The sequence below is a fragment of the Cuculus canorus genome, chromosome 1 (assembly GCF_017976375.1).
Source record: "Cuculus canorus isolate bCucCan1 chromosome 1, bCucCan1.pri, whole genome shotgun sequence".
Classification (NCBI taxonomy): domain Eukaryota; kingdom Metazoa; phylum Chordata; class Aves; order Cuculiformes; family Cuculidae; genus Cuculus; species Cuculus canorus.
In genome coordinates this window covers 93,989,996-94,134,174 of record NC_071401.1, presented here as the reverse complement: position 1 = coordinate 94,134,174, position 144,179 = coordinate 93,989,996, and the positions used below count along the sequence as shown (strand labels likewise).

Here is a 144,179-nt window from a genome sequence, read left to right as displayed (position 1 = left end):
TCCATGAGGCTCCGCCTTTGGTCATCTTCAAGAGAGAAATAACATGGCTCAGACACTGAAGGTAAAGCTCTTAACAAAAAGCTGAGGGAGCTCTGTCTGTAGCCAGCAAGTGAATCAGCTTGTCATTCCTCAAAAATAAGAGACATTTAAGCATGTTTTTTCCCTCAAAACCACTGCCTTTCTCACCGCTTACATTTTAAAGTAGTGTGGTTTCACGTTCCCTTTTCTAAAGTGTCAGACTTTGCACAGCCTGCTGTCCCTTATGCAGAAGTCCAGCTCTTCTCCTCACTGCTCCCTCTGCACTGTCCTCTTCACATCTGAACTAATATCACTGTAATAAAGCCATGTCAAAGACAAAGGAATCACTGCCGCAGCACTGCTGTCGACAGAAGTATATGCTTTTTCAAACCAGATGACTAGGGATGGGGGAAAGGGTTTCAGCAGAAGCATTTTGGATATTCCCTTCTTAGGAAAGCTCTCCACTGACTTTTCACATTAAAAATGAGGTGATTCAGGTCATGCTACCTGTCAATGCCTCATTTTAAATGTGTACAGACTCTCTTACAGGCGTATACTACCCAAATGCCAAGGTAACCACTTTCAAAACAGTTGCTACATTTGCACTCAGCAGAGTAGCTCATTGTCTCAGGGTAGTAAAGGGTTCTGCAAACACCCAGAAGCTCTTGTAAACATTGACCGTGCACACTGCTACCATTTTGCCTTCAAATTAGCAGGCTGAGTGTAAACCTGGCTCTGAATTCAGCAATTCTTTTGCTTCGCTTCTGATGCTGTGCCTTCAGCATTCAACCTTTCACCTTGCACGCCCCTCTGCACAGTGATAGCACCTCTGCACATGGAGCTCTTGCTCATAGAATCGTAGAATCACTAGGTTGGAAAGGACCCACTGGATCATCGAGTCCAACCATTCCCAACGCTCCCTTAAACCATGTCCCTAAGCACTTCATCAACCCGTTCCTTAAACACCTCCAGGGAAGGTGACTCCACCACCTCTCTGGGCAGCCTCTGCCAGTGCCCAATGACTCTTTTTGTGAAGAATTTTTTTCTGATATCCAGCCTGAACCTCCCCTGGCGGAGCTTCAGGCCATTCCCCCTTGTCCTGTTCCCTGTCACTTGGGAGAAAAGGCCAGCTCCCTCCTCTCCACAACCTCCTTTCAAGTAGTTGTAGAGAGCAATGAGGTCTCCCCTCAGCCTCCTCTTCTCCAGGCTAAACAACCCCAGCTCTCTCAGCCACTCCTCATAAAACGTGTTCTCCAGCCCCTTCACCAGCTTTGTTGCTCTTCTCTGGACACGCTCCAGAGCCTCAACATCCTTCTTGTGGTGAGGGGCCCAGAACCGAACACAGTACTCAAGGTGTGGTCTCACCAGTGCCGAGTACAGAGGGAGAATCACCTCCCTAGACCTGCTGGTCATGCCGTTTCTGATACAAGCCAAGATGCCATTGGCCTTCTTGGCCACCTGGGCACACTGCTGGCTCATGTTCAGACGGCTGTCAACCAACACCCCCAGGTCCTTCTCCTCCGTGCAGCTCTCCAGCCACTCTTCCTCCAGTCTGTAGCACTGCATAGGGTTGTTTTTCCCCAAGTGCAGGACCTGGCATTTGGCCTTGTTGAACCTCATGCCTTTTGCCTCAGCCCAGCGGTCCAGCCTGTTCAGATCCCTTTGCAGAGCCTCCCTACCCTCCAGCAGATCCACAGATCCACACTTCCACCCAGCTTAATGTCATCCGCAAACTTGCTGAGGGTGCACTCAATGCCTTCATCCAGGTCATTAATAAACACACTGAACAGGGCTGGACCCAGTACCGAGCCCTGGGGAACCCCATCTGTAACTGGCCTCCAGCTGGAGTTAACTCCATTGACCACCACTCTCTGGGCCCGGCCATCCAACCAGTTTTCAACCCAGGAGAGTGTGCGCCCGTCCAGGCCAGAGGCTGACAGTTTCTGAAGCAGGATGCTGTGAGAAACTGTGTCAAAGGCTTTACCGAAGTCCAAGAAGACTACATCCACAGCCTTTCCCCCATCCAGTAGTCAAGTCACTTTGTCATAGAAGGCAATCAGGTTAGTTTGGCAAGATCTGCCTTTTGTAAACCCATGCTGACTGGGCCTGATCACCCGGTTCTCTTGCATGTGCTTCATGATAGCACTCAAGATTACCTGTTCCATGACTTTCCTCGGCACTGAGGTCAGACTGACAGGCCTGTAGTTCCCTGGATCCTCCTGCAACCCTTCTTGTATATGGGCACAACATCAGCCAGCCTCCAGTCCAGTGGAACTTCCCCAGTCAGCCAGGACTGCGGGAAGATGATGGAAAGGGGTTTGGAAAGGACATCTGCCAGCTCCTTCAATACTCTTGGGTGGATCCCATCCGGCCCCATTGACTTGTGGGTGTCTAGCTGGGCAAGCAAGTCTCTAACCTCCTCCTCTTGGATCATGGGAGCCTCATTCTGCTCCTCTAACTCCTGGGTTAGGAGTTAGACCATGACCATGGAAGTTACATCCCCGTCCCTACCACCCTGCAGTGACGCTATCGCCATTTTCAGAGCAGTGACAGAAAAGAGAACAAAATGTAAACCAAATTGGCTTCAGCGTGCTTACTGCTGCAGTGCAGCCTATTCACCAGTTTGCATCCAAAACAGGCACCTCTCAAAAAAGCAGATAAGAGGCTAACTGAATCAGTCATCCTTCACTCCCCTGCTCCAAGAAAAGCTCTACACTCACCTGTCTCACTTTCCTGCCAAAAACTTGTCCTGATTCCTAGCCACTTTTGCAAACACCTTGATTTCCTTCTATTTCCTAATGGTTAGGACAGTCACGCAGACAAAGGGAGACCTACTCCCAGGTCTCAGCAGTGCTTCTGTTTAACATGCAACAGCCTCTAGGTAAAATACAGAGGAAATGTAGGGTCAGACCACGTGCCAGAAGCTGCAGTGGCTCCCACGCAGGGCACTGCCCCACTTCTCAGGCCCCATGAAGGGTGCACACTAGGTGCCTCCTGGCTGAGGCAGAAGCTGAGCAGACATTTCCAAGACCACATCTCCAAACTCAGTCCTTAAATGGATTTGGGGTTGTCCTTATACTTGTCTCTTAGCTTTATGGGTTGCTGCTGAAGAAATGCTCCTGTGGTTGAGAGGTCAGATTGTAAACAAGGCAGATTTTTCAAGGGAGCTTCCCAGAGGTCCAAAAACTGGTGAGATATCCAACCCTCGGTGGCTTTCAGCTTTGCCCGTTACTCAAACGTGGTGCATTTCAAAGCATATTTCAAAAAAGGCTATCATCCTGGAAAGGTACTAACTTGATAATTATTTGATGTTGGTTGCAGGGTGCAGGAGGACTTTGCAGTCCATTAATAACTGCAGAATCACTCAGCAGCAACACATGCGAGGGAGCTTGGGAGCTATATGAGCTGTTTATGAAAACTCTTTTATTCTGAAAAGTGTTAAAGATATCCTTTAAACTGCTCCTCCTCAGCAGGTTTTATTAGCAATTCACTTCTATCTTGAGTCAAGATACTGTAGATCTTGCAGCGATTTTTTAACATGTTTTTATTTAACTGGTGTCTTGAAGATTGTTTTGAATCCTGTGTATGCCCTGTGAGCAGCTGTCTGGATTTTCTTCCAAGACAGCCTCCACAGTGAAGCTGGTTTTACTTTGCGTGACTGCCATTACTAAAGGACCACTGCCACACACTGGCAAACTTTGAAATGCGTATTTTCCTAAAGTCATGATGATGGGGTTTTTTTTCCATCCATCATATCTGTTTCCCAAAGGATTTGTGTGGAAACAAAAGTTCTCTCTTTTCTTAACTAGGTTTACCCCCCTACCTGATTATATCACACATGCTGCACAATCTGCTTTGCAGGTTACATCAAGATTATTCATCATAAAGCTGCTGGTAGGAGAGGGCTGTCCATAGCACAACAAAGTAGCATTTACATGCAAATACTCTTCCAACAAATCAACAATAACCAGAGAAGTCATAAGGGGAACACTGAAACTGTGGTGGGGCTCAGCTCTGACCTTCTGAAGGTCTCTGGGTGAGCAGGTGAGGGTCTTCTGCATCCCATTAGCTTTCAAGAAAGTGCTGGTGCCTTATGACAAGGATTGTCCCTGTTCAAGGGTAGCTTGCTCCAGAAATCTCCTGCGGGCTTTCAGGGCTGTCTCTACACATGATTAAACCCGTCTTAAAGAAGGAGACAGTAACACAGGTTAGCAAGAAAAACATCACTCAGGCTTCAGGTTCAGCTTGTGCTGACGCGTTTCAGGCATTAGAGAAGGTTAAATCCCGCACTGATTACTAGGTCAGATGCATGGGGCTGTAGCTTCTCTTTGGCATCTCAGCTACATCATTTTGTTCTTCCTCCATCAGAGCATTATCAGTAACTTTGTGGTCTGAAACACAGAACTGATAAGATAATTACGTTCTCTCTTTTACTACCTCTGGCAAACAGCTTACCGTCATGCTTTTGAGACCCTAGGGTGTCCTGTTTATATGTGACTATTTTGCTTTATGAGTTTTCTAGCTGGATTTTTTTTCTTCCCTGAAACAAATGTTCATGACCTTTTATCTTGCTTGTAAGAGTTCCCTAGAGTGCTGGGAGCTGTCATCTGCAGCAAAATCTTGGCCAGAACCTAGTGGAAGTTAACAGGACTGCAACAGATTTTAGATCCATTTTGAAATACTGTTACTTCAACATCTGCTTTAAATCATATTCAGGTGTATTCTGTACTAGCCCTAGAGTTATTTTACTTCTCTTTGGGTGATCTCTTTGAGGCTGGAGCCACTTCTTCGCCCTGCTTGGGAGACACTTCACCTGATTCTTAAAATAATTTACAAGCTACAGTGCTTGTCCATTTCTCTGCAAACACTGGTTAAACAGATCTGATTAAAGCAGTGCCCGACATCTGATTTAACTGCCTCTCTGGTAGAAAACATTTCTTCCTCTGTAGTAATACATCAACAACTGTTCAAGGCTGCTCTGGATGAAGAGGAGAGCTGATAGGAAGTGCAGTTTCAGAAGCTGTTATTATGCCCCAACAATTTCAGTCCAGGTCTGGATTCAGAGGCAGAGAGAGACTCACGCCTGTGTCTTTCTAATTCAGTACAAGATATATCAAATAACAAATGCAATGAGCTCCTAAAAAAAAATCCTAGGAGGTAAGGTTTCTCTTAATCACTCCTAAAGCCTTGTAATGGTGAAAGTACATTTCTTTTGACTAAAAAGCATCATTCCGGCCATTCTTCTTTTCTGAGTCCCTCATGCCAAACCTCTGACCTCTATTGACTTACAACTCACCTGCCAAAACTTCTTGGTAAACACATCCCAAAATGCTAAGGCTGAGAGACATGGGGTTTTTTAAGATAAATGGTCACATAATACTCTTGCCTAATAACAATGGTCAGTTGTAGCTGGTGTGATTTTGCGCTGTTGTGGTGACATTATTTTTATGACAGCAAAAGCCTTAATATAGAATCAATGCTTCAAGTACACAGAAGATTGGGGTTTGCATATCTTGTATTGCTTACCATGCCCGCAATACATATTGGCAAAGTATTTTTTCCTGTGTGAGCTGCCTGCAGTCAGAAGGCTGGCCAAGGTAGTTACTCTGGCATTATTTTCCATCTAAACAATGCCCAAAGCCCTTGGCTCCCATAATCACTTGGTAGAGTCAACAGAGCTTACATGCCTAAACTCTGTGGGTGGGTGCTTCGGCAAAGAGGAGCAGATTGGAGGCTTCTTTTCCCCACTAAATGTAGTAATTTCAAGTGGATACAAAATATTTTTCTGCAGTATATATAAAAGACAAAAAGCACTCCTCTGCTGACGACTGTAATTTCTTCCTGATTGATTTTTCTTTTTATTTTTTGCTAAGTTGGAGGTGGAGAGCAGCCATTTCATCTTTTCTGAAGTGTCCAGCTTCCAGGGTTTGTCAAACCAAGTGTCAGACACTCACTATAGCCCTTTCAAAGCAGAGGCTCCTGCATGCTTTTTTGCTCCATCTTATTTGTGTCATGATTTCTAGCTCACAGTCCTTTCGTACTGAGGGATGGTATTTCCTTATTTCTTTTCAGAAGAATTTTAGTTGAAAGATCCTCTTTCATTTTTCACCAGTTTGTGACAATAGGTGTTTGTTCTGCCTGAGAGAGATGGTATTTCCATAAAACTCTTCTTTGGAAGAGGCTTGTTTCTGTAGTACTTTTTAAATTTTGATGCTTTGCAACAAGATGGAGTTTCCTGGAAGACAGCGTGACTGTGGATCCACCTTTCATCCTGACACGCCGTTGTACAATGTTCGGAGGAGACTCCTGCTCTTATTATTCTGCTCTTCATAACTCACCTGCAAAAGAGAGCTCTGCACAGCCAAACTCAATAGAAAATATTTTCCTGGGGAAATAGAAGTAGTCTCTGGGCTTTGTGTATATTTACAGCAGGCAGATGAAATGCATAAATTAAAGGGATGGGTAGAGGCTCTGAAGAGTTTAAGCCAGCCAGGGTATTCACACACTGTGTATGTTTATCAAGGATAGGGTTTTTTTTTCACAGGGAGCACTACTGTTTCATGTCTGACTTTCACAGTTGTGGTAAAATACACAGTAGTGTTTGAATGTGGTAGGACCGCTGTGAAACCCCTCACTTTGAGCGGTTCCCTAGTAGGAGACCTTGGCACTGGGAGATGGCAGAGGAAACCCTGGAACAGACTGAGAGTTGAAAGAAAGCACAGCTAAAGTCACAAGATTTAAGTGCTGTGAATAGGGATTTTGTCTCCACGAGAGTCATATGGCCTTTATCTGAAGGAAATAGAGTTGGAGGTGATGGGGGTGTTTGGGGTTTCCATCCTTTTTTGCCAGCAGAAAGCTACTTTGTGCCTATAGGAGAAGCTGAGGAGCACCCTGAGCTGCAGGCTGGAGGCCAATCAATAAGGAAATAAAGCCTGTCATACCGGCACTTGTCCCTCATTGTGACAGACTGGTGAGAACATGCTGAGCAGCTAAGGTTCCAGAGCCAGGAGCCAGCTGTGCTTCTACATGCAGCCCGCGTGTGAAATGGAAACCAGACAGCAACCTCTCCAGCCCCACCGGGCTCACCTTCCACCCGGTCTGCAATTAATTAAGACTGAAGGGGAGGTTTTGAATAACCTCTTTGTGGAACAAAATTCATGCAGTCAAAACCCAGCTGACAAACACAACAAAACTGACCTCATAGTTTCTTATGAGAAAACCATTAAAGGCCAGTGAAATGAAGAAACACTTTGTTCAAGTCACTGGTGTGAATGCAGCATATTCAGATTACAAAGCAGTGCTGCCCTGCTATAATAAATATCATATAGCTTTATCCACGGCTAACCAGGTATATAAAAGCCAGGAATAACACATTAGGTTTTAAGTTAGCATACAGTACCTACTACTACATTTTCATGGAGTTCTCTCACAAAGAGAGTCAGCTCTTCAACATCAGCCAATGCCTTTGACGCAGCAAGTACAGATGGGGTGGTCACCTGATATTCACTGCCGTGGCTCTCCCTTGCTTTTAGCTCTTTGTTTATGCCCTCCTCCTGTGTCAGTGAGCAAAGAAGAGGGTGATGGTGTGTTAAAAGGTATAATAAAGAAAGTTCTCTTCTACCTCGGTGGCGTGATGCCTTCTTTTCCACAAAGGCATGTGTTAGAGCCTGCTGATGAACAGTGGCAGGTTGCTCAAATAGTCAGGCAGGAAGAAGTAGAGGAAAAAAGATCGTATTCAGGGAAAACTTTTATAGTCGTCAGACCACAGCTGGGGTGAAGTTTAATGGTGTGTGTTATGTCACTGGTCACAGCAAAGGCTGTAACAGTCTCCTCTGCGTTACAGGCTGTGAATGCGATACTCAGCTTCTGTTTTACTACCAGCGCCAAAAAGCATCTCAGAGGTGTCCATGCCTGTCTGCTTCCTGACATGGATGTCTCTTGCAAAGGCTTTGTATGAAGGCTGGTTAGCCACTCTCCAGGACACTTGTGAAAGGGCCAGCCATGGGATGGGGAGTGTCAGTGCAGACCCAGCAGGTCGTGGTGTGGTCTCACGTCATTCACGTTCCGCTTTGGGCATTAGCATCTGAAACACCAGAGCCTGGCAAGAAACTTCTGTGTGCACCAAACCCTCAGTTCTGTCTTGAGGGTCTTATCTCAACCTGCAGATGAGAGACCTGGAGACTATACTGCAAAACTCATTGACCTTTAAGGCCTAATCCAACCTGGAAACTGAAGCCCCTTGCTGGAAAATGTGGCTACCATGCCAAAACAGGATTTCAGGCACAAACTGGATAATTTTTGTAATACCATCATCAACCTCCAGAAACACAGCAATTTTTAAGCTTATATCATAGTCCTAAAATGAAATAAATTCAGGTTAATACACTATATTTTCATTAGGCACTCAGAAAAACAGCACAGCACCTTATTGCCTCCATAGGCTGACAGCAATTATAATTGACTGGCCACATTATCTCCATCATTCTGAAGACTTTCACTCATCAAGCATGCCAGGTAGCATAACAAATAATTGTTTTACTTGCAGAACATGAAAAGAACTATTGCAAGAAAAATGAGAAAATCCTGTTTCTACAGGATTTGCCAGCCCTCAGAAACCTGGAAGGCTGAATTTGCTGAGGTGGTAAGTGTGCAAATTCAGCAACAGTTTCTAAGGGCAGTATTTCAAGCACTTCGCTACTCCACAAGCCCTCTTTACAGACTTATGATCTGGAGTGATGGACAACCTTTTCCAGCTGTTCCCAATAATTTCAAACATGAAGCTAGTCCTACCTCTTCCCTTTGTCCTGTCATGTTACATGACTAATTGTTATCTTCAGGGCCATGAACAGTGAGAGAAATGAGACAACCCATCCTCTGGGTTGGCTAGGTGTACTGAAAGTAATAATAAACATATGCTGTAAGCCTTCCAGTCAAATGGAACGGGCTCAACATTTCAAACTTGACCCACTGAGATTATGAGACCATGTCAGAACTGCCACTGGCCCTGCAGTTTGGTACTCATCTGCCCACAGGGCTTTGCTGTCTTTACTAATGCATGCACAGAGCGCTTCCCTTCACATCTGGTAGGAGGTATCTTCTCCCTCCCTCTCCCACACTTCAAATGTGTAATCCTAAAGGCTGTAGCTTATAAACAGGCTCAGGTCAGGTCCTCCACTAAGTGTTGCAGGGACAAGGATCTTTATGTGGATTCCTTGGTCTCAAAACAAGCTGGGACTACTATCCAGCCTTGCTTGATCAATCAGCTTTGGCTTTTCAACACTAATGTCTCCTGTCCTCTTCGATTTTTCTGTAGAGAGACCATGTCAGTTTGATTGGGATCACTGTGGAGAACCAAAAGATTTTACTTTTCCTTCCCCAAAACCACCACAAATTTATCTGGTACTCAGGTGGCCATAGAAAGATTTCTCACTACAAGCCTTTTATGACTTTAGATATACAGAAATGTTGGAGATGAGGTCTTAACTTGAAAGGGATCACTGAAGAGCTGGATGAGGTAACTACCCAGAAAGAAAAGCTTATTTCCTAAGGAACACAACACCCATGGTTTCCACTATTGTCCTCTTTCTAATGCAGGCTTGCTTGGTATTTAGGTCATCTAATATGAATGGTTGCAGTGGCCACCCATGGGCTAGACAGGACTAGGGCAGGGCCATTACTCCTCTAAATGTATAAGACACTTTATTTCAGTTACTTGCCTCTTCAAGCACTTGTTCAAATTGCAGTTAACTTAATGCACAAATTTCCTTCTACTAAGGTTTGTCTCATTTCTTCGTAACTCACCACACCTCCAGTCAGAGCTCTTCTTCTTCCTCCTGGTAACTTTGAGATTGAGTTTCCCACTGTGACTTTCTGCTTTCATCCATAGGATAATAAACCCCTTCTTCCAGCCCAGCAACTTCTTTAGGCCCTTCAGGAAATACTAAAGAATAGATTGCTTCTTTGCACCACATTTTGACCAAACCACTATCTTTTTCTTAAATATCTGCTCTGGCAACAACATCACCACAGGATCGGTCTCCTCCCTGGCTCTGACCCCAGCTCTATCTTGGGCAGACCATTGCATCATCCTCTATTACACCAGACAAAATGCAAGGGTCTACTGAGCATTTTACCTCATGTTGTAATATCTTGCGTGTAGTGTGAGTCAACAGGACACATGCAGCCCTGAGACAGACCAAAGAACGTGCCGTGTTTACACAGTCAAAACTAGAGGGACCACGTTTTATGATCTTCACAAAACAAGCCAAGAGTAATATTTCTGCCTAAGGTTTCTAAGCGATACCTGCACATAAAATTACTCATCAAGCTCTCTTCAGCACAACAGAAGGGATAAGCTGTGTTTGCTCTGCCTAAACTTTGCAAAGCAGAATTTTCCTTTTGTCAACAGAGATACACTGGGCATTTTACTCAAAAAAAATAGATGGGCAGAGCAAGGAACAGATGCAGAGAGGAGGTTACAACTGGAAAGTAAACGTCAGGCCTACTTATAACCTCCAATAACTACATTCGCAGTCATTTAGACTTTTGTCTATCACAGATTTGTTAAAACATAAACTACTTCATTAGGAAGAAAATAAAAAATATCTGTTTAAAAGTAAGCTTCTGGTTTTCTACTGAAGGAAGCATTTCCTACTACAGCTCACTGACCAGGAGAATTAAACCAGGAAGGAAAAGGAAGAATCTAATAAAAATGTGACTAGCAGAAAAGGAAGGGAGAAAAAAGAAAGAGCTCTTTAAGTCATAAATCTACCATAAGTCATAGTAACCTTTGTAAAATAATGAATAGTTTTACCTTGATCGATCATTATAGGTAGGCAGCTGTTGGAGACTGAAACAAGACCAAAACAGACTGTAACTTAATCACTTCATGGAGTGTCGACTGGCACTATTTTTTAAAGTTACTGGTTTTGGGGTGATCAGCACAAGGCCTTAACAAAATCAGTGTCAGAAAATGAAAAGGTTATTAGAAGTTGCCAAAAATCGGTATCTTTTCTAGAGTGTCAAACATAAGATCATTTAAAATTAATATTAGTATATGGGTTCATTTAGGTTACTGTGATAGGCAAAGTTTCAGTCAACAGCTTGTTTCTCTGTGTCATGTTCTTCCTCCACTGTTATTTTTTTTAAAACCTAAGTCCACACATCAATTTTGTCCAAAGTACTACCAATAGCACATAAACATAGCTTACATTTTTATAAATAGAACAATTTATTACAGCAATTTCTTGTTGCTCTGCACAAGAATGTCAAAGCAAGAAGGCTGCTGAAATCCTCCTTGAAACCATTTTTTATTGTCCACAGAGGATAAAAAGTAAAAGCCCATGTTTCTTAGCATTTTAACAATTTGATAGACTACTAAAGCTTAGGTTGAATGCACAGCAAAATACAGTAACTTTGCCCATTTGAAGTCATGTGAAAGTACAGAGTTATCAAAGAGCTTCTGAAAACCTCACTTTAAAAGAGATTAACAAGGTCGCGAAAAGGGTCCAGCTGCCTGTAGCAAGCCATTCCTCAGGCCTGGAGGCACTGCATCATACCAAGCACCCATCCAGGGAAAGCGTTCACTCACCTGGTATTTCATCTTAGGTTAATTTTGGATGGCTGTAACAAACTCCCCTGCAACCTCCAGCAGACTGAAAACGGCAGTGTCAAAACTCAAACTGACAAGTGTTCAAGTCATCTGGCTTTGCAGTTACACATATTAGGACATAGAGACTGAGCTAAGGCCCTCCAGAGGTGCCTTCCAAGCCAAATCTTACCACAATTTCAAGAAAAATACTGCCTTTTTTTCTACTGAATCCATTAATAGTTTACCACGAGCAAGGTTCTATTATTCTGAAATTCCTTTTCTTTTTTTCAAATCAACCCTAGAAAATCATCTCTCAGCCCTACCTGTAAAAAAGAAGAATACAACGGTTGAAAACTATTTAGTTTACCTGGACACCTGCCGCCTTATTACAATGGAGAGAGAGGTACTGTGGACTACACGCAACTCTAAAAATAGGATGGGACTGAAGAAAACTCATAAGAAATCACTTGTGTACAATTTCTGAGAAATACACTCATTATCTGGCTAGAAAAGTTAGCTGTCAACAAAATGTGACTTGGGTGCACACAGGAAAAAACAACTCAGAACATATTCCTCCAACAATCTAAAGATGAAATTCCCACACATTTGCAAGCTCAATCGTATTGTGCTTCCATTTACAAAGCTCCTATTCACTTCAGTAGTCAAGTATGCTCAAAAAATGCATATTTAAAAAGAAAGGAGCTTATGCCAGACAGGCAAACAGCAGGATAGAACACTATAATTTTGCAGTTTGCCAGCAGAGCCAGAGAGAGATGGAATGGAAACCATAATAAACATAGAACCAAGTGAAAAACCAACAGGGAACTTGAATGTTCTGCCGTTGCCTTGGGCATTTTGGTTTTGTTTTTTTTTTAAGAGCCTTTGCAACAGAAGTACATTCACAGTACCTAAAGGGGGCCTATAGGAAAGCTGAGGAGGGTCTTTTTATCAGGGAGTGCGGGAATAGGATGAGGGTTAATGGTTTTAAGCTGAAAGTGGGGAGACTTAGATTAGTTAGTAGGAAGCAGTTTTTTACTATGAGGGTGGTGAGGCACTGGAACAAGTTTCCCAGAGAAGTCACGGATGTCCCATCCCCACAGATGTTCAAGGCCAGGTTGGATAAGGTTTTGAGCAACCTGATCCAGTGGAAGGTGTCCCTGACCATGTCAGGGTTGTTGGAACTGGATGATCTTTAAAGTCTTTTGTAACCCAAACCATTCTGTGATCCTATGTTACTTTGGCCATCCTTGATGGCCAAGCACACCAAACTCTTATTTCCACTTGTAGGTTACAGTGAACTGTGTGCTGTTTTCCTCCTGTTTTTAATGAGGTCAATATTCAATCAAATTCCTCTCATAGATAAAAAAGTAAAGAATTAAATCTCTCCCTCAAGGTGTTAAATGTGGGTAAGTAGTTTTTTGTTTTAACACAACTGATCTCACAGCATCCTCGCTACTAGCATTCAAATTCCCTCTGAAGAGCTGATAAAAGCATCTTTTTCCAGTAGAAACTGCCTCCCGTTTTGCCCTGGCCTGGGTGGGTGGCAGAACAGGACTCCTGTTTCTGTAGATTGTTTCATAACTAGAGATATTGTAGCAACAGGCTGCAAAAGGCTTCAGGCATAAATGCAACTGGACAGGTTAGGTCCATGGTAGAATATAAGTAAGGAGAAAGGATCTTGTGCTTCAAAAGCCTCTAGGCTTTCCTCGTATTGTCTCTCTTCCTAATAAAAGGTATTACTTCTCTTTACCAGTGTCCCTGTGCCAAGCCTATGGATGCCAAGATTATTTGTCACGATGCTACCAAAGCAGGAGGTGCTGGTGCTGAGTGACTTGCAGTGGGGCTCAGCGCTGCGGTGGCTCCAAGGCTGTGGTCATAGGATGCCCATCTGTACCTCTGTGCTGCTGCTTCCTCTCTGGAAAAAGGGAGCAGAGCGTGGGTTCCCTCTGCAAAGTGCTTGCAGGTCTCTGGATGGAGGATGCTTTCAGTTGTCCTGAGCAGCAGCTGCTTAGCAGCCAGGTTTTAAATACAGTATTTTCAAGATTCAAACAAATTTGCTTTTATAACATGCTCAGGAAGCAGGAATGATACACACTGTGTCACCCACTGCAGACACCTTCCTCAGCAGATTGAACCAACAGACCAGATAAATGTCTACACTACTCAATGCAGTTATTCATCTACAACACCAGATGAGAAAATTTATTAATTTACTAAACAAAAGCTTATAGCCCTTACAGTTTTTAAAAGACCAGGGGGGTGGTAATCTGCCTCTACTTATGAGATTCTCTTTTTACTGTGTTACTGCCATCTACCCTTAAAAGACAAAAAAAAAATTCCTTTTTTACTGAATGGCAGTACAGTGAAGAGGTATCCCACAGCTCACTATGGGTTCAAACATAGTCAGCAAACTCTGCCAGCTCACAGCTAGGAACCGGGTCGGTTGATGTCTCACATTTGCCTCCATACAATCACCCACACCAGAAGCAGCTCGCGAGATAAGCAGCAGAGCAGGACAGGGTGCCATGCTGCCGCAGGACACCTGACCTGGTGCGACTGCCCTCTGCTGCTGCCATCACCCTGTGAGCAACAGGACATAGGTTCCCAAAGCTGCACCCCTGTCCAGATCAAAAAAGGATGGTCAAGGCTCCTGGTCCATCACCCCTTAAATACTCATCAACTTTTGCTTACCCCACCATTAAGCAGCCAACTCTGTGCCAGGATCTGCACTACATTTCTGAAAGCATCTGCAAAGACACCGGGTTTCTGCCATCTATCACAAAGAAATACTGCCTGGGTGCTGCATGTTGAAATTACACACGCTCCTTGCAAACCGAAGCACTGAACTAAAGCAAGCTGTTTAAATCAGCTGGACCATAAGTAGAAAAGAGGAAAATTAGAGGGCACTGCAAGATTACCTGGCTTATACAGTCCAGCCCTTCCATCTTTCTCTGAAAGAATGCTGTGATCTGCGATATCTCAGGTATTGAAAGTCTCAAACAACACTTATCAAGTGCTCGGATCAATTTTCTTCCATGTTATAAAGGGAGGAAAAGTGGAAATGTTGCCTTTTTTCCCTCTCAAATCACAAGGTAATCTTTTAAAAACAGGTAGAATTACTTCCTTATTTCTCTTAATTTTTCAGCATTTTTATCTCCTTAAGAAAAATATCTACATGAATTCTGCTAATTGGCACTAAAACAGGCCTTCCTAGGTTCCTGTAACGGAATCATTACCCATTTTAAATCCAAATGTGCCCTTCTGGAGGTACCTGCTGTCTATTTTTCAGGAATAATGAACAAAGACAATTATTAAGATTTTGTTACTTATTCCACAAACATGGGACCAAATTCCCTTGAGGAGGCAATAATCTTTCCATTGTACATCCCACTGAGCAAATTACAACCTTGATATAAAACAGGAAGACATAAAACTATCTCGTAGAAGGAATAAGATCTTTCTGGTCCCACGTTTGTGGGATAAGGCAATCAATCTATCTCTTCTCATCTCATGTAATCTGTAGACCTTGACAGCAGGTTGTCAATAGAGGAAGATAAACACATTGTAGCAGATGAACCATCCCATCCTGAAGTCAGTATCTAAAATAGCTGGGACTAATCACTCTCTGGGAGTTCCTGGCTCTCTCCATTTACTAAAGAAAGGGTTTCATTCGAGGCATCAGAGTAAACAGCTGTTGCTACAGCACAGGACCATTCAAGACACTACCAAAACCCTCATTTACTGCAGCAGCTAGAGGGTTTCCACCCAGCGTTGCCACGGAAACCATGAGGATTTGTCACAGCCAGTCTTGAAGGAGGGTTGGACGGCTGCACTTCTGCAGGAACTCCAGCTGAGTCAAAGAGTTGCTCATCAAGCAGTTCCTCCACAACCTGATGGCCGGAAAGGTACTTCCCTCATCCTTTTAAGGGTATAATCTGCACTTCCCATCCTTCCCTCCCCAGGCCTTCCTTTCTAGGCAGGCTGTATGGTGCTTGCATGAGCTCAGCTGGTAATGCTGTCTTTCAGCACGCAGGGAAGAGAGACAAATGCCAAACAGAAAAGTTCCTCCACCTTTGGATTGGAGATAGTGATGGAAAAAAAGCAAGAGGACTACAAGAAACACCTGCACCTGTTGCCTTTTTCAGTCGTACAGGGATAGGGTTGTAGCTAATCAGAAGATACACACGGGAATCTTTTTCTTCTGGAGAGCAGATGCCTCCCTCCAGTAAGGCAGTGGGAAAATTCCAGCAAGACTAGGGTCACAGGTGGGATGTTCCAGGTGGCTCTGTCAGCTGCTTTGCAGAAGCTTGTGCTTAGTATTCAGAAAAAAAAAAAAAAAAAAAAAAAAAAAAAGAAGAGGCATATTCAAATACAAACACCTGTTTCCCACAGGACCACAAAATCTCCAGGGCTGTTCTCTTTGCAGAAGCTGTAAGTCATTATCAGAGACAAACAGCCTTACAAAGAGCATCTGAAAACACGTTAGCAGAAGTAATAGCAGGCTGGTAAGGTGTTTAAAAGACACATCCAGAAAGGTGGTAGTTATTCAAGGTTGTTCATAAAGAAAAATATATCTTTGCTCCCAAATCCTGTGCACTGCATTGAACCTGCCAAATTCTGCCTTCTCCAGGTGCACCATGTCGCGCTTTGCAGGGAAAGCAAAACCTGCAGCATGCTACAGGGAAGCCCAGACCTGTGGTTTTGGTAGCAGAATATGTGTGCGGAGGGAGGTGAAAAGAAGAGAGGAGAGACAGAAAAAACATCTGATGTTCTGCTCCCAGTCCAACCAGGCAGCAAGCACCTGTCCTGAACCTTCTTTTTTTAATTCTTCCATTTTGTTTGTTTGTTTGCTTTGCTTTAAAGAGTGTATGTCAGCAGAGCTCAGGCTGCACCACAACTGCAGCAGTAGCACCTTGGAATGGTTTCCCCAGGGCAATTGTCAAACCCAGTGGGGAAGAGCCCCTCCCTGGTGCCAGTGCTGGGGGACCCAACTCCCCAGCTTGCCTCTGTCTGGCAGTTTAGTTGCACATGCAATGCGATCCACATGGGGCTTCTGTGAAGCAGGTGGGGAAGGTGACCCACTCCTCCAGAAATTATGCTCATACTGACGTTTCCCCATCCCACAGCACATATCCCCAGAATAGGTTTCCTGAGGACAGCCTTTATCCCTCCCCAAAGCTCTTCAACCCACATTATGGTGGGATTTTCCACTGCCTTGCACCCAAGATAACAAGTTTCACCCAGCACATCTCTGGTGGTCTCTGCTGATGTCTGTCCACCATCCAGGTCTCCTCCCCAGTGACTCCACCTGGCCTGTCCAGCCTCTTTGCCCTTCCCACACCCCTTGGAGGTCCTGGAAAGCCTGATTAAGGAAGTCACAAAGTAGCACAGACCCTTTCCTGAGGTGCCCCAGCATCAATCCCCCCTCACTGGGATGCAGCGCTTTCCCTGGATGCTGAAAACTCCCATGGTTCAATGGCCCACAGAGGCCTTCAGCTGCAAACAAGCAGAGCTAGTCACCGCTCACCTTGCAGAGGAAAACCTCGAAAGTGCCATCCCTTAGACAGTCTTCATAGGCAGATAATGAAATATTCAAGGATTATTTTTTTTAAAATACTTAGAGGAATGACACTGCTCTGTAATCCTGTGCCCATTTCCCTGCCAAGTTTATTTTTGTCTTGAAATCATATTATCCTTTGGGGGACTGCTCATTCCCTGGAAGACCATTCTTAAAGGAGAAAAATGTGCAGTGGGAGAGGCCATACTAAGACTTACCTGTAAAGGAACAGCTTACTAAGCACTTTATCAGCTTTTAAAAGCACCACGTGTTGGAGAGAATTTAAAAAGTAAGATACTTTTTTTCTTTAGAGATAGAAGAAAAGAGCAACAATTAAGACAGCCCAGTTAATGGTGTTCTCCAGAAAGCATCAGAAAATATATAAAACCAGAACACAGACAGACTCCTTTACTGCTAAACCTGCAAACAATTGGACACCGGTAACTTGATTCATTTGGGAAGTTTCCAGTAAATGCAAAAGATAATGTGTGTAAATGATTCTGTGTAAAACAAGTCTACTATTAGATATCACACACTGAATTACAGCACTTGTAATGTGAAGCACTACACCACAGAGCATCCCAACATGACACCCACTGGCAGATGAGCTTTCTTAATGGCTGTATTCTCTGTATTCTCTGAGAGACCCAGGAATCGTTCTCTGCTGCTTGTTATTATGACAAATACCTTCTCTGTAGGGGAAAGCTTATTAAAGTAAGTTGCCAAGACACAGACAGGATATGGCAAACCAAATGGAGAAGAAAAAAAAAACAAGAATGGATGAAATTTTCAGCTACACAATGAGCAATGGATGCCACAAGCACCACTGGCCTCAGAAGGTCCATGCAAGCCCCAGTCCTATCACACCAGCAAGTAATCAGTAGTGCCCAGGACAGCCCCTCAAAGTGCTAGGTCAGCAGAGAAGTCACACATGGGGAGGTCAGCAGCCGGCACAGGACACGCTTACACTCCCTTCTGCATGTGTACAGTAGGGAGCGTGGGAAGCAACTCAGTCACAGGCCATACAGTGAGCCTAGACCCACGGAGAGCACAGGATTTCACTAGTAAGAAGCTGAAAGAGGAAAAAGAAGATAAAAAAGAGGTACAGAAAAATCACCAGACAACTTGCATGCAAGATAATGGTAGGCTTTAAATAAGAAAGAGACATATAATTGAATAATAATTCTGAAGTCAGATTATGAGAATGACATGAAATCTTGCTATTTGTGTAAATAAAAAGGAAGCACTAGAATAAATAGCTTCTCAAGAAAGGGAAGCATGGACTGATTTTGCAGAAGAAGATAAGAGTTTATCTTCTACCTGTAGCCTGCTGATAGGGAAAGCAGATGTAGAGGAGAGAATATCACGCTGATCTGGGTCTCTCTCTTTGTACCTGTTCACTGGCAAATATGCAAAATATTAGAATTTAGCTCAACACAGGCACTGCAGTTTAGACATGCAGTAATAATCGATGAAAAAAAGGGCAAGTGACGTGTGCTTGCGAACTGCAGAAGGAGCCATTCAGTGAGACGCAGGAGAAGCAGCTGTGTTACACGCCAGCACTGGATGCCAATCCAGTCAGTGGGCTGGTGAGCATGGAATAAATCACACCTGAGCCCTTACATTTGCCCCAAGAGCCAGAGGCTGCGCTTCTCCAGTTAGTGTTATGTCCTGCACAAAGTTCCATGCAAAAAAAAACCCATGTTTTTTCCTAAAGTTTGTGCAGCTGTGTACAGCATAAAACTTTCCAGGAAGACATTTGGTAGAGAGGAATACTGTAACCTCATTCAATTTGTGTAAGGCCTCTGTTGCTTTCCTATCCAAAGAGTACATGTGCAACTTTTAAATTGGTTAAAAGGAGTAAATGGAAAAAAACTCACCCCCAAAGCCACAGGTGAAACTTCAGCAACCCAGCTAAGATGGAGACGTGCATGTCTGTGTTTCAAGCTATTTAAACCTGGGTCTGTTGGGTTCTATGAATTACTGTAGCACCCAAATTTTTCCAGAAATATCAGACAAGTTTACCGCAGCAATTAAGCTGTCTACCATCTGTAAAAGATTTGCCCAAGAGTTTTCCCAATGTTTTTTTCCCCCCTGAAAGACATTTAACTTAATTCTTTCAACATTTTGCCTATCATTTAAGTCCATATACATCAAGTATTGCAGAGCTGGCTAAATTTTTGAGGGCAACTTTTCCTTCTAAGGATTAGTTGTGCACTGGTACACTGAAATTTTATATACAGTGTAACACTCTGAATATGAATTATTTCTTGAGGAACACTGTGCCTATTCTTGGGAATGGAGAAGTAAAAACTTTACTAGGAATTTCAGCCAAGGAGCTAAGATTAACACCCTTTATTCTTCTCCCAAATGGTGAGTTATTTTCAGAATACTAGACCAGGCTCGAGCTTAATGTCTCCATCACACTGTATAAAAGTGCCCTACAAGTAAATATGTGCACCCAGACAGTGACAATGAAAAACGTGGATCTGAATTCCTGAGCATGTCAAAAAAAGTTTCTCAAGTTTTCTCAGCAAGATTTAGTGTTCCTTGTGGTCCAAGTAAAACAACGGTTAGGAAAGCTGAAGCGTATTCTTTATGTTTCTCCTCCTTCTAGCTTGCATATAAACCAGTTGTTCCCAACTGCCCAACACTGGTGGGTGTTCTCACTTTTCGCTATGGAAACTTAATTTTTTATGTAACTCTCTAAATACAGATTGCTTATGTGACAGATATTCAGTTTACTGCACATTATTTTCTCTCCATGAACAGTTATGCATTCATGGAGACTTTTGTTCCCTCATCCTATATCCAAATATTGAGTCTCCTAACTCTGAAAAAAGTAATCCATTAATGATTAAAAGGAAGGAGGGTTGGGGGCACAACCTTGTTCGTGTCACATAGACATGGTGTCCCCTTTAGATCCCGATTTTGACAGAACTGGGAATAATTTTATGCTGCTTCTTATGCAGAAGCATAAGATAAGGTCAAGCCTTAGAAGAATTGAGAATAAGTTTCAGAGTTTTAACAATACTCAATAAATGAAAACATAACTGAGAAGAGTGGCAATTATGAAAAGAAATAGCTAAGTCCCTCACCCGGGTCCAGCATAAGGCCCTTGAAATCCTTGAGTGACAAGATCTATCTGTTAAAAATAAAAAGCTCCTTTTCTGTCAAAAGCAGATACTGAATTCTGGGATGGTGATTCCGTGCAATTAAAAATCATCCTACAGCCTCAGTGATTTTATAGCTAATGCTTCACATTCATGAAACAACTTTATAATGCTCCTGGTCTCTTCTTTCAGTTTCCCATCACAGTTTCTGTTTCTGAATTTCTTCTGATCAAAGAAGCCTTTTGGACATGTCGTCCATTTCAAAGGAAAGTACCCAAAAGCACAGAAACTGCTGATCGTAGATGACTAGTTGTCCATATGACCAGTCCCACCATGTTCACAGGGAACACCGAGGCAGCAAAAAACCATGCACAGTCCTCGAGCTGGGGCTAAACCCCAAAGCACCATGCAGCAGCAATTGCAAACCCTCCCAGCTGCAAGGCTCCTCACACCTCCTTCCCTGTTTTCCCCTGTCCGGCTGCATGGCATCAGCCCACAGCTCACTGCAAAGCACATCTCGTCTTCCTCCTGTTCCAGGGCTTCCTGCACTATCTGCACTATCCTCTGCAACTGCAAGGTAGAGCTCTCGCCCACCCCCATCTTCCTGTGCCATCCTGAAAGACTTGGCTCCAGGGTGGTTGTCCTTGGCTGCCGTGGGCTGGCAGAGCCATGGCCCTGCTAGCCAACCCTACTGGCAGCCAGATTGCTTTCCCTTCGGAGCCATCACTCACCATGTCTCTGGCAGATCTACTGTCACTGATCCCTGTACCATGAGGCAGTGTCTCTGACCCGCAGGTCGTGTGCCGCAGCTGTACAGGATGGTAAACACCAAGTGGTTTGTGTTTTTTTTCACAGGCTTCTTCTCAATGCAGCAAAGAGAGAACCTACACTGATTTGGGGGTTTGATTAGGATGTTGAAAGCCACCCAAACAATACATTGAGCACTATACAGCTAAGCCTTACTACCTGCTGTGTCGAACATACATGCTTCATGCTACACCTGTCCTCTGTCACTGTATTTACTCCTAGAGTCGCAATACAAATTCTGGTGGTGTAAGAGTTAACGCAGATGCTAAAAAGTTGCATTGTTTTAAAGGGGTCTGCTGTTTTTCTTCTCTCTATACAGAAAGGCAAATTTACAGCACTAAAATAAGAAGTATCTCCACCCCAGTTTACACATGGGCCCAACGTAGCTAAAACCAAACAGGGCACACACAAAAGTGAAGTAAAACCATCAGAGAGGCTCTAAGTCCCTAGCAGCTTGCAAGGGAGCCAAGGGTCTGGAGATGAGATGGAGTAAGAACCTCCATCCCCCCATCTTAGCAGCAGGGCTGATTAAAATAAGGCAAAAATGACAGCTGTAAGGGTTGGGAATGACACAGCACACCAGTGAAGAGGATGATGGAAAAGCTGATCAGGAGTGACACCAAGAGGAGGGCAGGGAGGACCACACACCCTGTCGCCCCCAGAGCCACCTCATTCCCACAGCCAGGCATCTCTCCATCCTAAAAAGGTGAAAGAGGTGCAAGTTTATGCTTGCACTGCTGGCTTCCACCTTTCTGGGGTGAGAATGGAGGGCATAAACTTTTCTGGGGCTGGGAGTCCACACCCCTGCTTGGATGCCTACCCATCGTCCTGGCAGCATCCTCAAAGCTGCTCACAAAGCTGTGGGGACAAAAGCGTCCTTCTGCTGTGTGCGTCCTCTTGGCTCTGCCCTCTTCTCTCTAAACCACATTGGTGTGGACTACAAAAGCCCACGCAATTCCTTAGCAAGTCTTTCTGACTGCCAGAAACTTCAGGGACAGTATTTCTGAGATAGTTAGGCCATAGCTTTCCACTAGGTTGCTGCTAAAGTATTCAGTCCAGGCAGCATGGACTAGATCAATTTTCAGAGATCAAGCACAGACCCTGGTGGCTACAGCCCCTCACATACTCTTCTTTCATTCACTCATTTATTTGTTCACTTGTTCATTCATTCATTCAAAGAGCTTCCTTTTCTTAGTCACTTTTCACAAGTTACTTCTTAAAATTATCCGTAGCTCCCCAGGGGCCGGTCAACTACAAGTGGCGAGCACCAGCACACCACTGGCAGCCTCCCCAGCAAGCCCAACTGCACACCACTGGAGGCAGCCGACTCTACTGCTCACCAGAGCTGCACCCACCAGCCTCTGGGCCACCTGCTTTGGCGCCCCATGGACACTCAACTGCTCCCAGTGTCCACCCTACCACAGCCCTGTGGGAGCTTGGGAAAGTCACTAGTCATCCCCAGCTTGATTTTGGTGGCACCAAGGATGACCAGAGTGTTGCTTACTTGGCAGTGGCATAAATGGCCACATGGGAGACAGTACATACCAATATTTGGTGTGATATGAGTCTACTAGGATCCCTTGGTGCTGGTTGTACTTCTGTCCTAAAAGCTGAAAAACCTTCAGGAGGAAAAAAAAAAAAAAATCCTTAACAGCACTTCTATTAAAGCAGCTCTGGCTCACACGTTATTTCAGCTTTTGTGAGGAAGTGCTGTGACCAGAAGCCACAGAAACACAACTAAAAACAAAACAGAAATTTTAAAAAATAAGTTTGGAACTGTTTTCTCCTTATGATTTCTCCTGTCCTTGTCTCACAAAGACAAGGACAAGGAAGGTGCTGAACACTGAGCCCCTGCAATTGAGTTCAGCTCTTCTTCTCCGTCAGGTAAGGCTACCAAACACATCATGTCTGCTGAAGCATCCACAGCCACCTTTCTCCTGGTTTCTGAAAACAGTTTGTGTTCTTAAGGATCCCCTTCAAAAGCTTCCACTAAGGAATTACCATTAGTACACTTCTAGGATCAGGTTTACCTTCTCCCAGGGGTGCCAATTCCCTTTAAAAGTTTTTGCAGATGCTCAAAAGACAAGAGTGAGCCCTCCTTGGTTTTCCAAAACTTTTCACTCACTTGCAAATGTTATAATAGAAGGAACAATTCAACAATTGTGCAACTGACTCCTCCGTTTCTTACAGTACGGGTTCACTAACAGTAGTGCAACTGCTACATCCTTATATTCAAGGACAGACAACCTCAGAGTCATTTTCCTTCCCTCGCCCTTGTTCATGCTTCCATTGTTCGCTGTTGACTGAGCCCTCACAGGAAGGAGACCCACAACTTGTGCTTTACTCCACTGTGCAGGATAAGGAAGGGCTGCAGAAATGCAGAGTACCACCTGTCACGCCTCAGACCAGACTCTTTCTTGCAAGAGTTGCTCCTTCAGCTCTGTGGAGGCACCCTTCGTCTCCATCATGGCAAGGTCCCAGCTTAGCAAAGTATTTGGACTGTGCTTATACCAAATAGCAGCCAGGGGAGATGGAGGGACCCTAGGGGAGCAAAGAATCGTGGGGTTCACATGAAGAATGTGCTCTTAGAAACAGAGGGACACAATCAGGGTAGAAGTTAAGATAAATCATCTTGTCTGAAGTTCTGTAGGGAAAGGCAGTACATACAGTACAAGTGCTCGGTCAACAAAGGTTGAAGCTCAGCTGCTGATCCTGCCCTTCCCATTAGACCTTCTTCCAGTTTTAAATGTCCTGGCCAGAAAACCCAACTGCTATGGCTGGCTCTCCATCTCTCTCCTCCGCGCTGTCTGCACCCTGCCATTTTAATAGACTTCTAGTCTCTCTATATATATCCTGCATATAATTTCCTAATTCCCCAGACTGCGACATGCTGCCACAGCCTCCAGTGGTCTCTGCTAAAAACTCCTGGGCTGCCAGGCTAGTCACTCCAAAGTTCTCACCACACTTGGAAAAGCAACAACCAGGAGTCCTGAACTCAGGAAACCTCTAGAGGTGCCAACACCCCCACCAAACCCAGGAGGACAGCACCTGCAGGGGAAAAAGCTGGTACTGAAAATTACCTTTTGCCACTTCAACTCAGAGTTCATTCTTCGTGCTAACCACAAAATTTGCTCACCAGGTGCAGGACTGGTTTGCCTGTGTGGTGTGAGGGCAGCAGTTACATCCTCAAGCACCAAGACGCATCCTGTCACAGGGCTGGGCTCCAAGAATAGTGGCTTGTTAGTTTTCTATTTCTAATTAGCGTGCATCTTACACACTTGGAGGCACTAAATAGGCTGTAAGCATTTCCCAGGTTCTACTGTTATCCCATTTGCAAGTGTATTTTTCTCTGCGTCTAAACTTGTGCAATATTAGGATTAAATATCAAATATATCACAGACTCATTTGCAGAAGGAAAACATAGCTAGAGTCCATGTGACCTCGGGTGCTCAACCCTAGATCATTCAGTCAAATACAAAGTTCTAACAATTTCATCACTACTCAAGAGAATTTGAGCAGGAATATAGCAACAGTAATTTAAAATATCAGCTTTCTATTTCTCTGGGATGTGAGTCATTGTAAAATTCATACGAGCAAGTGAAAAATAAGAAAATAATTCTATACATCAGCCTACTATACCTTATCATAATAGGCATGCACAAGTGTGCTTAGATATATGTTTGCGGACAGGCGGGAGGCCAGCTTTTTTAATCCATACATTCTTTTTAGCGTGAGTTAAAATGCTGTCACTGAGCAGCAGGTTATTTTTTTCCCCAGGTGATACCTCTGGCAAAAGTATATGAATGAAGTAGGTCCTATTTCTTTCTCTTTGGGTTTTGTGTTGGTTTTTTTTTTTTTTCCTTCATTTTAAATGTATTTTATGCAGGAACTTATCAAATTTATTTTTGGTAGAAATGGAAATAGTGCACTTATGCTAACAGCTGTGCTGCTCAAAAGCATAATCTGTAAAACCAAAAATCAAATGTGAATAAGATTGTTGGTACAAACATCGTTCTGTTCCATAGACGAAACCAAAACATGACTCCATTTTCAAATGCTGCCAGAAATAAAAACTTTGACTCCTGGAAGGGCGTCGTAAACCACGATTTCGCTTCACACAGAAAATGTCTCAGCAGGTACCCAAAGCTGAACTTAGAGCAGGGAAGCAGGGACCAGATGCCGGGGCTTTACTTAGCAGGGCAGTTTCCCCAATGTGGGCCTCCAATGCATTAAATATCACCACTTAGAGAGAAGTAGGGTTTAAAGTAAAGCAGCAAATACTAGAGCACTTAAAATAAACTCAAATGATGTGGCAACACTGCCCTCATGCTTCTTAGTGATTCCTGCCCTTTTCTCATATTCAACATACTTTGGGCCAAGAGATATCCCGGGCAGCTTCTCCCAATACAGAAGTGTTGAGGGACTTACTCTGTGTTTCTTTCAGTCTGTCTATTTAAATCTCCTTGGGCAGGCAGCAAACACACATCTCACTAGGGAAAATACGATAATAAAAGCCCAAAACTTTAATTTCATGGTTTTCTCGGAGGGAATACACGCAGCTATAAAAATCATCTCAATATCCACTGTTTGATTTCTAGGTTCACCTTCAGGCTTTATAACTCAGCTTAATGCTTTATAACTGAATTAACAACAAATAAGAAAAATATAATTAATTAATCTTAGAATTTAAAATGGTTTATATCTGTTTTTTTCATTAGGTTTAAAAAATGAGGGGACTAGATTGTTGGATCGGATTAGATTAATCCTGTTCTTTCTGCGTTCAGTGGTTTGGGGATGGCAGGGAGGGAAAGACACAATCCTCTAAACCTGGCCAGATTCAAATTTTAAAAATTCATTAAATTTAAATGCAAATTAAAAAATTAATACTTATGACGTGTTCCTATCTGCTCCTGTTGAAACAGCCATCTTCTATAGGCCAAAAAAGCAAAGAACCTACCGAGGAAAGCGAGAAAAAGAAGAGAGGACATGTCCCAAGCACCAGCCCTTGGGGCAGGTACAACCGCTAACGCTGCTCCAGGAAACGAGTGAAGCCTGAGCACACCAACTGGATGACTCAGAGAGTTAATTTAAGCACCTGATAAAGCAGCTAACTACTGTAAAGGAAAACAATGATGGAAACCATACCTTTTATTTTGTATAGTACTTCACATAAGGCTCCGCTTTTTTTCCTGTCAGAAACAAAAACAAGCTGGGATGTGCAAATAAACCAAGAAAACTGGAGGGAAGGAAGGAAGGAACAGCTTGCAAGGCAGTTGTGAAAAACAAATAACAGCAGTAATGAGGAAGGAAGAGAAAATGCTTCACAAAGAGAGGACATGGGTCGGGATTTAGATAAGATTGGAAAGACTCAAAAGATGCAGGGAAAAAAAGCTTGAAGAGGCTTATTGAGCCCAAGAGGTGAACAAGTCTGAGTAACAAAATGAGAAAAAGCAGATTTATGAACTGAAAAAAAAAAAACCAAACCAACCCTCTGTTTTATTTCTGAGTTCTTGTAGAACTGGATACTGCTGCTGACAAACATGTGCCACTGGTGTTCATGTGTCCCTAAAGCCACACGACTTCTCTCCTTTCTGGAGAGTGCAAAGCTGGCACCCCCTCAGCTGTCACATAAATGTTCACACTTAAAAGTTAAATGTTTACCCAGTAAAAATTGTCTGTGTGATGTATGCCTTAGGAAGCATCTTTGTGCTTCCAAAGGAAAAAATATGAATTAGAAAAAGGAGGTGTAGGCACTAGTCTTGTGCACTTTGTGGCCCCAAAGCCTTTATGGTTTTCTTATTTGAAGCCAAAACATTACCAGTCTGCGCATACTCAAATTATTTGCTCGAGCGCTTTCTACCAGTTCTCCATTACTGTCCCTTGTCATTGACTTGACCAAAGTGTTTTTCAGTTGTTAACACACTCAGGAATCAACAGAGCCGCACTCTCCACCAGTGCAGTCCCTGGCACCCACCAAGCACATGTCCTCCAGGAGCACTGTAGAGGCATCACTTACACCTCTCACCCCTGCATCGGTCTCCCCTCTCCCCGCAGGACAGCTGCATGCACAGCACTGTGTTTTCCCTCTAGAGCATCTGGAGAAGAGGAGCAGGGTCTGGGAGTTTTGCTTGTGTGTTGCTTCCCTGACACTCGACGATATTTTGCATCATCAAACAACACAGCTGAATGGTTCAACAGCTATTTTCACTCAAACATTACTACTCATTTAATTAGCATTGATCTGCACATTTACCTCATGCTGGCTATCACCTTCTAGGCTTTCCATATGTGTCAGGTTTTCCTGACATGTGGCATTACTTTAATGCCTGGGAGTTTGACTTTTTTTTGCATTCAAAGGTCATGCAGAGTACTTTTTCAAAGCATCCTTCAAGCCAGCTCCCCAACAATGACAGATCTTGGTTTATTGCCTTTCCTAAGGCCTCACGGTGTTTCCTAACAGACATACTATTGCTATTCTCAAATCCACCACTCTTGAAGCCAGATGTAAAGTAACCACGGAAAGCTGTACACAGCCATCAAACCATATGAACAGTTTTATAACTACTGGCAACCCACTGAACATTAAATATTGGATTAACATTCAACAGCTCTGCTGGTGCTTCCTGCACTTTGGCAGTGAGATCTCCCCACTGTGTTGTACGCTTGCAGAATGGGAAAAATCTCTTTCAGGAAAAATCTCAAAATGGAGGGCTGTGCTTGTGCTACGCCAGACTTGCAATACTCTCAGCCAGAGGAAAAAGGGAGCAACACAACAGACCACAGGCAGGGAGATGAGGCCACTTCTGCTTTTCAGCCTCCATTAAATCAGTCTGCAACTCTTTACTTATATGGCTGTTCCAGGGAAAACCTGTGCTTGAGTTGCTACCAACCCAAACATACCCTCTCGCTCTCCTCTTTGCATGATCCTAAGAAAGAACTGTGACCCCACTGGGATCAGGACTAGTTTTCCTATGTGCAAGGAGAGTCTTCTCCTCATGTTTACTTGACTTTCTGTCCCTACACACCACAACATGAGTGCTTCTCTGAGCACAAACAATTTGTTCTGAGAGCTGGTTAATGCTGTCTGTGCTCCAGAGATACAAGGACAAGTCCAAACACCTCCCTGTACCTCTGCCTACTTTTGAGCAAGATCCTCCCTCAGCTCTGCATCCCTCCCCTCTGCCTGGTCCTGCATCTGGTGCCTCATATAGGACCAAACCCACCTCTGATGTGAAGTGCTGCAAGACTGCAGGCACTAACCTGACCCCGACATCCAGCTCCTACCTCCACAAAGCACGGGCAGGTGAGGTGCCGCAAACGCTGGCAATCCTGCCAACATAGGTCAGGCAGTGCAGTCATCACTTGCCAACTATTTCAGTACACATCAGGGCAAAACAAACAGACACAGCTGAAACTCCTAGAGACAAGCCCGATCCTGGAGGGATGCCAGGCAACTACTGTTGCCTGTGCACATACATTCCTCCCAACATGCTATTTTACATCCAGACACAGGCTGAACCGTTTTTAGAGGCAGAAGGAGACTGACCGATGGACTCCATCACACAGCGCAACAGAACATGCCAACAGACCTCTGACAGGGGTAATCGCCCTGTTTAAAACACCATTTAAAAAAGGTAACCTGTCAAGTTTGCTTATGTTGTAAGACTCAGCCCCAGAGGACTCCAGCATATTTCCAACACATCAAACCAATTGTAGTTTACATTCATTTCACTCTCTATTAGAGGTGCTCCACTTTCCAGGAAAACTAATTTGATCTGGAGGACTTGGCCAGCCACAGCTTTCTGCACGAAACCCGAGCGCCTTTCTTCAGTGAATGGAGCTTTGGGTAACAGTCAGCGGAAAACGTGCAGTGCAATCTGTGGCATGTCACCTTAAGCATTGCTACATGCCGAAAATAGTTTCATCTTCCTCCGCCTCGTGCAGTCTGGAAATAAAACATATGGAGTTAGCACGGCCACTGATTGGATTTTGATTGTTCTGAAATGCTGCCAAGTTTAAAGTGGGGAGTGCAGCCTGAAAGGAAATACAGTAGACACTAGACAATTTATTTGTTTCTGAGTGGGGACCTGGCTGACGGGCCACTTCGAAGGTGGCTAACGAGAGCAGCATGTTCCCATATGGAAACCATATGGAGAAATCGGCCAGGATCTAAAAACATGGCACAATATAAGTTATCATGGCAACAGAAAAAGCAAAGCGCTGTAAAATCAGTGCCAATCACAACAGCAAATTGCTGATGGATGGTGCTGATAAATAGCTAACATACTTGCAGGCTTTAGATAAACTGCTGTAGAATCACAGAAACATAGAATGGTTTGGGTTGGAAGGGACCTTAAAGCCCATCCAGTCCCAACCCCCTGCCATGGGCAGGGACACCTCCCACGGGACCAGGCTGCCCAAGGCCCCATCCAACCTGGCCTTGAACACCTCCAGGGATGGGGCAGCCACAGCTTCCCTGGGCAACCTGTGCCAGTGCCTCACCACCCTCACAGTAAAAATATTCTTCCAAATATCTAATGTCTTCCTAATATCTAATACCTTTCTTCTTAATATCTAATCTAAATCTCCCCTCTTCCAGCTGTAGGACCTGGAAAGGGAAAATGCAAAGACGAGATGAACTTGGAAAGGTGGCAAGGTGCTGGACACATGTTTGCCGAGCTCTCCTGGTTCAGCGGTGGGTCCTGCAAAATCAAGGGCCCCTAAAACCTTGAAAAAGAGAGAAAAAAAAAATCCTAAACGGCGTTAACCTTGCTAAAGAAACCAGCCGAAAGTGCAAATGTTTACATTTTGGGGAATGCACTGTCGAGCTTCGCAGCTCAGCCGCTGCAAGCGGAGCCTCGCCGCCACCTCCCGCCGTGCTGTAGGAGAGCAGGACCGCGGCTGAGCGCATCCCCCCCGAGCCGTGAGAATCCCCTCCAGAACAGAGCGCATCCCCCCCAAGAGCCGAGCGCGTTCCCTTAGAGTCAAGGCCATCTTCCCCCAGATCCTAGCGCATCCCCCCAGATGCGAGCGCATCCTCTCAGAACCAAGCGCATCCCTCCAGAGCCGAGAGTATGCCCCTAGAGTCAAGAGCCTCTCCTCCCAGATCCGAGAGCATCCCCCCGAGCCGAGCGCACCCCAGGCCCTGGGACACAGCGCCCCCCAGCGCCCTGTCCCCACGGCGCTTCACACTGGTCGGGGGTTGGTGGGGGAGGGCATCTTTGGAAGTAGCTGGAGTCCTGCGTCCAGTTCTGGAATTCCCAACAGAAAAAGGGTATAGAATTGTTGGAACGGATCCAGAGGAGGGCTGTGAAGATGATCCGAGGGCTGGAGCACCTCCCGTACAAGGACAGGCTGAGAGAGTTGGGCTTGTTCAGCCTGGAGAAGAGAAGGCTCCAGGGAGGTCTTATAGAGACCTTCCAGTACCTGAAGAGGCTGCAGGAAAGCTGGAGAGGGACTGTTTACAAGGATATGGAGTGATAGGATGGTGGGGAACGGCTTAACTTGGAAGATGGAAGATTTACACTAGACATTAGGAAGAAATCCTTCACAATGAGGGTGGTGAGGCACTGGCACAGGTTGCCCAGAGAAGCTGTGGCTGTCCCATCCCTGGAGGTGTTCAAGGCCAGGTTGGATGGGACCTTGGGCAGCCTGGTCTGGTGGGAAATGTTCCTTCCCATGGCAGGGCAGCTGGAACTACAAGAGCTTTAAGACCCCTTCCAACCCAAATCATTCTATGATTCTATGAGATAATACAAGGATGAAATCAAAAGGATTCCCTGAATTTAGGAGGCATTTGTTCATGATGTTGCCCAAAGAACAAGGAGAAATTAACCCTCTCATTCCCACATTTCAGATGTTTCAACCTGGACTGCTTTCATGCCTTTCGGTTTTTTCTTTCTTTAAAACAAGATCAAATTTGACTGGAGTTAAAAAAGAAATTTAAAAAGACACTGAAAATTAATAATGAATCTCAAAACAATAGAATCATAGAATGGTTTGGGTCTGAAGGGACCTTAAAGATTGTCCAGTTCCAACTGTCCTGCCATGGGCAAGGACATCAGGTCAGGTTGCTCAAAGCCTCATCCAACCTGTCCTTGAACACCTTCAGGGATGGGGACACCTCCAGGGACGGGGAAACTTTTCAGTCAATGTTCCAGTTTGAGCTAAAGTAGAATCAGTTTTCTAACATTGAGCTAAGCTTCATCTGAGTAACTTCATTTTCTGAAAGTTAACTGCATGTTTTTCAGATCGTGTTTCTCTCTAGAAATAGTAACATAGGGCAGTAGTATCCAGAAAGGCCAATGCTTGTACTTATAGTAACCAAGACCATCCATGAGCTGATGGAATACCATCAGTCAAAGGGGTGAAAAAGAGTAGCACCTGCTGACTGCATCTCATCCGTCTTCTTGCCCCGATCTCAGAACTGTGTGCTCCTGAATCTAGTCTGGAGTTCATCTCCCTCCTAGCCCCAAACCCTTTTTCTGCTCTGGCTCTGCAGCATCTATGCTTATGTAGTCATGAAGGGGTGAGGGAGTGCAATTTCATATATCTGTATGTATTTATATTTTTATTAATAGTATTTCCTTCATTATTACTATTATTATTTCATTAAAGCTGTTTCAGTTTTAGTTTCTAATCCACAAGTCTTTCTCCTCTCATTTCCCTTTTCCTGGGGGTGGGAAAGGAAAGCTGGACCACAACTGCTCACATTTTAGCTGCCAGATTGGGCAGGGTCAGCGCTAAACCATGACAGTCAATTAAAAAAAACTTAAAAACCCTTTTTTCCTTGTCATTTAGTGGACGAAACAGCATTTGTTTGTGTTTTCATAGACTCAAAACAGTCATTTTTTCAAGGTTATTTTGCTTCAGTCAGTGAAGGGGAAAGAAGAAATATCCAAACCATTTCAACTCTTGAGGGGAAAAGAGGAGGAAATAATTGAACACACCAAAGCACAGGCCATCCAGCAACCTGACAGTCACCAAGGCCACACTTTGTACTGCTAATTAGTGGCTGAAATGTTTCCAGGACAGAAGTATTTTGTGCAAAAGCAGCATCCAGAGAGCTAAAGCACAGGATTATAAATAAGTTATGCTACCACGGTCTTTTTAGAGTAAGATCCACTGTTTTCCCATCTCAAGAGCTACCAAACAATTTTTCATTTCTTAATTTTATGATTTTAAAGCTATAGGGAACAGATTTTTAAAAAAACCTTTGTCCGTGGAAAAGGCATTAGCTTTTCCACATTGTCTCTTCAAGATTTATAGCTTTCCTTTTTACAGGTGACAGTTCAGGAACTCTTTAACCAGTTCTGTGCACTGCTACATATTCAGATCATGTCTTCAGTAATATTAAGACCAAAGCAGTGATTTTGTGTTTATTAAATTAATACATGATTTATGCACAAGGAAGACTGGTCCAAAGCCCAGCAAAATCAATGGCATTTATGCTGACTCTAAGAAAAAACAACTTGGGGAAAATGTGAATATATTTCATTACAGCTTTGACTAGCCCCAAACACCCTGTTCACTCATTCTGGAAGACCTTTGTAGGAAGACACCTGCATGCTCCTACTCTTCCTACCACTAATACCTTAGGGCTGGTCATATTTGAAATGCAAAGTTCCTGACAACACCATCCTAACGAGCATGTGTACTCTTGGTGAACTTTGAGCCCTGACCTCCTGGGTTCACAATTATCTGCACAGAGGTGCCTGTGCATGCCCTGCTCAAAGAGTTTGAGCATGAGTGCCAAATCCAAAATGGTTGAGAAGTATCAAAGGTAGAGGGAATAAGAGAGGTGTCCAGAGAAACCTGAACATGCCACACACCCACTAGAGATGGAGTAACTCCTGAATCCTGACTGAAACAGGCAGAAGCCAGGCAGTTCCCGGTCAGGACAGGAATTGATGCTTAAATCACCCAGATTCCCTTTTTTGTCCTTTCGTTTTAAATGGCCCTGTCTGTGTCCCATTTCATGGAATCATAGAATGGTTTGGGTTGGAAGGGACCTTAAAGATCATCCAGTTCCAACCCCCTTGCCATGGGCAGGGACACCTCCCACTGGATCAGGTTGCTCAAAGCCTCATCCAACCTGACTTCGAGCACCTCCAGGGATGGGGCATCCATGATTTCTCTGGGCAACCTGTTCCAGTGCATCACCACCCCCACAAGAAAAAAAAAAATTCTTCCTAATAGCTAATCTAAATCTACCCTCTTTCAGCTTAAAGTCATTACACCTTGTCCTATCACTGCACTCCCTGACAAAGAGCCCATCCACAGCTTTGCTTTTTTTTTCTTTATAGTTGCTGTTCAGGTTGATTTGCTGGCACTAACTGGAAGGGTTGGGGGAGGGTTATGCACACTAATGACTTGAAGTTCATCAGTTGCTCTTACAGCTCTCATTTATCAAGTCCTATCAGGCATCTTTAATGCTAAACTGTATATAGCTAAGAAATGAAAACAGAGATCTTGGTCACTCCTTGTGATGATCTACTTGTTTAAATAAACTTGCCTTCAAAATAAAAATAACACTTATCTCATGAAAAAGATCAAAAGCTATAAGTGTCCAAAGGCTTCTCAATACAATCTTAGCAATTGTAAATTAACATTCACCTGTCAAAATCTGTAAGCAATTATGTAAGCCCATATATACACAATATGCTTACATTCACCATAATTTGGAAAAAAGAGAAGAAAAGCTTTTGGGATGAGCTTTAGCTTATTTCAGGATAAAGCAGAGGCCATGACATATTTCATCACCACTTCATCCATCACAAAGCTATAGCATGATGCCTTTTTATTCTGATCATGAAAAAATTTTACACTGATTTATGATAAAAGAGGAAAAGCTTGCCCTATCCCTGTCTCCAGCTGCAAATATTTTTTTTTTTTTTGCCTGTGTAACATCCATGATACGTTTTCTTCCAGAAATAGAAAGGTCCAGGTTGGCACTACTTTTGCTGCAGGGAAAGCCAACCAAACCTGTCTTCATGCGCTCCAGCAGCAGTGGCACTCACACTTTCCACTGCCTAAGACAGATTTTTAATGGCAACCCCTAAATACACCAGTAAGCACAGTTCACTGACTGATGCTCTTATTTTCATTGTGAACTCAGAAAATGTAGCAAAACTCCTAGCCATAATTAGGCAACAGCTTCTAGTGCATTCCATTCTGCTCTTTCAGCAGAACACATCAACTGTCCCAAGATTGAGCCCCTGCTTTTTCATTCCGGCTGGACTATTTCCTTGAGGTTGAATGCAGGTGAGACAACCCAGGCAGACCTGTGCACTCTCTGCTCTTGGTTATGGCCAAATTGTCTTAATACAAATACATGCAAAACTGAAGCTGTTACAACAAATGGTGTCTCTGTAAAGTCTAACTCTTTTTTCTAACCCTGTTGGATCTCATGCTGACAGTCACAACATCATTTCTGTGACTGTACTGTCTTTTCCTATTGTGGGAAACAGTAGTAACGGGCTGTAATAGGGCAGGGATGGCACTTCTCAGCTCCCACCTCAGAGGTGGTGACCATCACTTGCTCCTCTGACTCTTCATCATTGGGAAGATCAAAGGAGCTGAAGCTGGTAAAAGCGAGGTTCAAGTAAGCGCCCCACCTCGCAGCAGCTGGTGGCAGATGGTGAAGGAAAGAAAGATCAGACGCTTAGAAAAAGCCTGCAGCATCAGCCCCGGGTCTGCCCTACCAGTTGCTGACAATCTGGCATTTAATCTTTGCATTTACCAGCCTTCCACCAACTTTTTCTTTCCACTATTTGCCCTCACTGCCGTTGCTGTCAGCACAAGTAAACTCAGCAGCACCAGGGGAAAGGTTGGGAGTTTTCCCACAAAACAACATAGTCTAGAGCTTGCCCCTACACTTGAGGCTAGAAAAAGTCCAAAATGCAAGGATGGGAGGAGAGGATGCCAGCAAAGAGTGGGCAGGCTGGGAAGTATACAAGAGAGACAACTGGAGAAGGGAAAGTGGAAAAGAGGGGCAAGTGTATAAAGTGATTCCTATTCCAAAATGAAGAAGCCGGAGGCGGTCTTTTCTACAGAGAAAGAGGCAGTAGTTGAGGGAGTGGGCAGAGACTTGCCACCCCTTTATTACTGGGTTAGACATACTTACTAATTTCTGAAAGTCCCAGCTCCTGGAAATATGTGACTTTGTGATGAAAGTTAAAGTTCTGGCAAAGAAAGAAAGGAAAGGAAAAAGTCATAATGTAAACTCAAAGCCTCAGGAGGCAAATAAAAACAACGCAAAACGTACTCAGATTTTAGAAGTTCCTGAAGCCAATTAGGAGTTTGTACACTTAGAGCTAGCTACACTAACCGAGACTCTATATATGCGTTTGCTTGTCAGCAGTCTTTCTCTTTAAAAGCTGCACTTCACTTTGCTATTAAAGAGACTTGTTACCCACTCACATCAGATTGTAACATTTGTCTCTTGCCAGCAATTTTTTTCTTTTCTGCCTTCAAGTTCTGACCAAAGAGTAATTTTTCAATCATCAGAGAATGGGTTTGACACTTAGGATTTAGTGCCCCATAATTATGTCTTTAAGGTTAGAGAGCTGACGTGTACTAAAAAAAAAACTAATAAAAAAAGAAAGCTGGGCTAGAAAAATAACAGCTGAGAAATTTGCTGAAATAAAATATATATAAAAAAGACTTTTTATCTTTAACACTCCAACAATTTCATCCAACTACACTTAATGACTGAAACTTTCTTTTCATCTCATTTTGAGCACACCTTTAAAATGAACAACAACAGACAGAGATTCCTGCATCCACTTCCTGGTATCAACCAATCTAATTCTTCCAAATAAATATGTTTTGGGTTATTTTTGTAAAGGTAATGTTTAATATCTATCCCCATCGTGTAAACGTGTAGAATACACCAAAGTTTCAACATCTGCTATGAATAATTTTACAGAGGATCTCAAGTTCTCTATTTTAAGATTATTAGGATATTGTACAGGTGGCCAAATTATTAAAATATGGTTTAAATTCAACACTCATGCATTTTCATAATGTGCATTAGATTTTAAGGTCTGGAAGCCACATGTCAGCACCAGAAAACACAAGGCTGGCTTGCTGGGAGTTGAAACATTAAAGGCCACTTTCAAAACATTACAGACCTGCTCCACAGTATCACAGCTGTGGCTGCAGGCTGCTCTGCAGAAACACTTAGCAGCACCCCCCAAGGTAGAGGTGATGTAAAAAGCTAAGGCAAGCTACTTTCTTTTCAGACAAGTGACCCTGTCTATGAGCATGCAGCATTAGTTTCTCTGCCCCATATTGATTAAGTCAAGACCTTTACCAACTGATCTTAATTTTAACATCTAACTTGACGTGCAAGCTGCAAGTGTAATGTGGAACTAAAACAGAGGCATAGAAAGTCAAATAATTGCTTTTGATCCTGATTCTTTGTTCATAAAGTACTGTGAAAGCTAAATGAGGGAAAACTAAATAAATGTGATTTTAAAGAGCCCTACTTACTGCGCAAGACTCAGTATTTATTTCTATTTTGAGTTGCTTCTTAATGAATGAACAGAAACCTCCTGCCTGATGCCCTAACAAGGTGCAGAGCTCTGGGGATGCAGCTGGGGAGTTTGGGTCCCATCTGGAAGGAAGAACGTGATTGACACCAGCAGGCAAAACGTACTGAAGTCCCTCTCCAGGGGCCTACAAAAAAGCTGGAGAGGGACTATTCATAAAGGCTTTCTTCACCAAGAGGGTGGTGAGGCACTGGCATGGGTTGCCCAGTGAAGTTGTGGCTGCCCCATCCCTGGAGGTGTTCAAGGACAGGTTGGATGGGGCTTTGAGCAGCCTGACCTGGTGGAACGTATCCCTGCCCATGGCAGGGGGGTTGGAACTGGGTGGGCTTTAAGGTCCCTTACAACCCAAAACATTGTATGATTCTATGATTTAAAGGGGGGAGGGGAAATGGAGATCTGATTGCATTGAAAAAAAACTCATTAATCTCACCTACTTTCATTTCATTTCATTTCTTAGCTTATTTTTACTTTTCAATGTTCTAGACACAAAACAGAACATTTAAAATAATCAAAAGTAACATCCCAGGTCAAACAAAATCCTTGCCCTTTTAAAAAATCTTTTTCATTACTTGCAACGTTTCAAACATTTTCAAGTTTCACCATAATAACCATATTTCTACTTTCAACATCCTGATCCAGCTTTGTTCTTACCACTCAGATTGGTGAGCACTCAACATGTCAGCAAGTCAGGTTCCAGGTACCTCAGCTTGTTCACCCACAAAATAGAAACATACCAGCTGCATGTCAAATTATTATTTACAAGCCTTTCCCAGCATTACTAAAGAAACTCTTGCCTGAAGTTGAGGCAGAAACAAATTCCTCCTTTATGGGCCATTTAAGTACTCAATTATAACACTTTCCAACACAGAGGAGAAATGAAATCAGCAATACCATCCTGAGCTTCCTCCCCTCCACGTTGTCTCACTGAGCATCATCCTTTAGCACGGCAGCTTTATTTGGAAAAAAAGCACCTAATATTGTAATTAAAGATGCAAATGTCTTCAGGTACTGGATGAGGACTGAACTAAAATTTGCAAGACAAACTTCCAGGATTTTCCTAAATTTTGCCTACTTGACTTCCCAAATGTTTTAATACAATTTTCAGCACAGAAATTTTAAAATTAAGTGTCACGAGTAGAGGTTCTTCCTCTGAGGCTTTGGCAACAAAGCACAGTTTGCAGGGTGGAGTCAAGATATTTGCTGCCAGTATCAGAAGTCAGGAGTCTGGGAAAACTTAAATTATTTGCTAGAGCCGTACAGTAACAGGAGGAGACCTTCACATAGGAAGGGGGAAGAGAAATGTCCTATGCATTGGCATCACCAATGGATTGGCAAAGGATAAAGCTTTTTTCTACCTCAACTCTGTTGTGCTGTGGAAACACAGAGGTAGATGAACAAGGTTCATGGCTCACGTTACTGGATAGGAGGCAGGAAGTCACCAAAAGTAGCCTTTGGGACGTAAGCTCCAACATCCCTTGCTTTAGTGCCACAAAAACCTTTGGCTCCATCAGGAACATTCAGGCTGTTGCTTTTCTGTACAGTACCAGTGTTTCTGCTGATGCCATACAGGTAATTGTATGTACAGTTATCTGTACATACAATTGTACGGGTATATCACATCAAATCCAGAAGGAACACAATAGGACAGAAGAGTGCTTGGGGAGCAGAGCAGGGCATGACGGTTTTATGCTGCATTTTCAAAGGACTGCAAGAATTTTATTACTGGAGAGTCACTGCACTGTATGTGCCTACAACCACTGGGAAAATGAAAGCATAATAGCAACTATACTCCTGGTTTGGGCATTTGAACATGGTTTTGTAACAAATTCAAATAGAACGCAGATTTCCTGGCTTGGACCATACCTTCTAACAATATCTGTACAGTGCTGTACTCACATATCTGTGACCTGAACTTCACAAACACCGGTATGTTACAAGCCAAAAGCCAAGGAGCCTCATTAAAGAGCATTGTGATTTCAGGACTTATTTCAGGACAATTAGGCCAGGCTTATCACATTTCAGTCAGAGCCTTTGAGGAACAAGAAAACACGTCTGCCTACCAAATATATTCTGCAGCATGATAAAGCAGATGAGACTTTAGAGGAGGCTGCGTCCTCGGTTTAGAAGACAACATTCCTCAGTACAAGACAGCTTAGTGTTATCTGAAAAAAAGTAGGGGTGGCAAGTGAATTAGATGATTCGACAAACAGAAAACTTCCAGTCCAATAGTGTATTCTTTCTGGTTTGATTATTTGCATTTAGGCCAATAGCTTATGGAAACAAGTCTTAAACAATCACCTTTTAGACGTGTAGGCAAGAATGTACTTCTACCCCCAAAATTTTTGAAGCCATCTTCCACATTGACAAGTTTCAAGTTTATATGCTCCTATAAACATTACAAAAAACAAGACCAGCTGCCAGAAACAGAGGAAACCTTTTTGCAGGCTCTTGCTGGATAGCGGAGCGCATAGGAAAAAAAAAAAACCAACTAATTAGCAAAGTTCAAATATGGAACAGTCTCTAGCCAACGCCCACATTTTATGAGATACTCAGGCATCATTAGTTCTGATGCTTCCAGAACTACTTAGGGGGAGAATATGAGCTACTTCACACATCAAATTATGTTAAAAACAGAAGGAATTTTAAATTACCTTCTTTCACTGCCCTGTAGTTCTTACTGTGTATTGGAAAAGGTTGACATTTCAAATTTGCACAGTACAATCCAGCTGACACTGATGAGGGAGAGCCTTACTATCCGGTGTGCACACACCCTGACCTATATTTTCATGCGAGAGAGCACTACTGAATAAAGTTGTGTGGATGACAGAAATAAACTTGGATACAGAGTGAAACTACTAGCTTGATAGCCTGCAATAAAAAAGCGTCACATCCTACATAAACATTTCCAGCTACAAAGAGCTGCCATTGACTTTGAAGGATGAATAATTAACCTTCAGAGCATTCAGCCAATACTCCAGTTTTCAGTCTTTCTAATTTAATCTTCCAAGTTTCTTTGTTTTGTTTTCCACTTTTATTCAAGGTGTTTAACTGTATTTCTCACACCTCAGAAAACTGAATTATACTGTTTTGAAACACTGCAAACTGTATGGATGATAAAATCAATACTAGAAGTATATTTACAGTTCCTATAAGAGCCTGCATATTTATTATTGAAAATATTTCTTATTATGTACTTAATTATTAATTGAATACAGTTAGCATATAAGTAAGGAAATGGTGCAGCCAACGAGCAACTCTTCCAGAGCAACAAGATTCTCAGCTCAGCTCATGCATACAAACAGGTTTTCATTACAATGCTGTGAAGAAATGGGAAAAAAAGAACACAGAAGGAACCATGTCCTGCACTTCAGGCTTCAGTGTTTGTTCCAAAATACAGCAGCACTTAAAGTAACAGTTGTTTGCTTATCTGTAATGATATTAACAGAAATTTAAAACGTCTAAACTGATACACAACTTGATATCCACATCAAGAATATTCTATTACAGTTGAAAATGTGACACTGCAGGCAGTCCAAAATTTCCAGAAGCAGAAGGTGTAGTGGGCCTGCTGAAGCCAAGAGTTACTTCCTTCAGGGGACATAGACTAAGCCAATCACTTTCAAATTTGAAGGGATGACAGCTCTGTTAAGGGAATACAATGTCAAAAAATGTCCACTGGGCATCCAGTGCTAAGTCAAAGTTAAACTTAGGACAGAACTTAGAAGCTGCTATCCTTTTGTTCCAAAAGTATAAGCTACAAGCAATTTAAAGGTCTCTGTGCAGTGACCATACCAGCAAATTACTTGGTAACAGGAGAAATACTCTCTTTAACACCATCTTCTTAAACAAAATGGTAAATTAAACAGAAGGTATATACAAGTCAGAATTAGATGCCAATCCTAGTCAACATTTTAAATACACTGGTGAAATTGTTAGCAACTTTCAGAGATCTTTCTGAGACACTTCAAAACTTGAACTTTTACTTCCCTCTAAAAATCATATACTCCACATAAAAGTCTTTGCCCTATTCCTGCTGCTGCCAGAAATTCAGAGTTTTAAAGTGGGTAAATTAAACCTCTTTGCCCTGCCAAATCCAGCCTAAGCAGCTTGCTTCACAGGGAAAGGCTTCCACCAGTGCCTGATACCTGACAGTAGGGAGTGCTCAGGCGCCTCTCTGGTGCCTGATCAAGGCCTCAAGCTCAGAACTCGCATTTGTGGGCTGTTTTAGCACGGTACTGCAAACAGGAGCTGCAGCATCTGAATGCAGGCACATGTCTCTTCCTGCCACATGTGCAGGCCGCAGCATCCTAAACACCTGCAATGATCTACTCAGCGCATCCAAGTAAAGCTCTTCCATGCAGGTCAAAAAAGGTCCACATTCCTGCCTACTAATTTGTAAAGCAAGCTTATTTTTCACTACTAAGTATTTTAAAAGGTTTTGACCATACTTTACTATGTTTTGTATCAACATATATATATAAAATGTATGCGCATACATATATGGATATGTATCATTCATACAAACACACAAAATTATATAAATTTATGTATGCAAAAAGATGCAGAGTGTACTTTCTCCATCACAGACAAAACTTTAAGGAGGATCAAATATTAGGAAAACTTTAGTGTCTCAAAATTAAGTAAAAAATAAGTATTCTCATTAGATATAGACAGAATTCCTTAACTGCATTTCCTCTTTTGTGTGTAGAAGGCACACATTTAAATTAGATAATCCCTTCAGGAGAAGAAAAAGAAGTCGCTTTTTCATCTTCAAATATCATTCCTAAAATCATTCCAGAAAAAAGCCTCCCAAGCCAGGCAGAAAGAATATATGTGTTTGTAGTGATGAATGTGAAAGTAACAAATGAGTGCAAAAGTAAAAATCTACTGGAATTTATTCCACTTTGAAGGAAACAACTACAATTCCAAAATGTCCTCTACAGAAGAAACTGGAGTTTACAAAAGTGCAGTCTGTATCATAAATGTCCTCTTCAGATATAGATATTATTGTGTGTTTCATTTGTTGTCAGTAACTTCTTCAAATTCTTTGTGCTTTCCGATACATCCTAGGAAAAGGAAGGAATGATCAGCATTAGCTACATTGCTGGTAACAAAGCAAGAACAAAAAGCCTCACTGTCACCTATTCCAATTTTTATTACTTTAAATATCAGCTGATTAAAACATTAACGGTGAGCAAAACTCAGGTCTTCTGAATGAACATATCCAGAGACATGCTAAAGGCTCGAATGAAATATGCAGTTCAACGACAGAATAGGATTTGTGAATTTGCATCCCTCTTTGCCTGTAGACGGGAGGAAGAGCCTGCATATCTGCTGTTGTTCTCCTTCAGAGTTAAAACATTTACATACTGATCTGTTAAAACTTATTTAGCAGACCAGTATAAGCTGTCATGAAAACTAACCCAGGATTCCCACCTTTAAAGCTGAAATAAATACCTCAGTACGCACAAAACCCTTCTTGTCATTTAAATGTAAGTTCAATAGGCAAAACTGAGGAGAGTGTTTTGAATCAACTATACTTAAAATAAAAGCACTTCAGAAGCAAAACACTAACTTCAGTAGCTACAATGACAAGAGTTCATAGCTGCTTGATCAGTGCAAAACTGCTATAAATCATCATTAGAAATTCAGCCTTTTAATTCCAGAAAGATACAGGTCAAAGTAAATTTCTTAAGAAGCTTTCATGTATGGCAGAAGAGAGGCAGATACAAAGCTTGAACAGAGCCATCTTGCATATGAACATGAAAAAACATATATATACTTAAAGGTTTTAGCATGAGACACTTCAAAGGAAACTGCAGCTTAAACAATGACAGGAAATAACTCTCTGATATACTAGTATCACTATGGGAACCTGAAAAGTCAAAATGAAGTTTTGAGTGAAGATGTAGATTCACTGTTTCTGAGCATCTTATAAACAGATGTTGCAGCAGGTACTATAGCAGAAATCATTATCCTCTGTCATTAAAGCCTGTATCTTTCTGTACATTACATACATCAGTCTCTTCAGGCTGAATCCTCACAGGAGCACACTAACAGCAGAATGCAAGAGATAAAAGACAGACCAAAAGAGCCCAAACCTACCATTAATTTTTAAATATGAAATTTTACCTTGACTAAACTCTTCAGGATTTTAGAAGAAATCAAAGGCTTGAATGCTTCGATTGTAACCGTGTCCAGTTTGATGACATCAGTGTAACACTGATACAAGACTGCAGGAATCTGCCATACTTGACAATAACTCAAAACTATATACAAATCAAAAGAAAACGTGTGTTAGATTCAGCAGAGAAGGAATCTCAGTTTTGTGTATAAAGTCACATTTGTTCTGGCTAGAACTCCTAAAGCGTGAAAGTTTAGAAATCAACTACTATCAGGAGCGGCTGAGGGAACTGGAGTTGTTTAGCCTTGAGAAGAAGAGGCTGAGGGGAAACCTCATTGCTCTCTACGGCTACCTGAAAGGAGGGTGTAGAGAGGAGGGAGCTGGCCTCTTCTCCCAAGTGACAGGGGATAGGACAAGGGGGAATGGCATCAAGCTGTATCAGGGGATATTCAGACTGGATATCAGGAAAAAAATTTTCACAGAAAGGGTCATTGGGCACTGGCAGAGGCTGCCCAGGGAGGTGGTGGAGTCACCATCTCTGGAGGTGTTTAAAGGATGGGTAGACGAGGTGCTCAGGGACATGGTTTAGTGGCAGATAGGAATGGTTGGACTCAATGATCCAACAGGTCTTTTCCAACCTGGTGATTCTATGATTTATTCTACTCAGGATCTTGACTGCTAGACCAGCCATCCCTCATCCTTCAGGTACACAAGAAAACAAACCACTAAAAATGAGTAAAATGCAGTCGGTGTTTCTTCATGAGAAATACCTTAAGTGAAAATTGCACGGTATTGGTAGAAAAAAAACTTCCAATAAAAAACCCACCAAAACCTAACCAAACATAAAAACCTCAAACCAAAGTGCAAACAAGATAAACTTTTTATAGAAAAATGATCCACTTTTAGCTCCCACCAGACCAGTTCTTCCTCATGATACTACCACTAATTTGGTACTCTATAATGAAAATACTGAGGTTTTTTATTACGTTACATAATAAAACTGAATATAACTTTTACAGGAGATCGAGCAGGTGAAACCTACTTAACCTGTAATATGCAGAAAGGACTTTATTAGCCTCAGGTTGGATACTCAGATGAAAATAACTCTTATTAATAAAACATTTAGTTCATAAGTAAAATGCCCCCCAAAACCAATACACAATAGGCTTTGTGAGGCAATACTGAAGGATTTGGTAGTACTTATGGGGTACTTTACCCCACACATAAGGGGAAAAAGGATTTGTGGGTGGTTTTGAAATTTGTCCCTATTTTACATGGCAACATGGTAAGATGTCAAACTGTTAGAAATTAATTTTCAAAAACTAACTTATTAGCCAGTTCATACAGTGAAGTAAAATTTCTAATTGCAGTGGGATGCTCTTCAAAGTGAATTTTGTGTTGCCACTAACAGATAAGTAAATAATTAAAATTGTGAAATACCAGCAGCAGGGAGATCTCGCACAATGTTAGGCTGTTCTAGCAGTGGACAGCATACTGGCTCTTTGAATTCTTTTGTCTTCAAGGCTTTCAGAAACGGAGATGGCAGTGTTAAAGTAGATTCCTGAGTCTTATAATCAGCCACAGGACATGTCGAAAGAATGGTTACTTGCAAGCCCTCCTTTCGCATAGAGCCAAAAACCTGAAATAAACATATTAATATATAAGTAAAATTTATCTTAACACAATAACAGCATAAAACCACAAAAGTTTCATTAAAATCCAGTTTGATTCAGGTTTGCAGGAACAACTAAAATTTGAATGTTCAGGTAGAAATTTTTGGGGCATTGCTCTCCGGATGGAAATTGAAGGGAAAAAAAAAAAAAAAGCAGTTAACATATTTACATTTAGTGACCCTATGGACTTTCTTGAGAGGCTTTAGGTTGTCAGTGCTTTCTATGCACCTGCAAATATATTAAGACTTACTATTTTTACTAATGGTGACTGTAGAAAGAAAAAGGACTCCAGATAAAACCAGGCTGTTTAGGACAGGAAGGCAGCTTGCTAAGCTGCAAGACATCCAACATTGAATTGTGCTCCCTAGATGTTCTACAGTAGTTAAAAGGAGCCTCCATTTTATATTGTATTACATTCAGGGTGAATTGAGAAAGAGAATCTTAATTTTTCCAGTTTTCCTCATATTCAAAGAGAAGTGTTTAAAAAAAATTGTACAAAACATATTTTCAGATTTACTGCACCCTATCACAAAGAGCACTGTGCTGCATGGTGTCTGATTGTTTTTGAAGAACATATGTCAAAATGAGCAGAAGCAGGATAAACCTGCAACTTCCCCTTCAGATTTATGATCAGTAAAGAAATAAGGAGTTTGGTAAATGCTACCAAAACTTGCCTGTTTCTGTAGATAGTACCAATCACAGAAGGGAAGAGGACTGTACTCTTACATCAATGTGTTACCACTGTGATATAAAACTGACATAACTTCTCAGAAGCACACGCATTTTCAATTTACAGTATATTTACTTTATTTGTAACACTGGGTGGTATGCATTACTGTGAAACTTTAGTCTGTATGTTCTCATTTTGTCAGTGACTGGTGAGAAAACACAAACAGAAGTAAAATTTGACCTGTGGAGACTGTGAAGACACTCAGTGAATCTGAGTTTACGAAGAATACAGAACAGATCTGTAACTCACAGTAGAAGCAGAACATTACCAGCACAATATTTCTGCCATACATATATAAATATCAAAAACCATGAAGTCTAAAAATACTCAAGAACACTGACATGGTAAAAATGTGCACTCCTACTGTTCATGAACATCCACGTTTGATACAACACATATGCAGAGACAGCTGGAAAAATACAAACGGAGAAGACAGCAAAACCACAACCATCTTTCTTTTGCAATCCCAGTTTAAACAAAGCAAAAAAATGCATGGAATTCAGCAAAACCTAAAAGTTTTAGGTCTTAGAACTTCAGAACTTTGAAGTGAACCATTACTGTCCACCAAACTGAATTAAACTCTTCAACCAGCCAAGGAACCACAAAAAGCTAGTTTTCCACAAACTTGGGTCTGAAATCCCTGCATCATTCAGTGAAGTGACCCCAATTTTCCATGCTCCTTGCCTTTCCATAATCTCTCTGGCTCCCTCCCTCATGCCAAGTTGCCCGCATGGTTCTCCCTTGCAACCAAACAATCCTCCTCATGTGCTGGCTGGGCCAGCCAGCACCGTACACTGAGCAGGTATCACTCAGCTCCAGCTGAGGACTTGCTCTCCGCAGACATGTTGCTTTTTATCTCACCCTGTCTAGCCACAGCCTTACACAACTTCAGTGCTAACCTAATAGCTTTAGAATCAATCCCTGTTCATCAGATCAGGAGAGATTTAAAGGAAGGCAGGTTAGCAGACAGGCAGCAAGATAAAATAAGCATATTTCCTTGAGGCTAAGCAGTGACCTGAATCCATAAAGAAAATGAACAGCCAGAACTTTCCGCCCACGGCTTTATCTTATTAAATCAACTTGACGATATGCAGAGGGATCTGAATGACCCAGCAGCATTTGTGTACCTGAATGATACTGGGGTAAGGTACTTTGTTTACCAAGTCTATGAACAAATGGGACAGACACTGCTTTGGGGGCACCTTCTTTTAGAAATACTCTTTGTGAAAAGAGCAAAACACACCCACTAGTAAAGACACCACCCATCATGAGTTTCACAACAAGTCTGGAGATCCTTTGGAAGCTGTACAAACACAGTTATGTTATTAGTTTTTAAGGAAGGATTCTATCAGAGCTGAAATGCAGCTAAAATAAGCCATAGGAAATTTAAGGCAAACAGGAAGAACATTTGGAAAGCAGTTATTTGCAACAAAATTGAAACTGCTGAAAAAGAAGTAACCGCACAAAGTTGTTGAAGTTACAGTACAACTGGCAGCACCTAGAAAGGAATTTCACAGAATCTACAGAGAGTAAACTTCTCCATCTGTTGAATACTTAAGAAAATAAAGCCACAGGAAAACAGTTATTTACAATGCTACCATGTTTAGAACAGCAGAGAGGAAGAGACACTTGCACCAAGTTTAAGATCCCCACCCCTAAGATGTCATTGCTCAATTTGTTGTCCTGCCCGTTTTACCTTTTCAAGCCACTGGAATTGCTGATCCTCAGCAACGTAGCAACTACACTGGCATAACAAAACCTTAAGGGAAAAAAAAAAAGTTGCATAAGCAAGTGGTTTAAAGAGCACAACAACAGCTCATCATCACTTGTAAAGATGATGTGACTGCAGTCAACAACTAGTTTAGTTCTCTTGTGCTTCTTCACCCCATTTCGAAAAGAACCTTTCATTCACAACTGATGCAAACCCATCAGGCTGTCATACATCTTCTTCATACTGAACCTCACACACCAGAACTTCAAATAGTTTTAGAGAGCATAATGACCCTTCAGATATTTTATGATATTAATCCAGAATACTGCAGCATTATGCTTGGTTTGCCCTACGCAGGGCAGGGGCTGGATGAAGGTTGATCTCTTTTTCAGAAAGCTAAAATACTTTTATAGGGGAGTTCATGCAGAAGTCACTTACTGTTGGATCCGATATTAATCGGTAGAACAAACAGAAAGAATCTGTTGGGAGGACATTTGTTGTGTTGGTTGTTCTACACCACTCATTCCACAGCTTCAAAACTCCAACTACTTCCCAACATACAGAATCCAGAATAAAACAAGACAGGAAAGCTGAAAAATGCAATGAATACTGTTAATTTATAAAGAATAAAATCTGTTTTAAAAATAAATACCTGAACTGTCATTTTTTTGTAATCTCAAATTTAAAAAAAGTAATAACTTAAGTAATAATTTATTTTCATCAATATAATTCTATTGACAACAACAAGCACATGAATAAACTCACCATATCAAGACCTAAAAGATGAAAAGCAGTTCTACATATAGAAATCCCAAACACCAAAAACACGTATTCTTTGGAATTATATTATTATGGTTAACCTTGATTCCTGTAGTATACGTTTAGGATGTAAACAGTAAGTCTCTAATACTTCTTAACATACCAGATACAACTCACTTCTCAAAAATACCATCACAGAACCAGCAAGGTAGAACTATTACACTGGCTTTAGGAAGCAGAGACAAGTGTATGCATGAGTTAGCAGCAGAAAGAGATCCTAGATCATAAATCAAACTCCTGCCGAAAGTTAAATTGAAGACAAATAAAAGATCTAGAGCTATTTTTCAAGCAAACACCTGAAGAAAGAAATACCAAATTAGCAAAGTTAACTTAGTATCACCTAAATGTCATCTACCTGTGACTGAAACATAAGAAAGACTTAAAGCTTCTTTATAGCCACAGGAAAACAGCTATTGAAAAACTCAAGGCTTCTGTAAGTGTGTGTGGGAAGGGCAGGTGTTTCAAGACTCTCGGCCTAGTGAGTAAATAGCCACCTCAAAAAGGGGCATTTTGAACAGGTAGGGAATTAGAATGTGAAAAAGGGATGACTGACCAAGGAAAAAGGTAAAAAAATAATTCTCTGCTTACTAGACATTAAAGAAACTACAGTTCATTGACCCATAACTTTATGGCTTTGACAGATCCCTATTTCAAAACACTAGACTGCACCAAGCCACTTCCTACGATTAGAAACAAACTTTTGCCAATCCACAGTCAGTCCAGGAGAGTCCACCAAACAAATTCAGATAGAGGAGAAAGGGGGGCTATCTCAACTAAAATCCAAAACTGAAACATGCTTTGCTTCTGCCCTTCAACTGAAAATACATCATTTTACCATGATCTGACAGGAGGAATAGGCAGCTGTAACAAAAACCTGTGTTTTCTGTGTACAGACTAAACTTGCCTTTCTCTGGACAGCTCATCTGCCTCGGGATTAAAACTCTGCTCCCTAAATGAAGTGCTGGACAACTTTAAGGATTGTTTTTTCAGCAGAGACCAACATTAGAATAGATTAGGACAAAGGGAATGCCCTGGCACAGTTACATTTTATCCCACAGTTACATTTCATTCCAACCTCTTACTTTCTCAAAGGATTTTCCCCCAAATTCTTAAATCTAGCTGACAGCAAAAGCACAGTGAAACTTCAGACCCTTGGATAGTTGGCTTTTTGCACCTACCCGCAGCGTTATGTCCTATCGCCACAATGAATTTTGAACACACAAATGTCTCGCCAGCATAGTCTTCCACAGGTGCACCTGGCTTCAAGGTCCAAAGGACGTTGATCTCCCTGGCAAAAAAAGAGAGAGGGAAGTGAGCAGCACTCACCCTACTCACCCACCCTACTCTCCCTTACCAATATGGAAAATGCTGGCAAATAAACTCTCTGAGACTTGTTTTGGGGTTTTAGCAAGCAAGCATCCTTTATCAGGGCTGGCCAACACAAGGGAGAGCTCTCCATCCATCGTGTGCAGTGAGACAAGAGCTGGGACAGGATGGATTCCCCACTCACGTGCACAGGGATCAATTCTCCCAGAAATCTTACACCTATTCTATTACTTTCCAAGGACTGATTTTAACGTCATTATGAACTCCAGCGCAGCCAAATCCGTTGGTGATTTGGAGCTGGCTCCAGCTCTGCCTGACCCCGCAGTGGAGATGGGAAAGGCTGCAAACAGAGGGGATTGCAGACGCAGCTGCTCAGCACAGATCACACTGTGCACAAGACGTGAGCGTCTCCCAAGAAAGATCAGTGTCTGCAAAAACAGTGCCTGAAAGGAAACAAGATGTCAGACAGACATTCTGTCTAACTTCCAAGAAATACAAAACACAATTACTTAGAGGAAGCTTTGCTTTATCTTAAACCAAAATCATCCCGGTTTTGCAGCAGTAACTGCCCCCTGCGCCCCCCCCTCCCCCGGGTCCCTCGCCGGGGGGCCGCGGTCGAGGCCGCACAGCAGCGGCGAGGAGAGCTGCCGGAGTGGCCCTCCGGGGCCGCTACCTTTTTTTCTCCAGCTCCCTGCGGATCTCCCGATCCTCAGGCGTCTCCTCGACCCACTCCTCCTCATCGTCGACACCGGCGCGGGACGGCGCCACCACCACCTCCCCGAAGAAAGTCGCCATCTCCGCCGTCGGGCACAGCGCCTGCGCAGGGACACGCCCCTTTCCCGCCGGTGCTACCGAGCCCCGCGCCACCAGGGGGCGCTCCAGCCACACGCACCGCGGAGTCCCTGCTCTAGCCCCGGCCCCGCGGCGCGGCTTGTGCCGGGTTCGGGGCGCGATTGTGCCCCTCTATTCCACTCTCGTGAGTTCTGGAACCCTCAACAGAAGAAGGATGTGGAACAGCTGGAGCAGGTGTAGAGGAGCCTATGAAGATGATTCAAGGGCTTGGAGCACCTCTGCTACGAGGATAGGCTGAGAGGGTTGAGGTTGTTCAGCCTGGAGAAGAGATGGCTCCAGGGAGACCTTAGTGGAAGGTCACTGTACCTGAAGGGGCTACTGGAAAGCTGGGGAGTGATAGAGCATGGAGCGATAGGACGAGGAGGTATGGCTTTAAATTGGAATGAGGAAGATTGAGGTTAGACATCAGGAGGAAATCCTTCATGCTGAGAGTGGTGTGACACTGGCACCGGTTGCCCAGGGAAGCTGTGGCTGCCCCATCCCTGGAAGAGTTGAAGGCCAGGTCTGGATGGGGCCTTGGGCAGCCTGATCTAGTGCGATATGCCCCTGCTCATGGCAGCATATCTTTCAGGTACCTTCCAACCCAAACCATTCTGATTCTCAGGGCATGTCACCAACCGCTGTGCAGCCACTTGTGGCAGAAGGATCCACTTTATGGGACAGCAATGAAGCCGAGGAGCAAGAGCAGGGCAAAGACAGGAGGACTTTCACCTCTGCATCTGTGAGCTTTTCTGCCTCATTTAGAACAGGGGCACCCCAAGCAGCACACCCCTGCCTGCGGTGCTGTGGGGACCACACAGCATGTGGGCATTCAGGGGCAGTACCCCAAACACAGCCAGGTGTGCAAATAAAGAGTACAGCCACAGTGTAGGTTGATGACGAGCTTTACTTTGGTCCACCTCTACGTGTTAAGCAGAGAAGTCTCTAGAATGACGAGGTTCAACAAGGCCAAGTGCAAGTTCCCACACCTGGGTCGGGGCAATCTGCAGTTTCAATACAGGATGGAGGACTGTGATTGAGAGCAGCCCTGCAGAGAAGGATTTTGGGGTGCTTATTAATGAGCTCAGCAAGGGGTGGCATTGTGTACTCTCTGTGCTCTCATGAGACCACACCTGGAGTCCCATGTCCAGTCTGGAATCCCCAACATAAGCAGGATATGGAACCATTGGAACAGGTCCAGAGGAGGCTATGAAGATGATCCAAGGGCTGGAGCACCTTAGCATGCTAAGAGGACAGGCTGGGAGAGTTGGGGGTTGTTCAGCCTGGAGAAGGCTCCAGGGAGACCTTATAGCAACCTTCCAGTTCCTTAAGCTTCTGTCCCGCAGTGTCAGTATTTTCATCTGTCCATGCTGCCTCTGAGCCTACTCACCATCCCAGACTGAAGTCCCACTTTAAAACAAACAAAACACCACACCTCCAAAAAAACCCCAACTCACCCAGCTTACAAATGGACTGTACTAAGCAGCTTTAAATAAAAAAAGCTATGTTTACAGGTCTACTACATGCCTTCACTTCCCCAGGTACAGCTAGACCAAAGAATGCTCACTGATTAAAACTAGCAGGAAGGTGGAAGAATGGCTTTTGGCAAGGCTTAAGAGAGCCAGTTCTGGCAAGAGTAGGCATGCTCATTTAAATAAAAAAATAAAATTCAAACTCTCAGAGGGTGAAAGAGTAGAAATCCCTTTCCAGTTTAATCATTTACCTTCCTACTGGCTCTTTAGAACCTGTTTCAATGTATAAAATCCAGAAATATAAAGCAGCATTTTCTTTGCTTTAGAAATTGTTGCAGTCCCCAGGCCAGTAAACTCCTCTTGGATCTATAAACAGAGAGGCCAGAACCTTCTCCCAGCTTTCAGGGATCACCATGAACATGCAGGGCATGAGTGCCTTATGACAGAGAATACAGCATCTGCGAAAGGGCAAGAAAGAAAATCTCCAAGCCTGGATGAGAAATACAAGCCTGCCGGCCCAATTTTAGCTGTTTAAACTTAAAAAAAACTCTGACATTCACTCCAGGTCTATGACACAAATATTTATTCCTATACTGGAGTTTGTACTCCATAAAACATTGATCGTAAGCAGCTGCTGAACAATGCATTCCGTTTATGGATAATATATAAAAATACCAGTTGACTTACTTTCTTTTAACAAAGTTAAGACACACAGCCAACTCCAAGTTTCATCACTAAACACAACTGTGTTCATATTTTAGAAACCAACTTAAAAGAATTCAGGTATTTTGAATTTACAAAATTATACTGCATTGTATATGGGGACTACAATCCAAATAAAATTCCTGGGGCAAGAAATATATAAATGAGGTTATTCTTTACTTCACGTAGAAGTTTTAAGGGGGAAAAAAAAAAAAGGCATTTTGCTATACTGAGATAACAATTCTAGATTCCAAAATAATGCAATGCTAAATACACCTTTTGGCAAATGTCAGCAGTGTCACTGGAGAAGTGCTTCCCACTGACCACTGGTAGCAGCATGTGGGACTCCCTTTTCCATTACGTCACTTCTATTTGTACAAGCAGTTCTGGCATTAATGACTGCAGTTATGCAGCTGCACCAACTTCCCCTCTCATCCCCAAACCCTTCCAGACAAGAACTACCAGTCCAATCCTTCTTGAAAACTAATCTGGAAACTTGCTATTTCAGTTAAAATGAGCTGGGTTAGGATAAATCTAATATTCTAACTTATCTCCTATCAAACAATGAGATCGGGGATCACGGAATCTTACTAAGTTTGAGAAAAGCAGCCTGCAGAGCAGAGGGAGGAAACCTACAGTAGAGAGTAGGGAAGGAGTGGAGATCACCACCGAAGGCAGCGATCGTGGAGCTTCCACCAGCACAGCTCTGGGAAAAGGAAGGCAAGAGTTCAGCGGTGCTATACGTTCTCATAATTGATACATGGCCAACCAAGAATTCACATTTTTCCTGGAGAAGTTTTCTCCTATCTTTTATGCAAGAATTATTTTTAGGGAACAACAGCCACCTCAAACATTTTGAAAATAAGAGATGCACTGCAATAATGAGAAACTGATAAGGTTTAATCAACGATAAGTCTATAGAGTACTTAAGTTTAAATATGGAAGAACAGAAGAAAAAAGATCTGGAATGTAAGAATCCTGCGTCTCAAGCTTTTCACGCATAAAGAAAACAGAACAAGTGTTTTGGGTTTTTTTCTATTTTATAAAGAAAACACACAAACCCCCTTAGGCCCAAGAGTTCACCTGCATTTCATATTCCTAAGTTTACAGTATAGAAGTCACATTAATGATGATAGTACTACCTGTCAGCATAAACCCTCTCTTCACCAGCACCAATTCAACTTTTTTAATTGGCAAATATGCTTTTTCACTGGTAACTGGGTTCTAGTTGCATGTTATCAATAATGGAAGTACAGAACATTTAACATCTGTACTAATACAAGTTGTAAAGTTATTAACCTAGTGACCATTCCATTACTCTATTGATGCAATGCTAGCATCCACCAGATTTTTATAGTGTATAGAATTATTTATAAGCCTGTTACTATCGTATATGATTTCATACAGCTTTAGAGATGTTTGAAATCTGTTCTTGAATGTTGTATGACCTAGGTAGTATTCCATTGCAGCACCCATAACAATAATACTCAACATACTGCTATTAGCCTGTTGCGCAGTGTTTTAACGTTTTTTTAACTCTTGTTATATGTAATAAAATACCAGTAAAGACAAAAATTTGCCCCTATAATGAGGCACATTTTGGCATCTGTGCTAAATGCTGCTACATGGGCAGGCAAGTGCAAGTCAAAATATGAAAAGGAGAAATTCATCATCTAATCACATTCATAACTTTTTCATAGAAAAATATAAATATATTCCCTGAAATGTAGGACAAAGAAGAGCCAGCATCCATCATGAGTTCTAGTGCTATTACCATAAAAAAAAAAAAAAGTGGGCTGGCTTTTCTTTTTAAGTTACGTTTCACAATCTACATAATCTAAACCTCTGTCATCGTCATCTTCATCACAATTGTCGTATCTCACAGTCCGTTTACCGCCATTACGAGTTCTTATCTTAGAACGTCGATTAGCTCTTCTGTATTTGATGTAATCCAAATCTTCAGAGTCATTTTCTTGATTAGGTTTCCAACGTTTCCTCCGCTGGGGTCTTCTGGAGGGCTTAGGTGAGTTGGAATTAGTAATTTCTTTTTGAACAATTTCCAATTTCCTTTTCCTCTTTCTTGTTTCTGTGGCATCACTACAGATACTATTATCAGTTCCAGAGTCTGAGCCAGAACAACAATTGAAACTGACTTTAGAGCTCCCTGCAGTCCCAGGTGCTTCTAGATTCTCAGATACTGCATTTTTTTCATCTTTCTTCCCCTCTGTTTCAGATTGCGTTGTTTCTTTCAAGTTATCCAATAATTTTGATCTTTTGGAAGGAGCTCTAGATTTTTTCTTTGATACTTCTTTGATACTTTTAGTTTTGTGTTTAGTTAAGTCAGAATCTACCTCCTCTTCAGAGTTGCTCATACGATGGTTGTGGGCTGAAGTTGACTGACTAGAACTTTCCCAGTTTCCCCCATTTTCCATCTTGTGGTTTGTGGAATTTTCCTCTGAAGAGCCATAACTGAGATTAAGAGCTACAGCGCAGACTGTTGTGTGTGCCTGCTTGTTATCATCACTCTGCTTTTCAGTCACTTTTATCTCTGTATCAGAGTCTGTTTTTTCATTCTCAGACTCACTAATGTATTTTCTTTTAGGAGCAGAAGACTCGGGGCAAGAAAATTTTTTTCTGCCAGAAAGCTGTTCTTTCTCATTTTCAGACTTCAAGCAAGCATCTGTCTCCGAGCTGCCCATCAGTTTCTTCCTGGATGCTGCAGACACGTTGCCATGAAGCTGCCTTCTGTTCTTTTTCACTCTGCGAACACTTTCCGAGCTTGATATTTCTTCCTTTGTATCACTCATTATTTTAATCTTATTAGCTGCCAAAGCAGCACATCTGCGTGGACTTTTCTTCTCAGTTACATTAGACAGCTTTATGTGTTTCTTGTAGTTAATGACACAGGTCCGGCTCCTGAGCACTTTTGCACTTTGTCCAGTCTCCTCAGATTTTGATTCTACAAAATAAACATTTAAAAGCTTTTATTAACTTATAGTCCTGAAATCATCAGTTTATTAAGCACAAACATTACCACCTTTAATAAAATACACAAAACCAGTTTCTTAAAAAAAAATACAACTTCTCTGTGCTATTTACATTAAGCCTTTACTAGAAGTACAGTCAGATGTGAACGATGCTATGAAAATCAATGATTTAAGCTTTTATCTTCTAAATAAAACAGAATTACTCAAAGGTTATCAATAATAATTAAAAGCAGAAATTCTTGAAGTAAATGTATTAATACACAGACTTCATAAATAAAATATAAAGTTTTGTTATTTTAGCAGAAACATGTTTTGCAAGGTTAGTTTTCCCAAGACTGCTGTCCATTTCATATTTCTTCGTAGCTGTTACTAATTTTGAGTGCAAATGATAAAACATGTTCCATTAAAGCCCCTACATAATATTAGCCTGCTATCTCCTGATTAAGCCAGAACAAAACTGATTTAACTCATTAGTTTTGATGAGTCTCTACCCGTACTCAGCAAAGAGAGGGTAAAAATCAGGCAGCTGCTGCATATTTGCAAAGCACTAGGCAATTAAACATTTTTTCAAGAAGAAGTTTAGGGAAACAAGAGGAGTTGATTACGGAGCATATGCTCTCTCACCTTCCTTTACAGAGGGATAAAACAAACTTGTCTTTTTAGCTTTGTTTCAACAGCCTGAACTCCTAACGGCCAAATGTCTTCTGAGAAGGACAGCCACCCAGACACGGGAACACTAGCCTAAGACTTAAAACCAATCAATGTTCAGTTCCTTGCTCCTTCTGTCCAGCTGAGCCAGAAGCATTAACACGCCAAGTTATTTGTACGCTCTTGTCCCCCAATTTCTCACTTGTTAGGCAAGGATAGGACAACATTTTCCTTAAATTTTGACAAGAATAAACAGTATGAAGATATATTATAGAAAACTAAAAAAAAATTTTTGGGACAGAAATTGAAATGTCCAGCTTCAGTACCAATTATAAAAATTTCTTCAGATACCAAATCTGGTCATTGTTTCAATGTAAATCCTTTCACGTACTACTCAAATATATTCCTATTTTGACTTTTCGGAAGGATAATTAATTCACTGTCTTCTTTTAACAGTTTCCAGAAATAATACATTGATACTACTACTATTATTATTAGTCCTGTGCGATTTCATGGCCAAAACATAACACACTTCTGCTGAATACTGCATAATGCTGTATAAAAGGTGAACTAATTCACAAATTAAGAAAAAAAAAATCATAATCTAAAGCTTAAATTATACATTGTCCTCCAATACTATCAAGTAGACAAGTATGCAACATACAGCTGCTGCCCACAGCTGTTATGAGGTAAACCTGAAATAGGCAGGAAAACAAACCAGTAAACTACAACTGAAACAGGAAAAAAGTAAATGCGAAGATACATTCTAACATATTAGCGAGGGGAAACAACAGCACACAAGTTACTGGCACAAAGAGACATTTTGACCAGTTTGTAAGTGTGGAAATGTATAACCCAGCCCTAGGATTAAGATTCCTGGAGTTCAATAGCCAACTACAGAACTCAGCAGTTCTTTATTGCTGCTCCTCGGGTCCACCTGGCATCCTATTATATTGCTAATGTTAAACATTAAGAAACATTTTCAGTATGTTTAGCAGCTATAAATACTAAATATCTTTTTAGTACAAAAGAAAGGTATTTTTTTGTGGAAAAATGTCAGGACATACCCATCTTAAGAGAAAACATTTTTTTTCTCAAGATTCTTAAGCCACTGCATTATAACCTGTAACAAACATGCTACCCAAGAGGGCACAAAAATGTGAAACAAGAAACTTACAAGGCTGTTAAAAATTTAATCAGTCTGGAAGACAAAAATATATATGCTGTCAAAAATATTCCTCTTTCCCACCTTATTTTTTGGCAAGGCAACATTTAGTTGACACTGAACACTGGAAAGGAAACAGCCTGGACATAGTAAGGTTTTACTCTGTTATAATGTGTTTAAGGAACGGGTGAATAAGGTTCTGAGGGGTATGGTTTAGGGATTGTTAGGAATGGTTGGACTCCATGATCCAGTGGGTCCTTTCCAACCTAGTGATTCTATGATTCTATTCTATGATTCTAATGTAGCAATGAAGATGGCACTTTCTTTTTTCAATTGTCAAATTAAGTGATGTAGGAAGTAACTGAAAACACTGACAGGAATTTTTGCTCCGAAACATGACAGTCTTCAACTCTAATCAAGTACTATGTGAGCTAGAAAAGTTTAATTTTATTCTATATGCTTGGTATGGAAATGAACCAACCAACCTCCATGAGCTTGAGTACCATTTTTTCTTTCGTTCCCTTAAAGCCTTTTGGTAACTACTTGCAGATCACTAAATTCATTTGTAAACCCACGCGTTAAGGCTAAACAATGCAGACTGCTTTGTTTGAAAGAGGAAGGTGAGGAAGACAACTGAGAAAGATTAGTCTTTGCACCACAACAATAAAACAAAAGCTGTGTAATGAAGCCTTGAAAATAAAAAGAAATGCTATATTAAAGTGTGTGCAACAGTTGATAAAATACAATCCTGTACATTGAAAATATTAATTTTCCTTTTTAGGATAACTGCAAGTCATGTGAGTTCTCAAAGCCTGAAAAAAATACACCTCACTCACTGTAAAGCATACTGATAACTTGCACTTGAGGAAAGCTAGGTAAAGAAAAATCTAATAATCTAACGGCATCTGTTGCTACTTGTGGGTATTCTCTCAAGTCTTTAAAGACTGCTTAAGATCTTCCACAACTTTTTTTTTTGGTAAAGAGATACCCAAACCCCTAAACACAGTTAAAATGCCTAAAGACTTTTTAGAGGTTCATAACCTGGTATCTGCGATTCAGTGACAGGTTTGGAGGGATTAGACCAAACGCCAATCTCTGAACAGTCTTTTGAATTCTAAGCGAGGACCGATCCCCTAACAACACAAAGACACATAATGAACAAAAGCTGTTTTAATAACTCTCCACATCATTGTGATAAACTTAAAACAGCCCAAATCCAAATCTCCAAATCATACTGTCTCAGCCTGCACACATGTGTTTGAGTAACAGACAAAATTACAGGGAAAAAACCCAAACCTAAAAAGCAAATAACTAAACTTCTTTGAAACAAGCGGAATGGTAAACCTTGCTTCTGCAGCTGTCTGGCATTTCTGCTCTTCAGCTGGCTGTTGTTAAGTGCTTTACAGACAGCTTCTCATATAATCTTTTACCAGTATGCTAATATGGTTACAGCAGTGACATGATGCTTTAAATTAGATAGAACATTGCTTAGGCACCCATGAGCCTATGAAACTTAAGCAAGCAAGGAATAGGAGGGTTACTGCTGTATCGTTAACAGCACCCACCATACACCCTGCATGTTAAATCTGGGAAAAGCCAGACATGCAGCAGAACATTACCTAATGTTCTGGATTCAAGTCCCTTGCTGTCTTAAGGACATTACACATCACTGACAGTATAAAACCCAAAAGCTAAAATCAAACTACAGGTTCCAGTGTACAAAAGGCAAGTAAGAATAATGAAAACACCTTTCAATCAAATTCATTTTGAAAGACCAAGTAAATAGAAAGTTGATTCAACTGAAAGCAATTGTTAGAAGCCTGCTTTAGCAGAAGAAAATAACAGAAAATTTTGATAATCTAAAATAAGAACCATTACTTTAAGCACAAACCCAAGGTAACAGCACTACAAACCTGATGATTTTCATTAATGAAATTCTCAAAACAAGGAGCAAGCCAAAGAAAGAAGGTACTTCTTCTGAGATTTTCTGCTACCTTGTACTGTATTCCACAGAACTCATTCACAGCATCCTCTAGAATATTGCTTAGTTTTGTGCCAACAACCTGAAAGCCAGTGTTTCTCAAATTTAACTACCACAACACATGTGCAAACCAATATACCTCAGAATAGGTACTTTCACATTAGTTCCTATATCTGCTACATAGACAAACAAGTGCAAGTTAAATATGGAAAGAACAATCATCATTTAGTGACTTTTCAGAGAGAAACATACTGCCAGAATTGCACAACATCCAGCATTTAAGTCTGAATTCTATCTACCACAGAACTACACCAAACACTTTTGTCTCAGTGATGTGTTCGGTAACCTCCTAGCTCCAGATCTGTCCAGACTTCTAGACACTGTTGTCGTCATCATCATCCCTTACAGTTCTCCTTCCCCCATTTATAGTTATTTAAGAACAACAAGGAGCACTATTCCACTTCGCATAGTCCACACCCTCCCAGTCATTAATCTTGGGTTGCCTCCTTCATCTAATCAGTATTAAGAGTTAAATGCATTAACTTCAAATATTTTACCTTTTCTAATGATTTTTGGTCTTCCTTTTCTCTTCCTCTTTTTTATTTTCAAAGAAGTTTCACAATAATTACTGTTGTTGGAATCTGTCTCAGATTCAGAATTAGAATGACTGAAGCTGGTACCGGCTCCAGATTTTGAACTCCCTGCGATTGTAGTTGGCAACAAGCTCTCCGAGACAAAACCGCCATCCTGTCTGTCTTCCGTTCCAGATTCTGCTGTGTCTTCTAAATCACTCAGGACTTTTGCTTTTTTTAAAGGAGCAATAAGCTGCAGACCAGTTGCTTTTCTGCCATCCCATCTATCTGATCCAGAATCCGCTTCATCCTCAGAGTTGCTCACCACAGGCTTATTATGCGCAGATGTTGACTGATCAGAAACTTTTGGACTGCTTCCATGCTCTGAATTACGGCTTTTGCAGTCATCCTCTGAAAACTCTAGGGTGGGACTTCTCATTTTGGGAGATATAGAAAGGGCCGTCCCACGCAACGGTTTGATACCATTGCTTTGCCAGTTTTTCTGCTTCATCTGTGCATCTGTCTCAGAATCTGAAGTTCCATTTTCCGATTCACTAACAAACCTTCTTCGTACAGCAGATGAACCAGGTTGAGAAAGACTTCTCCTTTTGGTAAGCTGCTCTTTTATTTCTTTTTCACTTTCAGATTTTAAACCTACATCATCCTCAGACCCCTCCAGTAACATTCGCCTGGCTGCAGCTGAGGCATTTCGGTGAGGCAGTTTTCTATTCTTGCATCCGATGCCAATACTTTCTGAGCTTGAAACCTCTTCCTCCACATCACTCATTAGCCTTAGCTTATTAGCAGCCACAGCAGCACTTCTGCGTGGAGTTTTTCGATGTCTACCGGTGCTATTACTGAGTGATGCAGATGTTGCCACTGACGTATTTTCAGAGTCACTTCCATATAACTTTTTCCTGACAGTTTTTCTTGTATTCCCGTTCTCCTGAAGAAGTGTTCCTGTAAAGGAAAGGTGAGATTAATATCTTAAATATAAAAATAGCAGCTCCTTAAATCTTGCCAAATCCGTAACAGCTTCAGCCCACGGGCATTACAAATTAAATAAAGACGTAGAGAATTGTAGAATGATTTGGGTTGGAAGGGACCTTTAAAACCCATCCAGTTCCAACCCCCTGCCATGGGCAGGGGCACCTCCCACTAGATCAGGCTGCCCAAGGCCCCATCCAACCCAGCCTTGAACACCTCCAGGGATGAAGCATCCACAGCTTCCCTGGGCAACCTGTGCCAGTGCCTCACCATCCTCATCGTGAAGAAATTCCTCCTTATGTCTAGTCTAAACCTGCCCCTCTCCAGTTTATAGCCATTGCCCCTAATCCTATCACTAAAACCACTTGTAAACAGTCCCTCCCCGGCTTTCTTGGAGGCCTCCTTTGGGTACTGAAAGGACACTATAAGGTCTCCTCAGAGCCTTCTCTTCCCCAGGCTGAACAAGCCCAACTCTCTCAGCCTATCCTCCTATGGGAGGTGCTCCAGCCCTCCCATCATCTTCGTAGCCCTCCTCTGGGCCCGTTCCAACACTTCCATATCCTCATTCTGCTGGGGATTCCAGAACTGGGCACAGTACTCCAGATGAGGTCTCACAAGACAGGAATAGAGGGGCCGAATCACCTCCCTCGCCCTGCTGGCCACGCTTCTTCTGATGCAGCCCAGGATACAGTTGGCCTTCTGGGCTGTGAGCACACATCGCTGGCTCACGTCAAGTTTCTCATCAACCAGCACCCCCAAGTCCTTCTCTGCAGGGCTGCTCTGAGTCACATCATCCCCCATCCCGTATTGAAATCGAGATTGCTGCGACCCGGGTGCAGGACCTTGCACTTGGCCTTGTTGAACCTCATGAGGTTCGCACAGGCCCACTTCTACAGCCTGTCTGGTTCCCTCTGGATTACATCCCACCCTTCCAGTGTGTGATAGTTATGATATGTGCTTTTGTTGTCTGCCAAGAGAAATTTAACTACGTCACAAATTTTGGATTCATTCTTGTTTTATGGAAATTAGAACTTCTTTATGAATTTTTGCTTTTACTTTAAGATACAAAATATCACAAGTCATTCCCTCTCATCAGGCTCTTAGTTTCTGCCCTCCTTCCCTAAGTACTGGAAAAAAAAAAATCTTTGAAAGCTGAGTGTAGCATCTTGAGAGCTTCAGAACTACCATCAATCAGTTACTTATCTAACATACACAACAACTTAAAAAATACTAATTACATTACAATAATAATTACATATACATTGTAATAATTACTATATATACACACTTGTGTTATTTGCCATTCACAAGAAAACTACTCAAATCTTACCTATTTGTTTTCTCTGAGCAGCTTGGTTTCTAGTTAACCTACGATTACTGTTCTTTCTTCTACGTACACCATTGTGTAGTGGAGGTGATACAAGAGCCACAGAGCTTTCTTTGCTGTCTTCCGAGCTACTCATAGAGGATGAAGATGAAGCAGATGAAGAAACTAAAGAACCTTCTATTTCACTTTCTGTTAAAAAAAATAATAGTTATCTATTAGAATTCTAAACATACAGTTGGCTTCCAGTTAAGAGCTACACTTTGCAGGTCCAAGAAATCAAGATTTCCCCATTATCTTATCATACGCTATCATGCCTTAATGTTTTATGTAACTTAAATTGATAGCTTTACAAAGTATACCACTCCAGTGTTCAATGATGGAAAACTTCTTTAACCTGTATTTAAGTAAAATAAAACAGCTGTTTCCAAATAAAAGAATTCAGAGAAAAGGACGTTAAAAAACAACAAACCACATTCTGGCATATTCTCTTTTACTAGGACTTGCATTCTTATTCTTTCAAAGAAGCTGAATTTTTGTGAAGGTGAGCTGCGGGGAAGAAGGAAAAGACAGGAAGGTTTTTATCCCTCAGGGAACTTCTATCATTTGCTAATTTTGGAGGACAATTTTTACACAACATGTATGAGTGTATAACCCGTATTTTATATACTACCATTTATCAACTACATTGTATTTTCGTCTCAAATAAGAGGCATCAATTCACAATAGCTGCCTGAAATGAAGAAATTCTATTCTTCTATATGGTACAACTTATGAGCATCAAGTAACCACGTAGTTAGCACGTCAACTTTTTCTTACCATCCATCTTACTCAATTCAGCTTTGTTGTGAATTCCCATATCAAAGCTGCAAAGAAATACAATCCACTCGATGGGATAACCAGTTTGCAGTCTGACAGCTCTGCCACTAAACAGCACATTGTCCTACTGACAGATTTCCACTTAGGTGCAAGCTTTCTAATCAATGAAAGTTAAGTAAACTTACTTCATTCTATGGCATTTTAAAGCGGAAATGTCTGTTTAGTATACTGACAACATTCAGTAATGTAGTAAGTGTCCAAAATTCATTAAATTACACAAACTCCTGTACTACACAGGACCCAAACTGCATAAAAGTCTTGTCTAAAAAAATTCATGTTAATAAAGTAAACCTTGTTCAACAATTTAAATGTAATTGCAAATTACGACAATTAGAAAGGAAAGGAAAGGAAACATTAATAGACAATTTGTAGATAAGACCAAGACAAAAATCCTCATCTGAGACTGATCCCATTTCTGACCTGATGATAATGCAGAACAATTTGTTAGTGTTGTGGATCTAGCTTTTCCATTCCTTTCAAAGGATGCCAGGCATGCAGAATCGGAGGATTCACCAGAGGAACTACGGTTGTAATTGCTAGCATTCGTTTTATGGCTTGCAACACAGGTGGCTCTGCTTGAGGTAGGTTGAATAAAAGAATCTTCCTGCTCGGATTCAATTTTTGCCTGAGACTTCAATGGTTTCTGCTTCAAATTTCTAGTGAAAGGGAAAAGTAAAAGCAACAAAGGATGTAAAACTTGGAGAAATAATGGCAATTATGTATTTTAACAATAATTCTCTCTGAAAGCTTAACTAGCTGCCATACCATTTCAGTTTTACGGAAATTACATTTATGAGATAACATGGTGTGGGACAACTTTAACTGACGATAATAAACATGAAATACTTTAATGAAAGTAATAGTTTACACTCCTAGTGCATTTATACAAGAGTAGACATTCTCTGCTCTGAGAAACAAAGAAGTTGGTATTGAATGTCTTCTAGACAGCAATCTCCTCTTATTGTTTACCACAAGACTGCAAAAGCAGCTTCAATTTCTGTTGAATTCCCAGTCTCTTGTTAATTGCACCTAAGCCTCAAAAGTATGGCCTATGCATGCTAACATTATTCCACAATAAACTGAGTTCCAAAAGATATAGCCATATTGTTACGGAAAGTCTACTAAATCATAATGCATGTTTGTAGAGAAACTCACTGATTCATTTTGTCCTTACTATACAAGCTGGAGTGCAACACAGTCCTGGTAAGTAACTTCTTTTCACATTTAGAACAACTATTTTTTCAGTTGCTTCCTTACAGTCACAGTTTTTCAGGTATTTGTCTAGGTGCACAAGATACATATTATATGCTCTTTTTGCTATCCAAACACTCTTCCAGTCCCAAATCTCAAACCTGAGCACCACTGACTTGTGAACAAGTCACATATAATTCTTCAGACACGAGCGTAAGTGTTGTTTCAAATGAAAATCTCTGCCTATCCTGACGTGCGTTTCTTTATTTCTCTACGAAGAAAGGAGAAATTAAGGAACACACCAGGTAAAGCTTAAAGCTCACTGCCAGCTATGCCTGTAGCGTAATCCAGCATGCCTGCATAACAGAATATGAAAATGTAGAAGCAATACACTGAAATGTTGAGAGAAGAAAGCCAAATATGACACACAATAAATGTATTCTTAGAGGCATTTCTTCTTAAAACTCTTATTGCTACCTTTTCACTGCCTGAGGAGAAAGGCTGGAAAGCAGCAGAAAGGTACCACCTCAGTTTCAATGATTTACCATGTTTAGTTTTTGTATTTTGCCTTACTTCACTTCAAAATTCAGAATGCACAAATTAATAATGTAAACCATCAGTTGTGTCAGAAGCTTTCTTTCCTTCAATAGAGAAAAGGCACATCTAGCTACCAACAGAATGCTACAGTATGTGAAAAACCCTATAAACGCCACAGGACTGACTTTCTTCTGGATGTGACAAACCAGGTAATATATGCAACTTTGTAATCTTTGTAATATATATACCAAGTAAATCTTTGTATCATTCCTCCTTGTTCCAGCCAGATTAAATATTGATTTCCAGACTGGAATATTTTTAAAAACAAAAGGAAATATCCCAACCTTTTCTACTCTTTAGTCCCTTTGCTGTTCATAGCTAGTTGTATACTACAAAAACAAGAGGGTTTTTTGCATGTCTTTCCTACTGCAAGAGAAGTAATTACAAATAGTCTCATTTGAGCTAGTTAGCCATTTAATAAAATAATTGTTCTCTTCTTCATAGACTAAATATGACAGTCAATATGAATATTACTCAGCTGTGATGTATCTCTACATATTCATAAGTTAGTTACCTGACCATTTTGGTAGGTTGCTGCACTGAGCTTTGATTGTGCAATCTCCTAGTATACCTCTTGTTTCTTCGTAGTTTTTCATTCTGTTTCTGACCATTTTTGAAGTCTGAAACAATTCTTCTTATCTTCTCTTCAAATAGTGCTGACAATCTTAAGGTCATACTATAAATCTGAGTAAGGAAGCAGATTATATTAAAACTAAAACCTTTCATTGGAGAATAACGCTTCTAAAATTAAAAAACTCTACAGAAAAGAAATAGAAAAAGCATGGAACACAATGCTATGTAAAACCCAGATAAATGAGAAATAAACGTATTAAATATTTTTGTCATACCTCTCCTCACTACTTAACCAATCAGCAGCTTTATCAAAAGTACTGATCAACAAATCAATACCAAAGCACTCCCTCATTTTATTAAGACAAGTATACCCCTCCCAAATATTGACAGCTACCTTTGACTTTTTGTTTGGAGTATAAGATTTTGCATTACTGAATATTAGTCTTATATCCTTGCACAGTTCCATTGGAGTGTCATAATTTCCAGCTTCCAGAGTTTCTTTCACTGTACCAAAGTCCATTGGAGTGTCTATAATATGCCTGTAATCCTATATAAAACATACGAAAAAAAGATTCAGGGAGGTGGAGATCTTATTCTGGTACCAAATACTAAGAGAGAGACCCCCAAACAAATAACATTTACATATTACAAGGTTAATTAGAACAACTTACAGGATATTGATCCAAATCGACCGGCTGTCGGAAAGGTTCAGAATCCTCACACTGGAAAATTAAATTCACCAGTTCCATACACTGCTTCTTCCAACAGTTTTCATCATAGCCAGTTTTCAAATTTTTTCCTTTTTTTAGGCCTCGTCCCTTGGAAAAAAAATTCGGAAAAAAGTTTACTGAAATACAGCAAGAAAAAACAAACCTGTTAAACTGTCTGGAATTATTTCTATAATGGGAAAATGCATTTCCAATCATATTGTTTTACAACAAGAAGGGCACTATACTATTAGCAATTTTCTTCCTAATCTTTATTAATAAACTCTGATAAACTATACAATCTTCTTTTACTAACTTTCAAAGGCTTTTTTATATTAAATAACTAAGGCACACAAAAATCTACCTTCTGATACCAAGTTATTCTCAACGACCTGAATAACATTCACCATTTGGAATATTTTTTCCCAGCGTCTCAGCTGAATAATGCCTATATTTCAGTACCATACAGGTAACTGAAAACTGGTACACTGAATAGCACTGATATCAACTCAGAAGATTTTCCTAGACAACTATACAGAATAACTACAGAAACATTAAACCAGCAAAGATATATTCAAGCAAAGCTTTTGTTTTATTAATACCACTGGAAAAATTCTGTACTACGATTGTTACAAAACTCAGTATCACTCCCATCAAGCTTCAATACAGTCTGTTAACCAATTTTTCCTGCCAGACCTTATCTGGGTACATAGTGTAAAGATTAGCCAACTCACTTTTCTTCTTCTATATGATGTTCTTGGAAGACATTTTTCATCCTGCACAAAATAAAATCAATCATCTTAAAAATTATCTAAGAAAAAATAGGTAAGGGGTGCTCAAAGTGTCATTAAATATAATACTGTCATAAAAACAGATTTTTATTCTGACTTCTCTCCGCAAGAAAGAAGATGAGTATGTCAAAAAATATAACTCAGCATTCAAGAGACTTGGAAAACAAAATTCTAGATACCACCACCAAAGATTCTCGACTTCAACTCTTGTCCTTAAGACAAAGGAAAAGCCATCATCAGAAATGGCAATAAGACACCGCTCAGCTTTGAACCTCAATGATCGTGGCAGGGGAGTTGGAACTGGATGATCTTTAAGGTTCCTTCCAACTCAAACCATTCTATGATTCTATGACTAAGGTTTATCACTAATTCAATTTACTGATAATAAGTGTCATAAATCTAAATACAAAAAAGACTCAGGAAGTTTGGGGTACGCTATTAACAAACATACAGCATTGCAAACATTACTCACTATATAACAATAGCGCATAATTAACTCTAGCAGATTTAAGATAAATGCTCTTTAATAAACTCTCAAAGGGGAATGCAAATCTGATGCATGATTCATATTGTGGTATACAGAGAAACTGAGCGCCAAAACATCACCGTAATATTTATAAAACTTGATCACTTTCAGCATTTATGACTATGAATGACCATTTTTACCTCAGAAATAACCAGATGCATATAATTAAAAATACAATGAAAGACAGCTCTTGAAATATTTGTATTACATTGCTGCACGTTAACATGCTGCAGAAATACAGTACCAGCCAGTCACAAATACAGAAGAATTGTTCTAATTGCTGGCACACAGTCACAGCATACAACATATTTCATACACTTCTTAACGAATACTGACAACTCCAAATTGTTTTAAATAAAGCATGTCCACACATCATTTCTCCACATTCACAATATATTCCATTTTTGTATCAGCCATATAAATGTATAAACACACACAAACTTCTCTATAAAAATAATTTAGCAATGTTACCAAAAACATTTGAAGGCTGGCGGCATTTTCTGACTACCATGCATTATTGGAATTATCCACAAAAAAAAAACCCTTACCAGATCAGTATCAAGATAATCTTGTTCTTCATCTGTTGTACTACATAGTTCAAAAATGTTTGTGCAGTCCTGATCACTATAATACAATTAAATCTCTGTTACTGGAATAGCAAATGCATAGCTATCGCTTCCCAGATTAAACCCAGCCTCATTCAAACGCTTTTCATAAACTGGAACTAAAAATTAAATGCAATAAAAATCACAAGCTGATTATAATATTAACAACATAATGTTAGTATTCTGTGCTTTTCAGAAGTGAGGGAAGGAGCAGGAAATTAACATTGGGGATTTGAACGGGGCCTTCACACTTGATATACGTGCAGGAGAACTTCTTATAATAACTTCTTTCAAAAATAAACATCTCAACTGAATTAAGTCAGACAAGCTCCGAAAGGGACTTCTACACATGTGGTAGAAGAGCACAGAACTTACTTTATAGGTTAAACTACTCTCACGTTCAGTCACATTTTGATACTACAAACCCCAGTGAATGCTACTAAGGGGAAAAGTTAAAATATCTCTATGTTGACTATTTAGGTATTTCTCTGGTCAAAACAATACTCAAAAAGAATTATACGACTGTCCTGCAGTGTATTGAAAAACAGTATAAATCAAAAGAAGCAAGATTCACAGCAAAGAGCTATTAAGACGCTTTTTATACCTTCTCCTTGCTTAAAATCATGAGTATTCAAGCACCATTTAGACTAAAATGCCACTTACTTGATAAACTTTAAGAGCTGGGTAGTGATCTTTTTTGCAGCTCTTGCAATAGCACTCCCAGGTTCATTGAAGGTCCTAGCATTGCTTTCAATATATCTTACTTCCCAAACCAATGCAGAGATTCTCCTTAAAATCCAAAAACATGGTACCTTTAATACTAAGCTGAAAAGCTTAAAAAGTGCAAACACTTGTCTCTTAGTAATTTTCTGTCCACGCCAGATTAAGATGGATGCTTTTTGATTTAAGTATCACTAGCCCAGTCTCAAACTTCTCATTCACATGGAAAACTGAAGTGTGTATGTGTATATATACACATTTTCTCTATCACTCAAGGGAGCAAACCCAACAATACACATCTTTGCTCACTTACTTTTCAACTCATTATTGATAACTGATCTTCACAAAGTTTGTGAAATTCTAGCACATTTTCATCCTTAAAATTCAGTTAATATGATTAGCCAAATAAGCACTAACATGTTTTACCACTAAGTTATAAAATATCCCTGAAATAATACTGAGGAATGTGAGTTCCCTGGATTCTTTAAAGACGCATGCATTTTCTAAAAAGCTCACATTTGACCTTATTCAAAAATGAGGAGGGAAAGTACTATATAACCACCAATGTAAATTACTACATTTATTCTTGAAAGGTCAAAAGTTGCTTGTCACAAAGCCTTGTCAAATGGAACCCAGGTTGTATAATACCTTAATAATTCTTAAGATAAGAAACACAAGGGACAAGGAATTAAAAAATGAGAGCAACAAAATGCTTGGTCTAATTATATTCTTAAAGACATCTTAACTATGATGTTCTTTTCTGACATCCCTTGCTTTAAGGCCAACTGACCAGTAAAAGCAGTGCCCTCTGTAAAATAACAGATTTGTAGAAACTGCTACAAATTAAAATTATAACTTCACAGAAATAAGCTAGCATAACTACATCAACTCATTTTTATCATTCACTTTTCCAATTCCCTATAATTGTGAAACAGAGATATGCCAAGTTCACAGCTCTTCACCTACAAAACGTTGAACTATTTCCAAAGACACTATTTCAGTCTCACATAGGAGGAAAACTATCAATGCCTCTTCACTGTATTTACAGACACACTGAATGCCAGTCCGAGTGAAGAACACCCTTAAATTTCTTTTGGAGCTATGGATACTCAGAACATCCAGCAAATAAGAACTTTATCATCAGTACACTTCAGTTTCTTCTCTCTTTCTCTACTATAAGTTTTTACCAGTGGTGTTTTAAATGATAATATTTAACATTTCACCTCTGTGTTTAAGCCCATTTCTGAAAAGTAATAAGCACTTTAGAGCTTAACTCTCTTCAAGTCCCAAGTAATTGAAGCACAGCACTTCAAAATCTGAATTAAGTCTTCAGCATTGAATTAACTTCAATTTCTCTAGTAGTTACTAATTTCAAAGAGCAAATTTCCCAAAGAAATAATGTCAGTGCTTATTATAGCTCTGCAAACAGTACCAATAGAGACTGAAGTAACTTCCCTTAAGAACTAAGAAACTTAATGAAAATGAATATAACATTTCGGCTGTCAAGCACCAGAGCCCTGCTACAGAACACTAGTAATCCTGAAGTCAGATACTGGAATAGCAGTTCTCAGAACTCTTGTATAAAGAATAATTGTTTTTCTTATAAAATGAGCTTAGATCTTCTAAAGACCACATTGTCCCTTGCTTCTCCTACTAGTACTAACCTGTAAAATCTGTTAGCCAGTCTTGTCCGAATAGTGTTGAGGTCTGTTGGATAAGCAATCACGGTACAGTACTTGGGATATGTACACAGGTCAACTGGACCAGCAAAAGCTGCTGAAATGTCTGTTAAGAAACAAAAATTAAACTAGTTCAAGGCTTGTATGCATATGAAAATTGTATCACGTGTTCAATTGCTATGTATAATTACTCTTGATAAAATCAGTAATGTATAAAAATATAAAAATCACAGTTCAGACAAACAGAAAGAACTGCACATGAAAATGTGTCAACATTTACAGTACTTTAACATGCGGAATTTTTAAAGGATGCCATGGACATTCCAGAGACCTGTTTATAAATGTAATGTCAGGAGAAAACTACCTAAAGCTTAGATAACAGGCTCACCAAGAGTCAGAAGTTGATCAATACCACTGATAATCCGTTCACATGCTTCATCACGAGATCTCATTCCCCACTCGCCTTCTTGGGGTTTGTATAGTAGTTTCTCCACCTCTTCAAAAGTCACAGAAACACTAGCTCCTAGTTCTTCAGGCTGATGAACTGAAGAGTGACAGCAAATACAAAAAGGTAAGAAGTGAGAACCCAAACCAACAAGATAAACTGTTGAGTACTCAAGTGTATTAAATACTCATATGCTTGTAACTGGAAAAAAAACCCCATATATTCTTGCCTTGAAGGTGAATTTGATGCTAAGTCTATGGGGGAAAGTACATAAAACTCCTACAACAAAGACATCCTTTACTCGTCTTTTCTGTGGTTCCGAATTTCCAGAAGACCCTTTCTGCTCTTCATCTAAGCACTAGACCTAAAAGAGGACTTGAACTCAAAACAGCCATTTATACACTTATGTTTTAAAATGCATGCCCTAAATTTCACAGGATTGTAACTTAGTTTAGTGAGTCAATTTGTGCCTTCAACCTTTAAACATATGCAAAATACGTAATATACTTTATTACTTCCTTCAGGAAGTTGTTAATAAAACAACAGTGATCTTTTGAACATTATTAGAAATATTTGTTTTGAACACAGCAGATTGTTTCAAAGCAATAAGAACTAGTAAAAATATGAAGGTGTGATTTGTGGTTCTGTGGAAACGGTTACACTTCCAAAGACTAATGCAATGTGACTAACGCAATCTAATGCAGAATGGTTGGATTGATAATGCATGATCCCTGAATACTTCCCCCTCAAATCCACACATTTATTTTGTACATCTGCAGTTGCATTGTTTTTGAAAAGCTAGGAGTTGCTCATTTCACACAAGCATTTGAAAAGGGAGGACATGAAGGTTCCTGATCAGACACCGTGGGTAGGTAAGATCAACTCATTGTGCCGATTAGGACTACACGAACTAGAAGATAAAATTCAACACTATAAAGCATGTAGGCTTATAGCCTAAGACCTCTGCTTTGTGCTCCTTACAGCTTCCTGATGAACATGACACACAAGACTTGCCATAATTCCTAGCATATTATATGGACAGAGAGAGCGTGACCATATGACCAATCTCCAGGAGTAAATAGGTCACAGAAAGCTGGACTCCAAGGAGGGTTGCAGCACTTGCAGTACAGGTACAGACAGTTAATATATACACTTAGCAGTCCACCACAACAGACGTTTAGTAAGCAGGGTGCTGAAAACCAAACTTTCAGGTCTACATGCACCAGCTCTTCCTGGTCTTGACAGCAGTGTCCCTGACAAAACAAGAGTTTGACATCTCACACTGTACCTTGACAAAACTTATGGTTGCAGGACGTAACAACTAACAAATTAAAATTGTGACCTGCCACTTAGTTCAATTTCAGTGCTGTTCTCCTCCCATACATCTATCTTAGCAAACTGAATGAAGAAGTAATCTTTTGAGACAAGAGTTGTAAATGCGAAGTACAATTTCAATTCAATCTGTAAGTCATTCAATCGACAAAAGGAAGAGAAAGGAAAGGAAGAGTTTAACTCCCATTTTATACTATATCGTTAACATAATAATGCTTTCTAAAGATACGTAAAACCTTTCTGCAAGAGCCTGACTTCCTTACAGAGTGCCATTTTCTGCCTGGAAAGAAAGGTAGAAAATACGAGTTCTGAGTTGTCTTCAGACAGTTTCTGTTCTTACTCTAGTCTAATGGCTGCTGTGGTATTTATCTTCGACTTGCTTAAAGGATGTTCTTCTCAATTCTTTGAACTTGCCCAAAAAGATACACCAGAGGTTTTTTTTTGTGTGTGTGTGTGTGTGTGTGTGTGTGTGTGTGTGTGTGTGTCCCTTCCCCATTTTCCTATTGTAAATAGCTCCTTGGGTCAATCAAGCCTTAAGCTCTTAACATGCCAAAGTAGTAACTTACTAAATGAAAGAAAGAAGTTAGTTTGCCTCTGATATAGTCAGTAAATTGTAACTTACACATGTAATCCTATGCACACTCAAATTAGCATCTGTAGGATGTCTCTGCCATTATATCACCAGTATAGCACTTTCAAGAATTCTAGTTCCTTTATGCTATCAAGTTTAAGTGCTTGAAAACACTACTTTTTCAGACCACAGGCGAATGAAGTGATAATACATACATCACTATAAACAGCTACTTAAATAGTACTGCACAGCGTTCAGAAGAAATTGATACAAGTTGTCCTGTTAACAAAATAAATCCTGACTTAAGTTCACCTGTAAGGCTTCTGAGTCTCTAACAATAATTTGACTGTCTCTCAGTGACATCTATGGGAAGCATTAACCAGTTCATGATGAGTAAGAAAAGCTTCCATGTGTTGGGAAGAGACAGATGCTGGCGATGAAAAAATGGAATGTTTCCATTAAATCTGTGTGTGTGTAAAAACAAAATTCCACTGATTACGTGTTTTCTATAAACTAATATGCATAAAGATTTCAATTTCACATTTTGATTTCAGACTGTTCCGCAGAATTTTTCATCACAAGATATGACTGCAGCAGCCAGCTAACACCTAGAATATTAGACAGTCAGGTGGCTACTGAGAACATCCACACGTGTACAATATACTCATGTTTAAGAAAAAAAATAGAATAAGCCTTTCTGGTGTCTGGGAAACAAGCTCATACACAAGCAAAATTAAGAAAACAAATATCTTTGACAGCTTATTCAGTAACTACTCATTCAATATTTCACAAACTGTCCTCCCTCCACCCAGCTGGTACTGACAAGCACTGGAAAAATGAATTGAGTAAGATAAACCAGGAATCCAACAGTTTCTTTTACAATTACTTTGGATTTCTACAGCAAATTTTATAAATTGCTGGTTTTAAACTATATGCACTAAGGATTTACTGACTGGAAATAATTTTATACAAATTCTTCGCCCACTGCCTTATACCACAATGTATTGCAACCAACTAGTTTTTTTGAAACTTGGTACGATTTGAAACTTGACATTTTGAAATAGCAGGTTTCATTGTATAAGGCGAAGCCACACATGTCAACTATTCCCTTCAAAATTGCTCTGGAAAAGGCAAAGGGAAAAAAACAAATACAGGTACACTCAAGATTTTTCACCAAATCTGAAGCCAGACTGTCTTAAGGAACTGTCCTCCCAAAATGCACAAAACCACACTGCTGACACTGTCTACAATTTAAAGGATAAATATTACTGTATCACTTCTACCTACTAAGTAGATATGCACAGTGGATACTGGACTCTGATAGCTTAGTGTCAAGAGTTGTAAGATACCTAAGAATCATCTAAGGTCCACTGTCTACATAAAATGAAGGAACCGGAAACAGACAGACGCACTTTAACCGTTTTAAGTTAGTTTCTACCTACCATTATCAGGAACTGGTTCCATGTCCCACGGGCTAAGCTTTTCGATTTCACCATTGTCCCATCTAATTCACCAAGTCAAAAGAAAAAAAAACAGTAATTTAAAATTATCTTGACTCAGAAGTATTCCCTCCAAGCATATTTAAATCACAGCTAATTTTAGGTATTAATAAAATATATAGTATAAACATGCATATTAAGTAAAGCATTAGTCAGCAATCAGCTGTCACAGTGCAGAAAGGAACCATTCTTCAGAATGACGTTTAAATTATATTTGTGTTCTTGATTTCGGCTGCACGCAACTTAGCCAATATAAAAATCCATCTTACAAAGCCTGTATCAAGAAGTCACATAAGAATAAGCAATACACATAAAAAAATAACAACATATAAGAGAATATATGAGAAAACACACACTGAGAAGAGGATTTTTTTGCTAACCACAACAGTGGTTGTTAGCCCATCGAATGTTTCAGAGAAAGGAAGAACAATATTTGGTATATTAACACCCCATTTTAAAAGGCATACCACATTAAGACAAAAAGAAGAGTAAGTGTAAAATAAAGAAATTAAGTAAGGACCAAGAGGAACCAAAGGCAAACAGTTGATAGTGCATCTCTATGTTCACTCTGTTGCTCAGCTATCAGGTATAAATATCATTTTGAGATGTCTCCAAATCCTACCACAGTTGAGCAGATTTTTACGTGTTTTAATGAAAAAAATACAAATGGATTTTGGTATTTCAAAAATAAGAAATCATAGAATGGTTTTGGTTGGAAGGGACCTTAAAGATCATCTAGTTTCACCCCCCCCCGCCACGGGAAGGGACACCTCCCACCAGACCAAGCTGCTTAAGGCTTCATCCAACCTTGCCTTGAACACCTCCAGGGATGGGGCATCCACAGCTTCCCTGGGCAACCTGTGCCAGTGTTTCACCACCCTCATCATGTAGAATTTATTCCTAATGTCTAATCTAAATCTTGCTCCTTCCAATTTAAAGCCATTCCCCCTTATACTATCACTCCATGCCCTTGTTAAAAGTCCCTCCCTAGCTTTCTTGTAGACCTCCTTCAGGTACTGGAAGGACGCTTTTAAGGTCTCCATAGAGCACTCTCTTCTCCAGGCTGAACAATCCCAACTCTCTCAGACTGTCCTCATATGGGAGGTGCTCCAGCTCTCTGATCACCTTCATAGCCTTCCCCTGGGCCCGCACCGACAGTTCCATATTCTTCTTCTGTTGGGGATTCCAGAAGTGGACACAATAATACTCCAGGTGGAGTCTCATGAGAGTACAGTAGAGGGGCAGAATCACCTCCCTGCTGGCCACGTTTCTTTTGATGCAGCCCAGGATACAGTTGGCTGCCTGGGCTGCTAGTACGCACTGCCAGCTCTTGTCAAGCTTCTCACCAACCAGCAACTCTAAGTCCTTCTCTGCAGGGCTGCTCTCAATCACATGCTGAACCTCATGAGGTTCATACAGGCCCACTTCTCCAGGTCCCCCTGGATGACATCCTGTCCTTAGGTGTGACAACTGCACCATTCCACCTGGACATCCATCTGGACATGGAGCTGTTGACCCCTATTCTCTGAATGTGACCATCCAACCAATTTCTTATCCACCAAACATTCCACCCATCAAATCCATATCTCTCCAATTTAGATAAGGAAGTTGGGGGGATCATTGTCAAAGGCTTTACGGAAGTCCAAATAGATGAAACCCATTACTTTTCCTGTGTCCAGTGACGTGGTTACCCTGTGACAGAAAGCCACTAGGTTGGCCAGGCAGGACTTGCCCCTGGTCCAGAAGCCATGCTGGCTGTCCGAAATCACCTCCCTGTCCTCCATGTGGTTTAGCATGGCTTCTAGGAGGATCTGTGCCTACTGGATCAACTTAATGTCCTACTGGTCCAACTGGACCAGCAATTTATATCTTTGAAACTATTATTTGGAAAAGCTATATGATTCTGGCACAAGCTCGTTCTACTTATACTTCATAATCATTGTATTCCTGTAGGCATGTTTGCGAATACATCCCAACCAATTTCCTTTAGTATCTGTTTATTTTTGTCCAATACCTTTTTAAACCTGCTAATACTGTTTCCACGGCCTCCTGTATAAGTGTTTTTTCAAATTTCACTACCTCCAATGTTAAAAACAAACCCAAACTCTTTTAAACAAACCCCCTAAAGATATCAATCCGTGCTTCTAGTTCTGTCATTACAGACTTTGGTGAATAATAGTTCTCTATTCATCTTGCCTATCACCTTTACGATTTTCTGAACTATGAGCCTTTCACCCTTCTCCTTTAACTGAAGAGTCATTTTTTTTCAGCCTTAAACCACAAAGCATCTGGTAAACTCTTAATCATTTCAGTTGCCCTTCTCTGTACCTTTCTTAAAGTCATTACATCTTCATTTAGATGCTGAGACCTAAAATGCATCAAGGCATCAGCACAACACAGCATTGTGAAGCAGTGAGCAATACTGTTTCATTCTTGATACCCTTTCTGATGGAGGCCAACACTGTCTTTTGCAGCTGCCACTGCACACAGAGCTGACATTCTGAGAACTGAGAATCTGAATATTTGTCCTCATCTGAATCTACTAATGAGCACAATGTCACATAAGCATAAAGAAAATTATTGTTCCATTAGATGTCCTACCTAACATACTGAAACTGCACAAGTTATCCCAGGTTATTACATATTCACGTTGTGCTAGATTATCAACTTGAGACCACTAAAAAGTGATAATACCACCAGTAAAATCATTTGAACAATTTATATGCTCTCATACCAATAAGTCAGCTATGTAAGAGGCAACGCACACTACTAATATTAGAAACAAAATCTTTTTATACTTACTTAACACTGTAACACTGGAAGTGGCTGTCTGGATATTGAGGCTGATATGGTTCCTGACCCAACACTGTCCCAAACCACCATGCATCATCGATAATGGATCGAAACCTGTCAGCTAGAGCAAAAAACGTCCGTTCAGATATTCTACTAAAAGAAGTTATTTAACTATGCTTCTTCTACGTGCAAAATTTTTATCAACGTATTGCAGTTTAAAGCTCTAAACGCACTGAAACTCAGTAAAAGACAACTTATCACGCCAAAAAAATACATGCACTGACATCTAAATAAGCTTGCCACTTTGCTATAAAATAAGAGAAGGGAACACTAGAGTCTCTAGTTACTAGAGACGGTAACTTAGATCTGTGATAATCCCTCCAAAATGCTTAGTACAGCAGTTAGTAGGCTCAAATTTCTGATGGGCAAAAAGACTTCACCTACCAGAGAGTCCTCTGAAGTTACAAGCAGGTAGCATCTAGCATCTTCAGCAATTAGCCAAGGACATTTTTTTTTTATTTCAATCATTTGGTCAGATACTTAAAAGAGACACTTACAAGCTTGCCAGTTCCTTTGCCGTGCTTCATCATAGAATTGACGTAATATAAGGAAGTCGATAACATCTGGCATATCATGGTACCTAGATAAAAAAAATAACCCCTTTCATGTCTGTGCCTTAAAGCTTTAGGACAAAGCTCAAAAAGAAATACTTTTAAAATACATTTCAGAAAAATAAAGATGCGTATACCTGATGGAAAATGATTTGTCTGTATGTTTTCCAGTAGCATGATCTATAAAGGCAAGCTTGAGGCAACACAATGTGGGAGGACCAACTTCATACCTAATTCCAACAATTTTTACCAATTCCTGATCCTACAGGCAAGGACAAACAGTTTCAGCAAGTACTGCCCTCTTGACTACGCACAGAGCCACTAATTTAACATTAGTTAACCAAGCACATGAATTGTACCCACATCAAAAAGCCAAAAATATTGAAACTGTATTCGAGATTTCAGTGGAAGACAGTCTGCCAGACTTGGCAATTTTAATTCAGCTATTTATACTTGGGCTTCCCAGAGGTAAGACCGTCTAGTAATTGAAGACATTTTCCTTTACTGTTTCCACTGGGAAACATTAAGGGAATCAGTATAACCTCACAAACCAATGTTTTGCAAACCATGTAATACAACTCTTCATTCACAGACTACCAGAACTGAACCCATAGTATCTCCAATGCAGACCTACCCTAAGGACTACTTTTCTCCATGGTTCCTTGTGTGGATTCAGTTTATAAATGTTATTTCTTCTGACTGCTTCAATGTAAGCTTCATGTCCCTGTCGGAAATATATTACCTAAAAAAAAAAAAAACCCAACACAAAAATCATGAAAAAACATCCCAAACAGTAATGTTTTCCTATATTTAATCACTATAATAATGTTAGTTAATACAAGCATTTAACGATGTTAACCAATGTTCCTACCTCATCGCCCATCTGAGGAACAAAAGGAGACCGTCGAAGAGCTGTGTCTGTTATCCAGACGGGAGGATGCCAGTCATAAGACAATTCCAAGTTTACTGGTTGGGTTGGAGCATTAGCCTTCACATTTAATAGAGCAAGACAGACACAATGAACATACTGTCAACATGACATCAAACCCGCTCATCCCATTCTAATCTGGCAGACAAAACCTTAATTTATAAAGGACTAACGTACATTTCCAAAAACTATTAGCAAAATTCCTCCAAGGCTTTGCCTGAATTGTAAATTTTTTTGTAGTACTACTGCTAAGAATTCCTTTCCTATACGAAGACTTGAGTGATCAAGATGACCATTATGCAGGTCTTAAGAGAAACCAAGTTTTGTAATTTAGATGGCATTCTCAGTGCCCAATTAAAAATCTATCAAGCCACAAGAAACCACTGGAAGATGAAAAATTGAGAGATATTGCACAGCAAATAACCATATTAAAACTGTTCCAAAAAAATAATTTTGACAATACTTGGAAGAAAGTGAAAGGATGGAGAGAAAAACATATTAAAATCACCTCAAGCATTAAAAAAAATATGCTTGCCCCTTCATGGTAGAAAACAGCAAATAGCTATTGTAACTTTAGAAAGCATAACTATTTAAATTAAATTAAAAATGTTAGTATCTTAAGAAAGAGCGATTATTGTAACTTACAAAAGAAAATTTAAACTCAAGTATAAATAACTACCATAAATACAGTGACCATATACCCCAATTCTTCAAAAAGATGTTAGTTAAAACCAGACAGTTTAAAAGGGTTTTAGTCTAATATCCTACACAGTTATTTAATAATCACATTTCTCCTTGATATCAGTAATCTTGAGAATCATTTTATTCGAAAAATAAAAATTCCTCCATTCAAATCAGCTGATACCTTTCATTTGAAATGGTCTCAAGTTAAAGGTTTGCTGTATGTATTGATGCCAATATCCTTATCCAATGGCAATAACACTTATTTTAACAGTTTCCAGTGAAGAGGTCTAAAAACCTAAGAGAGAAACTTAAAGGGTGAGAAGAAGAAATTAATTGTGTACCTCCTCTTGCTTTTTTGGTTTGGGCTTTTTTCTCCTTTTTCTTCTTCTTCTCTTTGGAGGAGATGATTTCTCTGCTGATACTTCATCTTCTGAAGTACTACAATACCTGATAACTTTCCGTCGAGAAGTCCGTACAGGAGGTTGTAGGTTAATCCCTGCATCAGCAATCCAGTCAGAGTACCTACTTGAAGAATCACTGTCCGTAGTCGATGCAGTCAGGGAAAATGCAAACAGAGAATCAATTGTCAATAATTCAGAATGCTAAATGCCCTTAGGTAAGTTTCTGCAGATATAAATTACTGCTGAAAAGCATTATGAAAAGAACTAAAATTACTTTGACCTGTTATAACAATTACTTCACTTGATGTTTAACATAGTTTCTTGAAAACATAGCAATTCTAAGCATATTCTTTAAAAATACCACTAAAAATAAAAACTAAAATCAGTAATTTTATTCAAGAAAACTGTGCAATGAAATTCTGGACTAGTTAAGAGTCCTCCATAAAGTACACAATAACCTAACCCTGCTTAAATCCTTTAAAGACAGTTACACAAATCTCACAGGTACATATGTGCTTATCTCTCTCTCTCTACATTTTTTTTAGTTCTACTATAGAGTTCTAGAAAGAATATCTAAAAATACTAAAGTAAAAAGATGAAAAAAAAATCTGCAACTTCAATTTTAACCTTATCAAAATTAGGATTTATTTTTTAACCAAACATTTTTGTCAGAGCAAGCAGCTGACTTTTGCTGCATTATTGGAAAAAAAATAAAAAACAAACCTAAAAAAAACCCTGGAAACCAAACAAAAACCCTCACTCCTCAAAAATTCAACTGAACAAAACACACTATAAAAAAGTGTTCCAGCCTATCTTCTTTCTCCATGCCATCTAGCACAACTGCAAAAGGATTTGAAACTGTATTGAAAGAAATATTTTGGTGAAATGGAACACTAAGTAACACCACAAAACATCACTACAGTACCCTACAAATTACATATGAAGCACAACAGAACTTCCATACAACTTTTAACTTGCCAAACTTCAAGTAAAACTCACTACAGTAAAAGCTGGGATTTGTTTGTTTGCTTTTACCTAGAACTATCATCATTGCTTTTCTTGTCACTTCTCCACTCTTCCTCTTCATCAGATGAGCCAGAGCCCTCACTTTCTTCAGCTTCCTGCATTTTTAAAAAAAAATGGAGCAAATCAAAAATTTTCTCGCAGCACATGTTCTAGGGTTTTGAAACACAAAACAAGTTTTCCATTCATGACTGCTCCTGAAGTGTTCTTAAACTGGGAATAAAAGCAGTTCTTTTTCATAGCCGATTTCAACTTAACTGATTAACTCCAGGAGTGCACTATTAACCATTAACTTCCATTTATTTACTCACATTTTATTACCCACATGTAGATCCACCTGCTGTAGCCACTCTTCACACAGCAATACTTCTATCTCCCTACCATATGACAGTTGCATTTTTTCCTAGTCTAAGTTCACATCTTTTATCAAAGTGGGGGGAAATTTTGATTCCTTCATGTTTCAGGCTCATGATGCTGTAATTAGTTCACGTAAAGCATACAAAATCTAGCTAACTAGAATGCAAAGGAAGAATTTAAAGATTGTAAAAGGAAAAAAAATCAAGACTACCACACCTCCCATCCATACTCAACATGGGTTACAGGAGTATCATTTCTATGTTTGGGGTTTTTTTAATTAATTATGGAAGCTGGAATCAGGTGATTTTTCTGATTTTAGTATCATCTGATTGCCCAAATACTAATTGGGTGTTCTGGGTATAAATATGCATACAATTAAATACAAACTTAAACAGTCAAGATGCAGCAAAACACACTACAACTTAAGTAATTTTCCAATTGTGATTCAGCAAGTTATTTACATTAATTTCATACTTTAGATGTGTTTTCCATAACTGAAATGACTAAGTATGATGCACCGTTCATGTCTCAAGTTATATGCTGTCAACCAAAAAAGAAAGTAAGATTTAACTTGCAACTTGAAATTCAATACTGTTTGAATTAGTGCAACTGATTATTTGTTTGTTATTTTCAGTGTAATAAAATTAACAGTTTTCCCCCAAGACCTGTTCATACAGTGTACAGGATGGACAACATTCACTATGTTAGTTCTCTTTTATCCTACCATTTGTAGAATTAAAACAAATCAAAAAAAACCCATTTACGAAGCTTGGCTTCTTACAGTATCATTAGTTTTAGCATTATTAGATCTAACACAACTTCTCAAAAAATATTTAAGTATGGGTAGTATACTACAGCAGACATAACTCTATTAGCACTTTGTGTGCTTTGAATCTGTGAGATGCCAGAAGTTTCTAGTCAACTCCCTTTCCGCACTGTTCTCAAAATAATTACAACTTTAACTTTTTGTTAAATTTAAGCGACTTATTATTTTCAAACAAATTCGTTGTTAAGAGGCTAGGAGAAGACAGTCCATTTCCAAAGAATATAGTTCTTCGTCTTACTTACAAAATTATCTTATCTCCTGAACCTCTCCCATTTTATCATCATTCTTGCTTAATAAAGTGACTTGTCCAACAAGTCTGACCTTCTCTTCTCCTTCCCCAGTTTGAGACTATTTCCTTGTGTGCAAGACAAGGCAACTGTACTTCAAGCAGTGCTACCAATGATTCACAGCATCCAATAACAAAACAGTCAAAAGCTCTTGCTACCCACACCAACATCCTGTTTCACCCCAAGCCAGGACTAAGCCAGGATGTGCAGGATTGTGCGGAAGACAGACATCACCAGGCCTTAACAACACTTTATTAAGAACTATCAAAGCTTCCAGTTTTAGGCGTGTGCACGAATTTGGAAGGTTTCTCACAGAGAACTAGCAAAACACATCTAAAACCCAAACCTCACAGTAAACCAACCTCAGAATTGTGCATTTTGCCTCAAGCTATGAATTTGGTTTTCAAGATTCTCAGCAAAAATAGTTCAGCCACTTATAAAATGAGAGCGAATACAGCCATTGTTAAGGCAACAGATAACTAGGTTTGAGAAGTTCTAACAATAACATTTACAGAAATACTTTCCCTGGTAAAAGGGTGGAGGGGGTTGAGATCATCTTCTTTGTTTTGAGAGAGAAAAGGCACATTATTTACATGAAACTTCACTTACTGAGGAGCTTAAGTTCAAAACACAGAACTTGGAAGAGAACTTACCTGCTCTATCAAGCCCAAGCAGTCATCTCTTTCCTCATCAGAAGACTCCAGTTGTTCAATGTTATTCCGCGTTCTGTAATTGCGGTACTTCTGTCTATACAGTCTACGCTTAGATTGTATTAATGAAGACTCAGAGTCACTCTAGTTTACATAAGAAGTGGGAAAAAAAAAGTTACATAGAAGCATGTATGTGCTAAATTTTTATGGAGATGAAAGGGTGGCTAAAAGCACTGCCGAATGTAAGAACTGAAACAGCCTCATCACATCACAGACTGATCATGCCAAAACTCCTCTTCACAATACGTAATTTTCCTCCAAGCAAACAGATCCAGTAGTTGTCCTAAGAAGTTACTCTTCATAAACTACTGTGATTGGTCCATTCACAGTACCTAATAACTGTATTTACAGAATCAAGATGTCAGCTGCCTGCAATATGCAATTCTGAGAAATCCCCAATCCCTCCCAGTGAAGGAGATCATGCAGTAGAATCCTTCTGTCAAACTGTTTTCTACAGCAAGACACAGTGAATCAAGGTGCTATCTTACCAAGACAGTACAATAATAACTTTTTCCTTCTTGCCTATCTCTTCCAAAACAAAGATAATGAAAAAATCACTTAAAACAGAGCAAGTCTTAAATTGCCCCACATACAAAACATTCTTATGTAAAGTACGGTGACAAGGGAAAAGCAATATAGCTTATTTTTCTTCAGTTACAGGACCTTTAACACTCTCACATCTCCATGTTGAAGCATGGACCTGCAACAACTGTCTTTGAAACTGTAACTGCAGTAAAACCAGAACAGCCTAAAATCAAGCCTGCCTTTGAAAAATTACCACCAAATACCTTAGCTGGAAGAAGGCAAGACTAAAAGCAAAACCAAGAGTTCTATGTAAAAATCAAACCTTGTCCTGCAATAAGTGGAAGCTGAATCAGCAGGAACCTCTGTGAAGACCATACCTTCAGAAATGTCTGCTTTCATTTTTTAAACCATGACTTGTCCCTGGGTACAGAATGACCATTTTCCTAGAAGCTGCTGTATACCTTTTCCATTGACTCAAATGACTTCTTCTTCTCTATTGCATAAAGTTCTCTCTCTTCTTCCCCTTTTGCAATTCGATAGTCTTCCTGCTTCCTACAAGAAAGTAATGAAAAGCTAAATCTCCATCTGCTCTGACAATGCCGAGAAGTTTAATGATTCCTTCCCTTTGAAAGATCTATTTAAAAAACCCTAACACCTAATTCCATCACATTGTTAATTTCAGATGTTATTATTGTTTAACCACCTATAAGATATGCCCTTTCATTTCCAGAGAGAGTAAAGAAGATGGATATTAAGAAAGTCTTCCTTGAAAGTATTCAGAATATGATGAACTTGAATTCCAACTCCATTTTTAATCCAAATTCTTCCCTTCGCAATCATTCCACCTTCCAACACTGGGAAAGCTTTTTAAAACTTCAGAGATGTGGTAGCACCTATGGCTGTACCAGCAAAAAGAGATATTTAGCTATCAATTTTAATTCTTTTCACAGATGCATACCGATAGTACTTTTGAAAGCAGCTAACTGTTTTAGCATTTCAACTGCTCAGTTTGTCTTCTGGTCCTAATGCATCACCCCCACAAAGTCTCACAGAAGCACAATCTCTCCAAAACCTTTCATCATGTAAATATATTTAACCTATATACCTTTATTTTGGTAAAAAAAGCATCTAGGTAATCTAGTTGTCCTTTCAGATAACCTGAAATACTGAAATGTAAGAGAATCTTTCTGTATTAAACTCTAGAAACTTCCATTTTTATTGGATGGACTTCACAATCGAAACTTTCTAAGCACAGCTGACTGTAACACTGAACTACTTCGATTTATACCACGTATCTATTTTAGCTTGTAAGCTGAGCTTACATTTCAGCTCGGGTCTAACGGCACTAGATTTAGAAAAAAAACCCATAATATGTTCTCCCTAGTCATATCTGCAGCCCAGTAAGCTGTCTACAGACCTGAATAAGCTTGGTGGTATTTCTGGTACAACAACTCTTCGTCTCCAAGCCTGAAGATCTCGCTCGGTAGCCATTTGACTTCGTGGAGCATTCTGATGCATCTGACGCACACCTTCAACTTGCCCACTACGTCGCAGACCAATATTGGGAGGAGACTGGATGTCTAAACTTGGTCTTCTAAAAGCTAAAATGCACAAACAAAAACATTTTTTTCCAGACTATACAGAATAGGAACCTTGTTTCTTATTACTACAAGATAAAAAATTTACACTTTACATGTTTTTATTGTGTAAGTCTATTACTAGTTATCATCTTCAGGAAATTATCTGTCTTGTAGAAAATACAGAGAGATCACACGTATGCTTTTAGAACGGTTATTTCTACTACTATTTTAATAAAGTGCAATGAAGTATAATGTGACAGAGGTGTTTTTCTGAACTATTTCAGGCAGCTGCAAGGCTACTGAGTTTCTAAAAAGCACTTCTCCTGGAGCTGAGCTTACATATTTAAAACTACAAGAACACAGACAAGAAGAGTGTCTGGTTCAAATCTGTAAAGAAGAGAAACTGAGCTTGAATAATGCTAGAATACTTAATTCACAAACTCTAGAGGAGAATAAATGTAGATCTCGTAAGTGTTGAGTACTCTACAAATACTAAATGTATAGCACTCTACACAAAATACCATTAAAACTCTTTAAAAGGAAAAGTGAAAGGCTTTGTTTTGTAAATTAACCACAGGAGTTTTAATGAATTAAAATACATCAACCAGATGTAATAAAAATGGAGGTAGAACCATTACCTAAGAATTTATCAGCAAGTACTAACCTCTTCTGGGTGTTCCTTCCCCATTTTGCGGGCTACTTGCAGCCGATTCTTGATCAGCTGCAATTCTTTGATCTTGTTGTAGCTGTAATTGTCTAATCATGCCATCAAGAATACTGGGCTCCAAGCCTTGTTCATCCTGATCAACCGTCTGTTGGCCTATAACTTGTTCAACCACTTCTCCATCACCTTGTAAATAAAACAAATGTTTTGAGTTAACTAATTGACTATACTAAATGATTTAATCTCATTGTTCACACCACAGTGAGACATGCTCTACAACTAAAACTAAACAGAGTAACACAAACACAGTTTGTCCATGTCAGTATCCACAGAAAAGAATTAAGAAATCCATTTGAGCAATCAATTACTATTTTTCACTTGTTTAAATATCATATTCACTGTGGGTCCTTTCAGCATATTTTGTAAACATGAACACATGATAGTTAGCATGTGAGAAAAATCAAAGCATTTTCAAGTCACCTATGTCAAATCTACTCTGTTGTCATTCAGAATTACTAGAATAACTCTAACTTCTGGATTTAGGTCTTTAGTGACATTGTTCTTACTTGTTGCTACATATCCAAGCTGAGGAATCAAATGCTCATCTGCACAATTCTCTCTTCCTGGCACCAATCTTTGATATTTTGTTGGATGTGGGTTTCCATCCACATCTACTAAGAAGGGAGGTGGCATGAGATGAGGAGCCTGTTGAGTCTGCTCATCTAGGACGTAATTGTTAGAGTCTCGAATAAGTGGCCGATAGTCAGTGTGGAAGAACATCTGATCAGGAATCTATAAAGAAATGAAGTTTTTATGTTATCAGTTTGAAAATGAGAATATGCCAAAGAGCAGAAAACAAGTCACATTAAAATAACTAAAATCTTCTTAATGGTAAAAGACAGGGAAAGTTATAAATAAGAGTTATGCATAGCTACCATTAACCTGTACGGGTCTTGCAGTACTTGTTTTTGAAACCAGTTTTGCAGTCAACAAAACACTCTTAGAAAACAATAATCTGAGGTAACTTACAGCAGAAGCACTGCTTTACACTTAAAAATATTTTACATCTCATTGTAATTTCTTCCCACAGCACTGTGAAAATTTTCCTCAGTTTCCATGCAACGAAATCATCGCCTACAGTTCAACATAAGGGAATGGCCTCAAGCTCTGCCAGGGGACCTTCAGACTGGACATCAGGAAAAAATTTTTCACAGAAAGGGTCATTGGGCACTGGAACAGGCTGCCCAGGGAGGTGGTTGAGTCATCTTCCCTGGAGGTGTTTAAGGGACGGGTGGATGAGGTTCTGAGTGGCATGGTTTAGAGATTGTTAGGAATGGTTGGACTCGATGATCCAGTGGGTCCTTTCCAACCCAGTGATTCTATGATTCTATGATAAGCTTTCAGAGTTCCTTCTTCATCATGCAATGTCCACCAGAAATTTTTTCTGCAACTGAAACAGTCTGTTAAATCCATGCAGCTGAAGGAAAAGAATTACATAAGTACTAGATCACAGTCAGAATCTTCACTCCAAGCAATGATAAGCAAGATCAAGAGAATAAGTTTCAATTTCAGCTAAGAATGTAGAGCCTGATGAACACAGAATCACCATTGCAACTTAAAAAAAAAAACTGAGGGGGAAGTAAAGAAAAGCACAGGCCAGAACTGCAGTTGAAAGCCATTTAAAAAAAAAAAAAAAACAGTAAAGCATTTGTTCATCAAAAAGGAAACAGACTGATAAACATTTTGCTTTCTTGAATCTATCCTACGCACATTTTTCTGGCATTTCAAAATCCACAGTGCTGGATGTATATTTACTTTTGCTTATTTTAAACTACTACAGTGCATTTTGGTTTGAGTAAGGAAAAGGCCTAAAGAACTTCAAGTTCTAATAAAAATAAACTGAAATAAACCAGCAAATTATTCTTAACATATAGTCTGCCTATTTGTTAATTAGGTATAGTGCAATAAAGTCTGTAACACATTCCAATCTTTAAACACTTTTCTTTCTAATTTTTGAAAATAGCTAAGCAATTTTAAAGTCAAACAGTTAACATGCAGATAAGCTGGCTGGAAGATAAAAAAGCATTCCAGAAAAGTTCTTCAGAGCTACTCCCAAGTGAATGTTAAAACACCGTTTTTTTCTGCTGTGCCAGGACATAGACAAGAAAACTCACAGACATCAAGGAACCCATTATATTTAGAACCTGTACCCATACAAAACTCTTTTATATATGATGTTATAGAGGAACAAATGTAGCTAAACTAATTTCAGTTAGAAGCTTGAATAAACAGTTCTAACAAAAGCTGAACTTACCTTTTCATAAGGCCTGCTACAGCCAAAACCAAATATCAATAGATGCCCATGAGAATCTGTACACGCAAAATGCTGACCATCTGGTGAAAATTTACAGTCAAAAACAGCACCATGTCCTTGGCCTTCAATCTAGATTGAGGAAAAGAGAAGAAACTCAAGACTATTTTACCAACTTTTTTTTGAGCAAAGAATAATGCAGCATCAGAAATTAATCACTATCAAAAGCAGTCATACACCTTTTAAATACCTCTATTAAAGCACAATCAATCTCATTACCCCAGTTTACTTCTTTTCACTTCGACATGTGAATTTAAGTCCTGAATCATACAGTTTTAAAAAGATGCACTCTATTTTAAAAAATGCATTTAAGTGTCTGGAAACTTATTGTTAAAGAAAAAGCAACTTTTTGAGGGTTTTTAGCTGTTAGCATACTGCTTAAGAGTAAAGTGCAGCTAATACATATACTGATTTTGTTAAACTATTTTCCAGAAAAGCATAGGGAAACTTAAAGCTAAAGGAAATATAAAGTGCTCCACTACTGAGTGTATCCAGAAAAAAAAAAAATAAAAAATTAATACAAACATTGGATCACAACTTAAGTCTCAAAGAAAATACCCTATTTTAAAGTGTTAATCATGAGCTGTCAAATGGGGCAAATGTCATGGGAGCTCTCAAGAAAAACTACGTCAATCCACTAACGCTTATAGCACTAATAAGATAATTTTTAAGACAACTGAGAATACAAATTTTTGTTTATAAGGCTCTTGAAATGATGGTCTAGACCACGACCTTTCAGTCTTTTTGATGGTAACTCATTTCAATTAAGAAAAAACGGTTACTATAGGCAAGACGCAAGAAGATCTTTAGTAACAGAGTGGAAAAGTCCTGGTGTCAATCATTCACAACACTTCACAGATCAAGAAGTCCTCATCAAGAAGTAAAGTTAGAAGAGATCAGAAACTGACTATGATGAAAGTGAAGTCCTGCTCTGCTCCTCCATCCCTCACATCCAACTGCAAATTCTCAACAATTCATCTTCTTTGTCTCAGAAGCTTACCAAGACCTCCCTGAACAAATTAAATGCAGAAGCCTTACAGAAAAGTAGCGGTGGAAGGAAGCAGGGAATACTTTTGCTGATCAGTGAACTAACTCAGCTTAGCAAAAAGTCCAGTGAGAGGCACCCGATTGAAGGCAGAGAATGGAAATGGGAGGCTTGGAGCACACAAGAGAGGCAATCTTGGCTCTCCTTTCCTGCCACATTAAACTGCTAGAACTGGGTACTGGTCCCTTTGTACCTACAGTTACAATAACCAAGAAATTCAAAGGTAAAACCTCTAGGCAAAAAAAAAATAATCATAAGTTTTGCTGGCTTGGGGTTTTTTGATGGATTTTGGTGGTTGGTTTTGGCATTATTTCTTTTCCAAAGGGTGCTGTGGCTGTGCATGTTGGTGACAATTCCTTAAACTAGTATGTTAATACACTGCTGTGTGTTGAGAAAAAATGGAGTTTAAAAGAAGTCTTACCATGTTAAAATAATGCTTTGTTTTCGTGCCTTTGGTAATGTCCCATATAAAGATGTTGCCATCATGACCCGCAGACAACATTATCCTGGAATCAAAAGGATGGGTCTCCAGGACAAATACTTCATCCGCATGCCCCTAGAATTTAAAATTGCACATCACATGCAAAGAAGAGGAACATAAATGGAAATCAACAGGATATTTACAGTAGAGCGTAAAGCACTGTACTGTTAGACCCCTACAAGCTGCCTCCAAAAATACACGAAGTTTTACAAATTTCACAGTGTATCTATCTGGGATGCTACCTGTGGCACATAAACAGGGAAAAACACTAGCAGTCAGAAAGACTATGATTCCAAATGTAACAATTTTCTAGGTTCAAGCAAGAACTTTAGAAATATGAAGTTTAGCCAAAGGAGTGGGAACTATTCAATGGGCACAAAAATTTTACTGCACAAAAATTTTTATTTATTCCATAGGAGAGACAAGTTCAACACAGCAGCTAGGGAAACGATTGTTCAAATGCAGGAGGAAGCCGCTAGTTTTGGTTAAAAAAAAAAGTTCAATACATATGATACTTGCTTTATCATTCATACAAACTTTCAAGATAAATTGGATCCAATTATGAACTCAGCATGCACATGTCATTGCAATTCTAGAAAGACCACCTACTTCAAAAGGCAAATAAAATTACATACCACCAAGTCATGAAGCAATTGCCCTGTACAGGAATTCCAAACTTTAAGCAGATGATTATTCACAGCCGTAACGACATAGTTATCATTTTGGTTCCAAGCTATCATAGTTACTTTAGGCTTCATAAATTTGTCTTCTTCTGAACATGCATCACTAGGAGTTGAACAAGCACAAGATATGTTTAACTAGCCCATTTCAACCTCAAAACACAGAAAAATAATCCATTTTCCCATGTTAATAATTAGACAATGGAAGATGAGTTAAGATTTAAGTTTTTTTTCAAACTTTTGTCCATAAAATTCATTCTTTTTGGAACAATCAACTATAAAGTTCATCTGGATTTCTAGCATACTTATTTTATAGAACATGAAAATCTCTTCCCCATTTGAGATGCAGGAGAAAAAGGCTTTCCTTTTTCATGTCGTCTTATTCCTTCTACAATTAAGAGTTCTACTAAACTAAAACTGCTTCTTCTGTGATGTGTCAGGTGTTTGACTGAAATACAGAGAAAATCTACCGCACTTCCTGTTAACTTCTTTTCTTGAACAAAGGAAATGTAATTAATTTGAAAGCTATATAAATATTCAAGAATATTTCAAACAGACTAAAATTTAGTCACTTATTACATCACCATAACACTCATTTTTCACAACCCCAAGGAACACGCTACTTGACCATAATATTTCTACAGCTTGCTCTAGTTTGAAGTAAGCGTACTTGATGAGTTTTTCAAACTTTCTTACTTTACACAAGATATTTAAAATAAAACAACAACACTTCACCTACCCTGGTAACCGATCGGACATATCCAACAAAACACTTCTCCATTCTGCTTGCTCAAAACGCCAGATTCGAGCTGTTCCATCTCTACTGCCACTTATGAACCTCGAAGAAGTTTTAAAAGAGAGTTAATTCATCTTCAAAAGAATTTAAAGCATATTCAGAGTTACACAGCACCACAATTTTAACTGTTACAATGATAGAAGTGAAATCTTCAATTAGTGTACGAGAGAACTCTTTACAGTTACTTGTCCATTAACTTTCTTGTGAGAAGCCCAGGAAAGTTTTTCTGAGCTGAAAACCTGAAGTTGTCAAAACATGTAGAACAGAGAAGCAAGTTCCAAAGTTAAACTCAATTCACAACTTCATCGTCAACTTCCCAATTACAATACTTCAATGAAGTATTTTAAGTAATCCATTCTGAAGTTGTAAAGTATCAAATACCGAAGTAGAGGCAAGAACAGATCAGCATGGCAAAACCCAAGATGTTTCCACCCACAACTGTGCATAAAGGAAGACTGCCAGCGGTTTACTTTTAAGATACAGAGGTGTAAACCAAGGCAGTTCAGGCTTCCATTTCATGAACTGCTGAAGTATGAATGCAGCAGAATCGAAATTCCTGAGGAGAGGAACTGAAACATTGTAAAACATCCAAAGATAATCTCCCTAGGCCAGGATTAACAACCCCAAGAAAGATAGTTTATGTAACTCCTACGGAAAAAGTCTGCATGCTAGGGATATCACAACTGTGCTCTGATTTGGTATGATTCATTTTAATAATAATTACAAAACTTAAACACCTTCCATTAAAAAAGGTAATTGAGCAAAATAACAGAAGTTTTGGTACTGCCTTGAAAAGTAATCCATGCAGGCAAGATGGATGGAGCAGTGCAACATGATGGCTCCAAAGACAAGTATAATTGCAGAAAAATACATTTAAAAGGAAGATAACTACAACTGAATGAGAATTACTAGCATTCTCAAGTCACAGTTACAGGGCTTTCAATATTAAAAAAAAAAAATTTAAAAAAAAAAAAAAAGCTGCAACTTATGGTGGCAGATGTAAATCTACCCTGAAGACTAAAATCCACATCTTCATTAGTGACAGGCCAATGACAGATCATTTTTTACTTCATTCCATACTGGAAGTACGTGTGAAATTTTACAAATGGAATTCACATAAGGCTCCCTCCATCCCCAAGTCAGCTGTAAAATTCTGTTAAATCCATTTCCTTAACAAAATAATAGTAGACTAGAAAAAAAATTAAAAGGATTTAAAACTGCTTTTAGACCCTTTCCATTGCATTTTCCCATTTCCTATTTTGATCCAATACTTCCTTAAACTGAAAGGAAAGCAGGGAGAAGAGGAGGTTTATGAAGCTATGACTATATCAAGTATGTTAAAAAGTGATAACATTCCTCTAGGTAAGTAAAAAAAAAGCCCAAAGACACTGTCTAACAAAGATTAACAAAAAGCTGAGACAGACTGCTGAAATTTAACTATGCTGTCCTGCACTAGCCCAGATTTCCCCTTTGAGTTCTAAATTAGTAGAATTTTCTTACTGGAAGCCTTCAGGTCAGAACAATAATGCATTCTTAATTCCAAAACAAAGTATTATTTTTGCACATCTGAGCATCTTTCAACATACCTATCACCACTGTTTGAAAACTGAATGCTGTCAACTTTATCCTGTAAGAAAAAGTACAGTCTGTTAGAAATTATATTTTTAAACAGGAAATATAGTTTTCATAAATCTGAGCTTAGCAAACTCTGAAAAAAATAACGCATTGTTTCATATCTAACAGTTTTAACTGCAAGGTGAAACAAGTCAAAAAAAATACTTAACAATACTCACTAACCATGAATGCATTTAAAATGCAAGGTTTTTTTTTTAAATTACAAATAAATATGAAGGACTGACAGATGAAATAGTTGTCAGTTAATAACTCACCAGCCTGTATTTGAACATACATTTACAACATCCTGAGCCAACTAGAGCTAAGAGAAATCTGTTATTCCCACTCCTACTTATATATTTTTAAAGAAATAAACAAAAACTCCAGGAAAAGTAGATAGCACACTCAGACAGGTTTATCTTCAGAGCTTTTCTACACACAAAATGAACATTAATCAAGCCTTATCACTATAGCATAAATGGTTAAAGTCAGATTCAAATATTAAGGCAAACAAAATAAAGATCAATATTTTAAGAGATGCCCTTGAAAAAGCTTTAAGGATATCTAAATTCTCTACAGTAAAACTACAGATTCCTTTCACATCAAGTGCTGACAAAAAGTGAGTCAACCTTCAGCACATCAACATAAGCCAAGTCTCCCTTAGTTTCTTAAGAAGGCAGAGTCTGCTTGACACAAATAAAAAAATGAGAGTATTTTATCTAAGAAGTTCTTTTCCTAACAAGGATCAGTTATACCAAGAAAGCAAGTAAAGACAGACAGCACACATTACATAAAGCACATGGGGAAACAATGGTAAATCAGCAAGCTGACTTTTTACTCAGGAAGTATAAAGTAGCTTGCACAGCCACTGAAGACATGAATAAAGGTAAAGATGAACAGAAGTGAAACTGGAAAACCAATCCCATTTAAAGATTTAACACAAAGGTGTCAAATGGCAAATAACTTCAGCAACGAAATCCACATTCTCAGCCTATCTACTTCCCGAATACTGTATATCCCGCGTATCATAAGTGGGTGGCTAGGCACACTTACATCATAGAGAAGCAACTGAGCAAACCACATGCTTTAAAATTAGAGAAATGTGTGACATCCAGTTGAAAGGGAGAATTCTAAATATCATCTTGATACATTCCAGCCTTTAAAATGGTCAAGTCACATTGAGATGATTGGCTGAAATTCTGCATAAGTTCTAAAAAATTCAGTAAAAGAGCATTGCTACAAACCCACTAATAACATTAACTTGCATCTTCAATACTGCTTGAAGTGACTAATAATTACATTTAATCTTACTTACAGCATGACTTTCCAATTCAGCTATTTTCTCAGGTGTTTCAGAGCCAAAAAAATACATCCTGATGACATGGTCAGTGCTGCCAGTTGCTAAAAACATACCACCTGTAAAAATCAAAAAAATGAAGCTACTGTAAAACAAACTAAAGCACATCAACATTTCTCAGATGCCTAATTTAAAAAAATAATCTGAAGAGTGTCACACTTTTTATGCTCTTCCTCTGACATACAGGTATAGAAAACAAGATACCCCGAACAAACAAAATGCCAAAAAAAACCAATCTTAAACACAACCCAGGGCTATATCCTGACATCATTTACAAGCTACGCTTTGATTTGTATTTTATTTCTGATACTCCCAAGTTTCTTCTAATGTTTCTGCTGTCTGGTACCAGTAAGGCTTGCCACAAGCCTCCAGATTGAAAGAGGACTACAAGCTAGGAGTAAAGCACATTTATAGATATATCTGTGAATAGATATACCTGTGAATTCCTGCATACAACTGACACAGAATGAGGAGCTCCTACTACTGCTAAGAGTTGAATTAACTGCTGTATCTTAAGAGAACTAATTTTGCAAATCCCTGACATACTAAAGGATTAAACAAAAATAAAAATCCAGTAAAGATGGTTAACAAGCAAACAAGCATCAGGTGACTTTTACTTCTGTAAAATCACCAATGGCAAAAGTAAAACAGTATTCCTTAAGTTCAACAGTTTTTCCCTGTTAGCAAAGGCAAGTCACACTATTTAACAGACTAACAATACACATACCAATTACTACATGGCTGGTGGTTTCGTGTATTTTACAGCTGTCAAAACTGGAGTATTACAATAACTATTTATAAGGAAAAAAAGAAATCACAATGCTAAATTCAATCTGTTCACAACTTACCTACACTGAATGAAGAACAAAGCATCTGAACCCCTGGTCTAGGTTTCTCTGTGAATTTCACTGGCCGATTGCTTAAAAAGAAAAGATGCTTGAAACAGGACATACCATACAGAACTTGACTTTTATCAACATTTCAAAACAAAGGTATGTTTCTCCAAACAAGTATACAATGGGTACTTTAAATACATACAGTAACATCTGTAACTCTTGTAAAGGACGATGAGCAATAAGGTTTATTTTTCAAAATTACTGTACACACATACACAAATGATATTTGAAGCCCATACGGCTTATATTTTTTTCTGCAACATGCTATTACCTAGGAAGAATAACACAGCATGCCACAGAATATTTATATTTTTTCTCACCCTTTGGTAAGCATGAGTGACCTCCTCCATAACATATCTACCAAGTACTGACCTCTTGCCTTCACATTAGAACCAACCAACAGCACATGAAATAAGGCCTAACAAATACCATTACTGCAGAATGCTGTGCAAAATCATAACTTTTTAGAGAAGTAAATAAAATTCTTGCAACACTGCACACGGGAATTTAAAAGACTGATTTCCTGTTCTGCAAGTCACATATATACTCTTCCAGCTGATGTGGCCATGGTCTCACAGAAAGTACGTACTAAGAACTACATGAAGGAGATACCCAGCAAACTGTGCCACTTACAAGCTTTACAGGTTTCTACTCATTATTCTACTGCTTTTTTGTCCAAGTGTTTTCTGTTTATCAAGGGAAACGTTGAGATCATCAGTATAAGTGTATTTTTCATGTTTGGATGATACCCAGTACAGACAGACATCCTCAGACAACTGTTTTGACATCTACCCAATTTAAGTCTATGCTTTAACTAATTTAAACAATGCTTACATCTCATATAGTCCTCTAAATTAGTTTTAGAAGGAGGAATAAATATCCAGTTCAAATGCTCTCCTGCTATAATGTACAGCCCTAAAAGATTCTTCAGATAAAAGACACCCTTGATAAAATTGCAGCAGAAACTACTACCTTAGGATCACAAGCTTGAATTACAAAGCAAAATAATCCGCTTTCTAAACCGATTTTTTTTTTTAAATAGCTGCTCTAATGTAAAAGGGATCATTTTACACTAACTACTATTACATAGCACAGTACTAGATACAGACCGATTATCTCAGATCTTTCCTTCCAGTAATAATCTTTTTTTTTCACAAATAAACAGCAATTACACAAAAACTATCCTGAACATACTGTGCATGCAAGTTCTGTAAGACACATCCTAGAACTACAGGACTGTTGAAAACTAAACGCAAAAAGGTCCACTATACTGTTCAACACTGCTGCAAACAATGTTTGTTATTTTTGCAGTTAAAAATCAAATTTTTTAGCTAGTTAAAAGCACTCTTCTTATTTTAACCAAGTATAGTACGGCATAGAGTTAATCATCAACCCGTTTACATACTTGAATTTCATGGTATCTGTATCCCATTGCCAAAAGCACACAGTTCCATCTGCACCAGTAGAGACCATGTACCGCAGGGAGCCTTTCACCATTGGACTAAACTAAAGAGAAGAAACTAAAATCAGACACATACAGAAAGAGATATTTAAAAATTGTATAAGAATTTCTAAAGGCATTAATGTAAAACCTTGATTTACTTTGGATTTTCCAATTAAAACTGCTAGAGCAGCAACTGACAAATACAATTTTTAATGTATACAAAATAACATCTCCTGTACTGCAAAACAAGTTTGTGGTCTGTTTCAATTATTGTATTATAAAAACCAATTCACTTAGCAATTTGATTTTGAAGTTTTAACTAACCATAATTATTCACTAGAAGTTATCAATATATGAAGCAAATATCAGAGCAAACTGAAAAAAAGAATGGAAGTTTCACTAGAAAGACTTATTTTTTAAATTCTATAATTAAGCAGAACATCAGTTACGAGACAGTCCAAATGTGTGTAATCCAACATCACATATGAATTTATAGGAAGTTCATACACATACTTAAGACATGGACTTAACTGCTTGTATATATATATATGCATAGAATTACCCTTCAGAAAACTTTACAGAGCATAAATTAGACAAGTGGATTAAATTGCTCATCTATTACTCTATCACAATTGGAAACTGCCACATAAATTGTACATATTGCATTTACAGTATTAAGAATGCTTAAACAAAAATATCCACCATACTACAATAAAAAAACCACCACAAATAAGCACTTCATCATTTAAAAAAAAAATTGCAATAGATGCCACAAACTCCACAAATGTGAAGACTGCTCTGAGAGCAGCATTTTTGAGAAAACTGCAAAATTATTTTTTGTGCTGAACTTCACAAGCTGGCAGGTAGCCACTCTTCATCCCACAATATAAGCCTGTTTGTCTCACTGGAAAACGCAGCAAACCTGCATAATAAGCCACTAGCTTATCTGTTAAATAAGGAATCACAGAAGCCAAAATTTGACTGAATCCAAAGGACACCAACAGCACATACAGTATCATAAAACCCTCAAATTTAAATACACAACAAATTACACTGAACATCTTTGCACTTTTAAAATAACATCTTTTAGAATAAGACAAATACCCGTATCACAGAAATTTTAAGAGTCACATATTGGACAAAAACACTCAGCCATATAAACCAGCATATCATGTCTCCACACAATATTTCCCAGAAATTTTCTTCGGTTCCAACATCTCAAATATTAGAGGTAGTGATTTTTTTTTTTTTTAAGTGAAGACAGATTCCTATCATTATCTTCAGTTAAATGCTCAGGAATCTCAGGGAAGTAAGGAACTTCCCTCCCCCTGATTTGGTTGATATTTTTGGGATGTGGTTTTTTGGGTTTGTTTTGTTCTGTTTTTTAGAAAGTAACTTTCTCCTACAGTTTTGACTAATTTTTGACATCAGTATTTAACAACGTTCAGATTTTAATATTCCCACAGGCAGAAACACAGAAATAATTTCAGTCATGAGATTACCACAGTGACAGGCACAGTGGAAGTTATTTGCCATTCATGTGCCAGCCTTCACAGGAAACAAAACATCAGTTCCTTGCCCTTGGACATGAAAGAGTAAGACGAACATCAAACAGTAAGATGTACACTTGGCAAGTTACTTCTTAACCTAGCAGCAGCAACACAAAGTACTTTTGTCCACAAACAGAATATGTGGTACTAATCTTCCTTTTCAAGAAGATACAGCACATAGAAGGTTCTACTAGTGTAGAGCATTCATCTATGTTGCCCAAGTTCAATAAGCAACCAAGGAAACAGGTTATTTTTTACTAATGTGATAGCTACCTAATATTAAGATTATCCCATCAATCTAAATCCTATTACTAAAGCACTCTTTTAACTTATCAAATCAGGCGCAACATCACCTTTTTTTTTTTGCCCAAGTTACTTATTTCCTATTATTTGATTAAAATGCCTTCAAACTTTCCATACTTATCTTTGAGTTTCATGGATAGGCTGCTTCTTACAATCCATCTACATTATTTGTGCTTCAGTATGTAGAAACACTTAAACATACCTGTAATGAGGTAATGGACCCTGTGTGTCCATGGAGGACCGCAACTGGTGCACAAGTTCTCAGACACCACACTCTGATCATTTTATCACAGCTTCCAGCTGCGATCATAGTGTTTTCATAATTCACAGCCATATCTGAAATCTCTGCTGAATGTCCTCGTAATGTGGCCAATAGCCTGCCATTATGAGTTGACCAAATCTTTACCAAACAGTCATCTGAGCCCTAGAAAGAAATATTTATTATGCTCAGCAAGGATTTTCAAAGACATTCAGGATAAAACTTTTAGGTTTCCCTTAAAGAATCTATGTTTCTCCACAGCTTGGTAAGCTACATTTCCATTTAAAACTGTCTGCTACTTTAGCTGAAAGAAATAGTCATACCAACAACATTAGAAAAAAAAAAGTTCCCTTATGGTTCAGGATTACACTGCAATCACCACAGATCTATACTACATAATGCAAAAAGCCTGGAATAAACTTGAGAGAATTCCTTACAGTAATGACAAGGGCCAATAAAAGTACTGCTTTGCAAAAGCAATCTCTCCTCTGCCACTTCATAAAGAATATGAAACTTGCTTAATATCAAACTACATCACTGAACAAAGCTTCTGCATCAATGTCAACACCTGAACAAATATTAAGTACAACAATTTCTTACACGCCTCCAACCATTAAGTACATCTAATTGTTCTACTTAAGCAAGGTGATGGAGCTATCAGCTACATTCCAACACTACTGATATCCACCTCCAGGAGCTTTAGCATAACGTGCATTTTAAGAGTTCTTCTCCTTGCATCCATCTAGAACTACATTCAGATTCAGATCTATTTCATCAACTCACAGTAAATATTCTATGTCCAGTCCTATCGAATGCAACACAATATACAGAAGAAAGATGGCCAAGAATCCGTCTGTGCATCTTGATGTGCTGATACATATTTCCTGGAAATGAAGTACTGAACTTTGCATATCCAGTTAATTGTTTTGCTCGATGTACTTCCACTAGAACACAAAGAAATAAAACGATGAGTGCACTGCTGTTTAAAACATGACTATTTAACTGCCATTAATATATTACTTAAGGACTCAGTAGTAAGTGACTTTCAGATTTCATAATCAGTGGGTTTTTTATATTTGCTATTTCTTCTATGTATAAAACCAAGACAACATTTTAAACTTGCTCCTATGAAAAATTCAGACTCTAAATAAGAAGTACTAAACGTTATCTCTACTTTAACATGTCTTTCTATACCTTAAATCATAGAAGAGTCCTTCTACCCAAAGGAAAATTATTTGTATTTTCTGTAGGTTTATCTACTTAGTACAGGGGTTTTATAAAAGAAGAGTCATCTAGAGGCTACTCTCTCATTCACAGGTGCTGTGAGCAAGACCCTTGTACCCAATACGTAACTCCAGTGAAGCCATATAAAGTTGCCCAGATAAGCCTCTAGATCAAGTTCTGATCTGCAACTTCAAGCACTACAGGAAGGCCAGCATCAAGATAAACGTTGTATGCTGACAGCAGTAGTGATGAGCATTGAAAGGAGCTTACCAAGATTTGGTGGTGTGCCATAGTTCACAGGAAATTCAGGAGGTCTTCCTCTATGAAGAGCAGCAAACGCAGAGCCCTTCCAAACAGTGTTCCTGCAATCTTTAAAATCAATTGGTTGAAGTCTGTCATAAGTACATGTTAAAAATCCCAACAAAAGAACTGCACTTCCAAAACACAGTAAAGAATGGATCTATAGGTGGTCTCAAACACAGTATGAAAACAACTGAAAAACTAGGAACATCAAATGCCTCAAAACTTTTCAGGAACAACGCAATGTCAGAGAGGAGAAAAAAACATTTACTAAAGCAGGAGGAGGAAAAAAATCCAAAACAACTACCAACCAAACTGAGATTACTCTTAAATGGTGATGTCCCTACAGTTCCTGTAACACACAACTAACTTTTCAACTGAGTTTTTCATACTCATTCTCATTGCAAAGCATTTAAGATATTTTAAATTTTCATAAATATTTATTCATAAACATTTACTGAATATTTATTAGATTGAAATTATTCAATTGGGTGATTTCAAGAGGTCCCTTCCAACTTGACAAAAAAATTCCCATGCTGACAGTTATTTTGACACACTCACGTCAAGTGTGTCAATTGTAAATACTGATCCTGCAATCCTGGGTTTTAGGATAGAACAGCCATTGTCATTCACTGTGCATCTTTTAAAGTTGTTAGGACAGACAACTGGACCATAAATCAGTCCCACGTCATAGCATCTATCTACCCAACAGAACTTCATACAAACACCAATGCTCCCCTCCCAGAAACATTCAAAGAGATAAGTCTAAAGCTAAAACCTACTCTATCAAATAAAGTATGAGCTTATGCATTGTCAACCATTCCCTTTAAGTTACGGGCAAGGACTTTGTTTCTGCATATGTACAGAATTCACAAACACTACTTCTGATGACACTTGCACTAAGCAAGAGAAGTTTCAGGAAACTGGTGTTACTGCCTCACATTTGCACTGAACAGAGTACACTGAACAGCTACTGTATTCAAAACTAACATGGGCCAGTATACTAACAGGAGTGCTGGGAGACATTAGAGGAGTAGCACCTGTGTCTAAGGATTCATTATATTGCAGAAACATTGAACACTGGCTTTGTTCAACAGCCTCAGCACTCAGAGTAACAAGTAATTCTTGTGATAACTTAAAACCATCTCTTCACAATAATCAATATATAGTTATACCATTAATACACAGATTGTGGATGGTTTGGTTAATTAAACACAGCACAGAGTTGGGGGCAATTCTGGTGAAAGCTCACCACTTTTAAGTATTCCAAAAGCCTTCACCATATACTTATGAAAATGTATGCTACCCATTTTGCATAATAAACAAACCATACCTTTTGCTGTACGTAACAATGACTGTCTCCCTGCACCAAGCAAGGAATTCACTCTCGAAATGCTGGGTGGTATCTCCTTATCCAGTATAGGGCCAATACGCTTGCAAATTTGTAACAAATGGTCTGGAGCCACATGTTTGTTGGATTGCACCTGACAGAAATTGAAGTTTTAAAAATACATACAGTATATCCAGAACAAATGAACCTAAAAGCATCAATATTCACAGGTATATTAAACATTGCTTAAATTTTAAGTTCAACTAACAAAACAAAATAAATTCCGTTAAGCTCTGATCTAATAAATTCAGCAAGTACTTTCCAAGAATGGGAGAACCATAGTAAAAATAACTGCAGTAAAATTACTTACTGCACATTACTATTTTACTACTGAAAGCCTGCAATATTCACACATACAGCACCCATTCATGCGACACCCTACAATTTCTTTCCCAATTCACCCGATTATTTTTATTAAAAACAAAAAATAAAATTCAAATCTTCATAACCCAAGATCACGGAGGATTCTGTTGTAATGAAGCACAAGAATTTATGTGACTAGTAACTCAGTCAAAGAGTACTTTTTGAGTAAACTGAATCTAGTAGGTTTGAATACAATTCCTCTGGAATTATCCTTGAAAAAACAGTACTACGTAGCATGACTGCCCCACTTCCTTAAATCAAAAGGATCAAAACAGTCATCCATCCATTTAGGAAGGATCCCATACTATCTACACCTAACAATCTGAAAAAACACACCCTCACACTCACTCAGGTGTTTCAGTGAAGAACAGACGTTCATAATTTTTTAATATTTCCCCTTCCTCTTCTTGCTGGGAGTTCAATGAAAAAAAAATCCTTATCTAACAATAAAGTTAATCAAAATAACGCAGAAGTTAAATATGCAAAATAGAGTTCACGCAGACTCAATTAAACCAAAGCATGAGAACCATAAATCTGAGCTACTGAGGAGGTCTGAATCAACAGGCACAAACAGCTTCATGCTTAGTCCACTCTCTGATCTGGCCAAGCAAAAACCAGTTAGACCCAGAAACCACGCTGCTACTTCAGCAGCCAGGCTATTCCCAGCCAAGACATCCAGGAGAGGCAAAGGGCCACACCAACACAGGTATGTGGCTTCTTTCCCACATAGCTCAGAGCACAGGCAGAGCTAGCTCATGCTTACAATGCTGTTCCCTGAGCCTACTGACTGAACTTTGATGAGAAAAGCCCTGACAAGGCTGATCTCATTATCAGAACAGTGGGAATAAAAATGCCACATGGTGCCATGTAAGATTTGATCACCAATAAGTTGCTCAAATGCACACTGACTACTGAGAACTTATGATTTAAGCCACAACTTAATACTTGTTTTAATAATAAAAATCCAATTAACGTATAAAGCTTCTAGGGAAAGACACTTCACTGTATTCCTAGGGAGGTGGTAATATCAGTAAAACAGTTACATTATCACACAGCCAAATACATCTAAGCATATCAGTTCATCAGATGCTTAAAGCCAACGATGAGTAACACATTTGCCAGTCCAAAGATTATAAAATGCATTTTTTCATGATTATTTTTTTTTTTACGAAGTCTGCCTCTTGAACCAGTATAGAGCAGTACCTGCCATGCCATTCAGGACAGAAAGCTCAGCATACTTTATGCCAAGCATTATAAACCATTTTGTTTGCATGCTATCCTAAGAAAGTATACATTCCAAATACAGCCTCTAGAAGCACACACACAAAACCCTGCAATTATCTTCTCTTTTCAAGTAGTTTTACTCAGATTTTGGAAGGAACAGTTATTTTAAAATCTTGCTCCAATTCCATGATGAACAATGAGGAAAAAATAACTGCACCACATGATTGCACGTCTTCAGTCTCTGCAAAATCAGAGTGAGACCAGTGGGACAACAAGAGGGTCCCAAATCCCCTCAAAGCAGAAAGTAAAACCTTCAGAAGATTACCTGGGGTATTCAGAAATACTACTACCCTGTATAGAGTTTTCTTTTAAATTGTGCAGGACAAAGAGGTAGAAGGAGCACATTTTAAAGAATTAATCTGACACTGTATATGTATAATAAACACAACTAAAAAAAACCTGTACTGAAGTTAGAAGAATACACACATGACGTCTCTTACCACCGTTACTTTTTACCAGACAAACTGGGGTCAAAAAACCCAATTGATTAAAAAAAAAAAAACAAACAAACCACCAAACAATCCTTTTTAAACTTAATACTACTTTCACATTTGCTAAATTCAAGTCAGAACTTGGAAGTATTCCTGTTTAGCAAGTCTAGCCTTTTCAGTGACTTAAAGCATCAATTTAAAAACCTCATTTGCTCAACTGACCATACTGACAAATAGAAGAATGAAATCCCATTTACGATTTTAAGCAGCATATAAACAATTAAGAAAATATTTTAAACAATATTTAATTCCTTCTCCATGCCAATACAATTGTAAGATTTTTCAAGTGTTACACAAGAGGGGCAAAGGGATTTAACAACAACAAAACCCAAACTGACAGGTAAAGAAGTCAGTCCATTAACCTGGAATGCCCGAATCTTGGGGGGGGGGGGGGGGACATTTTTTCAAAGAAAGCAAGATCAACTACAATAAAGCAGGATAAAACTATGTTGGTCAGGCACTACCAGGCCACCACTTCACAAGATTCAACTGCAAACTACACTTTGCCATTTCAGAAGCTGTAAAAGAAAACACAAAGACTCCTTTCCATTCTGAAATGGATAGAAGAAAACATTTAAAGCAAACTCTGTCAGTAGCAGCAGGCACAAAGTATATGCTGTTGAGAGAACACTCATATCCTTCTAATATTTAGAAACAAAGCAATGACCAGTGACTCCTCAGAGATAAAGAGCATACTCATAGGCACCAGAACTGCCAACCCCTGATTTTTGAACAGCGATTTCATTTCCTAATCTGTTGAAGGGGGCTGATGAGGAAGCCAACCAGAAAATAAATACCATCGAATCAAAACGCGCTTGACAAACTTGCTCGTGCAAGTCTGAAATGAAACCTTGCTTCAGATTGGTTCTTCCCTATATGTAGGCAGTCGCATGTACCAATGCACAACGCCAAGCTCCTCCTCTGCTATGTAAACAATATCCTCAATTTAAAATGCTACCTGTGTTTTTGCTAGTCTAATGTAAAGAAATCAAAGGCCCTTTCCAAAATAACTCCAATGCTTTAACAACGCCAGAATGAAACTCGACGGTAACATTTTCGGCCTGCTTTTAAAGGTAAAGTGTCCAACATCAACGCTATCATCCCAATTCAAAGTTCTTTAAAAAAAAAAAGTAGTCTCACCAATTCTTCGTAACTCCTATAATGTTCATTTCCTTGCCAATCCAACCTTTTAGGAAGCAACTAAATAGAGGGAAAAAGAAAAGCGAGCGGTTAAACGGGAAGGAGGTATAGATCGCATCCTAAACAACGCGTGTCGAGGGGGGAAAAAAGTTGAGAGCGCAAAAAAGTTGAACGACTGGTCGAGGAAACTTTCTGACTACAGCAAAGAGACACGACTTCATCAGAGCCCACACAGACCTGGTGCTGCTCCAGCTCCTGCACTAGCACCTGCGGGCAGAAAAAACAGAGAGTTAGGGGCGAGCAAAGCTGCGGAACCCCGGGCGGCTGGTGCCACAGCGGGGCCGGGGGGGGGGGGGGAGCGGCTGCTCCCCGCCCCGTCCCACCCCGCGGGCTGGGCCAGGTGAGCCCCGCACTCACCGAGAGCGCCCTACGGCAGGGCCCGGTGGTCAGGAACCGCGCGATGAGGAAATAGAGCTCTGAAAGAGACGCGGGGAGAGGCGGCCGTGAGGCGCGGGGGGGAAGATGGCGGCCCCGGGACCGGCCCCGCCGCCGCCGCCGGCTTTTACCTGATTCAATGAGCGGCAGCGACGCGCCGGGGCTGGGCGAGGCCGAACCTTCGGCCATGGCGGCTTTTGAGAACTCGTTGTGCTTTTCCAAGGCGACGGCTGATGGCTGCTCAACGCCAATGTGTGGGCCGGGGGGAGAATTCAGGCGGCGCCCGGCGCGGGTCCGGCCCGGATCGGCATCAGCCCTGTCAGCGCCGCGCTCCCCCTCCCCTCTCCTCCTCCGCCCGCGCGCGCGCGCGCCTCCTCCCCGCTCCCTCCCCCGCCCTGCGCCGCGCGCGCGCACGCCTGGTTCCCTACCTCCTCTGTCTCTCTCTCTCCCCCACACCCGCCCCACTAACCCTTCCTTTCGCACCCCCCACCCCCCGCCTCCTCCACAGCGCTCGCGCTCTGCTTCCCTTCCCTCTCCGCCCTCCGCTCCCTCCTAAGGCAGCCGCGCAGGCGCCACCACCGCCACACGAGTCGCTGCGCAGCCGCCGCTGCCGTCACCTGCGGCCGGGCGCAGCACAAGGGCGGAAGGACACAAAAAGTAGTCCTCCAGCGCGTTTAGAGCTGGTGGGAAGGGGAGGGAGGCGTGTGTGTGTATATCTATCTATCTATCTATATGTGTGGTGGGGAATGAGAACAGTGAGGCACGCGGCAGGGAATACGAGCGAAAGGAGAGAAGGCGGTGCGGAAGGATCGCGTGAGGGAGGGGGTGGGCGGGGCCGCGCCGCGAGGCGGGGGAGGTGCTGAGGGGAGTCACGTGGCGCGCTGGGCGGTGCGGGAGGGCCCGAGGGTCTCGGCGGGCGCACGGTGTCCGCTGAGGGGGGCGGTGGCGGCGGCGGTTACGGCCGGGCGGCGGGGGCCATGCGGGGCCGGAGTGTGGAGGAAGAAGCAGTTACTGTGACCAAAAGTGGAGTGTTTTGATTTAAGCTAAAGCAAAGTTCAGTTTCACCTAAGTAACTGATTTTTGAAAGTCAGATAGAATGTCCCCGACAGCTTGATTTCTTCCAAGCAGCATTTCTCCAGACACTGTTCATTCTTTGGAGACGCTCACGCCGTGTGCTCGGTGTGATCTGTGCTGAGCAGCTGTGTCTGCTGCAATCCCCTCTGTTTGCAGCCTTTCCCATCTCCAGTGCGGGGTCAGGCAGAGCTGGAGCCAGCTCCAAATCACCAACGGATTTGACTGCTGTGGAGTTTATAATAACGTTAAAATCAGTCCTTGGAAAGTAATAGAATAGGCGTAACATTCCTGAGAAAGTTTATCCATCTGTGTATAAGTGGGAAATACATTCTGTCTCAGCTCTTGTCTCGCTGCAGACAATGGATGGAGATCACTCACTCATGTTGCCCAGGCCTGATAAAGGATGCTTGCTTTTTAGAACTCCCAAGACAACTCTTAGAGATTCTTATTTGCCAGCATTTTTGGTATCAAGTGGCCACCACGTGCTGTGGGGTCAGGAGCTTCATCTCAAAGCAGTGGCTTCTCCCGAGCCCACGGAGCTTGGGAATGGCTCTGGCCAGCAGCACAAGTGTATCATCAACCAGAGTGTAACCAAACCCAGTGTTTTTACACTCTCCTTGTAAATGCTCTTACACTCCTTGGGCACCTTGTCAAGGTTGCATCTGGTCCTAGCTGGTTCTTTCTCTTATCATTGCGCTAGTCCTTATCTGGCCTAATTAGATATAGTCACATTTTTCCCATTCTTTCTAACTGCAGCCTTGTTAAAAGTCCTTAGTTAAGCATAAGTATCCAGGCACAGGCTAGCTAAAAGTTATTATTCAAGCTAATCCTACATTTTAGTACTAAAATCCCCAAATCTATACATAATATTCAAATACGTAATAGGTTAGAAACTCCTAACGAGTAATGTCTTACTTCACTTCACTGCCATCAACCTTCCAAAGCCACCAGCTTTGCTTCACTGGAATTCGCTTTCCAAACAAAGCAGCTTTGCCCCAGTGCCCCACGCTGCCTCTCTACAAACAGGTGCCAGGGCCACCTCCACCCCACCCAGCTGTTTATGGGGGATTTTTTTCCTTCTAACTGTTGTTTCTCACCTCTGCCCAGCATAATTCCAATGTAAACATAGCAGTGGCTATACTGGTGGTGTATTTTAAATCTGACCTGTTCCTTTCTTTTTGCATTCACCACCTGTGGTGTTTTAGTGTGCACTTTCAGAACCTGTGAAGTTCAGTATTTTTACATCACATTGTAGAAATGTGCATGTGTTATATTAATCTCACAAACTCATATATGCTGTCAGCTTTGGACAAGGAGCTTTTGTACATCTGAGGTGCAGAGCAAGCAGCTGGCAGTTTCCCCAGACGCATCCTGGAGAGCAGACTGCTACCTCCACTACCTGCTCTTCACCACCTCCTGCAGATCCGTGGGGTTTGTTTTTTTGCATCCAGTATTGTTGTAAGCTCCAGCCACGTCATTCTTAAAGGCCACCTGCATTCCTCTTGATTTCATTGCCAAACACATCAGTATTCATTAGCTAAACTTGGATGCACTTCAGCATCCTGGCTGTGTGGTTCGTGTTTTAAAGAGCCATGATCTGGTTGACACTAAATGGTCAATTCCGAAATGGTACAGTGTGAACGTGGATGAAATGGCACTCTATCCAGTAGTAGCAGCACACGAATACAGTTGTGTAACTGCAAAGAAACATTTTGCTCTCTTCATGTCCAATGTTGAAATGGATGTTTCACTGTTTTGTGTGTGCACTGTGGTTCACTAGCTGTCACTCTGCTCCTTAGATGCACAGAGCAAATATATATCTGGTGTCATACAGGAAAGAATGCTTTTTCTGAAGTGTGCCCATGGAAATTCTTGTCAGATGAATTTAAATGCCTTCCACTCCAATTCTCCACAGGCAGAACTGACAGCTAGTGCCAATATATACAATTCCTCATTTTCCCAGTAGCCAAACTGGTGCTTTATTATAGCTACACACTGGCAATTTATGCTATGTAGAGGAGGGCACTAGTATCTGTCATTTATACAACATTATTCTTTATTGGGTAGTTGTGTTTAGCTTGAAATTAGATTTCTTTCCCCTCAAGTGAACCACTTGTGATGGCTGGAGAATGCTTCGAGAGGTTTATCTTTTTCCTCTCAAAGGGTGCCCAAATAGTAGCTATCTGCACAGTAATTAAGGAGCCTTTCCTGCCTGTATCTGCATGTGATCAGCTCTGGAGAATCATGCATTAAGAGCTGCAAAAGGTAAGCCCACCTACTGCAGCATCAATCAAAATTTGTGACGGATTCACAGACTCATTTACTACTTTATGTAGTTTCGAAAGCCTTTTTTTATTCTTTACCATATCAAGCGGGCTGTGCTACTCGTAACAGATCTAGGGCCTCTGATGCCACCACCTCTGTCCTTCTGCTAGCAGAAAAATCCCTCTCTCCTGCAAGAGATACACTGTCACTGATTTACACTTGCAGAGTCCTTTGACTTCTGTAATTAAGAAATAACTTTTTATCCCCAAGAGTAAATATTAGGGAACAGTTACAGTAGAGTGGATAATAGATAGAAGATGTTGAAAGCCAACAGGATGTCAACATCAGTAACTTAAAACACATGAAGAGTAGGCATTTGGTAAAAGGAGGTGAGAGGTTATTTTGGGTTATTTCACTGCAAATTTATTAGTCATTAACTGGTGTTTTTCACTTGCTAAAAGCTAAGTAAAGAATGTCATGTAGCTATGTCATGCTACTACTAAATGAAACCAATAAATAAAGTAACTGAGGGGTATAAAAAGCGGCATCCATGTACAGCTTTGGAATAGCCAAGAACCTGCCACTGCCAAAGCTAGGTGCACTCTGTTAGCAACACAGCTGTGGTGGAATTGCACCAGAAGCGTGTTGGAGGACATCCTCTATATAAGATGAAGAAAAATTAAACATTGCTTAAATATTGAAGAGGCAAAAAAGGTAAAATACATTCTCAAATGAAAGCATTCTTTAAGAAAAGTTAGAGGCAAAACAAGTATTTTTTTTTAGAAATAACTCTGTGACAATTTCGAGAAGCAAAACAAGTATTTTTTTTAGAAATAACTCTATGACAATTTCGAGAAAGCACCAAAAATATACAGGAGGCAGATACTGTGCTTGCAGGTGTTAGTTATCTTGGTCAAGGGGGAAAAAAGAAGAAACAAAGAATGAACGTTACTTTTTGATCTTGACTCCTCCCACAACAAGGCCGACAGTTGTCTAAATGTCATCAAATAGACCCGTAAGATAAAACCATGCTGCTGTCTGCTGCAATACAGCAAAATAATGTTAAGTGGGTGGAAAAACCCAAACCAAAACTGTGGGAGAACTGAAGGAGTGCTGTACTAGATTTGATTTTTTTAAGGTTAAGTAAGATATACTTAATATGCCCCCTGCTGAGGAAAGGCTGTTCAATCTTCAGCAAGATTGCTTAGGAATTGAGACTGTTTTGTACTATGTGAGTTAGCTCTCAGAACAGGTATGTTTTATTTGAAAGCACTCTGTCAACCTGCAACCTTACCCAGTAGGTACAGTTGCTCACCTCAAGAGCTCAGCAGCACCAAAAGGGAAGTTTTCTTGTGCTTCCCTCCCTGCTCCCACCCCAGGTTGTTTCACTGCTCATCCTCTGTGGGTTCCATTACATACACTTGGCCACCTAGGGGTGTTCACAGCCTAGGCTCATTTTTCCCCAGACATCTGAAGCTTTATTGATTTTAAGGCAGGAGAGGGGGAAGAGGATTGCTTTGTGCATCTTCCTTAAAGCAGTTATTCACACACAAGTGAGTATGCAAACTCTTGGCAAGCATCAGATGTTTTAATGTTCTGCATCTAACTACTGATTTTTTTAAGGCAACAGAACAAGCACTAGGCTAATCAGCTTTTAAAATGGAAGTCCAGATTAGGACTGCAACTGCAGTTTTCTACATGCTACTCCCTGCATTTCCACCTCTCTCCTTGAAAGTACATTTTTAATAACATTAAGAATATGGTTAAGAATCAAAACCTACACCAGTTGTCATAGTCAATGCAGGAGATACAGAAGCATCCTTTCATAATCCAAGATTTATTTGGTTTTTGTTTGGTGATCACAGACACTATGAACAATTTTACAGCTGTTTTTACTCACATAGTTTTTTAAATCTAAAAACTATAATTCTGCTTTTTTTTTCTAAGACCATTTCAAATATTTTTCATTTGATCTTTGTAGACAAGCTGTCCTTTAAAACTAGATGTGAAGTTCCAGTATCTCAAATACCGACACAAGTTATGTCTGCTAAACAGAAACTTTTACTTAAGCCAGTAAAGATGTAATAAAACTTTCCCATCTTTCGCATCACAGCTACAAAGTTGTTGGAAAAAAATAAAGCTGCAACTACCAAAAATAACTTTGTCACAGATATACATCACTCAGCAAGAAATCCAACACTAGGGAGCAGTTTTATTAGATAAGCAATTCTACCGATGGTACAACCACAGATAAATAACTAATATGTTAGGACATTCTCAACACGTCATTATGAATTCCAAAGTCTGATCTGTGTTACGCTTCATTTAATAGGATAGAAAAACTGTCCCTTACAGTCTAAGGAATGTGAAGCCTCATCAAGACTTCAAAGTCCTCTCCTTAATGTAACATGCCATTTATTTCTGGTTTCATAGAAAACAGACAACCAGTACATGATTTTACCACTTAAAAAATGCATTTACACTTATCTAAATATGTAAAAAAATGGGTTGAGTTGGGATTCTCTCCTTTTTAAAAATGTGTTTTCTAGAACTACTAAAAAACTTGCATTTACAAAATAGTTGATAAAAATATTCCTCTGAATTGTACAAGAAGAAACGTAGAAGGACCACCAATTAAAGACTTGGTAGCAGATGTTACTCAGACTTAGCTTCTTTCTCTACAGCTGCATCAGGTGCTGGGGTCTGAAAAAAAGAGAACAAAACAACGCTTCAATGCATAAAGTTTCTAAGTGTCTCAGCCTCTTATTTTGTACTATTTTTAATGCGAAAGTTAGCTAAATCGACACACAGAACAACCATGACTTGTTTGTATGTACCATGCTTTACAGTCTTAATAAATTGGTGTCACAATCTGCTTCTTTCTCTTACGTAACAACCTACTAAAACCAGCTGTCTTGAAAAGGCTTCTGTCTCCTCAGACATATCCGTATGAAGTTTAGAATGTTGCTATTGTTACTACTCAATATAAACTACAAAGGATTTTTATTGTTTTTAAAGAACAAAGCTCATTTCAATAACTATTGCCTTTATGACAGGAAAAGGGGGCTTTTTAACCTACTAAGATAAAATCCCTGCATACGGGGTGTTCAGAACAGACTCTATAGATATGTTCCACACATGTAAATTTCAGTGCAGCACTGTTAACATATTTTCAAATCCTACCACGTTTTAAAGTAACTAAGACCTGAAACACAGTACTGCATTACATTAAACTTAATTGTAAAATTACATTATATTAAACATAATTGTAAAAATGCATTCAGTGAAACTGAACTGCAGCAGCAGAGCTATTCTGTTTTCAAGTCTGGTCTCAATGTGCTGCACCTTGGCTTCCGAAAAAGTTCATACTGATTATAATTGTAAATCCGCTTAGACTGGAAAACTCACTGCAATTGCAACGTGGGTTAAAAAAAGGAATATAACATATGGATTAACATAAAAATTGTACTTAATTTAATTATACCGACGTTTTGCAGCATCACTAGCAGAACAGGCTGTTTAATCACAGTAGTAACCAAACAGGAACCCTAACACCCTTTTAGTCTTTACTGCCACCTGGGGGAAGCTTTAGAAGGATGAAGTAGGAAAGCCATTTCCTTTCCTAGGTGTCAGACTTTCTGCGTGTCACTGCAAGTCCCCACTGACCCTTCACCAGATCGTGATTTAACAAATTGCATCACTGACAGTATCGTCCTGACTGAAAACAGTAATGTCAAACAGGACAGACTATGCTTCTGTCTCTTCTAGTCTTCAATATCAAACCTGCAATTTTGGCTGGTGTGACCAGCATGAACATGTGCCCCAGAAGTCATTGCTCATTGCTTGTAAATTTACATATTCTCTGCACTAGTGCATTAAATAGGCCCTAGCTGAGAAACACTGCCAAATTTCACTTTTTCTGGTATTGCTGAAATACTACATGTGCAGATTAAAAGACCATGTTATGTGATAGGAACACAGAGCCAGAGCTATCCAGAAAGTAAAGCCAACTAAAGAGTTTATAGTTGGTACAACTTTTTCAAAAAGATCGCGCTGTAAGCTTGCAAATGTAAAACTGTTACCCCGAAGTAAGTTGTCTTGTACACTCAAGTACCACCCTGTAACTTACCCACCAAAACTAATCGCCTACTTAAAACCAACTCTTTTCCTCTACTGATAGATCACTGTGATAGAATTCAGATATTTTTTTTTCTATCTTTAAAAAAAGGCTTTTCAATGCAACAACCAGATATGAAGCATGAACCGCACATTTAAATTTGAAAAAATCATCTGACTATCTGATCAACAAACTCAACTGAAATAATTAAAATGAGCAAGGCATTCAGTATTGCAGAAACCTGAAACTAATTCTAGGCTTGCTACCACATGAAAACTTGTGTTTCATCCAGCTGTTTACACCCGCTCCAGTAAGAGGCACTACTTCTCCCTGCAGATCCTGTTCTAAATTTAAAACTAAATAATGTCCACATTCCAGAAAAAAAAAAAGTGTGGAGGATGTTTTAAGTTAGATAACCAGTGACTCCAAAAACTTCAGCAAAATGGTCATTTTAACACAGTATTACAGCCAAAACTCATATGGCGTATTAATTTCTTCAGGAATAGCAACTTCTACTAGTTCCTGCACCTTCTCTTCCACTCCTGCACCAACCCATCCCTTCCAACAGCGGTGCCTGCCTATGTGACTCCTGTAAATGTTCTTAAGTTTGGTTAAAACATTTCAACTTTGGGTCTTCAGTGACAACTGCTTCCAGTCCCGAGAAAATGAGCACTGCATTTGTCGAAAAGGTTTTGTAGCAAGGAGGAGCCTCTCTTCTAGTCACAGCAAAGGCAGACCCAAACCCTCCAAAGAGAGACCGCCCCCAACCCCGACACATAAACAGAGCAGTATCCCCTCTGTACACCCTATGTGTATTATTTTGCCAAGATCTACCAGCAGGCAAAACTGACTCTCTCTGAAAGACATTGTCCTATCTTAGAACTTTAGTAACATTCTCACCTTTTTCCTTAATTTCCGGGACTTATCACTGCAACTCTTATTGGGGCACCTTGAATTTTCCAGGCACATCCCCTGTTTTAATAGCCTACATCCTTCTTTTGGCAGAAACAGATTCTAAGAACAGTGTATGTTTTTGACAGATGTTTGGATAAACCGGTATAGTAAGTTATTCAGCTGCTTTGCAACAAAGAACACAGACAACTTTACCTCCTCACTTTTAGCTTCCCCATTTTCTGCAGGCAGGTTGTCCTTCGTCTGTTCCTGGTTTGTCTCTTCTGTCTGTTTTCCTTTGGGCCCCCTTTTCCCCTTTGATTGAGCTTTCTTGTCCTCAGATTTATCCTACAATGAAATAAATTTCCAGTAAGTAAATTCCTATTACCTACTAGGTAATCTTCGAAAATAATCAAATCCACACAAAACCAAGATGGACTTGCTAAACAGCAAGAGTTAGTACCAATAACCAAGAAGCTAAAGGCTCAACTGCCAAAAAACTTTTCCAAACTATATACGGACCATTTCAGGTAGTCAGGAAAACGAGAGAATCTAAGTGGGATGAGAAGATATGTAGATTCTGGTGGCCAGACAGAGCAATTTGTAATACATGATTTAACTTTGTGGCACATAAAAAAAACAGCAATAGAGCCTTTCCACTTTATAAATATAAAGCACTTAAAACTCTCTTTTTTTCTCTTATATTGATAGTTGGGACTTTCAGTAACTTAATCTAAACAAATGCATCACTTAAAAGTATAATTTTCAGAGCTCCTTTTTCAGGGTCTCAGTCACATCCTCTGTATCTACATGACTGTAGTTAGGTAGGTAGGGAAAAAGTATTTGTTCAAGAACTATTTTCATATAAATACATAATGCATCCTCCCAAGCATTCCTTACAGCAACCAAATGGTACAGTTTGCCCGTCCTCCAGCTGATCCCCCTACTTACAAAATACTCGTATCAGTTCAGAATTACATAAACACACTACTTTTGACACCATCTGTCAAACATTAAGTAATCATAGAATTATAGAATGGTTTGGGTTGGAAGGGACCTTGCAGATCATCCTGTTCCAATCACACCCTGCCATGGACAGGGACACCTCCCAGCAGATCTGGCTGCTCAAGGCCCCATCCAACCTCATCTTGAACACTTCCAGTGAGGGGGCATAATGATACTAACAAAAATTTTCAATAAATTAACCACTTTTTCTTGGCAGGTACAATGTGAAAGACTACCACTACAGTTATCTGCTCTAAAATGTATCTAATCATATTAAAAAGTGTGCATTTCATAACTATGTGCTTCAAATTACCTCCTTATTTGTTGTCTCTGACCTAAATTCACTCCAAGCACTGAAATTCTCATTTTTGTTTATTTTAAGTACTGTAGAAATGTGTATCTCAGATTACTATCAGAAACCATTTGGTCGTAAGTATTCCCTACTATCTTCACTCCAAGCATTCTTCTTTACAAAAACCACACAACTTCCTTATTTCACCTGTGTAGCTTTTTAATATTAGTACACTTCCTATTTTACATGAATGCTCATGAAAATATGGTTTTGTCAACTAACTGCAACTACTGAGATGTTCCAAGTGTTTTACACCACTAGATAAGAACATGCAGTAAGTTACATTACACATACAAGAGATGCAAGTTAAAAAAAACCCTAATACTGAGGTATCTTATGCCAGGTAACTAAATTATCAATATCCACAACACTTTAGAAATTCTTTACTCCTATTTTTTAGAAAAGATAATTTTTTTTAAATCTCAAGAGCACAAAGAAAACAGTTGCAACATGCTAATGGGAAAAAAAATAATTTTAAAAAGTTATAAAGGCTAAACTCAATATTACAAATCCAGGTAACAGACATTTCACAACACAAACTTCTATGTTTTGATTGTCAAAAATATGTTTTTCTTTATTAATATTTATTTAAAAATAATAATCACCAAGTAACTTCATAGTAAGAAAAATTTCCCCAACCAGTAAAAATACTGTCTGGAAAGTTTTAAGAAGTTACAAAATTGATGCAAAGAAGCATCTTTTGATAGATCAAATACACAAAAAAGATAATAATTTGTTTAAAAAAATAAAAATCTATCATTTGACTGGTCTGTAACAGTAAAATATTTCTGCAACCCATTTAAAGAAAGTCTACAAATAGCTAGAATTAGAGAAAGTGTACTAAAGTTGGAACAGTAAAACAAAATCAGAACAAAAGGTATTTTTACACTAATAACAAGAGAGTTTCCAGATGACAAAATATTTTAGTGGCATCACGAGTTTTAAGACAAAGAGGACCAAATGTAGAACAAGTTGTACGCTTATTTGAATTGCCAATGGTAAGCTTCTTCATATAATCATATTACAGCAGCATTCTGTGAGGGTTTTGTGCAAGGTGTCCTACTTAATATTCTAAGATGACAAAAATTTTTTGTGGTATCCTTGGTTTACACTAATATGTTCCCAGCTATGAACGGTGGAAACATTTCTTTCTAGAAGTAAAGTAGTTACAGGCAGCAAATCAGCATCATGTATTACCAGCTAGCAGCATTAAGAATCAGATGCACCGCACAAAAGACATTGGAAAAAAAGAGAATCAGAACGGAAGTAAAATTGGAGAACTTCTCTAAGTTCTTTGGGTTTACAACTTTGAGAATGGGAATGCACTAATATTCAAACCACTGGAATGAAAGTGTGTTACTGATAGGCAACTATTCAGTATGATTAATAAAATGAAAACAAAACAATTTGCAAAGCAGAGTTCTACATCAGTGTATCTGAAATGCTCTTCATCCATACATTAAAAAGTCTATAATCACGAAGGAACACTGAAAACCAACATATACCAACAAGCCAACAGATACACAGCCTCTTTTATTCCTCCCAAAACCCAAATAATTTTCCACCTCCGTTGCTGGCACTGTGTGGGCTATACTGAAAAACTGGAAGCTCAAACTAAACCATGCTTACTTACACATACACACACAGACCCATATGACAGACCACATAAATGGAACCTCAGATTTTTTTCAGTGTGTGCCCAAGTAATTTAAATACTTTTTCCTGTCCCCACACTCAGCTTTAAATTGTGAGCATATTTATTACAGTGCTGAAATATAATCCTATGCATAGTCGCTTCAACATTGTAGTCCTGCTCAGTACCAGACTACCAGCTAACACCCACGAATCAGTGCTCACGTTACTATGCCATACTTGAGAGCTTAAAGAGGACTACTCAAACAGTGGAGGAATGAACCTATAGACACCGTCAGAAGCATCTGAAAACGGTATTTCAGCAGAGTGAACATTCTCACAAGAAAGAGTGAAAACGCCCACATACCACCATGCTTCGATGACACAAAATGGGATGCCACCAGGCACCTGTACAACAGCCTCCACCACCTCCTGTCCCTTCCCTCTTCCCAGTGGCTCTCACCTTTGCCGGTAACTTTTTTGGTTTTGGCTCTGCTTTGGCAGGAGCAGGTTTCTGTAAAGAAAGAGCAAGCAAGAGAGCCCTTGGTAATCCCCCTTTTCAATACAGGAAGGCAACACACCCGCCCTTCTCACTGAGACCAGCCCTGTGGAGAACGACTTGGGGATGCCTGTTGATGAGAAGCTTGACATGAGCAGGCAGTGCATGCTAGCAGCCCAGAAAGCCTACCGTATCCAGGGCTGCATCAAAAGAAACACAGCCAGCAGGGCAAGGAAAGCGATTGTGCCTCCCCACTCCGCTCTGGAAAGACCCCACCTGGAGTGCTGTGTCCAGTTCTGGAATCCCCAAGGTAAGGAGGATATGGAACTGTTGGAACGGGTCCAAACGAGACCACAAAGATGATCCAAGGGCTGGAGCAGGTCTGCTATAAGGACAGGCTGAGAGATTGTTAAGCCTCAAAAAGAAAACGCTCTGAGGAGATCTTACAGCAGCCTTCCAGTAACTGAACAGGCTGCAGGAAAGCTGAGGAGGGACTTTTACACGGGTATGGAGTGATAGGATGAGGAGGAATAGCTTTAAATTGGAAGGGGGAAGATTTAGATGGAGAATTTCTTCACGATGAGGGTGGTGAGGCACTGACACAGGTTGTCCAGGGAAGCTGTGGCTGCCCCATCCCTGGAGGTGTTCAAGGCCAGGTTGGATGGGGCCTTGGGCAGCCTGATCTAGTGGAAGGCGTCCCTGCCCATGGCAGGGGGGTTGGGACTGGATGGGCTTTAAGGTCCCTCCCAACCCATTTCGTGGTTCTAGGACTCTCCCTGCTGTACTCACAGCGGACAGCCGCGCCGATCGCCTCTTCGGCTACAAGACAGGGAAAAAACAAACAGTAAAAAGAGAGCGAAACGACACGGTGTGCGGGCGGGAGGGCTGGGGCCCGCGGTCACCCACCTCCTCGGGGCGCTGTCCCTCCGCCACCGTCACCTGTAACACACACAGCGCGTGAGGCGCCTGCCCAGCCCCCACCCCCCCCACCCGCCGCCGAACCTTCCAGACCCCGTGGAGGGTGGGGGGGCTCGGGCTGCGGGGATCGCTCGGCCTCCCCGCCCCCACCCGCCCCACCTTTCTCTTGGGCATCGCGAGACCCCCGGGGCTGCTGCTGGCGGCTCGCGCCGGGCTGCTGCGCGCGCGGGGCACCTCACGGGCAGCCTCCTGGCTGCCGCCGCGCTGCGCAGGGCAAACTCCCCCCCACCCCGCCGCCCCCCCGCCATCCCAGCAGCGCCAGCGGCACCGCGGCAGGATCCAGCCGGATTGGGGAGGAGGGAGGGAGGAGGGAAGGGGGGTGGGTGCACCTCTCTAAGAGGCGGCTCCGCCCGCCGGGGGGGAGAGGCTTATGGCGAGAGACCCGGCCCCTCGCGCGCGGGAGGCGGGAGCCCTCTCGGATTGGCCAACCGCCTCGTCACGTGATCGTGCCTGGTGTCTGTCTGTCTGTCTGTCTGTCTGTCTGTCTGTCTGTCTGTCTGTCTGTCTGTCTGTCTGTCTGTCTGTCTGTCTGTCTGTGTGTCTCTCTCGCTCTTCCCCCCCCCCACCCCCCCGCGCGCGGGGAGTCCGACCCGGGGGCAAGGGAGGGGATGGGGAAAGGAGAAGGAGGAGGAGACAGAGGAGAAGGGAAGAAAGAGAAGGAGAGGGGAGGGGAGAAGGAGTAGAAGGGAGGGGAGAAGGAAGAGAGAGGCGGGTAGAAGGAGGAGACGGAAGGGAAGAAGGAGGAGAAGGACGGGAGAAGGGAGGGGGCAGCGCAGGAGAGGAGGAGACGGAGGGGAAGAAGGGGGGAGGGCAGAAGGAGAAGGGGCAGGGCCGTGCCCGCCCTCGGCATGGCGGAGAGCGGCGCCTGGCTGCTAGTACTGAGCTCCGTCTTCCTCTGCAACGCTCTCAAGATCCTGCTGCCCTCCTGCTCCTCCATCGTAAGTGGGAGGGGGCGGCCGGGGCGGAGCCGGAGCCTGGTGCCCGCCGCTCTCCTCGTCTCCCTCTGCCGGGAGCGGGACGGGGCGGCGGGGAGGGGGCGATGCCTCGCAGAGCTCCCAGTATTCCTGGGAGGCGGCTGAGAGATGGGGGACACGCACCCTTATCGCATCCTCGGCTGCGCCGGCAGGGCCTGGCCCTGCTTCTCGCCTTGAGAGAGGAGAAACTGGGAAGGCTGATACTGGGAAGAACTGGAGGTGGAGAAACCTGACGCTGTCACAGTGGGTGACTGACTCCGGCAGCCTGGATTAGGCGTGTCTTTGAAGCAAAGCTCGGGGTCGTGAGTTCTCGGTGTCCTGAATGGTGCTCCTGAGGCTCCAGCCCTTAGGACGCTGCGGGGAGTTGTAACGGAAAGCTTTGCTCAGTCTCCCGTGTTTTTATAGGATGGACATCTCCGTTGTTGAGAAGGGAGATCAGTAGACACAGAGATTAGGGAGTTAGGTGTCCTTGGAGAAAACCCTCAGTCGCAGTCACTAGTTAGGGTTCCCTTGGTATGATCTTAAGCATTTCTGTGAAAGCATGGATAACAGCATGATCATAGAATGGTTTGGGTTGGAAGGGTCCTTAAAGATCATGCAGTTCCCAACCCCTGCCACAGGCAGGGACACCTCCCACTAGATGAGGTTGGTCAAAGCCTCATTCAGCCTTGCCTTGAACACCTCCAGGGATGGGGCATCCATGACTGCTCTGGTCAGCCTGTGCCACAGCCTCATCACCCTCACAGAAAAACATTTTTTTTTAGTATCTAATCTAAATTTCCCCTCTTTCAGCTTAAAAACATTATCTCTCATCAGTATCCGTGCACTCCCTTATAGAAAGTCCCTCCCCAGATTTCTTGTTTTGGACCAATAAACTTTCTAACTGCCAAATAAACTTATGTATGAGCAACCACATAAAAATACCTATCATTCTGCTCTTTCATGTAAATAACTTCAGTGCACAGTGTTCAATACTGGATAAAAAATCCTTTAAAACGTAAGTTACTCTTGGCAATTTGGGAAGCTGAAGTCTGTCTTACTGTAGATGACTAATGAAAATCTCTGCTCAGCTTTTTCCTATGGTTTCCGACAGAACAAACTGTAGAGATGTTCTCACTGTCTGCAATACTGAGAACATCATTTGTGGGGAGAAAATTACATGTGTCTTGAGAAAGCTAGAAATATTTGCTGAAGGAACAGCAAGAAAAAGATTTTTGTGTTCTTTGTAGCTTCATTTTGGTGGCAAAAGAAATTAATGAACCAGCAAGCTGGTTGTGCCCCATGAAAAAGAGTGGGAAGGTAAAAGAAGGGGAGAAAATGTTCTCTATTATAATGTGTGATTACCCTTCTACATTTCTGTTTGTAGGAAATAATTTTAGCCAAGAAACCAATGTGATGTTACAAGATAACTGCATTTAAACATGAGTAAGATGTAAAAAAAAAAAAATAACTAAAGCAAATCTGTGTTTCTGGTTTTAAGGCAGTGGTAAGATACCGCCTGTGATGCATTGCAACTCTTGGCCTGCATGGCAATCTGTGTATTTCTAACAGTCCAGACTAGTCTATCTGTAATCCAGAGTACTGATTCCTAGTTGGTGAGCCATTCTTTATTGGTGAGGTCTAAAGTTGGGTTTCAATGAATAAAGTTTCTGTGTTAATTGGTTTAGACCCTTGCTGGTGCTCCTGGAGCTGGAAATGTGAATGATGAATAAGGGGCGTTAGTGGAGCTGTAAAGAGTAGTGATGAAAAGGAGGGCTTCCCTGGTCCTTCCTCTCCTGCAGAGAGGTCGTTGTTATCCAAGCAGAGCACAATGAGAATTGTAAGGAGGGAGGACAAGCAGTATAGTTCAGGATGCAGCAGCAGGCAGGGCCTAGGAGGTCTCAGAGGGCTGCATCATCGAAGAGTGGAAAGATGAGATGAAGGCAGAAACAGAGAAGGAAAAGGCAGTTAACCTTAGCATAGAAGTTGAAAATTGCTGCTCTGAGGGAACAATTTTCTTTGTTGTTTTTTGGTTTGCTTCAGTCAGAACAAGAGAGTAAAAATTCTTTGACTTTTAGAACGTGTTGCAGATGTTAAGCCAAGGTTTTCCTGTGTCTTGATGAAAGGGTTGTGCTTTATGGAAAGCTTTGGAGTGTGTAAACAGCTGATCATGCTTTATACACATTGAAGAGAATCAATGGCATTCTGGATAAATAACTGTTACTATTTTTTTCTTCTTAGATATCCAGATTTTTACAAAAGGATGCAGAGCAGGAGTTCCAAATGAGAGCTGAAATTCAGAAAATGAAGCAGGAACTCGCAACCATTAGTATGATGGATGAGTTTGCTAGATATGCCCGTCTAGAAAGAAAGATTAACAAAATGACTGACAAGCTTAAAACTCATGGTAATGTTCAATGTTTACTCCATTTACTACTTTGTGAAAAACATTTTTCCAAGCATGTTTTCAATTCTAAGTCTAATTTCTCCTTCAGTTTTCTTCTTCTCCTCTCATCTGTCTGGAGTGTTAGTTTGTTGTTTGTTTATTTGTTTGTTTCTTTTTTCTTCTCACTTTTTGGAGAGCTTACTTTTGTCTTTCAGTTATGCATGGTTCTGCATACACTTATAGCGAGTGACTTAGATATAATTTTTTTCTTACAAGGAATTTCCTGGGCTTCACTGTGTAATTATGTACTCTTTCTTAGTGATGCTCATCACTGAATCATGTTTTGAATAAGTCAAGGAAGTCCTCTGCTGCGTATCTTCACTGCAAAAGGATGCATTCATCAGTTGAGGCTATTTGGTTGGTGTACTACAAAACAGTAGAGAGAAGGTGTTGATCAATAAGGTAGCCAGATGAGATCTTTCCCATCACTTTGCAATCTTATTTGACCTTACGCAGCAGCATTTGCAATAAACCGGTAGTGCTTTGTCTCATTTAGGATTTTACAGTAGCATAACCCATCATCCTGTGGTAGATAGATCACATAAACCTTTGGCACCACAGCTTTTGCTCTTGCCTTTGCCCAAGCTCACTAACTGATTCTAACAAGTTAGAAGACTATTTGCTTTGTCTGCCTCCTCTGTGCAGAATGGGTAGATGTTTATATGTTCTCCTTGCTTGGAGAAAGGACAATATTTACAACTCATGTTTTTGGATTGCTTCAAGTAGTGTTATTCTTAACCCAAAAATTTCAGTAAAACCTGAGTAGTTTACTTAGGAACCAACAATGTTGTTTCAGAAAACTTTAGGTCACCGTTACGTTTGAAGATGTGTTGTCTTCACTGGGCTTATTTATATTGGTCTGAGGTTCTGTAACAGAAGGAAAATAGGCATGAGAAGGTTTAATACTCAACCTTACCAAGATTAATTCAGTGAAGGAATAGTCTTAAATGTGTTTGTGGATGAAATAGGGTAAAAAATGCATCTGCTAAAACCATCATTTTCCCCTTTCAGCAAAGGAAAAAGTTTACTTTATGCTTCATCTGAAGCAGATTCTTAAATTAGTAGCCACAGTGACTGTTCTCATTCAGGAATAGTATTCATGATGACATGTGACATTTCTCTGTCTGGGATATCGGTATTTTGCAACTTTTCGTAGCAGCATCAATAAGAAACTTCTGTGTAATATGGGACTAGCACTTTCTTGTAGAAGCGTACTTTGAATATAGCTATGAGTCACTGGAAAAGAGATTTTTAAACAGTGAAATGTTCTGATTTGAAGAGTGATACATTATTAGATTACTAAATTTATGTGATTCTGTATTATAATTAACGCAGAGTAATTTTTTTCTTTTAATAGTGAAAGCACGAACTGCCCAGTTAGCCAAAATAAAATGGGTTATAAATATTGTGTTCTACATCTTACAAGTAAGTAAATATTTTATTATGAATACAAATTACTAAACCAAATCCTCAGCAGTGTTACAATTACCTCCTACAACTATTGGCTGATAATGCACCACACAGGTGTCTGACATTCCAATGACACAGAAACAGTTTCTTGAAATGGAAGGGAGAGATGTTGCTGATAAGCACTGGTCTGGTAGCTGTGGATGGAAGGAGTCTGGAGTTTCTTTATCTTTCTGGTTTTGAGATGACAAAATGAGAGTTCATCTTAGCTCTTAAATTGCTTTCATTTTAAATTTAGATACGGTGCTGGACCCAGGAAAGTTCTGATACCTGTAAATATATTTGGCTGATGTTTTAGAAAACAAAACGTGCTTTTGATAAGGCTGCAAATCCCCGCTTACAGCTGCCACGCATTTCGCCACAGTGCCTCATCAGATTGTCTCTGTAGTTCAGATCCCAAAGAGTTGCCTGCTAATAAGGATGACAATGGTCAACCTGCAGATATCTTTAGGGCAACGTTAAAGCTAGTTGGATTCCTAGCAGGTGAGGATTATGGCTAAAAACAGTCATCAGAATTCAACAGTCACTATTACTATGTTTGTCTATGCTAGGTTGGAACCAGGGTCTCAAAAGAAAACAGTGTTTTCCAGCATCTCACTGCTGCCTCTTAGTATTGTGTATAAAGTTAAGGTTATACAAGTTTAAAAATGTTTTGAACTTGGTTCAGACCAATGTAAAATAACAAAAAAACTATTTTCTTTAATGAGAATTTGTGATTTACTCCTTCAAAATAACAGTGGAAACGTGTTTTAGTGTGTATTATTATCCAAGCTAATAAACATTTTGATTCTAGGCTGCCCTGATGATCTGTCTGATTTGGAAGTACTATTCGGAGCCAGTTACAGTGCTTCCAAGCAAATGGCTTGCTCCATTGGAGCGCCTGGTAGCCTTTCCTACGGGGGTGGCAGGTAAGGACTGTACAGTAGAAAAAATACATTTTCCAAGCCCATGCAGATATGACAATGTTGCGACGAAGAGTGTATGTGGATTGAAAGTATGTTTCTTCTAACTCCCATAGCAAAGGGAGGAGGTTCGAACATTTGATCAGCTGTTATCTCCAAAATGGGCTATTTGACGTTTTTAATTCTTCTCAAACAGCGCAGCTTTGTCTTAATATGGAATAGGCCCTGGAGAAGATTTCAAATCAGAAGTATTTTTATATTACAGAGTCCACTGAAATAGTGGAATTGGGTTTAAAAATGGGCAAATACTTCAGAGGTCTGTATCACTTACATATGTTTCTAATAAACTGCTGGGATTTCATAGTAGTGTAACTCCAGAATAATTGAGGTATGCTTTCTCATGGCATTTTGTCTTGTCTGTTCCCATCCTTTTTCCCATTGCACTTTTGTTGCTTTTTTACCTACTTAAATAATTTTATTTTGGGCAGTTTAATGAATTAATGATCAGAATATCACAGGTTGTAGATACTAATTTCTGAGTGAAAAAGGTGCTGGCTCTATGCCAGCAGGATAAATAGGAGAACGACAGGACAGTGTAGTGTGGCAATGTACCATCAGGCTAAAATGCTGCTGTTGAATCTTCAGGTGAGGCTGAAGCTGGTGAAGCCCCATCTGCCTTAGAAGGAATTCCAAAATACGTTGTTGTATTTACATTACAGCTTCAGTAGCTGTCTGGAGAACAATTTGTATGCTTACTGGACAAGAAAAGAGTTTGCTTCTATGCAGGGTGGGGAAGCGGTACTTGGAAGACATTTATGTAAACAGCATTTGAGGAGTTCTAAAATGGTTCATATTGAAGTCTGCCTTTAAATCTCCTTTTACAATAATCTGATAATCACTTTACTGGAGAGATCGCCTTTGAATTTGAGGTGGTAAAGTCGAGAACACAAAAATGTCTTAAAATAATCAAAAAGGTAGTTTCCTCACGTGTGCTATGAATAGCTGTGTATCCTATGATGCTGTGTAGCATGATTCGACACAGTCTGCAACATGGATGCGCTGTGTATTACAGTCAGGGCACGCCCTTTATTCCATCATACCAATACAGATTTCTGTGCTGCTAGTTGGGATGACAGGACCCTTTAAAACAGCAGTGCCAGGCATATCGAGGTCAGCATCAAAGGTCTCGGTAGCATTTTACTGTATAGCTGTATGGAGACCAAGGGAGAAGAACTATGGATTTAATATTTTTAAAAAGACTGATTAAAATTTTGGAGGAAATTTCCTTTTTACCCCTCTCAAATCTCTGAATTTAGGTTCTACCAAAGTGATGTTACTTGCCAAGACTCAACTTCAGCACATTTTCTCTTAGGTACATAGCAAATGTTTTTAGCTGTGGGTTGTGTATACCACAATTTAGCTCAAATTTGTGATATTTGGTTCTCTTTTCCCCAGACAGTCTTTAGGTTTTCTTGGGATCAGCATGGGGTTAGCTGCTATCCCTTGAAGAGGGACAATTGCATATTAAAAAGATATTTTGTTCCTGTTCACCTCATAAATCTTAAGTTTATTTTTTTTTATGCTTTGGAAGTTGTTTTCAGAAGCTTATGAACTTCAGGGTTATTAGTGCAATATCTTAAATTGTGTTTTTTTCTCTCTTTTCAGGTGCTGTTGGCATTACATGTTGGCTTGTAGTTTGTAATAAAGTTGTAGCTATCATGCTACATCCTTTTAGCTGAAGGAATCCCAGTAATGCATGGAGTCCTCAACTACATTTTCATTATCACTGTTTTAAATTAATTTAAAAACAAAGAGCAGTTGTCTTTCATGTTACTAGGTCTGAGATAATCTTTGTTACTTCATTTGGATATCAGTCAGTATTCCTTTTGTTTTATTTTCTCTTTCCTAGTTCGTTTTTCAGTTTGGTGGTCAGTTTTCAAATAATAGCATTGCTGTTGATAGGACCTCATTTTTGTGCCTATTTTGACAAGTATCAACACCGATTCATGGCAGAACTAGAAGACTTTGCCATGGCATATATACACCAAAATCTAGAAGTGCTGAATTTGGATTTGCAAGTTGGAAATGCACTAGCATTTTTTACACTACAATTGGTGTATTCTTTGGCTGTCTTAGAAAATGTTATTGATAAACACGCAGAATCCACCCTTAGGAGACTCATTCCGCTGCCAAATATAGGATGGTTTGTTACTTTTTCCTCCCTGACTTTTAAAATTCGTTAAACACTTGATTTTTTTCCTGCTTTTATTGATAAGTGACCTCTCTGATCATGATGTTTTTTCTGCCTCCTAAACTAAGTGAGAATCACTGGAGCCATCTCCTTCCATGTTTTGGGAGGAAAGGTCTAGCTAACATTCTCATGCTCTGTGTTAAGAAAGAGAAAGTGGAAGACAGTGCTGTTCCTTTGGAGAACTACATTCCTAGGGCTTGAGTAGATATTAACAGCATTCCAGGACAGCCTGAAACAGCTAAGTAAGTGTAAAAGTTAGTGACTTGAATGTCTGTAGTAGTAACAGAATGGTAGCAAACAGAAGGAGGAAGGAAAACAATTTTCTGTTGTGGAGTAAATCCTTCTTGCTGTATTTAAGTAAGGAAATAGCCACAATGTTTTGAATTTAAAGGAGAGAATTCTTCTAGAACAGTGACCAAAGTTGTGTTCTCTTCTGTGCTACAGCAGTGTCTGCAAACCTGTCATTGCTGCCCCAGAAGACAAGTAGGTGGGTTTATAAAGTTCTTGTTCCATACCTCCAGGGTTTTTTTGACATGAGCCTGAACAAAAGTGTAAGGGACACCTTTCCATCTGCTGCTAGACTTCGGCAATTCTGGTTCAGCTTCGTCTACAGTGGAATGCATCTGTTATTTCAGGTCCTTTGCCTTCCTGCAGGAACAGGCTAGGGACCCTCCATAATTAGCACTGCAATTATAAATTAATTCAAAAGGTCATGATATACCGCGTGTATATGTATGTATGCATGAAATGGTGGGAGGTTTTAAATGTTAATTTTTAAAAAAGTGTTTTTCTATTAAGGATTACATTTAGTGAACATGAAAAAAGGTACATTAAATACAAATTAAAGAAACGTTGTGATTTAATGTTACGTACAGTTTTTATTAATGAAATAAAGCTTTTCAACCCATCTTAAGTTTTCTAATGCATTTTCAGTGCTAATTACAGGTTTCCTAAAAAAACCCAAACAAACCCAAAAACCCAAACCAATTCCCCTCTCCCCATCCATGTTCTTGCATAAGGAGACACTGTCGGAATCAGCGGGCCTCATTTGTTATTTTTAAAAAATATTTAGGACTCATTATTTATCTATGGCATTCACATATTTCTGCATCTAATGATGTGGCTAATGATATTTCTACTCAGTTTGGAGTTTAACACAGTGAAGTCAAGAATAGCAGCATCATTTAAAATTTTCACAGTGACTTTTGCTGTGTATCCACACTTAGCATCAGGCCATCAAATACACAGTTTGTTGGCTGCTTTAGTCAGGCATGTGGCAAGTAAGGGCAAAAAGGCTTTTGGCCATGTAGTCAGTACAAAGAGGAATGTTGGATCATGTACACTTGTTTTCTTTTAGCTTTGGGACAGCAGTAAAGGCATTATAGAAGTCTTAATAGTTCATAGACTAGAAATGCTCTTCTGACTGCCCAAAGTCGATCTTAAGCATTACTTCAAGAAAAACCTTCAAAATTTTGAGACTAAATATGCTGCGAGTCAGTCCAGATCTAAAATTGTCTTGATCGCCTTTAAAAGCTTTTTTAAGTATTTTTTTTTCTAAGTGCTACTGCCTTTTCAAATTAATAAAATACGCATGATTTTCCCTAACTTCACATTTTAGCAAACGTTCCATGAATTACTATGAGGAAAAAACCATAATCCTCCCACTCTTGCTTACATAATCTTAAACACAGGATTTTAAAAGGCTTTTTGAGAACTGGCTATGCCTGACTTCTCCAAAACAATAGTTTACTCTTGCACATTCATCTTTGGATGTCAGCTGTGGAAGTTACCAGGCGAACTGCTTTGATAAATTCTAACAGTGGAAAAGAATGAAGCTTTAGAGCTTTATAATGCTAGTGAAAACAATGTAATAGCAAATTATTTTTGTTATGTGTGAATTCTGGAAGCTATTTCAGGAGTGAAGAAAATAAAAAAATATTTTCTTTTATGGAGTTGTTAGTACAATAGTGAAAGCAGATTTCTTACTTCAGCTAGCTAACTAAATAATCAGCTTCAAAATTCAAACTGCTGAGACAATGCAAAAAGCTGGAAATTACAAAAAAAAAAAAGGACTAACTTGGACACCTGATAACAGGTAAAAATAAAATAATTGTTGAGGTATTCTTACTAACATGTACATGCATGCACACAGACTGAAAACAGAATCATGTTCTTTTGTGACAACTGATTTTGGAAAATTAGAAATTTTCAATACTTGTAAGATTTAATGTGCATTTAATGAAGGTAAAGGCATTGGTTTTTTAAAAAAAAATGTTTTAAATGATCCATATTTCTAGAGTAAAGGTAAAGTGATATACTTAACTAAACATCCAATAAAATAATTAATTTGTGTATTCTCATGACAATTTCCTTAGTGTTTGATGCTTTACACTATGAACTAGTTAGTAGCAGTGGTTTGAAATTTGGCTTAGGTAATCCTGTATTCTCTCACTTCTCTTTCTCCATTCCTTTCATGTTTGAACTTGAATGGTTGCCTTTTCAAGCACAGCCTTGTCCAAAGAGTTCTTTCATAGGACTGCTTTTCCTGTCAGCAAATGTCATATGAGCACAGCCTTCTGCTTCGGTGGATCTGTCCGTCTGCCTTGTTTTGGTAACTTTACCAAAAGATGGTTCATATAACCCAAATGAATTTTTCACTTTAGATTCAGCTCTTTCTTTGTAGTCCTGACCTGCACGTCTATGTTTGCAAAGACTGCTTTTTGGGGATGTACCTGATGTAGGAAGCTCATGATGCAAATTCGTAGTGGCTTCTGAGAATAGGTATGTTTTTTTGAGGCTAGTAAGTGTTTTGTTCCTTGGACCTGGGGTTACACATTTACTCCTTGCCTTCTCACTGTTATTTAGCTGTTCATCTGGCTTTTCCTCTTCACGTTCTTCTACTGCATCTTCCTCATTGTTATTCTCCTTTATACTCTTGCTTAGAGGAGTTTGTTCAGTTTCCACCATTTTTTCCAGCTCCCTTTTAAGCAAATCTGTCTCTTCTTTCATAAATTCCAAGCAAGTATATTCTCCCATCAATTGTCTGCCCTCCCTTAAACACTCTAAAATTAAATACTATGTGGTTTAGGAAATTTCTTAAATTGCCTAGGAACATTAAGAGTTATGAGGCATTCGCAAGAGCAAGTTTCACTTCCCTATTTCTTTGCTTAACTTAGCGATGGTATTTCAAGGTATGACAATGCTATCTATTAATAAATATAACTTGATGGGGCAAGATTTAAACAGGATCATTGTGCCATTGAACCCATATAAATATTTTTACCTTTTTCATTATGTTTAATATTATTAAATGACTTAGCATACAAATATAATCAGCGATGCCTAAATGCAGGCCCAGAAAAGTCATGTACAATGCAACAGAGAAACCACATGAGATTTAACTCTAACTGTAACTTTATTGCTTTTAAATGGAACTTGAATATATGTATGATTTTCTGTCCCTTAACTGACAATATCGTTGCTTCTAGTGTGGAACAGAACATACTGCAACTGTAACCTATGAATGACTTGGCTCCACATTTTAGTAGAAGAAGGTATGTTTATACTGAATGCCTACAGTAAATACAGTTTTCTGCTGCAGTGGACAAACTATAATATGTTCTGTGCTTTGGAGAGACTCACAATACCTGGAAAATGAGGTACAAAGCTAGTCCAAGCTTAAATGGGAAGTATGAAGTCACAATAAGTAAAATAGCTAAATAAGACTTCAATTAATAAATATAATTTCTGCTTCACAGTCAGAATCAGATAGACCTGCATTTTCTGACAATTTTAAATGGGAATTTCAAAGACAAGTGACTGCTTTTCTGGTGGGGATCTGGAAAGGCTTTAAGCTGAAAGCATGGAGTACAAAATACAGGAGTTAACATCTTTCAGATTACTAGCTCTGTTACTGGTCTAGTAAGTGACCGTAACACCCTGTTGCATCTCTGTAAATGTGTGACCTCTAGGTCACGCGTCTTCTACCATTTGTAAAGTATTTATCACGATGACATTCAGATCTTGGTTCTTTCTACAAGGTTCACTATAATGAAAATAACATGAATACTTTTAGAAAGAAAAATTTGGATGAGGAGTAGATGCATTAGTTTCTTCTATTCTATAGAACCTCTTAAAGATAAAGGTGTATCTAGATGAGTCCCTTGTGTATAACTGTTATATGAGTATGATCAATAGATAAGATTTACATAAAATCTATTCACAGTGATTGTTGTAATGAGGAGATACTCTCAGCCCTTGAAGAAATCCTTTTCCTTCCTCAGCAATAGATCCTGAGCCAGAAATATACATCGACATCAGCTATGATGAAGATTTGAGATAGTATTTGGTTATTGTGGAATTAACAAACTATCAACTGAAGTATACTTTTACGTGTAAAGCACTGAGTTTTTAGTAACATGGCTAGGAGCTCCTATTAGATATACATTACTAGGAAGATGTCTTATACTGAGAGCTACTCTGCTTATGCTTGAAGTATTATTTTGTTGAAGTAGTTCCTGTCAGTTAGGTTCCAGACCCATGTAAATTACCAATACCGTTGGTTCATTCAACTTCTGAAAAAATCAAATGAACTTCTGAGAAAAATATTAAAATATACGTCTATGTGTTCTATTAAAAGTTTCTGGCTTTAGTGTTTTCTTGGCTGATTGCTTTTCTGTTCTACATTGGGCATCCACGTATGCTTCATTTGCTTTAGCTTTTTGATTCGTATCTTCTGAAGTCTTTTCCTCCTATAATTGGCAATTAAAGGTAAAAATAATGAGGGAGTACTTGTTTAGTGACTTTTAAAAAGACGCCATCAGTGTGGTACTTATAAATAGTATATGTATTTACTTTAAATTCTTATTTTGTATCAGAATGTTTGTCCTATATATTTTGACAATATAATTGCATTCCCAAAATATCCAAGCTATTCAGGCATATTACTGAAACATACGGAATAACATACATCTTAGTTGAGAGTTCAAACAAAGGATTGGATCCAGATCATTCATACCTCTGTTAGCTGAATTGGACTATTTTCTGTTTCCTGAGTTTGGTACTGTGACAGCAGCAACGGCCTAAAACTCTGTTTATTTGCTTCTACTGATATGCTTGCACTAAGACCTATTGAAAAAGGACAACTGTTAGTAATGCAGTAGTTTCTAGAATTATATTGTTGGTATAAACAAAAGGTATCTTTGATGACTGATAGTACCGGTATATGTCCTAATACTTCAACATCTTTTTTGCTGCATGTTTTAATGCTCATTAATCAATAAATTCTTTGTTCTGCATGATCTATAAATGCTGAAAGTGGGACACAAACATAGATAGCTACCTGGATATTGGAGTGTTCTCATCTGTACATCAGTATGTCATAAATATATGTAAGTTTGGCACATACAAAGTCCTATTCAGATAGAACGTGTGATGGCAGACAAATGTGTCTACATCCTAGAGCGCATGTGTGCTTAAGCTGTGTGGTGAATTTGAATGTAAATTTAAGAGGTCTGGCATTGAGGCCTCAGCTTTGAGGTTCGTAAATTCTGATCTTACAGAGTATAATAAAATGCTTGCTTTCATGCCTTCTGACTTCATTATTCACCTTTCTCAAAGTTAAGCACTTATATAAGGCTTTATGGGACCAAACTCTTCAGAAGAGATGCTTAACACTATTTGAAATATCTGTGGTCTTTGAAAAGACATTCCAAGGGAGTGACTGAACGAGACATTTAAAGACATAGGTGAATAGAGATGGGATCAGATGGGAAAGTGAGTATTTTGTACTTTTATTCTATTTTTAGAATAAATATTACATGAGTACAGTAGCTGAGAAAATTTCTGGCACAGAAACAAAAATGTATTCTTACCTACATCAACATTTGACCTTATTTACAGTTTTCATCTCTGCAATCAGACGAAGACTCTCTATAAACATAGTGATTTTCCAGTGTTTGCAGTTTGGTGGTAAAATGGATGTAGATAATTAATTTAAGGATTACACTTGAAGGAAGGGCTCTGACAATGTGGAGGGAATTCATTTTTCCTTTTGAAAGCCAACCAACAAGTAGTTATTTCAGCATTTTTTTTTCGAACAGAAATCAGTGAAGTGTTCCTCTAATTCAAGACTAGGGGGAGCTGTACCTCCAGACCAGGTGGTGTGACCTTTCCACAGCGGAGCAATTTTGCTCTCACGAAGAGCGTGTGAAATTAACAGCTTCATTCAATAAATCAATTTTCTTTATGTACACAGAGCTTGCTGATAACCTAAGCAAGCCTACCTTCAGCTATCAATTGCGAGTGTTAAAAAATGCAGCCCCACATTTCTTTTCTCCTTTCCTGCTGGGTAAAAATTTTTGCAAACGTGGAATAGAAAATAACTACTCGAAGAAGTAGTTCTTTCTAAGTCTGTTGTAGGAAAATCCAAGTCAGTAGTGAAAAGGAAAAACAATCTGCAGTAATTCCAGTTCTAGGTTTCTAAAATCGTTTCCATTAACTGGCAGAGAATGAAAACTGAGTTGGCCAAAAATACCAAAAAAATCAGACAACGGTGCATGGAACATTTTCATTACAGAATATCAGGTCTCTCTCTAATTAAGCTCTTTTATCTTGCTTAAAGAGAAAAACAGTAAACAGTGATTTAAGTGCTATAATTTAAATAACAAAATTGTACAAGTTCATATGTGAGTAAAATTAAAAAAATATACAACCCAGAGCTGGTTATATGACATAACTAAAAATGGAATCCAGCGCTTCATAAAAAAATATGTCTGACTCGGAATGAGAAGTAGGAATTTGTGTTTCTTAATTTTACAACTGGAATTGCCAACCTTTTTCCTATAGTTCACTTGTAGTTAAGGTAGAGTAATTGATTTGCAAAAGCAACATGGAGGAAAGAAAGTTGCAACTGAGTATAAGACTTTGTACTGATACCATAATTGGAAGAATTCTGTGCCATGTGCAACATTTCCACCAGACATGTTTGCTACCATGTAAATTTTAACTGCTCTTCTGTACCTATATGAAGAAAGTTTCAATTCTTCCTTCAGTTTAGGAACAGGAGTATCTGACCAGTATTTTAAAGGGGAGCTTAACCCAGGAACGTCAAGGTTCAGATCATTGTCCAAAATTTCAGGGCATAAGTTTGTTGTGCAGAAAGATCTCCTTTAGGATAGCGACAGAATGTTTATGACACTGAGTAGGAGGCAAAATGTTACTTTCAATGTTGGGAAAGTGCTTGAAATCTGTTTATTAGTAAACCCCCACATTTTTAACTAAATTCTAGATGCTACATCTACAGCATATGACAATTGGAAATTCCAAGTGCTTCAAGCAAACTACCTTCTTCAACATTTCTGTCTCTGGTGAACATAGTGAGCACATGGGCAACATAACAGGGGGTGGATCCACTTGTCTGAACACAGATGCAGTATGTTATTTGAGAGGCTCTCAAGTATTCAAGGTATCCACATAAGGCTGCCCAATATTAGACAGGACTGATGTGCCTGCGTCCTTCTCAAACAACAACTACAGGGCGAGGTAGAATGTGCTAGGATATCTCAAATGGCATTGGATGCCTATAATTAGGCAGCTGAATCCCACACAAGGTAGCTGCTCTTGGAATGTTTGATAGACAAGATTGCGTATAATAGATATTCCTCTCCAATACCCGTGAGCATCCATGTGAAAGAAATACTCTTTACTAAAGAGCTCTTTCTTCCTTTCTGTTATTCTTTTATATCATTCTACTATATTGCTTTAAATAACATCAGTTCCGTGGATAGAATTGATTGAAAGAATATACAATAACTGTGTTGTTATAAACTCTGTCCATTTAAACTAACTTACACTAAAAAAAAAAGGACTACTAAGGATAAACATCCTCTTTTCTCAATAAGCTGACATCATCAGACTGGCCTTTAAACGTCCTAAAATTTGTATCTGAAAACTCTTCCTCTTTTCACCCCAATAAAATGCAACTTGCAGGACCTCAGTAATTGGACATTGAAATATTTCTGCTATTTCTAAGTTACAGAGCCTAATTAAATTCATTATTTTTGCACTTTGAAAGCTTGTACTAGAACAAGGAACTTGCTACAGGAGAGGTTTTTTTGTGAAGTGCTTTTGATTCAGTGAGGAGTGTTGTGGGGATTCTAGGCGGTGACTTCTCTGTGCCAAGTAAAAGGGAACAGCCTGAACAAAAACTAGTCTGCAAAAGCTTTGTGGACTGATAGCTTCACCCTGTTGAAAAACAAATAAGCAAACAGCTCTTGGTGCAAACAGACACTTAAAAGGCAGCACTATTTCAGTGTCACTGTTAGTAAAGAAAAACCATGTATGCTAAATGCTATTCACAGTGAAAATTGGGTTAAATATTAAAAAAGGTCACATATTTGTATTCATAAAATACACAAACAAAAAGCCAAGCACTACGCTTTAAATTACATCCCAGAATATTTTTAACCCATATAAAAGCATTATTTTGGGTTTTATTTTGGAATATATGTCCCAGTTATAAAACAATGTTAAGTTTCATATAACTAAACAACAAAGGAAAATTAATATACACATACTTGTTTCATGAGGTACTGAATCACTTTTGTCTTTTGCAGTTTTAAGCATCCGATTTGCATAGATATTTTTTACACAAAGTTGCCGATCCTTTTCCTAAGATGAAATAAACACTATTAAATTTCTAATACACATTAAGAAGTACTTTCTACAAACTTAATTTTCTCATGCTGGGAGAATTACTTTTTACAAACTTAATTTTCTCATACTGGGAGAAAACTGCCAGCAATTTTGCTCTGTGCCAGGCCATGTGGTGACTTTGTCATTTATGTAAATAGGAATCTGTGATTTGCATGAGCCAAATCAAAAGTCCCCTTTTTAAGGCTAAGAGCACACCTACACAATCTTTTTTCACAACACAATGGTTAAAAAATCAAGCCTTCTCTAATGATTTTTTCAGTTGTCGTTCTTAGTTATTTTTATCAGACTAAGTAACTTTTGGCTTTACTTGCTTTTTAATTTTTTTTTTTTATTTGCTCAGTGCCCCTGTTTGCAACGTGCTCAAGTTCTGATTTACAACCTATTGCTCAGGAGATGATATAAAGTTCAGAGGCACACTTCTAAAATTTATGTAGCAAGAATCCTCTTGCCTTAATGATATCTATCTCAAACACAGAAGAGAGATTTCAGTTATGCATTCACTGTATCAATTTTAGTGTGGAAAAAAAAAAAAAGGAGCTGCATTTAATTTGGAGCCACAGGTTGATCTGAAAGGAAGCTGTGTGTCTGAATACATTTAATGGACTAAGCCAGGTGCCCCAAACTATGACTTTGTAAAAACAAAATGTTCCGGCACAGAATTAAGGTTAATAAGCAGGTCTGGCCTTTGTGGTAAAACAATAGGTTTTGTGAAAGTAAATACTACATTAAGAGAACGTGACACACAGAGAAAACTGTATGGAAAACATATGAAATAATAGACATACTTTAGAAAAGTGTTAAGATGAGAACTACTCATCTTTAGAATACTTTATAATATTATAATACTTTAGAATAACTTGCATTTTGGAACAGTTTTACATTTGTAATGTAGTCCAGGGACTACAATTATTCCTGTCTCCCAGATCTGCACACACAAGAGATCAGACTTTGGCAGGGAAATAGCCCTGCAAGCATTGCTTAGGGTACTTTGATAGAGGGCCCTGGAAGAGCACTGTACTTTTTTCCCTTTCCCAACAGCCCACTGGGCTTTTGCAGCTGGGCAGCCCAGCTGCTGCGAAATATCAGGAGAAAAGTTCCTGCACTGGATACATAAGTAAGAGGGATGAACAGTGCCCCTATACAGCAATGCAGATCACCATTAATCCTCAGGAGTCACCTGTTCTGCCCTTCCCAATGTCTGGGAAAACTCCCCATAACATCTTTTACAGACACGTGATTCCACTTAGAAAGAGAAAGCTCCCTACTGAGATCAACAGATGAGTCAGTCACTTTACATAGAAAGAAAAATAGTATATTTTAGCTGGGTTACAAACACAGTTTAAATTATTAAAAAAGACATGAGGGGTTTCCTGTTTTATTTGGAGTAAGTACTGTTTCTCTTCTTTACAACTCATGTGACAAACCATTCATGGTAGTTTTGTTACTGCTACTTAATGTCCCTTTTAGGTTTTTCTGTATGTTTGGTTTACAAGCATCATGGTAAGTGTTGAACTGGGACATATTTGTCCCAAAAATACTTGACTTAAAACCAAGCTGGAATTTAAAGAAACTATTGAAATATTTACCTATGTCATTTTGTTAAACTCTAGTTTTGCGGATAGCAATATTTAGCTCCTTTTGATTTGAAAGTGTTTCTGTAAGGGGCCTCATTTAAAGTTGGTAGATTAATACATTGACATAGATCTATCAAAATGCTAACAAGTTGGTGGAATTATTTGTTCAAATTGTGATGCATTAATCTTTGTTCTGATTAGTTACTGAACTACTTTGAACTTGTGATAAATAGACTCTATAATAATTTCATCGTTTGATATTTTGACTTTTTTGGTAGACTATAAACTCAACTAGGAAACAAAAATTCTATTACTAAATAATATGTCATAAAAGAGGCAAAAAGAATGGATAACATGAGTACTTGAATCTTCTTGTAGGAACAGAAATCTGTTTAAAATCTTTAATACCTTAATTTTTTGGTGAAGAGAAGTAATTTCCATCTTCAAGGTCGTAGTAATTATCCCAGCTTCCACAGCTTTTTTGTTCTCATTTGCCAACTGACGACTAAAGGTGGTATTGTTCAACTTCAGCTGCTTTTCTAGGCCCTTAAAAAGATTACATTTTACAATATGGATGTTCTGAGTATGACTATTGAAAAATTTCAGTTCTTAGCAGATTTGAAAAATAAGCATGCTAAAATAATGAAAAAATAAGCTTCTAATAATTATATTCCATATATTCCATTTGTGAAACACAAAAAGTTTATTTGGCATTACCTTCTTGATGTATTAATACAATCAACTTTGAGAAATGTTAAGACAACATTTCTGTTCACACTGAGATTTATTAACTGTGGCAGCATAAGGAGGCTCACTGAATGGAAACTAGGTAGTTTATTGAGTATTTTTTGAGTACTTTATCATCAGAACCCAGTGCCATGCACTGAAATGATAGTTGCTAAAATTATGAGGTGGACACCCAACGCTGCATGCTTTTTATTGCTTCTCACTAGGACTTCTGTAAATAGAAAGTTTTCAAAAGAGTCTGAATTCAGCTGTTTATATTTTAATTGTCTTTCATGTACTAAATGCACTTCAGACCTAGCTGTTCAGATGGTGAAATGCCTCTAAGATTACCTGTATCTTTATTTAATTCTATGTATAATACACTTCATAGAAAATACAAATTAATTCCTGGAGGACAATAAAAATTTCACTCTTCTAGTTTTGTATCAAAAACTGTATTCCTGTCTCTTAGTGAAAGGTTCAATAAAAGAAGCATGAGATATTAAAAGGAACTATATTATCTCCTCTTTATCTCCTATCACCGGGCTTTTACTACAGTTACATAATAAAACAACGGATGAAACAACCGTAAAATCCACGACCTTTGTCTACTGCCTAATTCAGCAGTAATTAGTGACTAGGAGATGTAGATATGTCCATACTGTCCACCAGCACCACATAAAACCAACAGTGTTAGTTCCAGATAAGCCAGCTTTAATTGTTCAAGAAAGCAGATCAGCAGCAGCCTTGTGGTCTCCGGGTATGACTATTCCTGTGCTTTGCCAGGGTAAATCAGGGTCTGTGCTGAGTAGCTAAATGGCCCAAGCAAGGCTGGGTACCCCACGCTGCTGGCAAAGAGCAGAGTAGACCCTCTTCTGACCTAACCGGGTTAAGGCATACAACTTAACTCCTAGATCTTTATTGCCAATCATAATCTCCCCGTACATTTCTGCCAGATTTTAAAATAATGGAAGGGGGTACCACTGCCATTTTTAGTATCTTACACTCAAGGCAGCTCTGAATTAAAAAGAATGTTTAGTGTTACAGGATTGCATCAGAATCACTCACATGACAAAAAGCAGCTTAAAACTCACTATTCTTGCACAGAAACCTCTCCTATTATCATTCCTCAAATACAATGATATACACACATTACCTGTATTCTCCTATTGTTCACTTCCACTTTTTCTGTAAGGACTGATAGTCTGTGGTCAAGTTCCTCTCTCTCTGCAAGAACTTTGTCTTCTGAAAGCATATGCAAGGCCTGCAACGCATCTTTAGTTTTCAGCAGCTCTGCTTCAACTTCTCTGAGCTTCCTGGATGTACTTCTCTCATCCTCCTGAGATATCCTCAGGAGCTTCCTTAAAGTTCTCACCTCATTACAGTGACTTCCTAAAAGATCCAGTAAGTTACTTTTTGGATTTTCATATCTGCCTATTGCTTTCACATGTCGACACTGAAGCTGTTTCAAAATGTAGTTTTCTAAGCTTGATGCTTCTAATTGGTGTTGTAAATAAAATATTTCATTCTTCAGCTCTTTAATTTTGTTACGTCTCGCTGATGCTATTCGCTGAGATATTGCATTTTTTTTCTGGGAAGCCATACTACTCTGTAGGCTTAAAAATGAATCAGCTGGCAATTTTTCTCCTCCTGCAAAATAAACTGACATTGATATATACAGCAAAATCACTGTATGTCTTTACTGCTCATATAAGCTCAGATACTGCTCATCCAAGCTACTTAACTGTGGTACATTGGACAAAACTCCCAAGATATACATTAAGACTGCAACATTCAAGTATTTCACAGATAAATCTATTAAAGATTTTATCTCGTAATGTATTTATGTGGCTGCATTGGGCCAAAGCTAAGTAGGTCTATAAGGTAAGGATCCCTCCTTTCATTTGAGGGATGCTTTCGTTTGAGCCAACGTGCTCACTTGCCATTAATAAAAGCAACTATATACGTGGTGTCTTCTCAGGCAAACAGCAATAATACTCTGGAATAACTTAGGAAAGTATGTTTATGTTAACACATTACTCCAGTACCAATGGAAACAAATTTTCTCTGTGTAAATTATGCACTTCACTAACGTAGATCTGGGGATTGATGAACCTAAGTCACCCCATCTAGGAAGATTCCCAAGAAGAGGAGTCTTAACCCTGAATAAAGGTGTAACAGAAAAAACAACATAGTAACCCACAGGTCTGCAAGAACTCAAAACCTGAAGGTTATAATAGCACATCAGTGAATTTCTCTGCAGCTAGGATTTCTAAACAGCTATCTAGAATTTTCAAGTCAGCTTTGAACTGAACTACATTTTAGAACTTTACATGCTGATTAGAACACTTACACAATTGTGTACACTGTTTCTATACAGCAATTGAAAAAAAATCTTTCCAGCCTAGCATTTTAAATGCATTACTGCCATTTGCCTTTCTTTATGGCCAGCATTCTAAGTGACCTACTCTCATTTTCCTTTCCTGAAACATAATTAGAATTTGAAAATAGTCAAGACTGTAAATCTGAGTGTGTTCCCCATTTCAAGCATAAATTCAATTTCACTACACCTCTCAAGACATTTCAGGCAGTATTTTGTTAGACGTTTATTATAGTAATTTATAGACCACATCATAACATTTTATGCATAAAATAGCCAAGCTCCTAACTTAAAAACACAGAGAAAAAAGACAGATCTTTTTCAAGCACTTCTGTGTTTGTTCTGCACACAAACCTTCCATGGGAGTGGACTTTAACCAGAACACCCCACTGCAGATGGGAAGAAACATCAAATCAGCAGTAGGGAAAGTAAGACAGGACACTGCCTAAGGCACCACTGTGCTACAGCCTCACTGCTTCCATGACCTAAGCCATAACAGTTGAAAGCCACAGAAAGAGCATTATTTAGGAAGACAGGGATGCATGGGGCTGTGACCTCAGTGCTCAACTCTGCTGCAGCAGCATCTATTGCTCGCTCTCTCCTTCCCTGCTGGTAGAAGCCACACCAGCCCTCCTGTTCTCCACAGATTCAGCCCAGCTCTTCTCCTCCCTTTCCCATAGCAGAGCCTGGACACTGGCCTGGGCCTCGACATCCCTGTGCCTGGTGTGCAAGGCAGCAAGTTTGAGAAAATGATGAAGGGGATCAGTTGTACAACTGGGTGCAGTAGGGTGGATTGATGATAATAAAGTGAAGTTGGAATGGCACGGAGGAGAACAATCACACTGTCTGTCCTTTCTTCTGACTCCTGGAATACCCAATATACTCCACCATTTCAGGATACAAACCAGAGGGTCTTTGTTCTGATGGCCCTGCTGACAGCGGAGAGAAAGCAGGGGCAAGCTCATAGGATCTCATTCATACAGAGCCACAAAGGGAGAAGAGACTATCAAATCCAATGTGATAGCAAAAGCAAAGGATAGAAAAATTCTGAGATTAGGAACCAAAAGGAGGAGAGACTGTGATTTGGGCAGGGCAGTTAATTTTTTTTTTTTTACGTATGTTTTAAATGGATTAAAGACTATCATGGAGGTTCAAGTAAATGGACAAGACATTACAGCAGTCAGTTGAGGTCAGACACATTCAAGACCTCCTGCAATGACCAAAATTAACAGGTGCTGTGAAAAAAAACCTCACCAGAGGTAAAAAACAAAGCAAACAAAAGATGTGCAAGCATCACATCTGCATGTTCCCTGTAATACCATTCCACCTCAGGAAGACTACAATATGATGACAACTGTCGTCACGAAAATGAGAACAACCATTCCATTGCTCTTTTAATTTACCAGAATGGAATGAGAGGATGTAAAAGAAATGTAAAAATACCTTCCCGCAAAAGCTAACAAAATCACTGTAAAACCGACACATGTCTACACAGGGTGAAAATGTAGGTTATAATCGTGTTCCTTGCAAACTGATGATTTCAAGTAGCCGTGAACAATCAAAAATGACTTAAAATACCCAACACAGCCAATAATGATTCTTCTGCTAAATACATTCTAAAAATAACGTTATTCTTTCTGGTCTGCTAGTTTCATGCCTGTATGACTTCTTGACAGCAGCATATAACTTATATAATAGAACAGATAATCAGGGGTATCTCTCTCTTTTATTGGTTGATTTGCATCTTGTAGATTTGGTAGAACTAGACAAATCACTGAAACTCAGCAGGAAAAGGGTCGTTGGTTTTACACTCATTTTTTGATGTGGCATGGTGGTATTTCAGAAACTATGGGTCTAGATACGAAAATATGCAGACATGGAAAGTTTCTTCACTGTTAACATTTATGTAAAGGGAATGTATTTGTGCGAGGAATAAGGATTGCAAAGGTGCTCTTACATCTCAACTGACTATCCTGCCTCTTGGACTGCTGAGAATTGTGGGATAACACAATAGGGAATCTCTATCTCTCTTCTCTCCCCTTCTTAGTGTTTGAAACGTTATTATTTTTCTTCACTGAAAAATTGTTTCCTTTGTCTTCTAATTTACTGAAACAATGCCAAGGAAAGGGAATAGTTCTCAAGAGAGTCTAATTTTACTACTGCTACTAGAAAACAAAATACTTCTTTATCAAGTTGGGAATTATCCTTTTTTTTATTTCTCCTCTTTTTTTTTTCTTTTCCTATGTATTCTTCTCTTCAGTCCCTGATATTTCTAAACATTTGCTGCTTCCAGCTGTTTCAGAGCAAGTCACTCCCAAAGCCCTCAGAATAGTTAGTCTGAGAATTTTCACTTCTGTTTTCTCTACTGTGTTGCTTACAATCATATGATTATATGATTCTATGATACTTCCGCTACAGCTGCTGCTTCTGATACTTCTGTGCTCTGAGAAATCTCTAGCATCCCTGCTTTTTGTGCCATATTCTGACTTATTACCACCTGTCACTAAAATATGGAAGAAACAATTATCTGAGTTCACCACTGTATTACAGTAGAAGACTTAAAAGTTGACCTCCATAACCTGTCAGGAATCACAGTTGGTTACTGTTAACATAAACAATACTAACCAGTGTTCAATTGTATTAAATTATGCTAAGAAATACTAAGTTACTAACTTAAATACTAAGTTTTTTTAAAAAAACATTCATTATTCCTTAACCTATGAAAATAATTGTGTGGTCTGTAGTAAGTGGGTAAGTTTGTTTCCAGGATGAACTGTAAGATGAAGTATACTCATTTTAATATCATAATTTACTATGATATTAGCATGTATTTTCCAAATATTTATAAGGTGTTATCATTTAAATGTAAACAGATAACAGAGTTTGTTTCCTGCAATGTATACATTTTATATACAATTAATGCTGTTTAAAAGAAATGTAATTTTATTATGTTCAATACCTACATAGTGCTTTACGATATTAAAAAAATAATCGTTCAAGTCTCCAGAAACTGGATATTTCTAACTTTTTTTGTAGTATTTTTAGCTTTCCACTCATGTCATACAAATAACATTCAGTCATATTTTTTAACAGTTATATAAAAAATCAGATCACAAAATTAACTTGTATGTTAAAATAGAAAAAAAAATAGCTACTGTATTAACATTATGGGTAGAGCACAGCAGCCCCTAAAGATGCACAACAGAGTATCTTGCTTAGAGCCTGAAATAAAGGTTTTCTTAAAATCTGGGATGTTGTTTATTTGTTTTCATATCGGATTTGTTTGTATAAAAAAAAAAAGCTTGCTAAATAAAACCTCACAATGTCAGGAAGTGTCTCTGCACAATTTCAGAAGAAACATTAGGGAAAAATTCAGTGTTTTTTAATAAAAACAATCTACTCACAGCCTAACTGTACTTAACACATTTGTTTGCTTTTGAAAATGCTGCAAAACACTTATCTCCATGTCTACATACCCATACAGCTCAGAAAACATCACCTGTAATGCAGTTATTGTCAGAGATGTGGTTCTTTGATGAGATGATGATATCATTTCTTTGATCAGGTATTAAGAAACATTGCTGCTTCCTCTGGAATTGTCTTTCCTCAACAGTTCAATTTTCAAACAGAACCACCTTCTGTGGTTTTGGCTTTTCAAAAAAACCATGCATTTTGTTTGGCTTTTCAAAAAACATACATTTAGCATAAGCTGACTAATTTTCTGTGTCTTTATGAATATCTGTTACACCTCAAGTCTTTCCCCTATTGACGCCACTGGGGAGCAGAACAACAGATTACTTCCCGATCCTGGCAGCATTACTTAAACACTGTGGTTCTGGTAAAGAACCGTATTTCTTGGGATATGGTTCAATTTTTTCATTTTCCTCGTATCACATGAAGACTACTCGGACCATAGCTTTATACATAAAGAATTCTACCCGGTAGTATAACAAGTTCTATATTTGGGAAGGAGGGAATGTCTAAAAGGGCATAGCAATTATGTAAAGGAAATTTTAGGAAGCTTAAAATGATATTTTAGTTCAGATGGATTTTAACAAGTAACCTGCACTAAAATAAATGAGAAGATATTTCTAGAACATTCTAACTCCATTGTTGGCATATTTGCTTTGTGGTGGCATTTTATTTTACATTAAACTACACTTCTTAAGGGGGAGAGGGGAGTCACATACCCCCTAAAGGAAATCAAAAAGTCTAATTTATGATTGCAGAAAATATTCTATGTTGAATTAAAACAGTTTCATTACTCTTCATTCCCTTACACAAACTCAGTCTTACTGAAGACTGAGGAATGTTCAGGGTCTTACTAAATTTGAGCCACTGCACTAACCCCCAGGAGATGAGACCTCATATTTTAAGATGAGGATTAGGAAAAAGCTAGCTTGGTACGTAGATTTGTATTTCTGCTTAAATTAGATTTGGCACTGTGAACACTTTCTGGCCAAAACTGTCTTTAAATCAAATTAGCTTAAATTAAAACTACTGCTGTAATTTGTTTTGATGAGAAGTGTGGGCTGAATCTCATCATCCAGCTTCAAGAGCAGGTGTTGAGAAGTAAATAAAACAGCAAAGGAGCAGAAAAGACAGAAAAACAAAAAGTGAATGACAAGAAAAGAGAAATGAAATTAAAGGTATTACTGTAGAAATGAAGTAAAAACAGTAGTAGCTGAAGGGGAACCAAAATGCATAAACATTAGGAGAATGTATGTTGAAGGAAGAGATGCAGGAACAAAAATACTTAGGGCCAAATCTATCCATCAAAGATGAAATGCCATTTCAAGCATCCAGAAACTGCAAAGCTGTGAACAGGAAGAATGAATTGTAATCCGTGTGCAAAACCAGAGTAAGTAAATGAAGGTGGGGTCCTAGTATGGGAACATCAATCAACTTCCCAGACCAGCATGGTGCAGCAGTCACTTGGCCTCGCAGACGAGCCCAGTGCCCTGGGGAACCCACTTGCTCATGCAGGAAGGGTGAGGGTGTACTTCAGACCCTCAGACCCACCTCCAGGCTCCTCCAAAAGCCCCAGAGAGCTCCCTGGAGCCAGAGGTCCCCTTACTACCCTCATGAACGCAGACTCCTGTGGTGCTGGTGGGGTCCAACCACCACCCTGCTCTCTCCAACCACTTTCGAGGCATCGGAGACCTGCAGCCTCCCTGACACCCTGACAGGTAGCCCCCTGCCCCAACAACCATCTCAGAGCCTCCATACACAGCCCCAGATCATGACAGACACCTCTAGGCTCTGCCACTTAGCTCCATGCCTTGACACCCAGCCTGACACTGCCCTTTTCAGAGTGGGAGCATGGCTTCTCAT

The 144,179-nt window shown here is 39.6% G+C and overlaps 5 protein-coding genes across 5 annotated transcripts; 1 reads left to right on the top strand and 4 right to left on the bottom strand.

The window, feature by feature from the left end:
- Positions 1–37,196: 37,196 nt before the first annotated feature.
- PSMG1 (proteasome assembly chaperone 1) lies at positions 37,197–49,842 on the bottom strand. The gene is made up of 7 exons (XM_054055456.1): positions 49,696–49,842; positions 48,875–48,984; positions 47,316–47,467; positions 46,863–46,925; positions 44,204–44,402; positions 42,772–42,908; positions 37,197–41,705 (listed from the first exon to the last, which is right to left on the bottom strand). The coding sequence occupies exons 1-7, from the start codon at positions 49,815–49,817 to the stop codon at positions 41,631–41,633; spliced, it is 858 nt and encodes a 285-aa protein (XP_053911431.1). The 5' UTR covers positions 49,818–49,842; the 3' UTR covers positions 37,197–41,630.
- A 1,790-nt stretch (positions 49,843–51,632) lies between these two features.
- Positions 51,633–104,981, bottom strand: BRWD1 (bromodomain and WD repeat domain containing 1). The gene is made up of 41 exons (XM_054068997.1): positions 104,750–104,981; positions 104,601–104,659; positions 104,421–104,450; positions 104,184–104,243; positions 100,849–100,999; positions 99,486–99,584; positions 98,775–98,935; positions 97,935–98,156; positions 95,841–95,941; positions 94,388–94,458; positions 93,498–93,598; positions 92,155–92,195; positions 90,512–90,610; positions 89,728–89,878; positions 89,033–89,167; positions 87,510–87,638; positions 85,762–85,987; positions 85,196–85,381; positions 84,369–84,552; positions 83,413–83,503; positions 82,370–82,510; positions 80,259–80,344; positions 79,164–79,359; positions 78,082–78,198; positions 77,845–77,952; positions 77,348–77,472; positions 77,157–77,239; positions 76,609–76,720; positions 73,750–73,811; positions 70,348–70,503; positions 69,945–70,065; positions 68,224–68,349; positions 67,504–67,579; positions 66,373–66,414; positions 65,603–65,749; positions 65,326–65,478; positions 64,873–65,042; positions 62,991–63,226; positions 61,698–61,883; positions 59,366–60,340; positions 51,633–54,986 (listed from the first exon to the last, which is right to left on the bottom strand). Exons 1-41 carry the CDS (start codon positions 104,805–104,807, stop codon positions 53,842–53,844), a joined length of 6,918 nt encoding a protein of 2,305 aa, XP_053924972.1. The 5' UTR covers positions 104,808–104,981; the 3' UTR covers positions 51,633–53,841.
- Positions 104,982–109,777: 4,796 nt separating this feature from the next.
- HMGN1 (high mobility group nucleosome binding domain 1) lies at positions 109,778–117,688 on the bottom strand. Its single transcript, XM_054086118.1, has 6 exons — positions 117,531–117,688; positions 117,360–117,392; positions 117,243–117,272; positions 116,418–116,468; positions 113,182–113,313; positions 109,778–110,660 (listed from the first exon to the last, which is right to left on the bottom strand). Exons 1-6 carry the CDS (start codon positions 117,543–117,545, stop codon positions 110,613–110,615), a joined length of 309 nt encoding a protein of 102 aa, XP_053942093.1. The 5' UTR covers positions 117,546–117,688; the 3' UTR covers positions 109,778–110,612.
- Positions 117,689–118,210: 522 nt separating this feature from the next.
- On the top strand, positions 118,211–126,358 carry GET1 (guided entry of tail-anchored proteins factor 1). Its single transcript, XM_054086109.1, has 5 exons — positions 118,211–118,369; positions 120,626–120,791; positions 122,188–122,255; positions 123,091–123,205; positions 124,865–126,358. The coding sequence occupies exons 1-5, from the start codon at positions 118,280–118,282 to the stop codon at positions 124,936–124,938; spliced, it is 513 nt and encodes a 170-aa protein (XP_053942084.1). The 5' UTR covers positions 118,211–118,279; the 3' UTR covers positions 124,939–126,358.
- On the bottom strand, positions 125,058–138,115 carry LCA5L (lebercilin LCA5 like). Its single transcript, XM_009560907.2, is given in 6 exon segments — positions 125,058–128,512; positions 130,069–130,201; positions 130,468–130,577; positions 134,027–134,120; positions 136,148–136,285; positions 137,622–138,115. Coding segments are annotated over 6 exon segments (1,536 nt in total). The 5' UTR covers positions 138,069–138,115; the 3' UTR covers positions 125,058–127,898.
- Between the last annotated feature and the right edge of the window lie 6,064 nt (positions 138,116–144,179).

Excerpts from the sequence above, each read along its gene's own strand:
- HMGN1 (XM_054086118.1), bottom strand. Across the intron at positions 117,273-117,359 it reads AGGGACAGCGCCCCGAGGAG|CCGAAGAGGCGATCGGCGCG; the intron begins GTGGGTGACCGC and ends CCTGTCTTGTAG. Across the intron at positions 116,469-117,242 it reads GATCGGCGCGGCTGTCCGCT|AAACCTGCTCCTGCCAAAGC; the intron begins GTGAGTACAGCA and ends CTTTCTTTACAG.
- BRWD1 (XM_054068997.1), bottom strand. The coding sequence starts at position 104,807 with ATGGCCGAAGGTTCGGCCTCGCCCAGCCCCGGCGCGTCGCTGCCGCTC. Across the intron at positions 94,459-95,840 it reads ACAGATACCATGAAATTCAA|CAATCGGCCAGTGAAATTCA; the intron begins GTATGTAAACGG and ends TTTCTTTTTAAG. Across the intron at positions 78,199-79,163 it reads AACCAAAAAAGCAAGAGGAG|GCTAATGCTCCAACCCAACC; the intron begins GTACACAATTAA and ends TTAAATGTGAAG.
- GET1 (XM_054086109.1), top strand. The coding sequence starts at position 118,280 with ATGGCGGAGAGCGGCGCCTGGCTGCTAGTACTGAGCTCCGTCTTCCTC. Across the intron at positions 118,370-120,625 it reads TGCCCTCCTGCTCCTCCATC|ATATCCAGATTTTTACAAAA; the intron begins GTAAGTGGGAGG and ends TTTTCTTCTTAG. Across the intron at positions 120,792-122,187 it reads TGACAAGCTTAAAACTCATG|TGAAAGCACGAACTGCCCAG; the intron begins GTAATGTTCAAT and ends TTCTTTTAATAG.
- PSMG1 (XM_054055456.1), bottom strand. The coding sequence starts at position 49,817 with ATGGCGACTTTCTTCGGGGAGGTGGTGGTGGCGCCGTCCCGCGCCGGT. Across the intron at positions 44,403-46,862 it reads AATTCCAGTGGCTTGAAAAG|GTTTTTGGCTCTATGCGAAA; the intron begins GTAAAACGGGCA and ends TGTTTATTTCAG. Across the intron at positions 41,706-42,771 it reads TCCTGAAGAGTTTAGTCAAG|GATGTATCGGAAAGCACAAA; the intron begins GTAAAATTTCAT and ends TCCTTTTCCTAG.